Source organism: Coregonus lavaretus (genome assembly GCF_964263955.1).
Source record: "Coregonus lavaretus genome assembly, chromosome: 3".
NCBI classification, from domain to species: Eukaryota; Metazoa; Chordata; class Actinopteri; order Salmoniformes; family Salmonidae; genus Coregonus; species Coregonus lavaretus.
The window spans coordinates 5380812-5501403 of NC_139990.1; the positions used below are offsets into that span (position 1 = coordinate 5380812).

At 43.6% G+C, this 120592-nt stretch overlaps 2 protein-coding genes across 2 annotated transcripts; both read right to left on the reverse strand.

Annotated features, from left to right (window-relative positions):
- Window positions 1–9393: 9393 nt before the first annotated feature.
- Window positions 9394–65350, reverse strand: LOC311117392 (calcitonin gene-related peptide type 1 receptor-like; the record flags this gene model as incomplete). The annotated part of the gene is made up of 15 exons (XM_084157516.1): window positions 9394–9621; window positions 15814–15855; window positions 16435–16653; window positions 17254–17320; window positions 17467–17527; window positions 20416–20569; window positions 24665–24791; window positions 47103–47194; window positions 47820–47932; window positions 48223–48333; window positions 50477–50711; window positions 51452–51555; window positions 54885–54992; window positions 55448–55607; window positions 65306–65350. The coding sequence occupies 15 exons, from the start codon at window positions 65348–65350 to the stop codon at window positions 9394–9396; spliced, it is 1866 nt and encodes a 621-aa protein (XP_084013642.1).
- Window positions 65351–108787: 43437 nt separating this feature from the next.
- On the reverse strand, window positions 108788–112714 carry LOC311117403 (carboxypeptidase inhibitor SmCI-like). The gene is made up of 5 exons (XM_084157517.1): window positions 112562–112714; window positions 112135–112305; window positions 111635–111814; window positions 110147–110320; window positions 108788–109431 (listed from the first exon to the last, which is right to left on the reverse strand). Exons 1-5 carry the CDS (start codon window positions 112635–112637, stop codon window positions 109307–109309), a joined length of 726 nt encoding a protein of 241 aa, XP_084013643.1. The 5' UTR covers window positions 112638–112714; the 3' UTR covers window positions 108788–109306.
- Between the last annotated feature and the right edge of the window lie 7878 nt (window positions 112715–120592).

The window sequence follows — 120592 nt, forward strand, 5'->3', positions numbered from 1 at the left end:
CGATCGTGACAATCAGTCAAGGGATGACGGAGTCAATTCGACTAACCCGTCCACTATGAAAGATTTTCTCCTCCAAGAATGGAACCAAGAGAAAGTGGAGGGGGTCCCTGATGAGAATCTGGTTAAAGTGGATGAAGTACACCGCTAGGGCCTTGGGAGAGACCAATTGTTATGCATGCTCCATTGGGCGACCGACAATGTTGACCGCCCCAATGCCAAAGGCAATGTTTCCCTGTGTATTAGACCTGGGGTCCAATCAAAAAGAGCCAAATTGCACAGGGATTGGGCTGGCAAAATTGACATAATCGGCCAGCCCACCTAGATTCACTTTAACTCCTGGCGAATACCAGTGTTACAGACATAGAAATGGCACCCGTAACTTGGGTGATTTTGATGGCTGTAAGGAGATAATTAATGTGACTGATTTAGATAAGGAAGGGAGGGAAAAAATTAGGAGCCTAACCATCCCTCTGACTGATGTGTGGTGGGCATGCACTAACAAAGGGAGCATTCGGCAGACATTACCAGAGGGATGGGTGGGTACTTGTGCACCAGTATTGTTGGTCCAACCTGTAATAATTGGTCATCAAAGACCAGTGACAGGAAGAATAATTAGGAGAAAAATAAATATAAGTCAGAAAGGAAATAGCCCAATTTGGATAGATGGTATAGGCATCCCCAGGGGTGTTCCAGACGAATACAAAGCTATGAATCAAATATGGGAGAGTTTTACTACAACATTTTTCTGGTGGGTGACAATAAACAAAAATATGGATTGGATAAATTATATCTATTACAACCAACAACGATTTATTGACCAGACTAGAGATGCAGTAAAGGGGATCTCTGAGCGATTATCCGCCATCCCGCTCATAACTTAGTAGAGGTTGGTTCTAGATCAGGCAGAAAGGGCCGGTGTCTATAGAAAGATAAGCCATTGTTGCACATTTATCCCTAACAACACCACACTGGATGGGACAGTCACCAGAGCTCTTACAGAATTAACTGCACTAAGTGAAGGATGAACTGAACTCAGAAGTTAGTACATTGTGGATAGGGTGGTTTGATGAAATATTTGGTAAATGGAAAACCCTAGCAGCCACCATCTTAGGAGCGGTCAGTGTTTGTATGGGTATTCTTGTATTATGTGGTTGTTGTCTTGTTCCCTGTGTCCGAGGATTGGTGAGTCAGGCGTTGGTGAAATGCAGTATCTAAACAATGATGAGAGATGGCCTGACTCCGGACTCTGACCAGGGGAATGTGAAAAACTATCCTCCAGGCTTGGTGGATGACGAGGATTTGGACCCTGAAAGATCGCAATTGGATGAAATGTTTATTAGTTCTGATGTGATCTCTGAGATTGATAATTGTAAAATACATTTATCCTGAATGTGGGAATATTTAGTCAAAGGGGTGGATTGTTAGATTAATTTGTATTTTAAGAATAATGACTAAAGGATTTCACCCCAAATACAGTATAAATGTTAGAATTATCATGTAGTGTCAACCCACTAACAGAGGGGGCGGTACTAAACATTCAAGGGTGAAGGGGAAGGCGGAAACTGTTTAGAAAAGCCACCTAAAGGTGGGTGGAGTCAAGTTCAGGAGGTATAAAACGGAGTGTATGTGTTTTTGGCATCAGAGCTCTCCATGAATAAATATACAGATAATACTTGTGGGTTGTGGACCTTGAATCATTGATGATTAAAACCAGAGCCTTACAACCTCTGGTAATGATTCAAGCTTAGGTTGAATTAGAGATAGAAATTCACATGACACCTGTATAAAAGACACCTGGGAGCCAGAAATCTTTCTGATTGAGAAGGGGTCAAATACTTATTTCCCTCATTAAAATGCAAATCAATTTACAACATTTTTGACATGCGTTCTTCTGGATTTTTTTGTTGTTATTCTGTCTCTCACTGTTCAAATAAACCTACCATTAATATTATAGACTGATCATTTCTTTGTCAGTGGGAAAACGTACAAAATCAGCAGGGGATCAAATACTTTTTTTCCCCCTCACTGTAGTGCACTACTTTTTACACATAGTACACTACTTTTGAGCAAAGCCCTATGGGCCCTAGTCAAAAGAAATGCACTATATAGGAAATAGGGTGCCATCTGGGACACAGACTGTCTTCAAGGGTGAAGGTCAGGATTTGTGATTTCAGGTTTGAAAAACAATAATTTCTAGCATCACCAGATGGTGATGACCAGATTGACCACATCTTTCTGACGTTGGTGTTTCTCCTCAGAAGGTGTTCCCTCGCACACAGCAGGTGTCCCCTCGCACTAAACACACAAACACATGTGCGTGCACACACACACACACACAATCACAAACACAGTACTGCACCCTCCTGATGGAATGGACCTGAACATGAAAGATCTGTGTGTGTGATGGTGTCTTTGGCAGGATATCCGCTATCTCAGCAGGGGGCTAACAACGCCAGCATATGGAGGAATACCAAAATAAAACTGCTCCATAAACAAATCTGGAAGAAAATAAATAGTTTCACTCTCACACAAACAGATTGTCGGCTGATACATAAACACTTGTGAAGGACTTCCATTATTAGACCCATGATTGAAATTAATGATCTTCTCCAATAAAAAATAAAATGTCAAAGGGAATCTGGACTCATTCACAGCAGATGAAGCATGTACAGCTTTAACCATTGAGGGGAGAAGGTCTGTAATCCATGGAATGAGCCCTAGGAAAGAAGGAAGGAACGAGAGGGGTATAGACTGTAGTTCACTAGCCCGTGTCAGAGGGAACGAGAGGCGACATGGCTTGGTCTGGCGTCTCGGCGTGGAAGGGGAACGAGAGGCGACGTGGCTTGGTCTGGCATCTCGCCGTGGGAGGGAACAAGAGGAGACGTGGCGGGGTCTGGCGTCACGGCGTGGGAGGGAACGAGAGGAGACGTGGAGGGGTCTGGCGTTTCTGTGTGGGAGGGAACAAGAGGAGAAGTGGCTGGGTCTGGCGTCTCGACGTGGGAGGGAACGAGAGGAGACGTGGCTGGGTCTGGAGTCTCGTTGTGGGAGACTAGAGGAGACGTGGCAGGGTCTGATGTCTCGGCGTGGGAGACTAGAAGAGACGTGGCGGGGTCTGGCGTCTCGGCGTAGGAGGGAACAAGAGGAGACGTGGCTGGGTCTGGTGTCTCGTTGTGGGAGACTAGAGGAGACGTGGCAGGGTCTGATGTCTCGGCGTGGGAGACTAGAAGAGACATGGCGGGGTCTGGCGTCTCTACGGGGGAGACTAGAGGAGATGTGGCGGGGTCTGGTGTCTCGGCGTGGGAGACTAGAGGAGACGTGGCAGGGTTTGGGGTCTCGGCGTGGGAGGGAACGAGAGGAGACGTGGCAGGGTCTGGCGTCTCGGCATGGGAAGGAACGAGAGGAGACGTGGTGGGGTCTGGCGTCTCGGCGTGGGAGGGAACGAGAGGAGACGTGGTGGGGTCTGGCGTCTCGGCGTGGGAGGGAACGAGAGGAGACGTGGTGGGGTCTGGCGTCTCAGCGTGGGAGACTAGAGGAGACGTGGCGGGGTCTGGCGTCTCGGCGTGGGAGGGAACGAGAGGAGATGTGGTGGGGTCTGGCGTCTCGGCGTGGGAGGGAACGAGAGGAGATGTGGTGGGGTCTGGCGTCTCGGCGTGGGAGACTAGAGGAGACGTGGTGGGGACTGGCGTCTCGGCGTGGGAGGGAACGAGAGGAGACGTGGCTGGATCTGGCATCTCGGCGTGGGAGGCTCGACTAGAGGAGACGTGGCGGAGTCTGGCGTTTCTGTGTGGGAGGGAACAAGAGGAGAAGTGGCAGGGTCTGGCGTCTCGGCGTAGGAGGGAACAAGAGGAGACGTGGCTGGGTCTGGAGTCTCGTTGTGGGAGACTAGAGGAGACGTGGCAGGGTCTGATGTCTCGGCGTGGGAGACTAGAAGAGACGTGGCGGGGTCTGGCGTCTCGGCGTGGGAGACTAGAAGAGACGTGGCGGGGTCTGGCGTCTCTATGGGGGAGACTAGAGGAGATGTGGCGGGGTCTGGTGTCTCGGCGTGGGAGACTAGAGGAGACGTGGCAGGGTTTGGGGTCTCGGCGTGGGAGGGAACGAGAGGAGACGTGGCAGGGTCTGGCGTCTCGGCATGGGAAGGAACGAGAGGAGACGTGGTGGGGTCTGGCGTCTCGGCGTGGGAGGGAACGAGAGGAGACGTGGTGGGGTCTGGCGTCTCGGCGTGGGAGGGAACGAGAGGAGACGTGGTGGGGTCTGGCGTCTCAGCGTGGGAGACTAGAGGAGACGTGGCGGGGTCTGGCGTCTCGGCGTGGGAGGGAACGAGAGGAGATGTGGTGGGGTCTGGCGTCTCGGCGTGGGAGGGAACGAGAGGAGACGTGGTGGGGTCTGGCGTCTCGGCGTGGGAGACTAGAGGAGACGTGGTGGGGACTGGCGTCTCGGCGTGGGAGGGAACGAGAGGAGACGTGGCTGGATCTGGCATCTCGGCGTGGGAGGCTCGACTAGAGGAGACGTGGCGGGGTCTGGCGTTTCTGTGTGGGAGGGAACAAGAGGAGAAGTGGCAGGGTCTGGCGTCTCGGCGTAGGAGGGAACAAGAGGAGACGTGGCTGGGTCTGGAGTCTCGTTGTGGGAGACTAGAGGAGACGTGGCAGGGTCTGATGTGTCGGCGTGGGAGACTAGAGGAGATGTGGCGGGGTCTGGCGTCTCTACGGGGGAGACTAGAGGAGATGTGGCGGGGTCTGGTGTCTCGGCGTGGGAGACTAGAGGAGACGTGGCGGGGTTTGGGGTCTCGGCGTGGGAGGGAACGAGAGGAGACGTGGCGTGGTCTGGCGTCTCGGCGTGGGAGGGAACGAGAGGAGACGTGGCTGGGTCTGGCGTCTCGGCGTGGGAGGGAACGAGAGGAGACGTGGTGGGGTCTGGCGTCTTGGCGTGGGAGGGAACTGAATTCCAACATGGAAATAGGGTGCACCCCAAATGGCACCCTTTTCTCTATTTCGTGCACTACTTTGACCAGGTCCCATAGGACTCTGGTCAAAAGTAGTGCACTATTTAGGGAATAAGATTTTATTTTATATTTTTATCCTGCCTTGGGATAATCAGGTGGGGAATTCACCATGGCTGTAAAGTTTTATCAGTTATAAGTCTACAATCCCACAATAAGACATGTGGTGTGAGGTGTGCATCAAGCCAATCCTTATGACTGATTAAATGGGTTTCAATAAACAGGTTCAACGGTACGTTACTGCAACAGTAAAGTTAGATGATTTCCCCCCATTGTGTATGAATAATAAAGACAGAGCAAAATGAAGATGAACCTCCTCCATCTTGAACAGGAGCCTCTCTGCGTACTGCTTCATCGTCCTCTCCACTTTCAAGTTGAATGCTATCATTTAATGATTCCCTTTCATGGGTTGGGGTTTGCCTGTCTATGATATTGTAAAACAGCTATCTGAATTGCTTTACAAATCCAACATCATTGTTACTGACTTACTATGATATAGCTGTGCTATAAAGAACCAACGGACCTTGAAATTGTGCTTAGTGTTATAGAGGCCGCATAGTTGCGGAAGCTCTTAGAAAAGCAAAAGCTTGCCCTATTAGGATGATAACAGCCCTTACCAGAATCTACTGATGGGAAGAACTCTCCTTTTCAGAGGTCAAATGGGATCTGATGTGCCCACACTTCTGCGTCTCAAATGGCACCCTATTCCCTACATAGTGCACTACTTTTGACCAGAGCCCTATTGGTCCTGGTCAAAAGTAGTGCACTATATATGGAATAGGGTGCCATTGGAGATACAGCCTTTGTGTTGTATAATGGGAGTCAGAAGCATTACTGTATGACGGTTGATGAATGAGAGAGCAGGAATATAATTGAAGTCAATCTCACTATACATCGTTTCCATCACATACTCACAATGCCAGTCTTCTGAACCTTGAAATGTGTATTTTTTTCCATACAGACGACTAGATTTGAAAGTATGCCTAAAACCATTTAGGGGGGGATTGTCTGTTGTCTGCTGAGTGGTACACCTGTGATGTTGAGGTATTTTAAAACTTTTAAATCTTCTTCTGCTCCATTTAAAAGACATACACACACACACACACACACACACACACACACACACACACACACACACACTCTAAAGTTGTTCCTAAGTCCTACAGGTTGCATAGTATTGTAGGAAGGAAAGAAAGAAAGAAAGAAAGAAAGAAGAGAAACAGAGAATATTTTATGAATATATTTCTGATTGAAATAGCTTTCAAACAAACAGCTGGTCACGTTGTGCATTTTACTAAACACTGTTTTTGTCTTCTTTGAAATAACGTTACACAAAGCGCTTAGAGGTCGAGAGCCAAACACAAGCAAAACAAAATAACCAAAAACAGCGGTTGAAACATTTCACAGTGTGAACACCTATTACACGCACAAACTCTGTTGTCATGTTGACATGGGCACAGGACAACATCGCCATGAACATACTAAATATACAGAAATATTCATCTTCCTCCAAATAAAAATACAAAACCTTAACATGGTGTTCATATCCAGAACAAATAAACCTCAAAAGATGGATGGATCAAAACCTTTTTTTAAATCATTTATAAGACTTCACAGTGGTTAAAGCCTTCTCTGGTATCAGACAGAATGAGCTCTTAGGGACCTCATCAAATGGCCTTCTTATAACATTTCAAACTGATTGTCACTGTGTCAAATCTTCCATGCTTGCCCGACGACAGCAAAGACATTGGATGCAGTATTAACGTTGGCGTAAGTGTAAAGATTGACTTTATCTTGGCCTAATAGAATTTGAAGATGTAAAATAAATTAGATTAGCACAATTGTGTGGGAGGGTCTAAGATAAGATGAACTTCATTGTCCCCAAAATAAAATGTGAGGCCTCGTTAATAAATGGCATTGTATGCACAATTTAGGATTAAATCTGTGCGTACAAAACTTTTTATAAATGAGGCCCCTGGCTGTCATCGGTACTGAAGTACCTGTATCTATCTACAGTAACATACTGCTACACTATATCCAGATCAGGGCTGCTCCAGAGCTGTTCTTAGTTTCTGAGAGCCACTGGAGTTAAATCCTAGCAGATGTCTATCTTTAAACACCATTAAATGTGAAGATGGGATTCATCTGGACATCAGAAGGCCCCAAGGCTCATTGATCACTATCTGCATTTTACACACTGATAAACACACACGCACGCACGCACACACACACACACACATTGCCCCTTAACTCAATACAAAGCAGTGTGCTGAGCAATTTCGTTCAATTTCAATGGTTTTCAGTGTCCATTCTAGAAATCCATTTTGGTTGTGCAACTTACAAAGGAACACATTTTAAGGTTAAAATTAAAATGTCTAAGAAACAGAAGGTGCTTGTTGAGGAGACCACATGCATGCAGTGACGGTAAATATGAGATTGTGTTTCTATTCCTGACTCCTTAGGACAGCCTTTGACACAAAACCAAAATCACACTCCTAGAAATTAGCCTGCGTTACCAGATTAGCTAAGAGCAAAGGATTCCTCATTACACCTTCTGAAATGCCTCAAAGACTTTCATTCAGGATCCAAGAGCATGATACTCTAAGGGCATGATATATTACAGATGTAGGATCTTAGTTTGATCACCCTGTTACAGGATAACTTTCCTGGGGTTTAAAATCAAATCAAATTGTATTTGTCACAGGGCTTCTGAAGTTTGTAATTTCCACTATGACATTTCAGATTTGATTTATCCTTACGAAAAAAGGATCAACCCTTACAAAAAATGTCTATTCATTATAATCCACGTAATAATTCACATTTCTTGTTGCTGTAGCAAACTGGATCAAATTAAGATCCTACATCTGTAGGTGAATGAAAATACATATTCTGTAGTATTCACCGCAAGAGAGCTGTCAACAGAACGTTTGAAATAGCCCTCAATTAGAACGATTTAACAGATTCTGTAAAAATGGAAGGAAAATACTACTTCGAGTTAATCATGTTTTCAATGTAGATAATTGTCTTGGAGAATTATAATTGTTGATATAGGCCTCCTGTAGCTCAGTTGGTAGAGCATGGCACTTGCAACATCAGGGTTGTGGGTTCGATTCCCACGGGGGGGCAGTATAAAAAATGTATGCACTCACTAACTGTAAGTCGCTCTGGATAAGAGCGTCTGCTAAATGACTAAAATGTAAAATGATATAGCAACACTGTGCAGGTAGCCTTAATGTATTTTATCCTCTTCTCTTTTATCCTCTTAGTGCCATTCCCTGTTATTTCTATTCATAAACGATTTCATAAATAATTTGAACATATTGGAATGGCACTAAACATAACATAATGATTCTTCTGGAATCATACAAGCTTCACATTAGACCTTTTGGCAAATGGACACGGCAAACAATAGACAGACTATTTCACTGAAATAGTCTCCCCTCAAGAGCCAGGTGGTACTCAAAATACCTTCTAAATACGTCATTCTGTGTCTTTCTTTTCATGTCTTTTCATGTCTTTTTATTTGAAGTTTATCAATCCTTTTTACTCTCTCTCTTTTGAGCCCATATCAAGGCGTTCTGTATCTTCTGCACTCTTTAAATCCAGTCCTCGTGACAGAAACACCACAAGAACAATCAGCAGCTGTACTAACAGCAAAGCAGGCTGGAGGAGCTCGCTAGCTTCACGGGACAGATAGCAGGTATTTAAAGAACAAGTCGTTGGCAAGAACAAAAACATTTAGTCCAAAAAATAGAATCTTCTAAAACACCCTTTGACACTTTTAAAGTGAAACTGGTGAAACAAATATGTACAGGATTCCAGAGTTTAGTCACAGGGAGCCTTTTTCAACCTTTGATCTCACGTGTCATGGACCCTGTCCATCAGTATGTGCTGTCTGTCGGTCGCTTCAGTGTTGGATTCAGTTCACACAGAGCATGCCTATGGCAGCCAAACCCACACACCCTTTGGTATAGACGAAGCAACAATTCATCATCATCATCATCATCATCACCATCATCATCCTCAACATCCCCATGATGTGTAGGAAGAGCACCACAAATAGCAGCTTTAGGACGCGCCACATTTCAAACTCAGCTCCCGTTTCATGTATATCTTATAGTGTTTTTAAAAATCAGCCACAGCAGCAGCAATGTCATGTAAAGAAGCATCAGCCATCATTGGCCAAGTCATGGGAGAGATACTGTATCACTGTCCAGACACACACTGTCTTCTCCTTCACAGTCTGGGGCTTACCCACTCGTTCTGTCTCTGAGATGTGGAACAGAGGCGGGGACCGTTGGGAGACTTTGTTTCATGCTAGATAGTAGAGAAACGTCTCCATCTTGATTCCACTACCAACTCTTCTCTCCTCCCACACTCAGACTGCCTCCCGCTTGTCAGGCGTACATCTCCCCTGTCTTAAGAGCCACCAGCTCACCAGAGTCTTCAGAGGTGTGTCTGCCGTTTAAGTGTTCGCTGTTACAGTCGTGGTGGTACATGAAGGCGGGCACCTCGGTGATGGAGGTGGCAGTGTAGGAGGTAGAGCGCATGGAGCAGTGGTCCCTCCGTCTCTGACCCCACTGGGCCTTGTACTGAATCCACTGTCTCTTCAGAGCCGCCTGCACCTGAGAAAAAGGGACATTCAGATTATAAACTGTATTCTCTAATGGGTGAGTACACATGCAAAACGCATAAACACACACACACACACACACACACACACACACACACAGAGAGCGAGAGAGAGGGTACAACCATAGTAAGCCGCTCTTGGAGGACAATGGAAGTCCATAATAGCTTCTTTATTATTAAAATCAATGCATTTCAGCTGTTGCCTTCATCAGAGTTTTACAGACACACAGAGAGACTCAGTAGGCACAAACAGGTGAATAGCAAAAAGACAGATGGTCTGTTTGTACCTCACTGTCACCTCACAGTATTTTAGTACCTCACTGTCACCTCACAGTATTTTAGTACCTCACTGTCACCTCACAGTATTTTAGTACCTCACTGTCACCTCACAGTATTTTAGTACCTCACTGTCACCTCACAGCATTTTAGTGCCTCGCTGTCACCTCACAGCATTTTAGTACCTCACTGTCACCTCACAGCATTTTAGTACCTTACTGTCACCTCACAGCATTTTAGTACCTCACTATCACCTCACAGTATTTTAGTACCTCACTGTCACCTCACAGCATTTTAGTACCTCACTGTCACCTCACAGCATTTTAGTACCTCGCTGTCACCTCACAGCATTTTAGTGCCTCGCTGTCACCTCACAGCATTTTAGAACCTCACTGTCATCTCACAGCATTTTAGTACCTCACTGTCACCTCACAGCATTTTAGTACCTCACTGTCACCTCACAGCATTTTAGTACCTCACTGTCACCTCACAGCATTTTAGTACCTTACTGTCACCTCACAGCATTTTAGTACCTCACTATCACCTCACAGTATTTTAGTACCTCACTGTCACCTCACAGCATTTTAGTACCTCACTGTCACCTCACAGCATTTTAGTACCTCGCTGTCACCTCACAGCATTTTAGTGCCTCGCTGTCACCTCACAGCATTTTAGAACCTCACTGTCACCTCACAGCATTTTAGTACCTCACTGTCACCTCACAGCATTTTAGTACCTCACTGTCACCTCACAGCATTTTAGTGCCTCATTGTCACCTCACAGCATTTTAGTACCTCACTATCACATAACAGCATTTTAGTACCTCACTGTCACCTCACAGCATTTTAGTACCTCGCTGTCACCTCACAGCATTTTAGTGCCTCGCTGTCACCTCACAGTATTTTAGTACCTCGCTGTCACCTCACAGCATTATAGTGCCTCACTGTCACCTAACAGCATTGTAGTACCTCACTGTCACCTCACAGCATTTTAGTACCTCACTGTCACCTCACAGCATTTTAGTGCCTCGCTGTCACCTCACAGTATTTTGGTACCTCACTGTCACCTCACAGCATTTTAGTGCCTCATTGTCACCTCACAGCATTTTAGTACCTCACTATCACATAACAGCATTTTAGTACCTCACTGTCACCTCACAGCATTTTAGTACCTCGCTGTCACCTCACAGCATTTTAGTGCCTCGCTGTCACCTCACAGTATTTTAGTACCTCACTGTCACCTCACAGCATTTTAGTGCCTCGCTGTCACCTAACAGCATTTTAGTACCTCACTGTCACCTCACAGCATTTTAGTACCTCGCTGTCACCTCACAGCATTTTAGTGCCTCGCTGTCACCTCACAGTATTTTGGTACCTCGCTGTCACCTCACAGCATTTTAGTGCCTCGCTGTCACCTCACAGTATTTTAGTGCCTCACTGTCACCTCACAGCATTTTAGTGCCTCACTGTCACCTCACAGCATTTTAGTGCCTCACTGTCACCTCACAGCATTTTAGTGCCTCACTGTCACCTCACAGCATTTTAGTGCCTCACTGTCACCTCACAGCATTTTAGTACCTCACTGTCACCTCACAGCATTTTAGTACCTCACCGTAACCTCATAGCATTTTAGTGCCTCACTGTCATCTCACAGCATTTTAGTGCCTCACTGTCACCTCACAGCATTTTAGTACCTCACAGTCACCTCACAGCATTTTAGTGCCCAACCACACATTTTCATCAATATGCATGATCATTAAATCACTTTAATGTGACTGAGCTCAGGAAATGTGGATTCATATGATAAATGTTAATGGTCATTTTTAGACATGAATTTGGCAAGAAACTGAATTGAATCACAATCTAGGCTCCCATTTCCTGTGATTAATTCAAGGGTAATACCTTCTTCCTTACTGAGTTTAGTGCAGGTAGAGTAGCTTGATGCATTTACGCAACACTTAGGCACTTTTGAAAAGAGACACGTGAACATAAGTGCCCGTTTACGCTCGCTTATCTGCTGTTACTCTTTTGAAAATCACCAAGTTAATAAATTATATATTATGAGTGTATCAAATTATTCAGCACATCACCAATCTTAATAAGAAAAAAAAAAATGAAAAAAACCGGAGAGTTATCTTGTGTGATAACTTTATACTGCATGAATGAGTGTGCAGTCTAAAAACGGAAGGCAAAGCAGTGTTTGACATAGTTCTCTCAGAAGAACGGCCTAAGCCAGAACAGGGAACATCTAATTCCTGAACAATGCCACACTAATTACCGATGGAAAATGAGGACAGGACACACTGCACTCACATGATCTAATGATGCAGAGCATATAAACAACCAGTATTAAAAAACGAGTGAAAACGACGTTCGCCTGTCTTTTTTTCAGTGTGCCGTTTTTACTCATGCTTTTGAATACTAGTTGTTCCTGCCAAAACCAGCACCTGGACCTAGATGAACTGCTGTGCACAGGATTTATCTTTCCTTTTTATAAACTATGTGTACTCTGGTCCAAAGTAGTGCACTATTTAGGGAATAGGGTGCAATTTCAGACATAAAAATAAGTACTACTTTTTTCCCATTGGCGTAACTTGACAAAAACGTATTCAGCAGACTGTGTAGCTAGGTCTGAGTCCCAAATGACGTACTATTCCCTTTATATTGCACTACTTTTGACCAGGGCCCTTAGGGAAAAGGGTGCCCATAGAGAATGTATGGAATAGTGTGTCATTTGGGACGCAACCTAGGTCTAGGCAGTTTGGCCCCAGAATCAAATTGTGCAATGAACTCATCCCCAAAAACGAATGTCCCAAATTAGGAGACAGTAAAAGCCATTATGCTGCAAAGCAAACAAACATTCCCTTACTGTGTCAAAGTGTCTTTTATCCCCCTGACACTGAATCTGTTCTTCGGACACGTCAAACTTGGTTTACGGGGGCCGATGGAGATGCCGATGGGGCCTGGTTGCTCATGCATGAGCTAATAATTGACCTGTTTTCCCGGCCCAGAAATAATTTCCTATGTATAAAATATTACTAAACACTGCGCCTGATGATGAACGAATGCTGTGTTCATTCGCTTTGTATTTGTCAGTGCCAGATACCACCTCATGCTGTGTATTCAAATAAGGTCTCTCTGTTCTTCTGGGTGTGTGCATTGTTTTTGTTTTCTACTTTCTCAAGCGAAGAAAATGCTCAGTGCCTCTTTCTTCTGGTCTGGTCTCTGACTGGCCAAGCAGTATCTGATGCAACTCCTGACCTATCAAATGCATTTTCTCAACGTATGTTATTAACTGACTGGGTGGGTGGGCCTAGGTTCAAACCCCTGGTCGTTCTGGATGACAGCATCTACTATATGACCTAAAAACAAGTCTGAATGGTCTCTTCCAAAAAAAAAAACCCAGCAATGTCCTTTAATAATGCAAAGGTTTGAGTTTGTGCCGGTGACTCTAGATTATGGACATCCACTGTCAGACAGCAAACAACTGCAGGTTGAGGTGAGTGAGCGACAGACAGACAGGGTGGATGATTCGCCCGAGAGGTTCAAGTGTCTGAGGCATTTCTAAGGCTTGTCTTCCTTCCTCTTCATCTGAGATGGTCCTAGTGCTGTTGTCTCTGCTACTGTACAGGAGTCAGCTGAGTCCATAGATCCAGCGCTAAACAGTAATGCTCCCTCCCTCCCACCCATTGGTGACAACTCTATCACCATGGGCCACTCATCAATGTGTTATCAGGTGCAGAAGATGGCTGCCTGTTGACCTGGAAACGCTCGGTGAAATGGTGTGCGTGACGGGACAGACGAGTCCTGTCAGGTGAAACGCCACCAGGCAGCGATGAGCTGTTTCATTGGGGTCTGACTTGTCATCCCCTCAACATGGCCAATTAAAACTGTACTTTACCAAAGTGTAAGGGTTCTTCAGAGGTTCAATTAAAACTGTACTTTACCAAAGGGTAAGGGTTCTTCAGAGGTTCAATTAAAACTGTACTTTACCAAAGGGTAAGGGTTCTTCAGAGGTTCAATTAAAACTGTACTATACCAAAGGGTAAGGGTTCTTCAGAGGTTCAATTAAACTGTACCATACCAAAGGGTAAGGGTTCTTCAGAGGTTCAATTCAAACTGTACTATACCAAAGGGTAAGGGTTCTTCAGAGGTTCAATTAAAACTGTACTTTACCAAAGTGTAAGGGTTCTTCAGAGGTTCAATTAAAACTGTACTTTACCAAATGGTAAGGGTTCTTCAGAGGTTCAATTAAAACTGTACTTTACCAAAGGGTAAGGGTTCTTCAGAGGTTCAATTAAAACTGTACTATACCAAAGGGTAAGGGTTCTTCAGAGGTTCAATTAAACCTGTACTTTACCAAAGGGTAAGGGTTCTTCAGAGGTTCAATTAAAATTGTACTTTACCAAAGGGTAAGAGTTCTTCAGAGGTTCAATTAAAACTCTACTATACCAAAGGGTAAGGGTTCTTCAGAGGTTCAATTAAAACTGTACTTTACCAAAGGGTAAGGGTTCTTCAGAGGTTCAATTAAAACTGTACTATACGAAAGGGTAAGGGTTCTTCAGAGGTTCAATTAAAACTGTACTTTACCAAAGGGTAAGGGTTCTTCAGAGGTTCAATTAAAACTGTACTTTACCAAAGGGTAAGGGTTCTTCAGAGGTTCAATTAAAATTGTACTTTACCAAAGGGTAAGAGTTCTTCAGAGGTTCAATTAAAACTGTACTATACCAAAGGGTAAGGGTTCTTCAGAGGTTCAATTAAAACTGTACTTTACCAAAGGGTAAGGGTTCTTCAGAGGTTCAATTAAAACTGTACTATACCAAAGGGTAAGGGTTCTTCAGAGGTTCAATTAAAACTGTACTTTACCAAAGGGTAAGGGTTCTTCAGAGGTTCAATTAAAACTGTACTTTACCAAAGGGTAAGGGTTCTTCAGAGGTTCAATTAAAACTGTACTTTACCAAAGGGTAAGGGTTCTTCAGAGGTTCAATTAAAACTGTACTTTACCAAAGGGTAAGGGTTCTTCAGAGGTTCAATTAAAACTGTACTATACCAAAGGGTAAGGGTTCTTCAGAGGTTCAATTCAAACTGTACTATACCAAAGGGTAAAGGTTCTTCAGAGGTTCAATTAAACTGTACTATACCAAAGGGTAAGGGTTCTTCAGAGGTTCAATTAAAACTGTACTATACCAAAGGGTAAGGGTTCTTCAGAGGTTCAATTAAAACTGTACTATACCAAAGGGTAAGGGTTCTTCAGAGGTTCAATTAAAACTGTACTTTACCAAAGGGTAAGGGTTCTTCAGAGGTTCAATTAAAACTGTACTATACCAAAGGGTAAAGGTTCTTCAGAGGTTCAATTAAACTGTACTATACCAAAGGGTAAGGGTTCTTCAGAGGTTCAATTAAAACTGTACTATACCAAAGGGTAAGGGTTCTTCAGAGGTTCAATTAAAACTGTACTATACCAAAGGGTAAGGGTTCTTCAGAGGTTCAATTTAAACTGTACTATACCAAAGGGTAAGGGTTCTTCAGAGGTTCAATTAAAACTGTACTTTGCCAAAGGGTAAGGGTTCTTCAGAGGTTCAATTAAAACTGTACTTTACCAAATGGTAAGGGTTCTTCAGAGGTTCAATTAAAACTGTACTTTACCAAAGGGTAAGGGTTCTTCAGAGGTTCAATTAAAACTGTACTATACGAAAGGGTAAGGGTTCTTCAGAGGTTCAATTAAAACTGTACTTTACCAAGGGTAAGGGTTCTTCAGACGTTCAAGCTTAAACTGTTACTGTATACTGTCTACTGTACCTCAACAAATGTTTTATCTAAGAATAAAACTGAATGGGAAGTTGCTGATTTCCACAGAGTGAAGAAAAAAATCCTTTGTGTTGTGCGTTGTGCTAGTACAGTATTGCTTACCTCGCCATTGAAAAAGCAGAATATCGTTGCCACTAGTAATCCCTGTAGGAAAACAAAACAAACATCAGACACTCTCACTAATCCTACACTCTTAGAAAAAAAGGTGCCATCTAGAGCCTAAAAGGGTTCTCCGGCTGTCCCCATAGGAGAACCCTTTGAAGAACTATTTTTGGTTGCAGGTAGAACCATTTTGTTTCCAGGTAGAACCCTCTTGAGTTCCATGTAGAACCCTTTACACAGAGGGTTCTACATGGAACCCAAAATAGTTCTACCTGGAACCAAAAATGGTTCTACCTGGAACCAAAAAGGGTTATTTTATGGGAACAGTTGAAGAACCCTTTTGGAACCCTTTTTTCTAAGAGTATACCTTATGTCAGATCAGAGCTTTGGCAAGGACTGTGCTGCTGGCATACGATCAATTGCATTACATACCTGGTAATGCATTAATATATGCATGATGTAGTCATTACCTGGTAATGCATTAATATAGTCATTATCTGGTAATACATTAATATAGATATGACCTGGTAATGCATTAATATATGCATGATGTAGTCATAGAGATCAGTGTCATTACCTGGTAATGCATTAATATAAGCATGATGTAGTCATAGAGATTACCTGGTAATGCATTAATATATGCATGATGTAGTCGTAAACCTCCCCCGCCAGACGGTTCTCTGGCCTCCAGGGGAAGATGACAAACTGGATGCCCAGGAGAGGGACCAGGATCAGGGTAGCTCTCACTGCCTTCATGTACATGTTAGACTCTGCCCGGTGGGTGTCCCTCAGCTTGGTAACCAGCACCCTCACGATGTTCAGCAAGAAGAACAGATTCACCTGGGAAAAAGGAGAAAGAAGTGATTTTATAAATGGCTGAAAATGGTTGCGGTGTCTGAAAGGGCTACAATCTAATCTGATTAAAATGATATTGTCTGAACAATGGAAGTCTAAACACCAGCATAAGTGTTTCACATTCAACAGTATAACAATACATGATTATAGGTCCAATAATGGCTACCTACGTATTAAGTTTTGATCTAGAAGAAAATCCATGTATCATTATGTATCCATGTTGCCAGTTAGGCACCTTCAATCTATAGTACATGATGTACAGTACAATGAAGTTGCCCAACTCACTGAGTGTCCACTTTAGGCATTGTAGTTGAGTACACTCTTAGAAAAAACGGTTCCAAAAGGGTTCTTCTGTCCCATAGGAGAACCCTTTTTTGTTCCAGGTAGAAACCTTTTGGGTTCCAGGTAGAACCCTTTTGGGTTCCATGTAGAACCCTCTGTAGAAAGGGTTCTACCTGGAACCAAAATGGTTCTACCTGCAACCAATAATAGTTATTCAAAGGATTCTGCTATGGGGACAGCCGAAGAACCCTTTAAGGTTCTAGACAGCACCTTTTTTTTCTAAGAGTGTAGGGTGTGGCTTACGAGCAGTGCTGCCATGATGGGACCGTGGACCACGTAGAGCAGATGGGTCTCCACACTCATCCAGCAGCTACAGGAAGGAGAAACATCCTCCGTCACACAAGTCTACAAACGGACAATAAAGTATTCTTCTTCTCCTTCTAGAACTGTCTCCTGCAGCCGACCACACAGCTGCTCTACTTATTTACAATACTACTGCAGAGGACCATTACTCACTTGTCATCAAAATACTTCTTCCTCGCCACGGCGTGGATGGATGCAGGCACTAAGGGAAACCCTGGAAACGAAAAGACAGACACTGTAAAGAGATCCCTTTAAGGCTGTTAAGCATTTAAAAATCCTTTAAGGTGAAGATACATGGCAGAACAGACAGCCAATGGAAGCCCTTCCTAAATTCAAAACAAGCTTATAGCATCCTACAGGTGTAGGATCTTAATTTGACCTATATAGTCACAGAAAAATAATCGATCGGTGGTTAGGCTATTAGCTGGCCAACAGTAGGCTACATGAAAAGTACAATACTGTTACAGTAATATAACCGTGTGTTAGTGTGGGTTTTCAGTGGATTTATGTAAATCACGAAGCTCATCTGCATTTCCTGTGGTGCAGGAAAATACTCAGCAACAAAAGTGATCAAATTAAGATCATACATCCTCATCATGTTGTCCGCTACAAGCTGAACAAGAACAAACCCACACTGAGCAATTTCCTCTAATAATCCAGTCTCGTTAAATCATTCTCCATTAACAACACAACCATACCAGTGTTTATTGGGGTTTTCATCTTAGCTGGGCCATAAACAGATGAAACAAATGAATCCGAGCAGCGGGTCCGTTTAGAAGTCATGTATCAAGGTCCTACGGCCATATTGGCTACATATGGACTAGCTGGATATCCTCCATCCATCCCTCCATCTCTCGGGCAGCTGTGTGAAAGACACTGTAGCTTCTGCCCCAAGGTTATATCACGGCATCTTTAATAATGGCCGACCATTCACAGTTATCGTACCACTTATCGGACGGCCAGGGCTGATAATATAACACATCACTCCTCCTTTAAACAGAACAGACAGCACGTTAACAGCAGCTATCCAATAGGAAGAGCTAATAAAGCTGTCAATCTGATGCAGGGTTTGGCGGGGTTGACACACAGGGAGTGTCGCAGTTAACAGTGACCTCAGGGTTGTCTCTGATCCTGTGTCCCGACACAGATTGTGTCCCGTCCTGTTGTGTGACACACAAGCGGATCTATGTGTGGTTCAGCGATGGTGGGAGCTGTTTACGATGTTATTTTATGTCTACAGTGAGTACAGGGTGATGAAATACGAAGATAGGCTATGAATCATGATGTAAGAGCACAGAGGTCTCCAAGGCTGAGAGGAGATGAGTCTATGGTTTTGAACACACTATAACATGCAACAAGCTGCTATACAGACTTGTTGCTGTATCATGTTACCTCAGATGTCATTATTTTGGTATCTAAATATGACAATAAAACAGAATAGAGTACAGAGGTAATAAAATGCATGACCCAAAAACAGATGGGCAAGTTGACTGGGGAAAGTTGACTGGGGCAAGTTGACTGGAGCAAGTTGACTGGGGAAAGTTGACTGGGGAAAGTTGACTGGGGCAAGTTGACTGGGGCAAGTTGACTGGGGCAAGTTGACTGGGGCAAGTTGACTGGTGAAAAGTTGACTGGGGAAAGTTGACTGGGGAAAGTTGACTGGGGAAAGTTGACTGGGGAAAGTTGACTGGGGAAAGTTGACTGGGGCAAGTTGACTGGGGCATGTTGACTGGGGAAAGTTGACTGGGGCAAGTTGACTGGGGCAAGTTGACTGGGGAAAGTTAACTGGGGCAAGTTGTGCTGTCAAAGTTATGGGTTCAATTCCAGCGAGGACAACATCTGGTTTGTACGTTAAATAAAACAATTTTAGCTAAACAACTGCATAATAAATATAATGTAACGTGTTCACATGTAAAATAAAGCTTTACCAAAGGGAATAATTATCACTGGCTATCATGACTGACCATCAAGTGAATAATTTCATTATTGTGTGAGAATGCTGTTTTGGTGGCTTGTTTTCATGAAAGCAGATAGGGTCACTGATACAGGGTCAGATATTTTCTCATGCCTATTGTTAGTTTAGGCTTGGTTAGGCTGATCCTAGATCTGTGGTTGAAATGTTAAATGAAATGAAACTGAATGAAAGGTTATACATTAATTCCTAGGTAAAACAGAATACATGGAATGTGTACATGTATAGATCCATGCCAAGATTTGTATGCGACCGGGTAGAATTTCTGTTGATTGGTAAAAATGATACCTGTCACTTTAAATATGGGGTCATCAGGTCATGTGAGTAGAAAAGGGATAGAGTAATGGTTTTGGTGTGAGAAACGAGGAAATAGTTGAGTAATTGTGCTGTAGAAACCTGTTCCTTTGGATTATATGCTTGGAGAAAGGGAATTACTTCCTATCATCACCAAGGACTGGTGAGTTTATCAGATAGTTTTTTCCTATGTTGATTGACTCTTATTGGACTATCATTTATCTTTTTGTGGAAAGAACTGAATTGAACTATGTTTGGGATCTGTGTACTTGTTGGACTAACTCACATTTGGGTTTTGTGACCTTTGAACTCTGGACTATTGAATTGACTATTAACAGAGATACTGTATATAATGATGAGATGGTCTTATCTCTGTGCTAACAATGGGAGTCGTTGTTCCCAAAGCGGGAAGGCAGAAGGTCTGCTAATCGCTTTGCTTATCGCTGTATTCCCGCATGGACAGATTTTGACGGGAATGGACCCTCTCGCTTTGCCTATTCCTCTCTGCTATTAACTATTAACCTTTTACATTGCTTTTATTGCTGGCTATAACTAATACAGAAATACAATTTAGAGTTTGGTTTTTGGTTTAAAGGGATAGTGAGAGATGTTTCTACTTACCCAGAGTCAGATGAACTTGTGGATACCATTTGTATGTCTCTGCGTCCAGTATGAAGGAAGTTAGAGGTAGTTTCGTGACCCAACGCTAACTAGCGTTAGCACAATGACTGGAAGTCTACCGGAACAGCTAGCATAAGTAGATAAATGCCTTAATTGCCCAAATCTCACACTATCCCTTTAAGGTAATCTGACCCCTGATCTGTAGTGAGACTCACCCCAGCCGAGGAGGTAGTACCAGTGGAGGTGCTGTTCCTCGGCGAACACAGCCACCACAATGAGCGTGTGCAGGTAGATCCCCTCACACAGCATCCAGAAGTAGTTACAGCCCAGCATGTACATGTGGAAGAAGTGCAACACCTTACAGCCAACCTGCAGGGGATTAGGATCACAGGGAGTCACACAGAGACAATAACAACAACAACAACAACAACAACAACAACAACACTAAATGCTCAACCAGCCCTGACACAAAATCGTTAGCGGGTATTATGATTTTCCGAAAGGAGGTTGTTTATCCTGTTACCCCCTACTGCTGAAGCGCATCCCTTGCTCCACATTTCTCTATGTTAATGACTGCAGCTCGTTGTATTTACTTTGCAAGAAAAATTGACTGTTAAGTAGCCTAAATTCTGTTCAATAATATCCACACATTCTTGTCAGTCAACACGCTATCATATGTCTCTTACTCCCTTCATATTTATATATCCCAAATGGCACCCTATTGCCTACATATGGGCCTTGGTCAAAAGGAGTGCACTATATAGATGGGTTAGCTGACAACATCACGAAAACGATGCGCACGCTTCAATGCAGCAGAAGTCTGTGAGTTGTTGTTAAATGGCTAAATGGCATATTTTTTTATTTATTTTTTGTGATTCTAGATGGCCAGATAGCTACCAACAATGACAAGAAACTGCCATATGGGGAATCGTAAGTGACTCGTTTCATCTTGTTCTTGATAACGTCTTGTTTTGACTGATCAATGCTAATATGGCTCAAATTTGCTAGCTAGCTAACCCAACAACTGTAACGATGTATTTGAGACAACAAGTGCTCATTGTGCAAATGTATTTATGTTTTCAATAAACATTGGAAACAAAATATAGTTTACATGTTGTCAGCAATCTAAGCCAACCCGTCTGTTTTGCCCCATAGTTGCACACGCATCGGTTGTGTTGCTAAACAACCAACCTGTCTCTAGGGAATAGGGTTCCATTTGGGACTGGCCCATGCAGATTCATTGAGGCTCGTTCTCTAGTTTTCCATGTTGAGATTCCTTGTTCTCAGCTCTCTGTCTCAGAGCATGTGTGCTGATCTAATTAGAAGATACTGGCATTGGTAGTAGCTAAATGTACATCTCTTCTAGACTCTATATGCAGCATTCACAGCCTTCAGAACCTGTCAGTCACTCACAAACTCTTAACCACACAGTGGCCACTGTGTTCTTGGGGACCTTCAATGCTGCAGAAATTCTTTGCTCCAGAGCGCTCAGGACCTCAGACTGGGGTGAAGGTTCACCTTCCAACAGGACAACAATCCTAAGCACATCCAAGACAACGCAGGAGTGGCTTCAGGACAAGTCTCTGAATGTCCTTGAGTGGCCCAGCTAGAGCCCGGACTTGAACCCAATCGAATATCTCTGGAGAGACCTGAAAATAGCTGTGCAGCGACGCTCTCCATCCAACCTGACAGAGCTTGAGAGGATCTACACAGAAGAATGGGAGAACCTCCCCAAATACAGGTGTGCCAAGCTTGTAGCATCATACCCAAGAAGACTCAAGTCTGTAATCGCTGCCAAAGGTGCTTCAACAAAGTACTGAGTAAAGGGTCTGAATACTTAAGTAAATAAGTTTCTACAAACCTGTTTCTACAAACCTACTTTCACTTTGTCATTATGGGGTATTGTGTGTAGATTGATGAGGAAACATTTGTATTTAATCCATTTTAGAACAAGGCTGTAACGTAACAAAATGTGGAAAAAGTGAAGGGGTCTGAATACTTTCCGAATGCACTGTATGTCTCCTCCTCCTCTCTCTCTCTTTCCCTCCTCCTCCTCTACCCTCCTCCTCCTCTACCCTCCTCCTCCTCTACCCCCCTCCTCCCTCCTCCCCTCTCCTCCTCTACCCTCCTCCTCCTCTACCCTCCCCCTTCTCTTTCCTACCTTCTTCCACCTCCTGCTATTCCTCTCCTTCTCCTTCCTCTTCCCTCCGCCCTCCTTCCTCTTCCCTCCTCCCACCCTGCCCTTCATGACTCCTGGCCCAGATGTGCCATTTACATGTATGCTGAAATACAGTTTACTCATCACTAAGGTCTGTTGGTGTGATCAAAACACTTCATTTTTCTCACCACTTCATAACCACATTCAACTTCAACTTGAATGCCCAACTGAGGCATCCAGCCTAATGTAACGGGACAGTCTGGATGGTTCTGAATGTTTTCTGGAACAAAGTTTAAGGTACTAATGTCTGACAAAGTGTGTGTCTCATGTCTTTGGCCTAGTCCTTCGTTTGACCAGAGCACTAGGGACCCACTTCTCTCTCACTACTGGCAGACTAGGAGTCTCTACTGTGATCCGCCAGAGAGAAAGAACGCTTGTTCCTTTTTGTTCAGAGAGCGCAGAGTCCATTCTCCCAACAGAGTACCACATCCCTGAATCACACATGCAGTCAGAACACAGACTGATCCACTCTAAATTTGGCGCTCCAGAATGTCAACATGTTCCACTAAAGACATGCAGTATGTGCAACCAACAGTGATGGGATTTTAACCCCTTGAAATCAAGACCATGTTGTCTGAGGTGTGAAAGACAAACTGCAATTTGGTTCTCCCGCTTCTCAAAACAATTAGATTATAATATATTTAGGACAGATTGGGAAAGATGGTTCTGAGCCAATGCTGCTAGAACATAGCTATTCATATTGTAAGGTTGGGTTAAAGAATGATAATCCATGGACACTACGACTTCAGATATAACTCAAGGTTTAATCAGAGCAACCAAACATCTTCAGTGGACAAATATATATATATATATAATGAAAAATCATATGAGCAGAGAGCTGGCACCTGCTATTGCACCAGACTCTAAACTGAGGAGATATTCCAGCAACCCCTGCGCTTTATATACCAGAGCCACAGCATTTGTTATCAAATTAAACGTTTTCCAATTACGTTCCCACAATATTTATTGTGAAAGCTGTCATTCCTTCCTCCCTGTCGGTTGGATCACCAGGGTCAGCTGGTATATCTGAGGAAACAAAAACCCTTCCACTGTGAATATGGCAGATGGATTAGGCTTGAAGTCTGTTTTTTCCAGTGAGAACATGATTGTACGGGGAGAAGAGTAGAAGAGAGGCTAGAAATCAAACCCAGACGGTAGTTATTTTCTTTGACTGGATAAACTGAAGGACATCCTGAGATCCTGGGGATCCTGAGTGAGATCCTGGGGATCCTGAGTGAGATCCTGGGGATCCTGAGTGAGATCCTGGGGATCCTGAGTGGCACAGCAGTCTAAGGCACTGCATCGCAGTGCTAGAGGTGTCACTACAGACCCGGGTTCGATCCCGGGCTGTATCACAACCGGCCGTGATTGGGAGTCCCATAGGCCGGCGCACAATTGGCCAAGCGTTGTCTGGGTTAGGGGAGGATTTGGCCGCGGTAGGCCGTCATTGTAAATAAGAATTTGTTCTTAACTGACTTGCCTAGTTAAATAAAAAAATTAAGTGATGATCCAATCGAGAGAATGATAACATGACCTTACTGTATACATTGAGCCAGGAGTTTTTACTAACCATGTGACCTAACCAGGAAAAACTCATGTCTCTACTCAAAGGTCACCCAAGTGTGGCCATTTCTCTGGATCAAGAAGATCTTTTTATTTTGTATTTTTTTGGGAACAGAAGCCGGCGACTCAGTAACGCTGTCTTCCTGAGTCACAATACCGTAATCAAATAATTTCCTCAAAAAGGTGGACAATAAAAAGTATCTTAAAATACAATACTTAAAGCACCAGAAAAGGGGTAATCCTAGATACAGCAACGCTACGTTCCATAGAGGCAGATGGACCCTTTTCACCTTAACAGGCCTCAGGTTTCAAAGAATTCAAGTCTGACTCAAACTCAACGAGTGGCAACTGTTCAAAAGTCTGACAGAGGACAGAAATCTGAGTGCTAAGAGAAGGTTAACCGTGGGCTGTCTGTTAATGGCACAACCCATTAAAGATATGCAAAAAAATACTAATATCCTAACGAACCCTCTTAGAAAAAACATCTGCAATCCAGTTGAATGAAACTAAGAGTAAACTCATTTGAATTAAGTAAAAAGGTGCTCGAGGGCTGTGTTACGTTTTTAAGAATTAAAAAAATATATATTTATTTTGAAATTATCATGCAGTGAAACCCTGAGACTTTTCTTTCCTCTTCCCCTTAAAATTGTTTTCATTTTATAGATGAAATGTGTGAGACTTACTGGATTTCTCTCCACTACATCTGTGTTGTTGACCACTGCTATGAGGTAGATGAGGGTAAGGGCGGAGTTGAGGACATACGAAACGAAGAGGTTCTTATGAAGCGTGATCCTTTGGCAACTCAGGTTCCTGAGTGAAGACAAACAAACAGCATAAATAATCACATTAACATATGATCTGGGTCTGAATGCGGTTACCCAAGCAGACATTCATAGAGAGAACTACAATAAACGTTTACACAATGATTGTTATTTATTTTATTAGGATCCCTATTAGCTTTTGCAAAAGCAGCAGCTACTCTTCCTGGGGTCCACACAGAACATAAAACATGACATAATACAGAACAATAATAGACCAGAACAGCTCAAGGACAGAACTACATACATTTTCAAATAAGAGTATAGAAATACAAAAGGCTCTGTAGTGAAACAATACTGAGAAAACAGACAGCATTGAAGCCAAAAGATGAAGCTGGTTATAGTATTTTCCAGTGTGAAAATATTAATGGAGACTGTGGAGTACATACAGTGCCTTGCAAAAGTATTCATCCCCCTTGGCGTTTTTCCTATTTTGTTGCATTACAACCTGTAATTTAAATGGATTTTTATTTGGATTTCATGTAATGGACATACACAAAATAGTCCAAAATGGTGAAGTGAAAAAATTACTTGTTTCAAAAGATTCTAAAAAATAAATAACGGAAAAGGGGTGCGTGCATATGTATTCACCCCCTTTGCTATGAAGCCCCTAAATAAGATCTGGTGCAACCAATTACCTTCAGAAGTCACATAATTAGTTAGATTGCACACAGGTGGACTTTAAGTGTCACATGATCTCAGTGTATATATACAGTGAGGGGGAAAAAGTATTTGATCCCCTGCAGATTTTGTACGTTTGCCCACTGACAAAGACATGAGCAGTCTATAATTTCAATGGTAGGTTTATTTGAACAGTGAGAGACAGAATAACAAACAAAAAAATCCAGAAAAACGCATGTCAAAAATGTTATAAATTGATTTTCATTTTAATGAGGGAAATAAGTATTTGACCCCTCTGCAAAACATGACTTAGTACTTGGTGGCAAAACCCTTGTTGGCAATCACAGAGGTCAGACGTTTCTTGTAGTTGGCCACCAGGTTTGCACACTTCTCAGGAGGGATTTTTGTCCCACTCCTCTTTGCAGATCTTCTTCAAGTCATTAAGGTTTCGAGGCTGACGTTTGGCAACTCGAACCTTCAGCTCCGTCCACAGATTTACTATGGGATTAAGGTCTGGAGACTGGCTAGGCCACTCCAGGACCTTAATGTGCTTCTTCTTGAGCCACTCCTTTGTTGCCTTGGCCGTGTGTTTTGGGTCATTGGCATGCTGGAATACCCATTTTCAATGCCCTGGCTGAGGGAAGGAGGTTCTCACCCAAGATTTGACGATACATGGCCCCGTCCATCATCCCTTTGATGCGGTGAAGTTGTCCTGTCTCCTTAGCAGAAAAACACCCCCAAAGCATAATGTTTCCACCTCCATGTTTGACGGTGGGGATGGTGTTCTTGGGGTCATAGCCAGCATTCCTCCTCCTCCAAACACGGCGAGTTGTGTTGATGCCAAAGAGCTCGATTTTGGTCTCATCTGACCACAACACTTTCACCCAGTTCTCCGCTGAATCATTCAGATGTTCATTGGCAAACTTCAGACGGGCCTGTATATGTGCTTTCTTGAGCAGGGGGACCTTGTGGGCGCTGCAGGATTTCAGTCCTTCACGGCGTAGTGTGTTACCAATTGTTTTCTTGGTGACTATGGTCCCAGCTGCCTTGAGATCATTGACAAGATCCTCCCGTGTAGTTCTGGGCTGATTCCTCACCGTTCTCAGGATCATTGCAACTCCACGAGGTGAGGACTTGCATGGAGCCCCAGGCAGAGGGAGACTGACAGTTATTTTGTTTCTTCCATTTGCGAATAATCGCACCAACTGTTGTCACCTTCTCACCAAGCTGCTTGGCGATGGTCTTGTAGCCCATTCCAGCCTTGTGTAGGTCTACAATCTTGTCCCTGACATCCTTGGAGAGCTCTTTGGTCTTGGCCATGGTGGAGAGTTTGGAATCTGATTGATTGATTGCTTCTGTGGACAGGTGTCTTTTTATACAGGTAACAAGCTGAGATTAAGAGCACTCCCTTTAAGAGTGTGCTCCTAATCTCAGCTCGTTACCTGTATAAAAGAATCTGGGAGCCAGAAATCTTTCTGATTGAGAGGGGGTCAAATACTTATTTCCCTCATTAAAATGGACTTTTTTGTTGTTATTCTGTCTCTCACTGTTCAAATAAACCTACCATTAAAATTATAGACTGATCATGTCTTTTTCAGTGGGCAAACGTACAAAATCAGCAGGGGATCAAATACTTTTTTCCCTCACTGTACACCTGTTCTGAAAGGCCCCAGAGTCTGCAACACCACTAAGCAAGGGGCACCACCAAGCAAGCGGCACCATGAAGACCAAGGAGCTCTCCAAACAGGTCATGGACAAAGTTGTGGAGAAGTACAGATAAAAAAATATCAGAAACTTTGAACATCCCACGGAGCACCATTAAATCCAATATTTATAATGTTTAAGAATATGGCACCACAACAAACCTGCCAAGAGAGGGCAGCCCACCAAAACTCACGGACCAGGCAAGGAGGGCATTAATCAGAGAGGCAACAAAGAGACCAAAGATAACACTGAAGGAGTTGCAAAGCTCCACAGCGGCGATTGGAGTATCTGTCCATAGGACCACTTTAAGCCATACACTCCACAGAGTTGGGCTTTACGGAAGAGTGGCCAGAAAAAAGCCATTGCTTAAAGAAAAAAATAAGCAAATCAAATCAAATGTTATTGGCCACATGTCCCGAATACAACAGGTGCAGACATTACAGTGAAATGCTTATTTACAGCCCTTAACCAACAGTGCATTTATTTTTTATAAAAAAGTCTAATAAAACAACAACAAAAAAAGTGTTGAGAAAAAAAGAACAGAAGTAAAATAAAATAACAGTAGGGAGGCTATATATACAGGGGGGTACCGGTGCAGGGGCACCGGCTAGTTGAGGTAGTTGAAGTAATATGTACATGTGGGCAGAGTTAAAGTGACTATGCATAAATAATTAACAGAGTAGCAGCAGCGTAAAAAGATGGGGTGGGGGTGGGGGGGAAGTGCAAATAGTCCTGGTAGCCATGATTAGTTGTTCAGGAGTCTTATGGCTTGGGGGTAGAAGCTGTTGAGAAGTCTTTTGGACCTAGACTTGGCACTCCGGTACTGCTTGCCATGCGGTAGCAGAGAGAACAGTCTATGATTAGGGTGGCTAGAGTCTTTGACAATTTTTAGGTCCTTCCTCTGACACCGCCTGGTATAGAGGTACTGGATGGCAGGAAGCTTGGCCCCAGTGATGTACTGGGCCGTACGCACTATCCTCTGTAATGCCTTGCGGTCGGAGGCCAAGCAGTTGCCATACCAGGTGGTGATGCAACCAGTCAGGATGCTCTCGATGGTGCAGCTGTATAATTTTTTGAGGATCTGGGGACCCGTGCCAAATCTTTTCAGTCTCCTGAGGGGGAATAGGCTTTGTCGTGCCCTCTTCACGACTGTCTTGGTGTGTTTGGACCATGATAGTTCGTTGGTGATGTGGACACCAAGGAACTTGAAGCTCTCAACCTGTTCCACTACAGCCCCGTCGATGAGAATGGGGGCGTGCTCAGTCCTCTTTTTTTTTTTCCTGTAGTCCACAATCATCTCCTTTGTCTTGGTCACATTGAGGGAGAGGTTGTTATCCTGGCACCACACGTTTTATGTTCGCCAAAAGGCTTGTGGGAGACTCCCCAAACATATGGATGAAGGTTTTTTGAGCTTTTTGGCCATCAAGGAAAACGCTATGTCTGGCGCAAACACAACACCTCTCATCACCCCGAGAACACCATCCCCAAAGTGAAGCATGGTGGTGGCAGCATCATGCTGTGGGAATGTTTTTCATCGGCAGGGACTGGGAAACTGGTCAGAATTGAAGGAATGATGGATGGCGCGAAATACAGGGAATTTCTTGAGGGAAACCTGTTTCAGTCTTCCAGAGAATTGAGACTGGGACGGAGGTTCACCTTCCAGCAGGACAATGACCCTAAGCATACTGCTAAAGCAACACTCGAGTGGTTTAAGGGGAAACATTTAAGTGTATTGGAATGGCCTAGTCAAAGCCCAGACCTCAATCCAATTGAGAATCTGTGGTATGACTTAAAGATTGCTGTACACCAGCGGAACCTATCCAACTTGAAGGAGCTGGAGCAGTTTTGCCTTGAAGAATGGGCAAATATCCCAGTGGCTAGATGTGCCAAGCTTATAGAGACATACCCCAAGAGACTTGCAGCTGTAATTGCTGCTAAAGGTGGCTCTACAAAATATTGACTTTGGGGGGGTGAATAGTTATGCACGCTCAAGTTCTGTTTTTTTTGTCTTATTCCTTGTTTGTCTCACAATAAAAAATTATTTTGCATCTTCAAAGTGGTAGGCATGTTGTGTAAATCAAATAATACAAACCCCCCAAAAGTCCATTTTTAATTCCAGGTTGTAAGGCAACAAAATAGGAAAAATGCCAAGTGGGGTGAATACTTTCGCAAGCCACTGTAGGCTACATAATTTTGATAGAGTATAAAACATTAGGAACACCTTACTAATATTGAGTTGCATCCCCTTTTGCCCTCAGAACAGCCTCAATTCGTTGGGGCATGTACTCTACAATGTGTCGAAAGCATTCGACAGGGATGCTGGCCCATGTTGACTCCAATCCTTCCCACAGTTGTCAAGTTGGCTGGATGTCCTTTGGGTGGTGGACCATTGTTGATACACACAGGAAACTGTTGAGCATGGAAAAAATCCAGCAGCAGTTCTTGACACAAACCGGTGCGCCTGGCACCTACTACCATACCCTGTTCAAAGGCACTTAAATCTTTTGTCTTGCCCATTTACCCCATGTCTCAATTGTCCCAAGGCTTACAAATCTGTCTTTTAACCAGTCTCCTCCCCTTCATCTACACTGATTTTGAAATTTATTTAACAAGTGACATCAATAAGGGGGTATAGCTTTCACCTGGTCAGCCTATGTCATGGAAACAGCATGTGTTCCTAATGTTTTATACACTCAGTGTAAATCGTTAGTATGTGAAACATAAAAAATGACTTCACAGTTTATAATTACAGATGACAGTGTCATATACAACGCTGGACGCTAATTATTCTTGTCAGTAGCCATAATAAAACTTGTTTAATCCTTTCTGCATGTTGCAATAAAAACTCATCTGTAACATTAACATATTTCATCCTACCAAAAATGTTCTGACCTTTGATGTAGTAAACAGGACAATAAATAACATATAAACCATTGGAACCACTAACTCTGGCCCATAATGACTTAGTCAGATGTTGCTGTCGTCTGTGAAATGGGTTAAAATGGAGAGTCATTAGAATGAAACGTCTGAACCAAGGGTACTCATTGTAAAATATAAATCAAGATTGTCATTGTATTCAGAGCGTGCGTTAAACTGGTTGGACAATGGATAACGATTCATAATTTTCTATCAAGCAACACAAAAGGGGCTGAAATAATTTGCTTCGGTTCACCCATGTTAAATACTAGCACGCATGACTTCCAACAACAAGTGGAATCACACTCTATTGAGAAAACAAACAGATTATTAACGACTGTATTTGAGGATGCTGGTACAGAAGCATATCGATAGCATAATAAATCATTTGATGAATCAGGAAAAATAAATCAGCAGTCATGAAATTATTATATTTTCTATCAAAGGTCAGTAAAGTAATGTTTCCAATTTTTCACCAACCATGCTTCCTAAAACAAGCAATTAATACAATTTTACTGAAGTAGGCTAAATCAGGGTCACACAGTCTTTCTTGGTAGTGTTAAACAAATCTACTTTGAAACAAAAGTATACACCTCACACACATGGTTATGGGCTTAAAAAAAAGACACCTGTACCATGTCAGATATAGAGTTGAAATGTCTTCCATTTTGAGTTTGCATCCCAAAATTACACTTTATATACATCACAGAAGACTGAAATATAACAAAACCGTTTGACATAGAAACACTGGATTTTTGGCGGGTTTTTAGAAATTGTTTTAATTATGAAAAATATTAACATTCCACCCATGAGGCCACTAGAGGGCGCTTTGGACATTTGACTGCAGGAAAGGGCTACAGATAGGCTGAAAAGTGTTTTATTGGAGTGAAATCGAGTGAAAACACTGTGCCTAATGTATGTACACTCCAGCAACAATGTCCTGTTATCTGTCTCCAGTCATTAGCTAATGTTGTAGTCTTACTATAAATGTGTTGTTTATAGAAGGAGATCTCAGCATGGCAGCATTAGTAAGGGTTCTGGTCAGTGGTGTTAGAGAACAAGGTTACCATTAAATGGCCCAACACAAGTAAAAAGACAAAGGAAGTGTCTTAACAGAATATCTTCTAATTAGGATGAGTAGAAAATAGAACAGACAATCACTTTCTTTATCCCGAGGTGCTATATTGATGTATGGATGTTTTCAGGCAACACCTAAACAAGCAACAACATTTAACTTCCTGGCATTTCACTTCCTGGCAGAGGCAACCAGATTTTTTTTGCTAAAATGTCCTGGTACTTGGTAAAGTTTGATGGTCAGATGACATGAAAATAGAGGTCTTTGACCACGCATACCAATGGCGGTGTCACAGCCTGTCGTGGATGCGGTGGAGGAGTCAAGCGCAGGAAGCAGAGGTAGTCCAACAAGACTTTTAATAATGTCCCAAACAAGTGTACAAACCCCGACCTCGAAAACACAAGAGGTGAGGAACATTACGCACACGCGTAAAACACTTCAAAAGGGAAAAATGACACGGAAAGAAAAACACGTATCAAAACCACGTAACAACAAATAACCACACACAACTACCCTAGAAACAACATGGAACTTATAAGACACGTAATCAACTCTAAAACAACCACAGGTGTGACAGACAGACAAAAGCAATAGAACACAGAAACATAGAGCGGTGGCAGCTAGTACTCCGGGGACGGCGAACGCCGAAGCCTGCCCGAACCAGGAGGAGGAGCAGCCTCGGCCGAAACCGTGACAGTACCCCCCCCTTGACGCGCGGCTCCAGCCGCGCGCCGACCCCGGCCTCGGGGACGGCCAGGAGGACGCGGACCCGGGCGCGTGGGATGCCCATGGTGAAACTCAGTCAGGAGGGATAGATCAAGTATGTCCCTCCTGGGCACCCAGCACCGTTCCTCCGGACCGTACCCCTCCCACTCCACGAGATACTGGAGACCACTCCTCCGGCGTCTCGAGTCCAAGATGGTCCGGACTCTGTACGCCGGGACCCCCTCGATGTCCAAAGGGGGCGGAGGGGTCTCTCCTATCTCCTCCTCTTGGAGTGGGCCAGCTACCACCGGCCTGAGAAGAGACACATGGAACGAGGGGTTAATATTTTTATACTCTATAGGCAGTTGTAATCTGTAACACACCTCGTTCAATCTTCTCAGGACTTTGAAGGGCCCCACAAACCGCCGACCCAGCTTCCGGCAGGGCAGGCGGAGGGGCAGGTTTCGAGTCGAGAGCCAGACTCGATCTCCCGGTGCGTACACCGGTGCCTCACTGCGGTGACGGTCGGCGCTCGCCTTTTGGTGACGGATGGCACGCTGCAGATGGACATGGGCAGCGTCCCACGTCTCTTCCGAGCGCCGAATCCACTCGTCCACCGCAGGGGCCTCGATCTGGCTCTCGTGCCACGGAGCCAGGACCGGCTGATAACCTAAAACACACTGGAAAGGTGTTAAGTTGGTGGAGGAGTGGCGGAGAGAGTTCTGGGCCATCTCGGCCCAGGGGATGAACCTCGACCACTCCTCCGGCCGGTCCCGGCAATAGGACCTCAAAAACCTACCCACATCCTGGTTAACTCGTTCCACCTGCCCATTACTCTCTGGGTGATACCCCGAGGTAAGGCTTACCGAGACCCCCAACCGTTCCATGAACGCTCCCCAAACTCTGGAAGTGAACTGGGGACCTCGGTCAGACACAATATCCTCGGGGACCCCATAGTGCCGGAACACATGGGTAAAGAGAGCCTCAGCGGTTTGTAGGGCAGTAGGGAGACCCGGCATGGGAAGGAGACGACAGGCTTTAGAAAACCGATCCACAACGACCAATATGGTGGTATTCCCCTGGGAGGGAGGTAGGTCAGTTACGAAATCTACCGAGAGGTGGGACCATGGTCGTTGTGGAACGGGCAGGGGATGTAGCTTACCCCTGGGCAAATGTCTAGGCGCCTTATACTGGGCACACACAGAGCAGGAGGAGACATAAACCCTCACATCCCTAGCTAACGTTGGCCACCAGTATTTCATGCTAAGACAGTGCACGGTCCGGCCAATACCTGGATGTCCAGAGGAGGGTGATGTATGAGCCCAATAGATAAGACGATCGCGGACCTCGAGCGGAACGTACGTCCGCCCCACAGGACACTCGGGGGGAGTAGGGTCGGTACGCAGTGCCCGCTCGATTTCCGTATCGACCTCCCATACTACCGGAGCCACCAAACAAGATTCCGGCAATATGGAAGTAGGCTCGTTGGACCTCTCCTCCGTGTCATACCGCCGGGACAGTGCGTCTGCCTTAACATTCTGGGACCCTGGGATGTATGTGATTTTAAAGACGAACCGGGTTAGGAACATATTCCACCTAGCCTGACGAGGGTTCAATCTCCTAGCTGCCCGGATGTACTCCAGGTTACGGTGATCAGTCAGAATGAGAAAAGGGTGTTGAGCCCCCTCAAGCCAATGCCTCCACACCTTTAGGGCTTGGACTACGGCTAACAACTCCCTGTCCCCGACATCATAGTTACACTCCGCCGAGCTGAGCTTCTTCGAGTAGAAAGCACAGGGGCGGAGTTTAGGTGGCGCGCCGGACCGCTGTGAGAGGACTGCCCCAATACCGGTCTCGGACGCGTCTACCTCAACCTGGAATGGTAAAGAGGGATCCGGATGCGCCAGCACCGGAGCCGAGGTGAACAGGTTCTTAAGCTTGATAAATGCCCTATCCGCCTCAGCCGACCAACGCAAGCGAACCGGACCCCCCTTTAGCAAGGACGTAATGGGAGCTGCAACCTGTCCAAAACCCCGAATAAACCTCCGGTAGTAATTAGCAAAACCCAAGAACTGCTGCACCTCTTTTACAGTGGTTGGAGTTTGCCAATTACGCACGGCCGATACCCGGTCTACCTCTATCTCCACACCAGCTGAAGACAACCGATAACCCAAAAAGGAGACGGACTCCTGGAAGAACAGGCATTTCTCTGCCTTGACATACAAGTCATGCTCCAACAGTCGTCTCAATACTCGGCGCACCTGGGCTACATGCTCGGCTCGGGTAGAAGAGTACACCAGGATGTCGTCGATGTAAACTACTACACCCTGCCCATGCATGTCCCGGAAAATCTCGTCAACAAAGGATTGGAAGACTGACGGAGCATTCATTAACCCGTATGGCATGACGAGATACTCGTAATGACCCGAGGTTGTGCTAAATGCTGTCTTCCATTCATCCCCCCCCCTAATGCGCACCAGATTGTACGCGCTCCTGAGATCCAACTTTGTGAAGAATCGCGCTCCGCGTAATGATTCCGTCATCGTCGCAATCAGTGGCAGTGGGTAGCTGTATTTAACTGTAATCTGATTGAGACTACGATAATCAATACACGGGCGCAATCCCCCGTCCTTCTTCTTCACAAAGAAGAAACTCGAGGAGACTGGGGAAGTAGAGGGCCGTATGTATCCCTGTGCCAAGGACTCGGCTATGTATGTCTCCATAGCCGCTGTCTCCTCTTGAGACAGGGGATACACATGACTCCGAGGAAGAGCCGCTCCTGTTTGGAGATTTATCGCACAGTCCCCCTGTCTATGAGGAGGTAGCCGTGCTGCCCTCGATTTACTAAACACGAGTGCTAAATCCTCATACTCAGGGGGAATGCGCAGTGCGGGCACTTGGTTCGGACTCTCTACCGAGGTCGCCCCTACGGAAACACCTAGACATCTCCCTACACACTGAGCAGACCACTCCATAAGAGCCCTCTGTTGCCACGCTATAGTAGGATCATGGGTGCTTAACCAGGGAAGTCCCAACACCACGGGATACGCAGGAGAGTCAATCAGATAAAACTGAATACTCTCCTCATGACCCCCCTGCGTCGTCATAGTCAGTGGTGCTGTGACCTCCCTGATCAGACCCGACCCCAACGGCCGGCTGTCTAGTGCGTGGACAGGAAATGGATTGTCTACCGGCCGAAGGGGAATCCTTAACCTATTACAAAATGCCCGATCAATAAAGTTCCCGGCTGCGCCTGAATCTACTAGCGCCTTATGCTGGGAATGAGGTGCCACCTGTGGAAACCTCACAGGAATACTCATGTGACCAACAGAGAGCTCTGGGTGAGTGGGGCGTCTACTCACCTGAAATGACTCCCCAGTGCGTTGCCTGTTGTCACCTCCCCTAGGAGACCCTCCCCAGCACCTGGCCGCAGTGTGTCCTCCACGACCGCAGGTGGTGCAGTGGATGGCCCCCCTCGGGTTCCCCCTCCTCCTCTCTCTAGCGCCAGCACCCCCTAGCTCCATGGGAATCGGCTCGGGGGTGCTGGAGGGTGGACTGGACGACCCCCACTCGGGACGTCCGCGGGTAGCCAGCAGGGTATCCAGACGGATGGAAACGTCCACCAACTGGTCAAACGTTAGGTTGGTGTCCCTGCAGGCCAGCTCCCTACGAACGTCCTCGTGTAGACTACACCGGTACTGGTCGATGAGGGCCCTCTCATTCCACCCCGCATCCGCTGCTAGTGTCCGGAACTCCAGTGAGAACTCCTGTGCGCTCCTCTTCCCCTGTCGGAGGTGGAATAGACGCTCTCCCGCCGCTCTCCCCTCAGGAGGATGATCGAAAACAGTCCGGAAGCGGCGAGAGAACTCCGCGTAGGTGATGGTAGCGGCGTCTATTCCCCTCCATTCAGCGTTGGCCCATTCCAACGCTTTGCCGGAGAGACAGGAGATGAGGGCGGAGACGCTCTAATATCCCGAGGGCGCCGGGTGTATAGTGGCAAGGTACAGTTCTACCTGCAGGAGAAATCCCTGACACCCGGCTGCAGAACCGTCATATGCCCTCGGGAGTGAGAGCCGAATGCCACTGGGTTCCGGTACTGAGAGAGGAGGACTGGCCGTTGGTGATGTGATGTTGTAAAAGTCCTCAGTGTTCACCAAACGGCGCAGGGTGTTGGACACCTTGTCCATAGTGGTCCCGATTTGCTGGATCATGGCGTCCTGGAAGTTGAGCCGTTCCAGCAGTGATTCGGGAGACGCCGCTGATCCTGCTGACTCCATGATGGTGTGTGGTTCTGTCACAGCCTGTCGTGGATGCGGTGGAGGAGTCAAGCGCAGGAAGCAGAGGTAGTCCAACAAGACTTTTAATAATGTCCCAAACAAGTGTACAAACCCCGACCTCGAAAACACAAGAGGTGAGGAACATTACGCACACGCGTAAAACACTTCAAAAGGGAAAAATGACACGGAAAGAAAAACACGTATCAAAACCACGTAACAACAAATAACCACACACAACTACCCTAGAAACAACATGGAACTTATAAGACACGTAATCAACTCTAAAACAACCACAGGTGTGACAGACAGACAAAAGCAATAGAACACAGAAACATAGAGCGGTGGCAGCTAGTACTCCGGGGACGGCGAACGCCGAAGCCTGCCCGAACCAGGAGGAGGAGCAGCCTCGGCCGAAACCGTGACAGGCGGGTTTGGCCTTCAAAAGAACAATGCATATGCAGAAAATACCTCATCTCTACTGTACAATATAGTGCTGCATCTTTTATGTTATGGGCTATTTTTCTTTCACTGGGCCTGGGGCCCTTGATATGGTCAACGCGACGACATCATGAACTCTATCAAGTACCAGATCATTTTTGCCAAAAACCTGGTTGCCTCTGCCAGGAGACTGAAACGTGTCTGCAAGTGAATCTTTCAGAAAGACAATAACCCCAAGCACATATCAAATTCCACAAAGAAATGGTTAATTGACCACAAAATCAACATTTTGCAATGGCCATCTCAGTCTCCGGACTTGAACCCCATTTGAAAACCTGTGGTTTGAATTGAAGAGGGCAGTCCATAAGCACAGACTAAGGATATCAAGGATCTGGAAAGATTCTGTATGGAGGAATGGTCTAAGATCCCTCCCGATGTGTTCTCCAATCTCATAAAACATTTTAGAAAAAGGCTCAGTGTCGTTACCCTCTCAAGGGAAGGGTGCTGGAGTATTGAAAACAGGAGGGTGCTGGAGTATTGAAAACATGGGATCCAATCATTTTGACCCCTATCTTTTTTTAGAGTTTTTTTATTTGTATTATTTGTTAAACAAAATAATCTTTCTCTGAGCAAAAAAAATATTAGTATAAAATATATATATATATATTTGTATTTATTGAAATTAGCATACAATATAGCTCACTATTATTTATTTTTATACAGTCTTTTTTACTCATCTTTATCAAGGGATCCAATTAATTCGGACACCACTTTGACACTTTTTCAGATAGGCCCAGTCAAAACACACAACCATTTTATGACAACTGCATCATGTAGGACAAGCTCAGACTCAGATAACAAAGTGATGCAGTATTTTTTAAGCTAACCCAACTGTATTTTTCCACAGCTAGCCAGAGTATTTTTATTGGCGAGTCCTGGCAGTGCTGATGTGGAGGCCATAAATAAGAAGACAGTGCAGCTGTACCGCATCAAATACCACTGTAAACTGCACATCTGGAAAGTCTAATACAACATTAAGACTTTGACGTTTAAAGAGATCAGCCTATAAATACAGTGCCATGCTTGTAAAAATTATGCTCCCCTTAAAATCAATGCTTTGCTTGCTATCTTTAACTTCATGGAGATAATAATTAGCTGATCGCGTTGGTCTTCCATTAAAGCTTTACAATGCCAAGAAAGGATGTATTCTATTCTCTACTTGTCAAGACACAGATACAGAGTAGTTTGAGCGTTTTAACTTTTTGCTACTAAGATGCACCTGCACTCTGTTTTACAGGGTTGGTGTCATTTCAGAATTTAGCCTAATTCAATTCAATCCATGAATTGAAATTTGAATTGGCCACCCCCCACAGGAAGCATAATTTATATTTAATTAAAGGAAGTAGAATCTAATTTAAACCAATTCAAAGAAATTTAACTGAGACATGAAACATCTTTTGTCTCCTTCCTTTGACAAATATTTTGCTAAAAGCATCTGCCACCTCTTACTAAAGAATACAGATACCATTTCAATTATTATTTTAATTATAACAAAAAAATGTCAAACAGTATTTTTTTTGTAATTTTGTAATGAGATGTTATGTTGATACTTTGCATTATGGAGTGAAAGTGGATTATGAATTGTTAACCTACAAAATGATCTTAGAATATTTCCAGACCACTGTAATTATTTAACTATTTTTGAGTTTTAGAAATGAAATGTGTCCAGAACATGTTAAACATAGAGTTGGTAACCATACATGATGTCAAAATAAACATGTGCATTTGAATTTCAATGAATTTTAATTCAAATTCAATTCAAATTCTGCTTTCTCTGAGGGGTGGCCAATTCAATTCATTTGGGCCATTTAATACCATTAAATGGCCCAACACAAGTAAAAAGACAAAGGAAGTGTCTTAACAGAATATCTTCTAACTAGGATGAGTAGAAAATAGAACAGACAATCACTTTCTTTATCCCGAGGTGCTATATTGGTGTATGGATGTTTTCAGGCAACACCTAAACAAGCAACAACATTTAACTTCCTGGCATTTAACTTCCTGGCAGAGGCAACCAGATTTTTTGGCTAAAATGTCCTGGTACTTGGTCAAGTTTGATGGTCAGATGACATGCACACCAATGGCAGGTTTGGTCTTCAAAAGAACAATGTATATGCAGAAAATACCTCATCCCTACTGTACAATATGGTGGTGCATCTTTGATGTTATGGGCTATTAAGACCTCTATCATCACGGAATTAAAGACCAATTCGCAAAAGTACTTGTTACATTTCGAATGCTCAGGCAGGACAGCAATATGGTCCAATTCACACACCTATCAATATAACGTGTTGTCATCACTACTGCCTCTGATCTGATGGACTCACTAAACACATACTGTGTTTGTAAATGATATGAGTGTTGGAGTGTGCCCCTAGCTGTCGTATGTATGTATATATGCGTTTTAGAACATTGTGCCATCTGGTTTGCTTAATATAAGGAATTTGATGTATAACTTTTACTGAAATATGACAATTGAGTCCTTTTCCACCACTGGACTTAAAACCAGACACTTTTACTCGAGTAGTATTTTACTGTGTGACTTTTACTTAAATCATTTTCTATTGAGGTATCTTTACTTTTACTCAAGTATGACAATTTTAAGTACTTTCCACGACTGACTGAGCCAAATAGCAACTTTTCCAAGTCAGTAGTAGCCAATGTAATGCAGAAATGTTGTTTTGGTTCCTGCAGTTATATCCCCCATAAGGTTTGTTCAAGGATAATGGCCTGAATTTTTTTAAAGCATGTCAAATAAATGTGACAGTCATACTGTAGGATCATTGGCGACTGAGAAAGATGGGGTTATAGGGACATATTCATACTTATCAAACTTTCCTTCACAATCTGCTTTGACTAATTTGATGGTCATAGAGCATTTGTTATTTTTTTGGAGATAGAGAATATAAAGTTTTTGACATACTCTTAACTTCTCAAACTTTTCTTTGCAATCTGTTTTTGAATAACTCATTTTTTTAATGACTATCAGCATTTTACATTTGGTCCTCTGTAGCTCAGCTGGTAGAGCACGGCGCTTGTAACGCCAAGGTAGTGGGTTCGATCCCCGGGACCACCCATACACAAAAATGTATGCACGCATGACTGTAAGTCGCTTTGGATAAAAGCGTCTGCTAAGTGGCATATTATATCTTGGTAGAGTCAATTGCTTGCACATACGTATTGCTCTGAGTGTCATGAACCCTGCGTCCTGAGTCTGTTCCTGCCTGTGTTGCCGTTTTTCTGCTCTGAATCTCCTGTTTCCCGAAGGTGCCTGAACGTACCCTGTCCGGTTGCCGGGCGACGTTGCTAGGCGGGTGATCTCTCGATTACCCGCACCTGCTTCTCATCAGCTTCGGCACACCTGGTCCTGATCATCACCCCTTCATAAGCTCTGACCTGACATCCATTCCCTGCCGGATCGTTAGCCATAAACAGTATGTTCTGCCAGCGTATCAGCCTCTGAGTACTAGCGTTAGTTTTGTTGTTTTTTGCACCTTGTTGACCTGCCTTGTACTTACCTCCGTTTTTTCTGTCTACAGTCATTCTCCCGGAACCTTCACCCAACCCCTGCCGTGCCATCAGTTCATCTGCCACTTCACCACCACCTACTCATCTCCGCCACCCGCTCCGTCTCCTGGACTATTCTGCATCTTTTTATCTGTAAATAAACACTCACATTCGTTCAACTCACCTTGTCCTGGTCTGCTTCTGGGTTCGGTCTTAGAGAACCGTGACAGAACGATCCGGCCATAAATGAACCCAGTGGACCTGGACTCTGTTCGCCATGCCATTACCCATCAGGAAAGGATGTTGGGACAACACAGCACGGCGCTACAGGAGATAGCGTTATCGGTTCGGAACTTTTCTACCAGTCTGACGAAGATCCAGGCTCAGCTCAGTTTGCCGGTGGAGAATCCACCACCGGTTTCACCTCTCTCGCCTGCCGCTTCTGGAGCTGTGCCCTTCCGTGAGCCCAAGGTTCCGACGCCTGAGAAGTATGAAGGGGATTTGGGAAGATGCCGTTCCTTTCTTATGCAGTGTGGATTAGTGTTCGATCTACAGCCCCACTCTTACGCCACAGACAAGGCTAGGATAGCCTTTGTTATTGAATTGCTGCGTGGTAGAGCCCTGGAGTGGGCTTCAGCCGTATGGGAACGACAGGACACCTGCATGGCGTCATACCAGCAGTTCACGGCAGAGATGAGGAAGCTGTTTGACCATCCAGTCCGAGGTAAGGACGCAGCTAAGCGCCTGTTTTCTCTTCGCCAAGGCACTCGCAGCGTTGCCAACTTCGTAATCGAATTCAGGACATTGGCTGTGGAGAGTGGGTGGAATGAGGAGTCACTGCAAGCGGCCTTTTACCAGGGGCTGTCGGAGCAACTCAAGGATGAGTTGATCTCCTATCCGGAGCCTAGTGACCTGGACAGTTTGGTAGCTTTGTCTATTCGGGTGGATAACAGAGTTCGAGAGAGAAGGAGGGAGAAGCAATGAGGCCCGTCCAATCAATCAGCTTCTCAGTTTCCAGTCGGGTCAGGAGGTGGACCAGAATGCGTCGATCATTGTCCACCACACGGGGTTAGTGGAGAGGTCCTGCCTCCAGATTCTGAACCCATGCAAGTGGGGCGGCACGGGTTAAACAAGGAGGAGCGCCAACATAGACGTAAGACCAACCGCTGCCTCTACTGTGGTAGTTCGGGACATTACATCTCCACTTGTTCCCAGCGGCCGTCAAACTGCTCGGCTCGCTAAAGTTGGGAGGACATTTAGCGAGCCAGTTTCAACCTCTCAATACCCCTGTCAGACCCCGTTTCCTGGCTACCCTCATGAACAGGAATCAGAGTTTAGCGATTAACGCTTTCGTCGATTCAGGTGCCGATGGAAGCTTTATTGATGCCGACGTGGTGGAACAGCTGGGGCTTTCCAAGGAGCGATTACCGGAAGCCATTGAAGCTACCACTCTGAACGGCAGTAGTCTGGCACGTATCACGATGAGGACTGAACCGGTTAAGATGCTGTTGTCAGGGAATCATTCTGAGGTTCTCATTCTTCATTCTGCCTTCTTCCATGTTCCTCTGGTCCTTGGATACCCCTGGCTGAAAGAACACAATCCCACGTTCAATTGGGTGACTGGCAAGGTAACTAGTTGGAGCATTGATTGTCATGCTAACTGCCTCAAGACTGCCTGTTCCCATTCTGTTCCCAGTCAGGTTATTGAGGCTAACCCCAAAGATTTGTCCCTGGTTCCCGAGACATATCATGATTTGGGGGAAGTGTTCAGTAAGCAGAGGGCTCTGTCACTCCCTCCCCACCGACCATATGATTATGCCATAAACCTGTTCCCTGGAGCTGCCTATCCCAAGGGACGGTTATACAGCATCCTCGACCTGAACGTGAGGCTTTGGAGACCTACATAAAGGAGTCCCTAGCTGCTGGTTTCATTCGTCCCTCGTCATCACCCCTGGGGGCAGGATTCTTCTTTGTGAGTAAAAAGGATGGCTCTCTTCGACCTTGTATTGATTATCGGGGGTTGAATGATATCACGGTCAAGAACAAGTATCCCCTGCCCTTGATGAGCTCTGCTTTCGACTCCTTACAGGGTGCTACTGTGTTCACTAAGCTGGACCTACGCAATGCGTATCATCTGGTCCGGATCAGAGAGGGGGACGAGTGGTTGACTGGTTTCAATACACCAATGGGTCATTTCGAGTATCAGGTGATGCCGTTTGGACTGACCAATGCCCCAGCAGTGTTCCAGAGTATGGTGAATGACGTCCTGAGAGATATGATCGGTCTTTTTGTGTTCGTTTACCTGGATGACATTCTAATCTTCTCTAAGGAGCTTTCCAGCCACGTCCAGCATGTCAAGCAGGTTCTGCAGCGATTGTTGGAGAATTGCCTGTTTGTGAAGGCCGAGAAGTGTGAATTTCACGCCCACACTACATCCTTCCTCGGGTACATCATCTCCAGGGGAGAGATTAGAATGGACCAAGAGAAGGTTAGGGTAGTTCTGGATTGGGCCCAGCCCGGTACGAGATTGCAGCTCCAGAGGTTTCTGGGGTTTGCGAACTTCTATCGTAGATTTATCCGTGATTACAGCCGTGTGGCCGCTCCTTTAACTGCCCTGACTTCTAGTACCAGAACCTTCAGTTGGAATCCTGAGGCGGACCGAGCATTTCTGGATTTGAAGAGGCGATTCACCAACGCTCCGATTCTCTCTTAACCTGACACTGCTCGTCAGTTTGTCGTTGAAGTGGATGCGTCTGATGTGGGGGTTGGCGCCATCCTGTCCCAGCGATGCTCCACTGACGGTAAACTCCATCCCTGCGCCTACTACTCTCGTCGTCTTTCGTCTACGGAGAGGAACTACGATGTGGGTAACCGGGAGCTCCTTGCGGTGAAACTTGCCTTGGAGGAGTGGCGCCACTGGTTGGAGGGGGCGGAGCAACCGTTTGTTGTCTGGACTGACCACAATAATCTTGCTTACGTGCAATCGGCTAAACGTCTCAACTCCCGTCAGGCCAGGTGGTCGTTGTTTTTTGGACGCTTTAATTTTTCCTTGACGTTCCGACCGGGGTCTAAGAACGGCAAGGCGGACGCCTTGTCCCGGATGTTCTCCAAGACGGAGGAGAGTGGGGCCAAGACTGAGACGATTCTTCCCCGGAACTTTGTCGTGGGAGCCGTTATGTGGAGGATTGAGGAGGAGGTTATGGCAGCCCTTCGGACGCAGCCCGGCACCGGTAACGGTCCACCCGGTCAGTTGTTTGTGCCTGAGTCGGTTCGTTCGGCTGTCCTCCAATGGTCCCACGCCAGCAAGATGGCTTGTCACCCTGGCGTGGCTCGGACGATGGCGCTTCTACGCAGACGATTTTGGTGGCCTGCCATGGGAGAAGATACTCGGAGGTTTGTTGCTGCCTGTCCAGTTTGTGCGCAGAACAAGAGTGCCAATCGGCCCAGCTCTGGACTTCTTCACCCCCTACCGATCCCCCGGCGACCATGGTTGCATCTGGCCCTGGACTTTGTCACTGGGTTGCCCTCTTCTGAGGGGAACATGGTCATTCTGACTATTGTGGACCGATTCAACAAGTTCGCCCACTTTGTGCCCATCTCCAAGCTTCCCTCTGCCTCTGAGACGTCCAAGATCCTGGTTAGGGAGGTTTTCAGGGTCCACGGATTGCCCAGTGACATAGTTTCCGACCGTGGCCCTCAGTTCACCTCTGCTGTCTGGAAATCCTTCTGTTTGGCCATTGGAGCTACAGTCAGTCTCACATCTGGATTTCACCCCCAATCTAATGGACAGGCGGAGAGAGCCAACCAGAAGATGGAATCCACGCTGCGCTGCCTTGTTTCCTCCAACCCCACCTCTTGGGCCTCTCAGTTGCCTTGGGTTGAGTATGCTCACAATACTCTCCCTACTTCTGCCACTGGGATGTCTCCCTTCCAGTGCCTATACGGCTACCAACCCCCCTTGTTTCCTTCTCAGGAGAAAGATCTCTCGGTTCCCTCTGTCCAGGCCCACATTCGTCGTTGCCACCGGACCTGGCATCGGGCCAGAAAGGCCCTCCTTAGAGTTTCTGACCGGTATCAGCTCCAGGCGAATCGTCGCCGTATTCCAGCCCCCGCTTATGCAGTCGGAGATAGGGTCTGGTTGGCTACACGGGACCTTCCTCTGCGGACTGAGTCAAGGAAACTGTCGCCGAGGTTCATTGGTCCGTTTGTGGTGGAGAGAGTGATTAATCTGAGGGGAACATGGTCATTCTGACTATTGTGGACCGATTCAACAAGTTCGCCCACTTTGTGCCCATCTCCAAGCTTCCCTCTGCCTCTGAGACGTCCAAGATCCTGGTTAGGGAGGTTTTCAGGGTCCACGGATTGCCCAGTGACATAGTTTCCGACCGTGGCCCTCAGTTCACCTCTGCTGTCTGGAAATCCTTCTGTTTGGCCATTGGAGCTACAGTCAGTCTCACATCTGGATTTCACCCCCAATCTAATGGACAGGCGGAGAGAGCCAACCAGAAGATGGAATCCACGCTGCGCTGCCTTGTTTCCTCCAACCCCACCTCTTGGGCCTCTCAGTTGCCTTGGGTTGAGTATGCTCACAATACTCTCCCTACTTCTGCCACTGGGATGTCTCCCTTCCAGTGCCTATACGGCTACCAACCCCCCTTGTTTCCTTCTCAGGAGAAAGATCTCTCGGTTCCCTCTGTCCAGGCCCACATTCGTCGTTGCCACCGGACCTGGCATCGGGCCAGAAAGGCCCTCCTTAGAGTTTCTGACCGGTATCAGCTCCAGGCGAATCGTCGCCGTATTCCAGCCCCCGCTTATGCAGTCGGAGATAGGGTCTGGTTGGCTACACGGGACCTTCCTCTGCGGACTGAGTCAAGGAAACTGTCGCCGAGGTTCATTGGTCCGTTTGTGGTGGAGAGAGTGATTAATCCTGTTGTGGTTCGACTCAAGTTGCCTAGTACGCTCAGAGTCAATCCCACCTTCCATGTCTCCTGCCTCAAGCCTGTTCTCCTCAGCCCTCTGTTGCCCCCTCCACCTCCTCCTCCTCCTCCTCGGATGATCGGAGGAGGCCCTGTCTACACGGTGCGCTGCATCATGGATTCCAGACGGCGGAGCCGGGGTTTCCAGTATCTCGTGGACTGGGAGGGGTATGGTCCTGAGGAGAGGAGTTGGATTCCTCGGCGTCAGATCCTTGATGCTGACCTCCTTCGTGACTTCTACCGCCTCCATCCTGGTGCTCCGGGTAGTCCGCCCGGTGGCGTTCGTCGGAGGGGGGGTACTGTCATGAACCCTGCGTCCTGAGTCTGTTCCTGCCTGTGTTGCCGTTTTTCTGCTCTGAATCTCCTGTTTCCCGAAGGTGCCTGAACGCACCCTGTCCGGTTGCCGGGCGACGTTGCTAGGCGGGTGATCTCTCGATTACCCGCACCTGCTTCTCATCAGCTTCGGCACACCTGGTCCTGATCATCACCCCTTCATAAGCTCTGACCTGACATCCATTCCCTGCCAGATCGTTAGCCATAAACAGTATGTTCTGCCAGCGTATCAACCTCTGAGTACTAGCGTTAGTTTTGTTGTTTTTTGCACCTTGTTGACCTGCCTTGTACTTACCTCCGTTTTTTCTGTCTACAGTCATTCTCCCGGAACCTTCACCCAACCCCTGCCGTGCCATCAGTTCATCTGCCACTTCACCACCACCTACTCATCTCCGCCACCCGCTCTGTCTCCTGGACTATTCTGCATCTTTTTATCTGTAAATAAACACTCACATTCGTTCAACTCACCTTGTCCTGGTCTGCTTCTGGGTTCGGTCTTAGAGAACCGTGACACTGAGGTGATTTCTGAACTTTTCAGTCATCATAACTCTCTCATTAGCTTTGATTTAACCACATTTACTGACCCCTACTCCATTGAAATTCACCTGCAGTTTTCCTTAATATGCAGTTCCTCCTTAAGTGCATACTTTCAACCTATATTTAGTAAGAGAAATCAGTTGGGATTACCATTAAGCTTGCCCTGCACTTAAATAAACACACAACCAACTCATCCTTTAAACTGTCCTGAATTCATGGTTCTTTGGTCATGAACTCTTAAATGTACAGGAAATGAATCTGCTTTTAAAGTAGTTACACAGAAATAAGACAGCATGAAAAGAAAAGGACATGAGTATTGGAATGAGTAAAACATTCAGTAACACTTCCTGCTTCTCCTAAATGTGAGTTTCACTAGGGTAGTGTGGAGGTCAAGGTCCATAATCCAATGCAGCTAACAAACCAAGCTTTTTTTGCTGACGTTCAGCTTCTAAAAATGTTAAAACTTGAAATATTGTATGATAATCATAATATCAAATATTCTAAGGCAGAACACTCATAATAAATGACAATAATTGAATTGTTATAAAAGAGTCACTCTGAAATGTTAGTTATTTTTACATTTTCCATCACTACTGAAAAAATATTTGATCTATCCATTTACAATATATTAGGAAATCCCGACAAGGGGAAAAAAAACGATATTATCCAATCAAAATGTATTCCCTTCAAATGCTACCCAACACAAATCACAGACAATGACAAATTGGAAACCAGAGTGTTGTGTGGAAATGACAAACACAATCTGTTAAAGTTTTCCATAAATGTGTGGAAAATGCATTTAGGCTTAATGTGAAGATTACATTTTCACAGGTCTGCACTGCCAATGTTATCTCAGAGGAAACACACAGACAAGGATAAATATATTATGCCATCTGAACTGTATCAACCACAGTCATCACCGCCATTGTTATTATCATGGTTTTCATCATATTTATCACCACTATCATCATCCTAATTCTCCTCAGGATTAGGTGCGTCATCATCATCATCATCATCACCATCACGTCATCTTCATCACGTTTTCAAGTGGGGGGGAAAAAAGTGTTAAGAGTCCCAAGACAGACTACTCTCTCGAATCAAACCAGTAGTTTGCTTCTGTTGCTTGCTTTCTTTATGAAACAGTCTATATTTACCTGAAGTAGAAGAATATAGCCAGAGAGATCAGGAGGGAGGCTATGGATAAGGCATGACCCACAATCGCCATGTAGTACAGGATATAGGCCATCTGGGAAATACAGATACACCTTTTAGATGAAAACAAATATGACCATACTGCATCAAGAACATTCATGAACCGTTAACTTCCATTCTCTACCTTGATGTAAACAAAATATGAAAGAGGTGAGACTAGGACATGGCCTTAATGTCTGCAGCACAGATGGTTTTAATCCGTCCTCTAATCAAGGTGTGACTGAGCCACGCTTGAATAATGGATAGTCATAGCATTCTTTGTGTCCTCACAAAGCAATTTTTTAAGAAACCGGCGTTTGGCAAAGATCACTTTTCTTTTCTTTCCATCGCGTTACTATTGCTTTTACAGTACAGAGGAACACATGTATCTGTCTGTGTCCAATGGCTAGGGTCAGAAACCTGTTCCCTCTATGACCTCCTCCATAAATCATGATTGTGAAATGTAATCGAGTGTAAGCTTAGGTACATCTTACTGTACCATATTTACCATATCTAGCTCAATTTGACCAATTGTTCCCCCCTTGGTCTCCTCTGTATTGAAAATAACTGTATTATCCCCTTGAGAAAATGTCCCTTATTGTGATTGTAAAATGGGATCAAGTGTATGCTATAAGTAGCACATGTATGGGATTGATGGATCACTCGGTGACAACCCTTACCTTCAGCTTGCCTGTAGTGTGGAAGTTACATAGCGTGTAGTTGGACCACGTCCTATTGGAATCTGGGTGGCGGAACCACTGTCCTGATTCGCCACAGGTCTTTGTAGCTTTTTCTGATGAAACAATCAAGTAGGATTAATTATAAACACTTTGAATTGTTTTAACACTTAGCCACTTAAACAGAAACACTTAAACTGTACATGTCCATAAGCTTTGCAACCATTTGACACCATGAATAATGAATTAAATGCTATGAATATTTCAAATTCAAGCCATGTTCCACAGCGACGCATTTATCACGAGCAGTTAACAAGTCAGCATTGGAGAATCAGACCGACCAGGACATTGACTTTATTCATTCTTGCTTGCAGTTTAACAAACACCTCCTATAGCCAGACCTTACCTGTGGAGTCGAAGTCACGGAAATAGTTTGGGCAGTTCTGCCAGGTGACTGTCCCAGCAGGTGTATCATCCCAGCACAGCCAGCCATCCCAGGTCCGGTTACAGTACAGCCCTGTGCCGCCAACAACACACAACCAGACACAACACACTAATGAAGACTCACTGTAAATACACTACGTCGCTGGGTGAAAACAACTGTACATTAACCATTTGGCCACACGCCTGTCGTCGTCTGTCTACTAGCATAGTATGTTTATCAGAATTCTGTAATTGTTTGTCTCTGTGACTTGTGATCGTACCTGTCTTATGGGTTCTTGTGATCGTGTGCTGTAACCTTGAAGTGACTGTGGAAGTATTCTATTATATTCCATTTCTATTTAAGCAATAAGGCCCGAGGAGGTGTTGTATATGGCCAATATACCATGGCTTAGGGCTGTTCTTATGCACGACGCAACACAGAGTGCCTGGACACAGCCCTTAGCCATGGTATATTGGCCATATACAGTGGATTCGGAAAGTATTCAGACCCCTCAACTTTTTCCACATTTTGTTACGTTACAGCCTTATTCTAAAATTGATTAAATCGTTTTTTTCCTTCATCAATCTACACACAATACCCCATAATGTCAAAGCAAAAACAGGTTTATAGACATTTTTGCAAATGTATTACAAATAAAACTATCACATTTACATAAGTATTCAGACTCTTTACTCAGTATTTTGTTGAAGCACCTTTGGCAGCGATTACAGCCTTGAGTCTTCTTGGGTATGACGCTACAAGCTTGGCACACCTGTATTTGGGGAGTTTCTCCCATTCTTCTGTGTAGATCCTCTCAAGCTCTGTCAGGTTGGATGGGGAGCGTCGCTGCACAGCTATTTTCAGGTCTCTCCAGAGATGTTCGATCGGGTTCAAGTACGGGCTCTGGCCACTCAAGGACATTCAGAGACTTGTCCCGAAGCCACTCCTGCGTTCTCTTGGCTGTGTGCTTAGGATCGTTGTCCTGTTGGAAGGTGAACCTTCATCCCAGAGGTCCTGAGTGCTCTGGAGCAGGTTTTCATCAAGGATCTCTTTGTACTTTGCTCCGTTCATCTTTCCCTCGATCCTGACTAGTCTCCCAGTCCATGCTGCTGAAAAACATCCACATAGCATGATGCTGCCACCACCATGCTTCACCATAGGGATAGTGCCTGGTTTCCTGCAGACGTGACGCTTGGCATTCAGGCCAAAGAGTTCAATCTTGGTTTCATCAGACCAGAGAATCTTGTTTTTCATGGTCTGAGAGTCCTTTAGGTGCCTTTTGCCAAACTCCAATTGGGTTCCGTCTGGCCACTCTACCATAAAGGCCTGATTGGTGGAGTGCTGCAGAGATGGTTGTCCTTCTGGAAGGTTCTCCCATCTCCACAGAGGAACTCTGGAGCTCTGTCAGAGTGACCATCGGGTTCTTGGTCACCTCCCTGACCAAGGCCCTTCTCCCCTGATTGCTCAGTTTGGCTGGGCGGCCAGCTCTAGAAGAGTCTTGATGGAGGCCACTGTGTTCTTGGGGACCTTCAATGCTGCAGAAATGTTTTAGTACCCTTCCCGACACAATCCTGTCTCGGAGCGCTACGGACAATTCCTTCGACCTCATGGCTTTTGCTCTGACATGCACTGTCAACTGTGGGACCTTATATAGACAGGTGTTTGCCTTTCCAAATCGTGTCCAATCAATTTAATTTACCACAGGTGGACTCCAATCAAGTTGTAGAAACATCTCAAGGATGATTTTTTAAAGTCATTTTAGCCATGATCAATGGAAGCAGGATGCACCTGAGCTCAATTTCGAGTCTCATAGAAAAGGGTCTGAATACTTACATAAATAAGATATTTCTGTTTTTCATTTTTAATACATTTACAATAAATTCTTAACCTGTTTTTCGCTTTGTCATTATGGGCTATTGTGTGTAGATTGATGAGAATGTTTATTTATTTAATCCATTTTAGAATAAGGCTGTAACGTAACAATGTGGAAAGAGTCAAGGGATATTAATACTTTCCGAATGCACTGTGTCACAAACCCCAGAGGAGCCTTATTGCTATTATAAACTGGTTACCAACGTAATTAGAGCAGTAAAACTAAATGTTTTGTCATACCCGTGGTATACGGTCTGATATACCATGGCTTTCAGCCAATCAGCATTCAGGGCTCAAACCACCAAATGTATAATCTGAAATAATCCCACACACTGAGTATTAAAGTAGTGCACATCATCACTACCTGATTTGTTATAAGGCTGGTCTCTGTTCATCTTCTCAAAGCATTTGTATTGACCGTCGATGATCTTCTTCCTCTCCTCCTCCTCCTGACTGACCCTGGGGCTGACTGGAGTCTCCACAGTGGGCTCCACATACCTAGGCTCTAGCAGACCATGGGGAGTCATCTTCAGGCTGACTGGAGTCTCCACAGTGGGCTCCACAGACCCTGGCTCTAGCAGACCATGGGGAGTCACCTTCAGGCTGACTGGAGTCTCCACAGTGGGCTCCACAGACCCTGGCTCTAGCAGACCATGGGGAGTCACCTTCAGGCTGACTGGAGTCTCCACAGTGGGCTCCACAGACCCTGGCTCTAGCAGACCATGGGGAGTCACCTTCAGGCTGACTGGGGTCTCCACAGTGGGCTCCACAGACCCTGGCTCTAACAGACCATGGAGAGTCACCTTCTGGGGAAGAACAACATGTTACTGGACAGACCCCATAAAGAAACACACACAGATAGAAATCCTCATGCTCTATTTGTCAACAGGGAACAGTATCAGTGACTATATAAACACAGATAGATAAATAATAGAAGAAAAGTAAAGTTAAAAGCAATCAGAAAACACTACAGACAGACAACATACAGAATAGGTAGGCAGGCCCAGAGTTATTCCTGATCCATAGACTAGACAAGGAAAAACTCCTGGCTCTAATTATGGCGTTAAACTATCAAATGAATAATAACCAGGAAACACAACAGACAACACAAACAGAATAAGGACTAAGAACAGTCCTGCCTGCACACCCAGGTTATGTTCCAAATGGCAACCTATTCACTAAATAGTGCTCTACTTTGGACCAGGTTCCATAGGGCTCTGGTCCAAAATAGTGCACTTTATAGGGAATAGGGTGCCATTTGGAACGCATTCCCAGTTCCAGACAGACCCGTACTATTTTGTCCATTTAATCAACTGAGAACGAATCAATCTCCAATTACCTTTAATTTGTCCTTGGAGAATGTCAGACATTTGGACCAGGTCCTATTAATGGAGGGACTTTGGACCCAATTACCAGATTCATCACAATATTTTGACACTTTTCCTGCAAAAACAAATGTAATGGTAATTGTTAGCGACGTAATTTAAGCTATGAGTAATGGCGACTTGGCAGCTGCTGAATCAATCAGTGTGATAGGGGCTAGACATGAAGCTGCTGCTATAGCTACGCTGACTGGACTGTGATCTCAACTGCCGAGTCAATAGTTAGGCTTATACTGTTATCTAATTTTGCTGTCAGATACCATTGTTTATTTTTTTATATATATTTTTTATTCACCAAAGGAGTTTTCAAAATGGGAAGCATATTATAGTTTTTGGTCATATTTAGTTGACATATCATTATTTAAACTAATACAGTACCAAGTTTTATATGTTGTCATTTCAATAACATATATGCTATCATATTGTAGTATCCTATCAAATGTATGGTTTACCAAAACAGTGGCGGGGTGAAGGCTTTGCTGTTGTTTACACTGCAGATTGCCCCTTTTAAGTGTTACTCTGTTTGCCCTCATTACTCAATTGAGCATCACTGCATTCCTTAACAATGAGAGCCAGCTCCTTGTCATTCCATAACACCAAGAGCCAGCTCCTTGTCATTCCGTAACACTGAGAGCCAGCTCCTTGCCATTCAATAAATTCACCACCAAAGCTAGAAACACTTCAGATGTAAGTTATGGGCATCACGTCTTTGTTATATCAGACTTGGAGAAACTCTTCCCTGCTGTAATCCCTAAAGCGTGAGTTGAATCTCCTGTTGGATAATGTCTGAGATCACCATGTTCCCTCTCTGGGAGTACGCTAACCCAACAAACTGTCCTCCCCCAGCAGCTAGTCAACAGTTACATAAAACCCAGCCAAGCTTTCACAGACAACTGGCTTCAACCGAACTGAAGAAGGATGACCTCATTAGGAAGCTTGCTGCATCACCAGTTGTAATAATCTAATTGCAGTTGTAAAGTGTCACTGGTCAGATCAGGGCCCATTTGCAAAAAGCATCTCAGAGTAGGAGTACTGACCTAGGATCAGTTTTGCCTTTTCGATCACATTGATTAAAATTACATGCACAGGGAGGTCCTGATCCTAAATTGATATGTTTGATACATATGGCCCCTGGGCTGCAGATATATGACCAGGTCTGATCCAATATCAAAACTCAGGTGAACCCAGGTGCAGAAATCAAGTCTCTAGTCACCCCTATCGTCTCTATAATCTAGTCTCTAGTCACCCCTATCGTCTCTATAATCTAGTCTCTAGTCACCCCTATCGTCTCTATAATCTAGCCTCTAGTCACCCCTATCGTCTCTATAATCTAGTCTCTAGTCACCCCTATCATCTCTATAATCTCTAGTCACCCCTATCATCTCTATAATCTCTAGTCACCCCTATCATCTCTATAATCTATAGTTACCCCTATCATCTCTAGTCTCTAGTCACCCCTATCATCTCTAGCCTCTAGTCACCCCTATCATCTCTAGTCTCTAGTCACCCCTATCATCTCTAGCCTCTAGTCACCCCTATCATCTCTATAATCTAGTTTCTAGTCACCCCTATCATCTCTAAAATCTCTAGTCACCCCTATCTTCTCTATAATCTAGTCTCTAGTCACCCCTATCATCTCTATAATCTAGTCTCTAGTCACCCCTATCGTCTCTATAATCTAGCCTCTAGTCACCCCTATCGTCTCTATAATCTAGTCTCTAGTCACCCCTATCGTCTCTATAATCTAGTCTCTAGTCACCCCTATCATCTCTATAATCTAGCCTCTAGTCACCCCTATCATCTCTATAATCTAGTCTCTAGTCACCCCTATCATCTCTATAATCTAGTCTCTAGTCACCCCTATCATCTCTATAATCTAGCCTCTAGTCACCCCTATCATCTCTATAATCTAGTCTCTAGTCACCCCTATCATCTCTATAATCTAGTCTCTAGTCACCCCTATCATCTCTATAATCTAGTCTCTAGTCACCCCTATCATCTCTATAATCTAGTCTCTAGTCACCCCTATTATCTCTATCATCTCTAGTCACTCCTATCATCTCTATAGTCAAGCCTCTAGTCACCCCTATCATCTCTATAATCTCTATTCACCCCTATCATCTCTATAATCTCTAGTCACTCCTATCATCTCTATAGTCAAGCCTCTAGTCACCCCTATCATCTCTATAATCTCTAGTCACCCCTATCATCTCTATAATCTAGCCTCTAGTCAACCTATCATCTCTATAATCCAGTCACCCTTTGAAGCAGAAACCGAGGCGGCGGATCGGACAGTCAGGAGACAGACAGGATGTTCTGGTGCACACCTCTCTTAGAGGCTTTTATTAACAGGTGCAGGATGAATCGGCCAATAAACTTTGTACAGAAGATAACAAACAGGACGTTGATAAAGACTTGAATAAATCAAAAATGTTCTTTAGTATAAACTATTCCGGCAACAGCTCTTTGCCTATAACCAAACACAGGTATAACTCTACTCTAGCCAACCTGTTACCTGCCCAGCCTTCTTTCCCCCAGGCAAAGACCAACTGAGCACCTAAGAACTCTTTCCAGGAACTCCCTTCCGCTAGAAATGTTCCATCATGATAACCCCAAAACACATTTCTACCATAAATGCGTAATTTCCCATGGACATATATCATAAACAACAGTTTTACATAAACACACACTTCAATACCTTTTGCCATAACAACTACTTTAAGTCACACAATACACATTCATGAAGTAATTCACCCCCTGGAAAATTAATCACTTTGGTTATTCCCGTCAACCAATAAATGTTCCTCGATGACTCGTAGACTAATTTGCACTAAGTGTAATGCAGACCAGCACTTCAACAAGGAAACAAACACATCAGGTAGGTTAAATGATATGATTATTCTCTACAAACACTTCCATCGTTATTCTAATAATATATTTCACATTGCTAGAGCATGTATGTTTAAATGGGAAGCATTATACACTGTAGAAACATGGTTAGCAAGTTACATTGTTTTAGTAACTGGCATGCATAACAAACACTCGACTTTGGCGCCTTACGTCAAGGTATTGTTGGCAAACGGAATGCGCAACTCTATCAAACATTTTCTCTTTGTTTCAGGATTCTTGGCTATACCTTGAAGAGATACAATACAGAGTCTTTCTCCAACCAATCAGTTGGTCTGGGTAGCCATTTGATTAGATGTTCAAGAGTCTTACGGCTTGGGGGTAGAAGCTGTTTAGAAGCCTCTTGGACCTAGACTTGGCACTCCGGTACCGAGACCATCACTGAGACCATCACCGCTATCATCTCTATAATCTACCCTATCACCTGTGGCCTGGCCAATTCCCTCTGCAGAGATTGGATAATTTATCAGTATTTGGTCTTACCAGAGGTGTCCAGTCCGGGGTAGTCTGGGCAGTTCTGTGTGGCGTAGGTCCCCACCGGAGTCTCATCCCAACATAGCAAGCCATCCCACATATGGCTACAGAACACACCTGCATCAGGGAGAATGACTTTAATATCTATGCCTGTATATTTATAACACGTTAGGCTGCCTTCCTATTGCTAAACCATGCGTTAACGATTCATGTCGAACCCTTTTATTTACATTTTGAGTCATTTAGTAGATGTTCAGTGCCTCTAGCACTTTCCATTGGTCTAATAGCTGAGATGCTCCTTCAATTTAACATATGCTATGGTACTTTTACAGTCCTATATCACTGCACTTGGGTCCTGGTAACAACATTTCTATTACCTATAGCATCAAGGGAGCACTTATTAAACATCCATCCACTAAGCATTATGCAACCAAGGTCATAGCATCAACACTAGTGCTTTCTCAAGGAGCCCCAGTAATCCGTTCCCAGTAAGTAGTGTGATTAGATTAAAGGGGTGATCTGGGATTGGTACATCCATTTTTGGACTTTGAAATTATTGATTTGTGCTTCACCTGTTCTATTGTGCTGCTGGTCTCGGCTGAACAGTTCAAGACATTTGTATTGACCCTCGGTCATGGTCAGCCTCTCGTCATCCATTATGGTAAGGACAGGCCTGAGAGATGTGTCTGGGCTAGCAGGCTCAGAGCTGGTCTCCCCGGCAACAGTTCCGCTCTGTAAAGACACAACAACCACTTCATCTTACCAAAATAGAGCTATCGAACTCTTAAGTGACTGGGTAGTGATGTACTGTATGTGTAGGTTGCACTAGGCTCTGCTGCCCTCAAACTAATTGCCCTGAGCTGAATCAAGTTGTATTGTGTTGTGACAATATTGGCATACTTGTCTTTCAACAGGCAATGTGTAAGGGTCTGGTACACAGAACTAGAATGTGTAATTCTATTGCTATGGTTTAGTATTGGTATTGTGAGTGATTTATTGACAGTATACTCCCACATGCGCTGCTGATTCATACTAAAAGCAATAGACAAATAGTCTCATCTTGTGCTTTAAAATAACTCATAAAAAGGGGTTGATTTGTTTTATATGAATAGAATGAGAGCGTCTCTCTGATCCTGTCTGTTCTCCTATTGAGTGGTTTGGAAAAGAAGCTTGAAAACCATGGGAGCTCGTCTCGTCTCCTAAGATGATATACTGTAGATCAGGACTGCCCAACCCTGTTCCTGGAGAGCTACCGTCCTGTAGGTTTTTGCTCCAACCATAATTAGCAGGTTGATAAGATGAATCTGTCATGAGCCTCTCACTCCACCGGGTTACCACCTTAATTTTCTTCCACTCTGCTCACCACTCTCTCTACTCAGCCTAACTAGCTCCACCTGTCCCTGCTCTGCTCTGCTCTAATTACTCTGCCAGCTGCGCTGCATTACCCACTACCTCTCCCAGTATTTAAAGCCCTGTCTTTCAGCTCTCCTTTGTCAGATCGTCTGCAAAGCTCACACCCGGAACCTGTTTGCTCGCGCTTCTGGCTCACCCTGGTTTTGTGTTCCCGGACCTGCCTGATGTTTGGATACTCTTCTGCCCCAGGAGATCCAGACCTGCTTTTTGCCATAACGACTCCTGACTACTCTTCGATCCCGGTAACTCTGACCAGCCTTCTGCCTTGCTACTACGTTTTTGGATTTCCCTTGAACTGTACTGCTGCCTTGTTTCATCCGCCCTGTTGTGTCTGTGTCTCCCCCCCCCCAGGACTTCTGGACCACCCACCACCGGCTTCATAGGACGCATCGCTGCCACTGGGGGGGGGCACAGACCCAGCACATTGGACGGGATCCCTGTTACCCCTGGAGCCTTCACTCACTCCCTACTTCCCTTTTCCCTTAAGTTTTAATAAACTTTCTGGTGTGACGCAATTGTGGTCCTCTGGTCGTCTGTCTGAACCGTGACAGTACGATCTGACCATTATGGACTCAGCGCACACTTCCCCCGACATGGAAACCGACGAGCATGAGCAGCAGTTCCAGCAGCAGCAACAACAACTCGCCATGATCATTCAACTCCTCACCAACCTTACCCCAGCCAGTCTGCCCACCAGCCCTGCCCCCGAGTTACCTGCCCCGGTCATTGCAGCCGCTGCTCCGGAACCCAAGATTGGAAACCCCGAGCGGTTCAACGGCGATTCAACCCAGGTCCGGCCATTCCTGACTAGCTGCCGACTTCAGTTCTCCTTGCAGCCAAGGACCTTCGCCACGGAGGGGGCTAAAGTTGGGTATGCCATCACTCACCTGACGGGCCGAGCTCGACTCTGGGGAACAGCAGAGTTCGAACGTCAAACCCCCGCATGTGCAACCTTCGACCTGTTTGCTGAGGAGATGCTGAAGGTGTTTGACCTGGATTCACCAACCGCAGAGGCGTCTCGTGAACTGTTCAGTATTCGACAAGGCAGACGTACAGTCGCAGACCATTCCATCGACTTCCGAACCCTGGCTAGACGAAGTTCTTGGAACACACCATCGTTGGTGGACGCGTTCTTCCATAGTTTGGCTGACTATATCAAGGACGAGTTGGTCTCCCATGAACTGCCTTCCACTCTTGATGAAGCCATCGCACTGACTGTCAGGATCGACAGAAGGATACAGACCCGTCGTCGTGAGAGGGGGCGCCAAGGTCCACCTACTACCGGCATTCGGAGAGATCCGACTGGGCTCCTGTCATCTACTGCCACTCACCCAGGTCAGCTTGATCAGTCTGAGCCTATGGAGATTGGGCGAGCCTCTCTCACTCCTGCAGAGCGCCAGCGCCGCTTCACCTCAAACCTCTGCCTCTATTGTGGAGGTGATGGACATCGTGTGGTAACCTGCCCTTTAAAGGGCCGAAGCTCACCGGGCATAGGGGGAGTCCGGTTGAGTTCAATGACCATCCAGTCCTCCGACCGCAAACCCCTGCTGCAAGTTCACCTCCGCCTCTCTGACTCAACTCACACCCTGGCTGCTCTGGTGGATTCTGGCGCCGAAGCCAACATAATGGACATCAAGCTGGCACGCTAACTGGGACTGGAGAACCTCCGTTTGACACCTCCTATTCCTGCCCGGGCACTGGACGGACACTTACTCGGATCGGTCACTCATGTCACGGCCCCGGTCTCGATGGGTCTGTCCGGAAACCATCAAGAAACTATCCAGTTTCACCTGCTCCCCTCTCCAGGCCAACCCCTCATCCTGGGTTACCCATGGCTCCGCCGGCACAACCCTCAGCTCGACTGGGTGACCGGGGTGATCAGGGAGTGGGGAGAGGACTGCCACCGAACCTGCCTGCTTGCTGCCGCACTACCCCCTCGGCCAGTACCTACTAACTCCGCTCCTGACCTCTCCAATGTCCCAGAATGCTACCATGGTCTCAGAGAAGTGTTTAACAAAGCAAGAGCCACATCTCTGCCCCCTCACCGACCGTACGACTGTGCCATCGACCTCCTTCCTGGAACAGCCCCTCCAAAGGGTCGTCTTTATTCGTTGTCTGCTCCTGAAAGAAAGTCCATGGAGGACTACATCAATGGCTCTCTGTCCGCAGGATTAATCCGTTCATCTTCATCTCCTGCTGGTGCTGGCTTCTTCTTTGTGGGGAAGAAGGACGGATCTCTTCGCCCCTGCATCGACTACAGGGGACTCAACGACATCACAGTGAAAAACCGTTACCCTCTGCCTCTGCTCACCTCTGCTTTTGAGTTGCTCCAGGGAGCCACTGTTTTTACCAAGTTGGATCTCAGAAACGCTTACCACCTAGTGCGGATCCGGGAGGGAGATGAATGGAAAACCGCATTCAATACACCAACAGGCCACTACGAGTATCTGGTTATGCCTTTTGGCCTCACCAATGCTCCTGCTGTGTTCCAGGCTCTAGTGAATGATGTACTGCGGGACATGTTAAACAAGTTTGTCTTCGTTTACCTGGATGACATCTTAATCTACTCCAGAAACCTGTCTGAACACACCCGCCATGTCCAGCAAGTCCTTCACCGTCTTCTGGAGAATTCCCTCTACGCCAAGGCAGAGAAATGTGAGTTTCACGTCAAGACAGTGGCCTTCCTGGGGTACATAGTGGCAGAGGGAAGTATCCAAATGGATCCTGCCAAAGTATCAGCAGTCACTTCATGGCCAGTTCCGGAGAACAGAAAGAAGCTGCAACAGTTTCTGGGGTTTGCTAACTTCTATAGAAAGTTTATCCGGAACTACAGTACCGTTGCTGCCCCTCTCACTGCTCTAACCAGCACCAAGCAACCCTTCACCTGGACCCCAGCAGCCGACAAAGCCTTCAGTACCCTCAAGGTGAGGTTCACCTCCGCTCCCATCCTCCAGATGCCTGATGTGGACCGGCAATTCATTGTGGAGGTGGACGCCTCGGATGTGGGAGTTGGTGCTGTGATTTCTCAGTGGGCTGCGGAGGATAGGAAGCTCCATCCCTGTGCCTTTTTCTCACGTCGGTTGTCCCCCTCTGAGTGCAATTACGACATAGGGAACCGTGAGCTGCTGGCTGTGAAGCTTGCCTTGGAGGAGTGGCGTCACTGGCTGGAGGGGTCCACCATTCCATTTCTCGTTTGGACCGATCATAAGAACTTGGAGTACATCCGCACGGCCAAACGGTTGAACTCCAGGCAGTCCCGCTGGGCCCTGTTCTTCACCAGGTTTAATTTCACTCTGTCATACCGGCCTGGATCACGCAACACCAAGCCAGACGCCCTCTCCCGTCAATTCCAGAAGGATGACACCCCCTCCAAGGACCCTGTGTCGATTCTGCCAAGTCCCTGCATCGTTGCAGCTCTGACCTGGGCTGTTGAGGAACAGGTGCTGGAAGCTCTCCGTAACCAGCCAGGTCCCAGCACTTGCCCAGCTGACCGCCTTTTTGTCCCCGAAAACCTGAGGTCCCAGGTCGTTCAGTGGGGACATGACTCCCGCCTAGCTTGTCACCCTGGCTCCACCCGCACTTACAACCTGCTCGCCCAGAGGTTCTGGTGGCCCTCTCTGAGAAAGGATGTACGGGAATTCGTCCAAGCCTGCCCCATCTGCAACCAACACAAGTCGTCCTGCCAGCCCCCAGCCGGATTGCTGCAGCCCCTGCCTGTGCCCAGACGTCCCTGGTCTCACATCGCCCTTGACTTTGTCACGGGGCTGCCCCCTTCAAGTGGCATGACCGTCATTCTCACCATAGTTGACCGATTCAGCAAGATGGCACACTTCATTCCCCTCCCCAAGCTCCCAACCGCCAAGGAGACCGCCCAGGTGGTCCTGGAACACGTCTTCCGGATCCACGGACTGCCAAAGGATGTAGTTTCTGACCGTGGTCCACAATTCTCCTCCGCTTTTTGGAAGGAGTTCTGTCACCTGCTGGGAGCCACAGTCAGTCTGACTTCCGGATTCCATCCCCAATCCAATGGGCAGTCAGAGCGGGCAAATCAGGAGCTCGAGAAGGCACTGCGATGCATGACTTCACGCAACCCCCACTCCTGGTCGCAGCAATTGACATGGGTGGAGTACGCACACAATTCTCTGACCTGCTCTGCCATCGGTATGTCTCCTTTCCAATGTGTTTATGGATACCAGCCTCCTCTATTTGCCAGCCAGGAAGAGGAGGTTACTTGCCCATCTGCACTTGCTTTTGCCCGTCGATGTCGCCGCACCTGGTCACAAGCCCGAGCCACACTCCTCAGATCCGTTGCCAGCTACACTACCGGGGCCAACCGTCAGAGAATTCCTGCTCCCACCTACCATGTTGGTCAAAGGGTGTGGTTGTCATCGAAGAACCTGCCACTCAGGGTGGAGTCGCAGAAGCTGGCACCTCGGTTCATTGGCCCATTCCCTATCATAAGAGTGATTAGCCCAACTGCTGTCCGGCTCCAACTGCCTAATTCCCTGAGGGTGCACCCCACTTTCCATGTGTCTAAGATTAAGCCCATTCATGAGAGTCCGCTGGTCCCTGCTGCGCCTTGTCCTCCTCCTCCACGGCTCGTCGATGGTGGTCTGGTTTACACCGTCCGCCGCCTGCTTCGGTCCAGACGGAGGGGTAGGGGTCTCCAGTACCTCATTGACTGGGAGGGCTATGGACCTGAGGAAAGGACCTGGGTGCCAGCTAGTCGGATTGTGGATAGGACTCTCATCACCGCCTTCCACCAACGGCATCCTGATCAACCTGCAATCCGTAGGGGCCGCCCCAGAGGGGTCCCTAACCGTCCTGCCCGCTCGGCTTCCTGTCCTGTGCCTGATCCTGTCTCGGGACCTGTCCCATCTCCCGACCACGGCCCTCCGGCTTCCTCCGAGGATGAGGACGTTCACTCGGACCGTTCGGAGGAGTTCTAGCCCTCCTCCGGCTCCCCTCCTCCCGCCCGGCGTGGTGTTGCTCTTGGGACTTCTGGGGCCGTCCCTTGGGGGGGGGGGTTCTGTCATGAGCCTCTCACTCCACCGGGTTACCACCTTAATTTTCTTCCACTCTGCTCACCACTCTCTCTACTCAGCCTAACTAGCTCCACCTGTCCCTGCTCTGCTCTGCTCTAATTACTCTGCCAGCTGCGCTGCATTACCCACTACCTCTCCCAGTATTTAAAGCCCTGTCTTTCAGCTCTCCTTTGTCAGATCGTCTGCAAAGCTCACACCCGGAACCTGTTTGCTCGCGCTTCTGGCTCACCCTGGTTTTGTGTTCCCGGACCTGCCTGATGTTTGGATACTCTTCTGCCCCAGGAGATCCAGACCTGCTTTTTGCCATAACGACTCCTGACTACTCTTCGATCCCGGTAACTCTGACCAGCCTTCTGCCTTGCTACTACGTTTTTGGATTTCCCTTGAACTGTACTGCTGCCTTGTTTCATCCGCCCTGTTGTGTCTGTGTCTCCCCCCCCCCAGGACTTCTGGACCACCCACCACCGGCTTCATAGGACGCATCGCTGCCACTGGGGGGGGGCACAGACCCAGCACATTGGACGGGATCCCTGTTACCCCTGGAGCCTTCACTCACTCCCTACTTCCCTTTTCCCTTAAGTTTTAATAAACTTTCTGGTGTGACGCAATTGTGGTCCTCTGGTCGTCTGTCTGAACCGTGACAGAATCAGGTTAGTAACACCTGGGGTTGGAGCGAAAACCTACAGGAGGGTAGCTCTCCAGGAACAGGGTTGGGCAACACCTGCTGTAGATAATGCTTCTCTGCACAAAGACGAGAAGGAAACCAAAATTCAAATAGCAGCTGTGTCCAACAATGTGTCGTCGTGATTGTGACTCATCTCTCCTAATATTTTGACAAAGAATGAATCCACAGGGCTTGTCCTCTCTCCGTCTCTCTATGAACAGTGAGCAGAAGACGTGTAGCCGAACTGAGATTACTCCTTCGTATAAAGTAACTAAGCCATCATGAAATCCAGCCATATGCTTGTGGTTAAAGGGATTCTTTTTTGTGTATGCTGTATGTTCATTTGGGCCTTTTGGAAAAAACGATTATCTCTCTCGCTTTCTCTCTCTCGCTTTCTCTCTGTGGCTCTCTAGCTTTCTCTCTCTCTCGCTCTCGCTCTCTCTCTCCCACACTTTAATTAATTCACATGAATATTAACACAATATCTTTGAAAGATTTTCTTGCAAACAGCTCCCACCCGCCCTACCCTCCTCCCTCCTTTCTCTCTTTTTTATTACTTTCATCTCTTCTCATTGAACTTTTGGAGCGTTCTTTTCCTTTTCCAGGAAACAGTACATCAGTCTTACCTGACAATTCAAAGCATACTGAGCTACAGACACAAAAATAAAAGGAAGGAGGGGGGAAACTTTTATTTTCGTCTGAGAGAGTTTTCGGAATATTGATGATGTCCCATGTAGCAGTTTAGCAGCCGTACATATGATGTCACTCCAAACATTGAAGTAAATGACGTCATACATACGACCACCAGGCCACCACCAACGTCAGCTTTTAAAGCAAAAAAAATAAAAAAATACATCTCTCTTTCAGACAGTGAGTAAACCTCACATGTATGTAAAGGTCATTCCTCTTTCATTTCCTCCACGTATCCTGCTGAAATAAGAGTGTTACTGAAATAGAGCGTTACTGGAAACAAAGAAAACACAAGCATGAACATCATAGAGATTAAAGAGATCAGTATGAATTTGATTGACCTTTTTACAGTCAGCCAGGCAGGCAAATTTTAATTTAATATAATTACATGGTATAAAAACTTATCGACAGCCAATTTATCATCAGGTGACCATTTAATTTCACATCGACACTGATGAATAGAAGACCAAACGTACAAAGGTATTATTATCAGTACAAAGGTCCTAGTTGAGCCAAAAACCTGTTGATGTACAGATAAAGAAGTTTACCAATACAAGTAAAGGCGAACATATGAAACAAAACAACAAAGAAAACTCATTTCTACATTACCTGGGCATGTTCTATAACAAACTGTAATTACATGAACGTTCTAATAAATTACCATCACCATCATATCGCTTTGCATCTCATGAATATTTAATTCGGCTGATATCTTCTGACTTGATAACAGTGAGTTTCAATGTCATTGAATTTGAACTTTTGAAACAATGTCAGATCTTCAACGTTATATCTACTACCAGAAAAACAATAGGCTGGGCAGCGCCTCCTACTGGAGAGTTGATATGTCTACAGCTACCCTTTGGTCTCCCATCCAGGGATTTAAAGGTGCTACATGGGATTTTTTTGTTGTTGAATTTTTGCATTGTAATTTCAGAAAATGTCCATAATATATCTGCAGTAATAGTGGAATGATCATGTTTCACAGTATTACTTACCCGCCAGTGTTGTGATTGGCTGTTATATTTGCCTATTGATTTCTCCCGCCAGAGCGGAATCTGTTGTCAAAATGGGAATGCTGTTTTGACTTTGTGGCTGTGTTACATTATCTAGTGGAAATCGGGCCAAGCGGCCAATGTAGAAATCGCTCTGTCATTTCCTGGTTCATAAAATTCAATACACTTCGCTCAATTTCAGTTTCTGAGAAAACAAGCACTGAACAGTGTAGGGAATCATTGTACTATTATCTAAATCGGTGTGAAATGTCTTTTCAATAACAACAAATATAATTTTTACAGCTGTTTGAAGCTGGTGGACCAAAACCGAAAGTAAAATCGCGAGAATGATTATTGAGAGATCTACACTTAACTAAAAATATTCACTATTGCAATCAAAGTCATTCCAAAGGGTAGGTTTAACAGAGCAAATTGAATGTAACCATACTTTCTAAGTCACATCATCAATGATACATTTAGGCCTATATACTGCAGCATTTGAGAAGTCATCAACAGCTATTGCTTCAATTCAACCCAGAGTTCAACTAAAAATAGACAATACATATAGGCCTAGGGTTTCAAGCTTTGGTTGATTTTCAAAATGAATCTACAAATGAATAATGAATATGCTGGATTCATGTCTCCATCTCAACCAAATATCGAAGTTAAATAATAGGACTAAATCAAACTTTACTTAAAGAGCATTTAAAGTTTGATTTGATTTAGTCCTATTCTTTAACTTTAACTTTGAATCCAACAGATTATTAATTTGTAAACAAGCTGGATATTTACTTGTATTTGGTTGTCAATGCAACCAAATATCAACATTTTGAAGGAGATGTACAGTATCTTCTATTTAGAATAGTTCCACTGCCTTAGTCTGGCTTTAATTCCAATTTGCGTTCAAGAAGCATGCAAAGGTCACAGGTCTGTGGAGATCTTCACAATTGCTTTAATAATCTGCGCAGAATCTCGAACAGCATTGATCACTTGCACCATGTACTTTAATCTCAACTGCACACCAGTTGATTTGGCTGTGCTATTAGATAAAGCACAGTGATAACACATTAAGTTGTTGTATAAATACAAAATATCTGACATTGTTATGCTTTTAAATGGTTGAAAGCACAGTGATAACACATTTAGATGACAACTAAACCAACAATCAGACATTGTTTTTTTCATTGGAATTTGGTTGTGCTTTTTAGATGGTTGAAAGACAAGACACATTGAGAATTCAACAAACTTCTAGCTGTTTTTTTGAGTGGGTGAATAAAGGTTGAAATCTCAATGATCAACGTCTCAACCAAATATTACCCACATTTCCACGTTGAAATTATGTGATGTGCCCAGTGGGATGCTCCTAGTTGCCAAACTGAACCCATTAGTGATTAACGGATTAGTGAACTACATCAAAATAATCTCTCCGATTTTCTCTATTCGTTAAAAACCAGCCGAGTAAAACGTATTGCAGTTTATCTTGGACCTTTACAGCACGAATCCTGTACAATTTGGTAAAAACATTTAGTTATTTTTATATATATACTGCTTTACAGTAATGAACACAGCACAAAAGTAATCTACCAACAATGATTTGTGTTAATGAGAAGCAGAAGATGGACTCACCACCATGAAAGATATCAGAAGCCAGTAGGAGCTTCTTAACCCCATACTGTCTGGTCCCAGTCAAGTCTGTGGAGACAGAGAAGAGAACATAGCTTAAAATTATGTCAACTCAAAATTAGTTTTTCTAACGGAAAACTGGTTAAACATACGAACAGAACCGGATTGTTGTTTTGGAATACGATGAGGAGGCCTCGAGGGTGGACTGCAGCACAACATTCATTACGCCTTAATGCAAATATACTGCAACAGTGGTTCCCATACGTTTTCCTGTGCCGGGTTGTGGTGTGCATTCATGGGGAGGGAGGGAGGGAATCATTATACTGTCAACAGCATACTGAAGAGGTGCTTCTTTCTCAGGTTGAGTGGCTGGACTGCCATGCCTGGGAGTTAGATTAGAATTTCCCTCAGGTCTCCACTTTGGCCCTGCAGATCCCCACTGTAAGCCAGTTATCTGCTGTGTTACGCCAATCAGTGTGCAGCTGTTAGCTTTCCACACCTCACTGGGGCTCCACAGCAAGTTCCACACTCAGCAGACAGACATGCATCAGTGAGCATGTCATTGTGATTGGCTTTGGAGGTTGGACTGGGGCTGGGGGAGTTCAGTCTAGGAGAAAGGACTGGAGAGGTATAATGTTTCTTTGATTAAGCACTTAATTATTTTAATGTGTTACTTGAAAAACTATAAACCCTTTATGAACCTTATTGATGTGCCATCATAAGCAGTGGCTTGCTCTGGTGCCTAAGAAGCAGTGTAGGAAAGGGAAGTATATCCATGCAAGCACATTTTGTACCGTACAGTCTGAAAACATCCTCAGAACAGGATTATAGTAAAACTCAAAGACAAGGGAGACGACCGTCATGGTCATATGAACAGCTTCGAGTAGAAGTTACCTGTAGGCACAGATCTAGGATCAGCATAACCTCCCCGAATCCTAACCTTAACCAGTAAGATGGGAAACAGTAACACTGACCACAGATCCGTGCGTAGGTGGAACTTCATTGAACTCCAGCCGAGCACAGCCAGTAAAACCCCCTGTTCATTTGTGCATGCCAGCTCCAGCTCCTAACCCTTCCAGATGGCTGAGGGCTGTGCTACACAGAGAACAAGGCTCTTACCCACTGCTGTCATGGCTTACCCACCCGCCTGTGAAATGGTGCTCAGAGAGAAATGCGGTATGGGGGATGTTGCAGAAAAATACCAATGTGCATTTGTGTGGTACCCAGCCATGGGAAGGACCGAAGGAGAGAAGACTGGGGATTGTAATGTAAGTGCCAGTTTTACCTTTTTACCTTGATCCTGTCTTACTACTGTGAGGCAGTTTCCCTCAGGCCAGCATGTGTCGAGTTTTTGTTCCAGAAGCACAGTGTTAATGACCTACTGTTATCGGTTATAAATACTATACAAGAACACCTCTGATGCTGTTTTATAAGCCTTACAGTTATAATCAAAGTCAAAACAAAGATGGTGGGAACAGAGTCAGACCCATGAGGTACACTACATGACCAGAAGTATGTGGACACCTGCTCGTTGAACATCTCATTCCAAAATCATGGAACGATATGGAGTTGGTCCCCCCTTTGCTGCTATAACAGACGCCACTCTTCTGGGAAGGCTTTCCACTAGATGTTGGAACATTGTTGCAGGGACTTGCTTCCATTCAGCCACAATAGTTTTTGTTTCTTATAATTGAGGTCAGGCACTGATGTTGGGAGATTAGGCCTGGCTCGCAGTCTGTGTTCCAATTCATCCCAAACGTGTTCGATGGGGTTAAGGTCAGGGTTCTGTGCAGGCCAGTCAAGTTCTTCCACACTGATCTCGACAAACAATTTCTGTATGGACTTCGCTTCGTGCTGAAACAGGAAAGGGCCTTCCCCAAACTATTGCCACAAAGTTGGAAGCACAGAATCGTCTAGAATGTCATTGTATGAAGTAGCGTTAAGATTTCCCTTCACTGGAACTAAGGGGCCTAGTCCGAACCATGAATAACAGTCCCAGACCATTATTCCTCGTCCACCAAACTTTAATAGTTGGCACTATGCATACGGGCAATCTTGGTTTGGCACCTGCCAAACCAATATTAGTCCGTAGGACTGTCAGATGGTGAAGCGTGATTCATCACTCTAGAGAACGCGTTTCCACTGCTCCAGAGCCCAATGGCGGCGAGCTTTCCACCACTCCAGCCGACGCTTGGCATTGTGCATGGTGATCTTAGGCTTATGTGCGGCTGCTCGGCCATGGAAACCCATTTCAATAAGCTACTGACGAACAGTTCTTGTGCTGACGTTGCTTCCAGAGGCAGTTTGGAATTCAGTAGTGAGTGTTGCAACCGAGGACAGACGGTTTTTACGGGCTGTGAGCTTGTGTGGCCTACCACTTTGCGGCTGAGCTGTTGTTGCTCCTAGACGTTTCCACTTCACAATAACAGCACTTACAGTTCACCAGGGCAGCTCTAGCTGTTCTACATTTCACAAACTGACTTGTTGGAAAGGTGTTGTCCTGTAAAGTTGCCACGTTGAAAGTCAGTGAGCTCTTCAGTAAGGCCATTCTACTTCCAATGTTTCTCTATGGAGATTGCATGGCTGTGTGCTCAATATTTTTTTTTACACCTGTCAGCAATGGGTGTGGCTGAAATAGCCGAATCCACTAATTTGAAGGGGTGTCCACATACTTTTGTATATATAGTGTCCATATTGCTCATGAGGCATTTATAAGTTATATTCTTCAAGAATCAATGGCTATTCATTACAAAGTCCATAAATTGATGTACCAATACCAGATTGCCCCTTTTTTAAAGAGCATGACATTACAAGAATATGTGAGCATGACATTACAAGAATATGTGAGCATGACATTACAAGAATTTAAAACTTTGGGGGACACATTGACACAGAGGTGCATCTTTCACTGGGGACGGGAGGGACATGTAACCCCCCCCATTCTGAAATTGAATTTTTGGCCCCCCCATTTTTATCATTGGAATGTGATACAAAACGAGTCAACGGTGTGCTTTAAGACCAGGCGGATGCCTCCGAGCGGTCTGGTAGGCTGTTTGGAGTGTTTATCTGACTGGAGAAAAAAATTAATTAAAAATGATGTCCCCCCACTTCTAAAACCAAAGTTGCACCCCCTTGCATTGACCTGTGTGGAGAGAAACTGACCTTCATTCAAGGTACACAAGAATACAGGGACCATCAGGGGGACTAGCATTTAAATGGATGAAACTCAAACCAACAACTACATAAATCAAATGACAGCAAGGGAGAAAGATGGAGTGTAATGGGTCCGGGCCAGAGAAACTATGAAGAAACCAGCCATCTGGCTACAAATTGTTTGAATTCACACTCAAGCGAGAGCCGTCCGTCTTCTTGGTTCTCTGGTTGCATTCCAAATGGCACCCTATTTCCTACTTAGTGCACTACTTCTGTAGTGCACTATACTATATAGGGAATAGGGTGCCATTTGGGACGCATCATCTGTCCCTCCCTGCCTCAGACATCCCTCTAAGACAGAGCTGGGCAACTGGCAGCCCCCCTTTTGAAGGCCCTTGGATAAATTCCCCCCCACCCCAAATTCTTCCTGTTTCCGAGGAAGAATAGTAGAATACACAAGGTGCAATTTTCTAAATTTGGTTGTGCATCAACAGTTTCTCTTGTTATGTCAGTCACTGATAGTCACTCAATTTGCCCATGTCAGCTAAAAATTTTTTTTATTAGTAAGTTAACTGGCCGCTAGACTATCTAAACTTGTAGTAATCATGGTCAAATTACTGACTGGTAGGCTCTATTGATTTTGTTAGTCAGTCTCACTCAGATATCATATTAAAATATTACCAATTGGTCCTCTGTAGCTCAATTGGTAGAGCATGGCGCTTGTAACGCCAGGGTAGTGGGTTCGATCCCCGGGACCACCCATATGTAAAAATGTATGCGCACATGACTGTAAGTCGCTTTGGATAAAAGCGTCTGCTAAATGGCATATTATTATTATATTAAAAACGGCAAACATTTCTCTACACTCTATGGCAAAACATTTGGAATTGCAGGAAATTAGCTGTAAAACGGATCATTTTTCTCTCCGCCCCATGGCAAAATGAGTAGAATTACACAAAAGTAACACAAAAACTTACAAATGTGTGTGAAATAATTTATAAAATTACCAAATATTTTCTCTGCCCCATGGCAAAATGTGTAGAATTGCAGCAGCAGCAAATTAGCTTTAAAACAGCAACATTTTCTCTACATCCCATGTCAACATGTGTAGAATTGCACAAAATGAACTCGTAAAATGTACAAATGCCCATTCCTGCTCTAAGATGTGCGACACAATAGGGAGAGAGTGCCTCAAATACAGAAGGTGCGTTTCAACAAGAAGAATGACAGCCCAGTCAACATCAATACTGATGGCTGTTTTACTAAAACGTGACATAAGTGAATTGCGAGCCATTTTAGTCAACAGTGAGGGAGTGTTTGAGCTTTGTCTAAGGACAAAAGGAGAAACTATACAGGCTTTATGGATATCTGTGTTTGACTTGATACATTTCCGAGGGACTTCAGCTACAGTGGGCAAAAAAAGTATTTAGTCAGCCACCAATTGTGCAAGTTCTCCCACTTAAAAAGATGAGAGAGGCCTGTAATTTTCATCATAGGTACACGTCAACTATGACAGACAAAATGAGAAAAGAAAATCCAGAAAATCACATTGTAGGATTTTTAATGAATTTATTTGCAAATTATGGTGGAAAATAAGTATTTGGTCAATAACAAAAGTTTCTCAATACTTTCTTATATACCCTTTGTTGGCAATGACACAGGTCAAACGTTTTCTGTAAGTCTTCACAAGGTTTTCACACACTGTTGCTGGTATTTTGGCCCATTCCTCCATGCAGATCTCCTCTAGAGCAGTGATGTTTTGGGGCTGTCGCTGGGCAACACAGACTTTCAACTCCCTCCAAAGATTTTCTATGGGGTTGAGATCTGGAGACTGGCTAGGCCACTCCAGGACCTTGAAATGCTTCTTACGAAGCCACTCCTTCGTTGCCCGGGCGGTGTGTTTGGGATCATTGTCATGCTAAAAGACCCAGCCACGTTTCATCTTTAATGCCCTTGCTGATGGAAGGAGGTTTTCACTCAAAATCTCACGATACATGGCCCCATTCATTCTTTCCTTTACACGGATCAGTCGTCCTGGTCCCTTTGCAGAAAAACAGCCCCAAAGCATGATGTTTCCACCCCCATGCTTCACAGTAGGTATGGTGTTCTTTGGATGCAACTCAGCATTCTTTGTCCTCCAAACACGACGAGTTGAGTTTTTACCAAAAAGTTCTATTTTGGTTTCATCTGACCATATGACATTCTCCCAATCCTCTTCTGGATCATCCAAATGCACTCTAGCAAACTTCAGACGGGCCTGGACATGTACTGGCTTAAGCAGGGGGACACGTCTCGCACTGCAGGATTTGAGTCCCTGGCGGCGTAGTGTGTTACTGATGGTAGGCTTTGTTACTTTGGTCCCAGGATTTTTGCTCACCGTTCTTGTGATCATTTTGACCCCACGGGGTGAGATCTTGCGTGGAGCCCCAGATCGAGGGAGATTATCAGTGGTCTTGTATGTCTTCCATTTCCTAATAATTGCTCCCACAGTTGATTTCTTCAAACCAAGCGGCTTACCTATTGCAGATTCAGTCTTCCCAGCCTGGTGCAGGTCTACAATTTTGTTTCTGGTGTCCTTTGACAGCTCTTTGGTCTTGGCCATAGTGGAGTTTGGCGTGTGACTGTTTGAGGTTGTGGACAGGTGTCTTTTATACTGATAACAAGTTCAAACAGGTGCCATTAATACAGGTAACGAGTGGAGGACAGAGGAGCCTCTTAAAGAAGAAGTTACAGGTCTGTGAGAGCCAGAAATCTTGCTTGTTTGTAGGTGACCAAATACTTATTTTCCACCATAATTTGCAAATAAATTCATAAAAAATCCTACAATGTGATTTTCTGGATTTTTTTTCTCATTTTGTCTGTCATCGTTGACGTGTACCTATGATGAAAATGACAGGCCTCTCTCATCTTTTTAAGTGGGAGAACTTGCACAATTGGTGGCTGACTAAATACTTTTTTTCCCCACTGTATGTGTGTGTGTCGTGCTCTCTCTCTCTCTTGCTCTATCTTGCTCTCTCTCTCTCATCAGAATAGTTTTTCCCAAGCCGAGTTTATACAGTACTATCCACTCTGTCTTAATAAGAAAAATTTGTTTTCCGTTCCTCATGAGCCTTAACATCTTAGCCACACATTAGCTAGTTAACCCCAGCCTCGTAGGCTAAACCCCAAACTATAGTTTATTTTCCAGCTGGGGGATTCGCAGCGCTACGGTATCTCTGCTTAACCCATTAGCTCAGTAGCTCAACAACTTCTACACTGAGACGTATGGAGACCTTAACATCAATGGGCCATTATCTGAGCCTATGACGTGTGGTATGTAGAGTTACTGTACTCTATATGGACCCACTTTGGAGATGGGGCTCTGTATGTGTAATTCCCATGCAGCGGACAGAGAAAGGCACTCACTAGCTGGAGAGTGCATCTATAATGAGGTGCCACTTTAGAGCAGCAGTAGCAGTGCTTTCCATCACTTGGGATGGTGATGTGGGGCTACAAGGATTATGCGTAGAGGGGTAGGGACCTCTCCAATATATCACTTTACAGAGATTAGCAGAGCCACTTAGGCTAGTGGTCTGGTTGCAGAAATGTGAGGACTAGATGAGGAGAGAAGAACATGGCAGTAAAGAGAATAAGTTTGATACATCAGAAAAGTCTGACCGGCGATCTCCCAGGAAGACAATGTCAATATTTATTTGGATTGAGAAAAATGAGCCCATGTGTAGTAAATTCTTTTTGGGGGACTTACAGTGGCTTGCGAAAGTATTCACCCCCCTTGGTATTTTTCCTATTTTGTTGCCTTACAACCTGGAATTAAAATGGATTTTTGGGGGGTTTGTATCATTTGATTTACACAACATGCCTACCACTTTGAAGATGCAAAATATATATTTTTGTGAAACAAACAAGAAATAAGACAAAAAAACAGAACTTGAGCGTGCATAACTATTCACCCACCCAAAGTCAATACTTTGTAGAGCCACCTTTTGCAGCAATTACAGCTGCAAGTCTCTTGGGGTATGTTTGTATAAGCTTGGCACATCTAGCCACTGGGATTTTTGCCCATTCTTCAAAGCAAAACTGCTCCAGCTCCTTCAAGTTGGATGGGTTCCACTGGTGTACAGCAATCTTGAAGTCATACCACAGATTTTCAATTGGCTTTGACTAGGCCATTCCAATACATTTAAATGTTTCCCCTTAAACCACTCGAGTGTTGCTTCAGCAGTATGCTTAGGGTCATTGTCCTGCTGGAAGGTGAACCTCCGTCCCAGTCTCAATTCTCTGGAAGACTGAAACAGGTTTCCCTCAAGAATTTCCCTGTATTTAGCGCCATCCATCATTCTTTCAATTCTGACCAGTTTCCCAGTCCCTGCCGATGGAAAAACATCCCCACAGCATGATGCTGCCACCACCATGCTTCACTGTGGGGATGGTGTTCTTGTGGTGATGAGAGGTGTTGGGTTTGCACCAGACATAGCGTTTTCCTTGATGGCCAAAAAGCTCAATTTTAGTCTCATCTGACCAGAGTATCTTCTTCCATATGTTTGGGGAGTCTCCCACATGCCTTTTGGTGAACACCAAACGTGTTTGCTTATTTTTTTCTTTAAGCAATGGCTTTTTTCTGGCCACTCTTCCGTAAAGCCCAGCTCTGTGGAGTGTACGGCTTAAAGTGGTCCTATGGACAGATACTCCAATCTCCGCTGTGGAGCTTTGCAGCTCCTTCAGGGTTATCTTTGGTCTCTTTGTTGCCTCTCTGATTAATGCCCTCCTTGCCTGGTCCGTTTTGGTGGGCGGCCCTCTCTTGGCAGGTTTGTTTATGGTGCCATATTCTTTCAATTTTTTTAATAATGGATTTAATGGTGCTCCGTGATATGTTCAAAGTTTCTTTTTTTTTTACTGTACTTCTCCACAACTTTGTCCCTGACCTGTTTGGTGAGCTCCTTGGTCTTCATGGTGCCGCTTGCTTGGTGGTGCCCCTTGCTTTGTGGTGCCCCTTGCTTTATGGTGTTGCAGACTCTGATATCATGTGACACTTAGATTGCACACAGATGGACTTTATTTAACTAATTATGTGACTTCTGAAGGCAACTGGTTGCACCAGATATTATTTAGGGGCTTCATAGCAAAGGGGGTGAATACATATGCACGCACCACTTTTCCGTTATTTATTTTTTTGAAACAATTTTTAATTTTTTCTATTTTTTATTTCACTTCACCAATTTGGACTATTTTGTGTATGTCCATTACATGAAATCCAAATAAAAATCAATTTAAATTACAGGTTGTAATGCAACAAAATTGGAAAAACGACAAGGGGGATGAATACTTTTGCAAGGCACTCTATATTGTGAATCAATTTATTATATTTTAAGTGGTTCATCATTTTATGCTGAAGCTCTTTTGTCCTACCTAGAAAAATCATTTTAGAATTGAAGCAGACCCAACATTAATTCATACCAAAGTTCAAACCGCGAACTCAATGAAATAATTACTTCAGCCCTAAAAGGGCTTTCATTATGGAAGTGAAAAGAGATATCTCAGAGTGATAAAATGCATGGCCTTTCCATGCTGGGTCTCTCTCTCTCTCTCTCTCTCTCTCTCTCTCTCTCTCTCTCTCTCTCTCTCTCTCTCTCTCTCTCTCTCTCTCTCTCTCTCTCTCTCTCTCTCTCTCTCTCTCTCTCTCTCTCTCTCTCTCTCTCTCTCTCTCTCTCTCTCTCTCTTTTTTTTTCTTTATTTCTTTCTCTGTTCCGTTATCAGTCTGTCACCTCTCCATCTGGGCCTGGATGGGTTCCAGTGTGGTTATTCCCAGCCAGTAGGATCTAGTGACAGATCCATGGTAACACATGTGTGGCCTTGAAGCCTGGGTGATGTCATTGTATCAGACATAATTATTCAGTCTGGTTTGGCCACACGACCTACCGCAATGTGGTGGAGTTCAATCTCGAGCCAGACCTGACTGTATGGAAGTATGCAGAGACATATATTTAAAATATTATTCAAATGCTATTATAGTTATTTATTATATTGATCTTAAATATATGGCTCTGGAAGTGTGTACGCAGCAGTACTCGTAGGGAGGTTTGTATGGGGGAGATAATAACATATGTTCTGCGTGAGTAATGTGTATGTTTACATAGAACGTGGTTGACCTTGGAGTGTATAAATTATGTTTGGTGACAGCGATGCTATGTTCATTCATGGGAGACATTTGTATAGGAGTGTTGCATATGTATTGCGGGTTACATGTTTATTGTGTGTAAATAAGACGTCTTGAATGGCAGAGGTAACACATTCTCTATAATCCACACAATACCTGAGAGTCCCGTTCATTCCCCACTAAGGTCAGCTCACATGTGTTAGTTGTTCAGGTCAGGTCGGCCTTAGCGGAGTTGCCAACAACCGGATGTATCCAGTTTTCAGGGATACAGCTAATTCAACGTAGCTTTCTTTTCCGCTGAAAACCGGACGTGGGAACTCCACTCAGGCGTTTTATTTCACGCCTGCTACGTTAGGTTGGGTGTAATCTGGCACAGGAGGAGGGTTAGAGGTTAATTACCTCAGTGAAACCTTTAGTACTGTCTGGATGACAGTCACTCACTGCTCCGATCGACCTTCGGCCTTATTATTCCCAGGTGTGGGATCCCACTGAAGGTAACGGAATCTTCATGTGCTTAGTGTCACCCTCGACCCTCTTGTCCCCTCCCCTCCACTCCCATCCTGTCCCCAATCACTGAGGTGACTCCTCCTCCGATCCCCTGATTCATGAACCTTTACATCCTCTATTCTCCTCCTATCCTCCTGATTTCCTGATTTATGAATTATCATCTCCTCCTCACTTCTCCCCCTATCCTCTCCTCCTCCTCACTTCTCCCCCTATCATCTCCTCCTCCTCACTTCTCACCCTCTCCTCTCTTTCTCTCCTCCTGATCCCCTGATTAATGGACCTCTACAGTATATCCTCTCCTCTCCTTCGCACACCCTCTCCTCCTCCTCATCCTCCTCTCCTTCTCTCCTCTTTTCTCCTGTCCTCTTCTCTTTCCTCTTCTCTCCTCCTCTTCTCTCTCCTCTCCTTCTCTCCACCTGATCTCCTGATTCATGAACCTCTATATCCTCTCCTCCTTGTGACACATCCCATTTCAAGTTTATCCGTCTCCACCTCTCCGCCTCATTTCCGCATGTGATCCAGCTGCTGCTATTCCCCCAGAATCTGACAAGATATATATTTAACGACGCAGCCCCAGGAGACTGGCCTGACAGTATACAAAAATATGGAATAATAGCAAAATGTCAGCAATTTAACCACAGAATGGCTTATTTTTTTATAGATGTGGCTTTATGGGCCCGAAACCTGTTGGATGTGATTAACATGGAGGCCTATCAAACGGTGGCGGTGTACCGTGTTCTGCCGTTCTCCCCGGAAGAGAGATCTTTAATCTAAGTCTCCGTCTGGGAGTCCGAGAGGTTTTTTACTGTGGTTGTAAATTGAAACTCATCCTACCTATGCTGTTTCTCTTGCCCATTAACTGGTGTATCATTCAGAATGGTAAATTGGATTTGTAAATGTTGTCCCTTATGCAGATATTAAAGCTAGTATCCTTAGTTGCTACGTCAATTTTTGGATTGATAAATTAATGATATAACAATTGATTCTTGAATAATATACCTTATAAATGCCTCATGAGCTTAGTTCAACTGTCGTAGCCCATCAGAACCCAAAATATACTTGTTTGTAAACGTCGTAAATGTAAACAAACACTGTATAGCCTCAAAACGTGGTTAAAACTATAAATGTTGTATCAGGGATGCTCAGTACTCGCAGCCATAGCTCTGTATATGAATTTGAGAGTGGATATATTTCTCCAGCCCTAAACAGGGGCGGGGAATCGTTTTTTTTTTATTGTTTCAGTTAAAGATTCAGGGATGTAGCTCAGTTGGTAGAGCATGGCATTTGCAACACCAGGGTTGTGCGTTCGATTCCCACGGGGGGCCAGTATGAAAAAAAAAAAAAGAATGTATGCACTCACTAACTGTAAGTCGCTCTGGATAAGAGCGTCTGCTAAATGACTAAAATGTAAATGTAAATGTAAAGATTCTAGCTAATACACAGTCATCATCTCCTGCCTGTGTTGGATGTAAACATGTTATTGTTTAACTGTTTAGCGTTTGAGCTGTGGGCTAACACCTGACTAGATCAATAAACGAGTTATTACACTAATGTTGTTATTGTGAAGACCATATTGGATAAAAGAGCCCAGTAACCCCCTTAACCTATCAGTAATGGATACATACATGTATCCAGTCATCCAAAGAGGCAGACAGCATTTCATCCTAATGGTTAAACCTTGACATAATACTTATCTTGTCCAACAACATATATTTAAGCCCATTTTCTTCAATGAAAAATACAAATTCCATGTATAATTCAATATTAGATCGGTCATAAGAGCAAAAGCTATTGAGCTGTAACCCAATGTATTTACCTGTCCCTTCTCCTGTAGTTATTCCAACAGAACACAGGAGGTTAATCCCTGCATGGGCAGGCCAGGCCTGCGTCCCAAATGGCACCCTATGCCCTTTATAGTGCACTACTTTTTACTCTATTCAAAACTTGTGCACTATATAGGGCAGGGTTCCTCAACTGGTGGCCCACCTGTAAGACTGTCAAAACACCTGGAAATCAGCTCCAAGTGATTTTAATGGAAGAAATCTGTTCCCAAGTATTCCCATGCATAATAGAGAGACACGTGATCGTATAGAAACGTAAGCAAGGTTTGAAATTATTGTTTTAGTCAAATATCACATATGTTTGAGCTTCTTGTGGTCAATTTGCTCAGTAGCTCAACAACTTCTACAAAGAGACGTATCGGAGACCTTAACATCAATGGGCCATTATCTGAGCCTATGACGTGTGGTATGTACACTACCGGTCAAAAGTTTTAGAACACCTACTCATTCAAGGGTTTTGCTTTATAAAAAATAAAAAAATTCTACATTGTAGAATAATATTGAAGACATCAAAATTATGAAATAACACATATGGAACCAAAAAGGTGTTAAACAAATCAAAGTATATTTTATATTTGAGATTCTACCAATAGCCACCCTTTGCCTTGATGACAGCTTTGTACACTCTTGGCATTCTCTCAACCAGCTTCATGAGGTAGTCACCTGGAATGCATTTCAACTAACAGGTGTGCCTTCTTAAAAGTTAATTTATGGATTTTTTTCCCCTTCTTAATGCATTTGAGCCAATAAGTTGTGTTGTGACAAGGAAGGGGGGTATACAGAAGATAGCCCTATTTGGTAAAAGACCAAGTCTATATTATGGCAAGAACAGCTCAAATAAGCAAAGAGAAATGACAGTCCATCATTACTTTAAGACATGAAGGTCGATCAATACGGATGAACTTTGAACGTTTCTTCAAGTGCAGTCGCAAAAACCATCAAGCGCTATGATGAAACTGGCTCTCATGAGGACCACCATAGGAATGGAACACCCAGAGTTACCTCTGCTGCAGAGGATAGGTTCATTAGAGTTACCAGCCTCAGAAATTACAGCCCAAATAAATGCTTCACAGAGTTCAAGTAACAGACACATCTCAACATCAACTGTTCAGAGGGGACTGTGAGAATCAGGCCTTCATGGTCGAATTTCTGCAAAGAAACCACTACTAAAGAACACCAATAAGAAGAAGAGACTTGCTTGGGCCAAGAAACACGAGCAATGGACATTAGACCGGTGGAAATATGTCCTTTGGTCTGGAGTCCAAATGGGAGATTTTTGGTTCCAACCGCCGTGTCTTTGTGAGACGCAGTGTGGATGAACGAATGATCTCCGCATGTGTATTTCCCACTGTAAAGCATGGAGGAGGGACCTCAACCAAACTGAGATGGTTTGGGATGAGTCGGACCGCAGAGTGAAGGAAAAGCAGCCAACAAGTGCTCAGCATATGTGGGAACTCCTTCAAGAATGTTGGAAAAGCATTCCAGGTAAAGATGGTTGAGAGAATGCCAAGAGTGCAAAACTGTCATCCAGGCAAAGGGTAGCTATTTGAAGAATCTCAAATCTCAAATATATTTTGATTTGTTTAACCCTTTTTTGGTTACTAAATGATTCCATATGTGTTATTTCATAGTTTTGATGTCTTCACTATTTTTCTACAATGTAATTTTTTTTTTTTTTATAAAGCAAAACCCTTGAATGAGTAGGTGTTCTAAAACTTTTGACCAGTAGTGTAGAGTTACTGTACTCTATATGGACCCACTTTGGAGATGGGGCTCTGTATGTGTAATTCCCATGCAGCGGACAGAGAAAGGCACTCACTAGCTGGAGAGTGCATCTATAATGAGGTGGCACTTTAGAGCAGCAGTAGCAGTGCTTTCCATCACTTGGGATGGTGATGTGGGGCTACAAGGATTATGTGTAGAGGGGTAGGGACCTCTCCAATATATCACTTTACAGAGATTAGCAGAGCCACTTAGGCTAGTGGTCTGGTTGCAGAAATGTGAGGACTAGATGAGGAGAGAAGAACATGGCAGTAAAAAGAATAAGTTGCCGAAGTCAGAAAAGTCTGACCGGCGATCTCCTAGGAAGACAATGTCAATATTTAATTGGTTTGAGAAAAATGAGGCCATGCTCCACAGCAAAGTTGTCCAATAAATGTGTAATAAATTATGCAATTTTTTGGGGGGGACTTATATTGTGAATCAATTTATTCTATTTTAAGTGGTTCATCATTTTATCACGTAGCTCTTTTGTCCTACCTAGAAAAATCATTTTAGAATTGAAGCAGACCCAACATGAATTCATATCAAAGTTTACAAATTATTTGTAATTATATTCTGGCCCACCGACCAGACTGAATCTAGTTGATCATTTACATTTTTATATGGGAAATCATTTAGCAGATGCTATTATCCAGAGCGACTTACAGGAGCGATTAGGGTTTAGTGCTTTGCTCAAGGGCACATTGACAGATTTTTCACCTGGTCAGTTCGGGGATTCAAACCCGTGACCTTTCGGTTATTGGCCCAACGCTCTTAACCACTAGGCTGCCTGCCACCTAGTGAACCCTAAAATAGGGAATTGGGTGCCATTTGAGATGCACGCCAGCTCTATCCTCTCCTCTCCTGCCCTTGAGAGGAGCACCCTTCACTGTGAAAGCAGCTTCTATTCTCTACACAATGGAATGGAATACAGGGAGGAAGAGGCAGGCAGCGTCAAGTGCTCTGGTGGTGAGCCTCTTCAATACAGGACATCAGGCCTTTACTATCTGGTGAGCCTCTTCAATACAGGACATCAGGCCTTTACTATCTGGTGAGCCTCTTCAATACAGGACATCAGATCTTTACTATCTGGTGAGCCTCTTCCATACAGGACATCAGGCCTTTACTATCTGGTGAGCCTCTTCCATACAGGACATCAGGCCTTTACTATCTGGTGAGCCTCTTCCATACAGGACATCAGGCCTTTACTATCTGGTGAGCCTCTTCAATACAGGACATCAGGCCTTTACTATCTGGTGAGCCTCTTCAATACAGGACATCAGGCCTTTACTATCTGGTGAGCCTCTTCCATACAGGACATCAGGCCTTTACTATCTGGTGAGCCTCTTCCATACAGGACATCAGGCCTTTACTATCTGGTGAGCCTCTTCAATACAGGACATCAGGCCTTTACTATCTGGTGAGCCTCTTCCATTCAGGACATCAGGCCTTTACTATCTGGTGAGTCTCTTCAATACAGGACATCAGGTCTTTACTATCTGGTGAGCCTCTTCAATACAGGACTTCAGGCCTTTACTATCTGGCGAGCCTCTTCCATACAGGACATCAGGCCTTTACTAACTGGTGAGCCTCTTCCATACAGGACATCAGGCCTTTACTATCTGGTGAGCCTCTTCCATACAGGACATCAGGCCTTTACTAACTGGTGAGCCTCTTCCATACAGGACATCAGGCCTTTACTATCTGGTGAGCCTCTTCAATACAGGACATCAGGCCTTTACTATCTGGTGAGCCTCTTCCATACAGGACATCAGGCCTTTACTATCTGGTGAGCCTCTTCCATACAGGACATCATGCCTTTACTATCTGGTGAGCCTCTTCCATACAGGACATCAGGCCTTTACTATCTGGTGAGCCTCTTCAATACAGGACATCAGGCCTTTACTTCTCCATGTACACTTGATTCATATCACATTGACATGATATACAGCAACCCAGGCATTTCCTTTATAAGGCAGCAGCAGAATAGAGGAGGGTGGAGATGTAGGGAGGAGGGATACAGGGCTAGGGAAGGGGAGTGAACAAGTGAATATGGATACAATTCGAAAAAGGATAGTTTTGTCTAAACATGAAAAGGCCATGTTGGACCGTGTTTTGGAGACTGAGGCCCTTCTTAGGCAGCATTGGGTGGCACTATTTACAACAGAGGTTTTATGTTTGTGAGGGCGCCTGCTGAGAATCAAACAGCATTTCCTCCCTCAACCCTTTGAATATGACAACTTTGAATTCTGTCGGGTCTCGCAAGGCTGACTCCCAGTCCACCCTGTCATAACTCACACATAAGCTTCCTTATGCCCCTGTGTGCTCTGAGGATAGAACCTTTAAGCACTCCGTTTTAGAGTGAGGCAATATCTTAAAATGAGCCAGCTTTTTCCATCTCCTCTCAAAAAATATTTGGCCATTAACAGCTGTCCCGAAATACACTCAGGTTTGTTATTTATGTCAGGCAGTGAACAAAGTCCTATTGTTAGTAACAGTATGCATATTTAGGGTATTATTCATTCCTATTAACAGTGTGCTGAATATTTAAAGCATGATTCATTAACACACTCACTAACAGGGAAGGATGAAGTAGCAGTATCCCCAGGTTAATGATACGTCTGGGATGTGTCCCAAATGGCACCCTATTCCCTTTTATAGTGCACTACTTTTGAACAGAGCTGGGAATAGGGTGCCATTTGGGATACAGCCCCAGTTGATTGCTGCTCTAATGTCTCTGTAGACTGATTTACATGCGTGTCATTGTATCCTATGCTAATGTCATTGGGACCCCTGGGACACAGTGGAGATGTTGGAATAAAGAGAAAGATTGACAGTTATTTGGGGATGTTTTCCTCACTATCTTTGTACTGGAACTAGGTAATGTGACATACTGGGAAATCATTATCTAGACAGTGGTGTTGCTACACAGAGATACAAACAATCCTATTGTTTTACTGTATATGGAATATCATGCCAACATTATAGAGAAGAATAGCATTATAACTAATGATTGGAACCAACATGTTAGTTCATTCACAGGTCAGACAGAACTACAGTGATATGTTTCTGTGATGTTGAAAACATCGGAAGCACATGGAGAGATACAATATGGATGAAAACACCATGTGTATCGCAGACCTGGGTTTCAAAAGAATGTATTCAAATACTTTGAGCATATGCTTGAGTCTGCCTGATGTGTCAGATGGGAAGGGTTTGCAGTTTCGGGATTTAGCTGTTTGTTTATTAAGACAGGCTAGCTCAAACAGACACAGATAAAGTGTTTGAAAGTCAGTTCTGGTGTATGGTATCTCACCCGAATAACAGTCCTCACTCATGAACTCCAACTACCTGCAAGACCGGACTGTTAAACTGTGGTCTTGGACCAACACAACTTTGTTTTTCTATCAGGATTCAATCCAAGAGCTGTTGCAGACAGTCAGTCATCTCTAAATCCTCTCTGCTTCCAGCCCTGTGGGTGGTAATGCTAGCATGATCTGGACATCCTCTGTTTGTTTGCTCTACTGCAAGGCAATGAAGGCATGCAGCTATGCTGGGGTGGCGATAGCTGTCAAATATCCCATCATTTCCCTTTATTTTCACAGTTGTCTGCTCTTTGAAACGAATGAAAAAATGTAATTCAATTAAAGGAACAACAGTGCTCTTTTCTTTTCTGACGAGCAGATTCTGTTCTGACATTTTGTTTATCCCTGGACTGATTTTTTAGTTTTGACCCCTTGATTTCAGGCCCTTCTCTACCATTGCATAATAGGTATTTTGGAGGCAATAAAAAGTCCTTGATTTTAGGTCTATTATGCAGATATCTATGTTTGAATGGGCTATTTTTGGTCGTCTGTAGCTCAATTGGTAGAGCACGGCGCTTGTAACGCCAGGGTAGTGGGTTCGATCCCCGGGACCACCCATACGTAAAAATGTATGCGCACATGACTGTAAGTCGCTTTGGATAAAAGCGTCTGCTAAATGCCATATTATTATATTAAGGGGGGAATACAAGTCCTTTCATCTAGCCAACCTTCCCTCTCTGTTTATACTGAGTCTGTTGATTTCCTTTGACTTTTTCACCAACGTACATCTCATCTGTCAGCAAGTGACATTTGTTCCTCTATTTTCCAAAAGCAGACAGTGGAGGACAGATCCAAAGTGACATATTGAATGTTGCTACCAGAGCTTTGGGCTCTCTAGGTAGTCAAGGGGAAAACACAGACAATAATTAAATCCTGATTATTGTGCAGCTCAAAAAAATGTATCCAAGTGTACCAATTTTCATGCCTATATATCACATAATAAGTACACAATATTGTCATATTTTTTTACTTACAACTGGATTATAAGGTAAATCAAGATAAACCCTCAGGGTTAAAAGCTGATGATCTAGGAGAGATAATAGATCTGTTGACTAGATGGAAGGGCAAAGAGGTCAAATGTCCAACTTGATCCTAAGGGACGGAGAGGTTCAGAGCATCAAAGAGAAAGAGCACAGATATACTCTAGGAGAATTATAGGTGCACAAAGGGAGAATCTAAGAGCTTTGGGAAGAATCTAAGAGCTTTGGGAAGTGCAGCGCTCGGTGAATGGAAGCAACATTAGTCCGATAAATCAGAGCGGGTAGGAGGCGATAAACTGCCAGAAATAGCTCTGTCTACATCCCAAATGGCACCCTATTCCCTTGATAGTGCACTCCTTTTGACCAAGTAATGCACTATATAGGGAATAGGGTGCCATTTAGGACACGAGAGCAGAGAAGCAGACACAGGAAAAGCACATCACAGACACAGAGCCCAGTAAAGTCGATGGAGACTCCAGGGCGATATCAGTCTTCCATGATGCAATGCAGCCAAGGGGTAGGCTACACACCGACTAACCTTAATGGGAAGAGGAATGCTGTTATGGCCTTCTTTCCCCCCTTGCTAACTTACCTTCTATCTGAGAAAAACGTTTATTTAAGGATGCATTTCCAGTAACGAAGAACAATTTGTTTTTCTCTCTGAAAACAAGATTAACCCCACATAATATTGCTTGTGTACCATAAAAAAAACTAAATACCATGCAAATATATTTAATACATACAGTATTCTTAAATATCACAAAGAAAAAACAGAAGACCTGCAAAAAATGATTTCTTATGCAAATGAGTGAGCGTGTATGTGTGAGCGTGCCTCTCAAACCCGACAGCCACAGCCATGAGAACATTATGACAGTTAGAAATTAGGTATGGGAGAAGAAGAGAAAGGCAGTGGTTGGGTTGCAGGGAATCCAGACGAATGGCGTGTGATCATCTCATTGTTCTGTTGGTTCCCTGAGCGTCAGCCAATCAGCACGCCAGCTACCGCCAAACCACATAATTTATTGCCTGCATAGTTGGAGGTTTCTCCGCTCCATGCTCTCTTTTTTTTCTTTCTGTCTCGGTCTTTCTTTTGATCACTCTTCCTATAGATTTCTCTCTTTCCATTTATTTTTTCTTTCTCTCTCTCTCTCTCTCTCTCTCTCTCTCTCTCTCTCTCTCTCTCTCTCTCTCTCTGCGTGTGCGAGCAAACGTCTACTCCCCACTCTCATAAACACATTACTGGTGGCTAAACCCTCCATTGTGTATGTTAGTGTATTCAGTATTTTTGTATGGTTGTTCCAGCTTTGATGTATTTTCAGGGACAGCCAACGAAGGAATCCTTAACTCGGCGTGATAAACCTATTCCTAACACCCAGTTTCCTTCAGAAATGACAGAGACTTGAAAGGTGTATAGGATGCTACTATTGAATGTAGCTACAGTTCAGCTGTGATTCTCCTTTTCGTTTTACTACCAGTTTTTGATTTAGCAAAATAATTTTAAGATTAAAGCTAAAATAAACAATTTAGGTTAACCATGATTTTCACTTCATTTTTATGTCATAGCTTTGTTAGCAGATTTAAAAGTATTACAGTAAATCTCACTCGAAATGAGAATAGCACTGAACATTTATTAAAATACTCTTCTAAAGTTGACTGTGTTGTTATTACTCAGAGAACAATGGTTCCAAACTGTTAATGTAGCCTGACACTAGGGGGTTATGGTTATGTAGCTCTGCTTATTGTCAGGCAACACAGACAGTTCAGCTGAATTGGCACCCGTTGGGACAGAGTCACTCTCCCTGGCCAACTAATCCTCATCATTAATTACACCCACAAAAGAAAACATTTAACCTAACTGCCACATGTTCAATCACATGTTGTGTCAACAGTCAACACCACATTATTTAAAGAAATCCCCAGTCATCTGATCTGCATGCCGTATTAGGATTCTTGGAAAGGTTTTGTTAGCTGGGAATACAAAGGATCCGGTTTCTATAGCAGATTCGTCGGTCACACGGCATGCCCAGTCCTGGAACGTGGCCTCGTTTGAAAGATTTCCCAAATCATGAATGAACAGAGCCAGCAGGACATTCTTCCTGGTTTTATTGTGCCTTAATGGATCTAATCCCATCATTAAGAAAAAAAGATGGTGCCAGCCATAGATATATAATGACTAGAACGGAAAAACTTCCCTCAGACCATGGCAATTTCACTGCATCCACATTGACTTGAATGTGAAACCTCCACTCTAGTGCCTATTATATTTCTATGGTGCTAGCGGCTCTATTCCCTGCAGTGCAGCCTGTCATATCGACCCCTACTGATGATGTAAGAGGAACTACATGGAGGGAAACATCTTCTGGCACATCCCCAAGGGTTATTGACCTGAAATCCCATTAATCCTGTCATCTGAGCCATGTTCTCATTCACAGTAAAGCATCGTGGGAGAGCGTTGTTTGATCACCATGCTATGCCCCGCGGCCTCTCATGTCTAAGTGGGGACGTTGTGTCTCAGCAGAGAGCAACATCAGAAAGAAAGGGTAAAGAGGATAACATTTACCTCTAGTGTTAGCCAGACCACTTATGAGGTAATAGAATGTTGGTACGCTTGTGTTTGTACTCACATGCAAACCGTTAATCCCGGTCCCTCAAATGTCACAATGAGAAAGGTTGTTGTTGCCGTGGAATGTTCAATCAACAGAATTGCGTTTCGTTTAAAAAAATGCCTTGCACATGTGTTGGTGTGATACAGAGAAGAGAGAGGGCACTCGTGTTGGTTTGAAAGTTAGAAAACCTTTAATTGAGGGCTCCCGAGTGGCGCAGCGGTCTAAGGCACTGCATCTCAGTGCTTGAGGCGTCACTACAGACCCCCTGGTTCGATTCCAGGCTGTATCACAACCGGCCGTGATTGGGAGTCCCATAGGGCGGTGCACAATTTGCCCAGCGTCGTCTGGGTTTGGCCGGTGAAGGTCGTCATTGTAAATAAGAATTTGTTCTTAACTGACTTGCCTTGTTAAATAAAGGTAAAAAAAATTAAATAATGTATGGGCTAATTCAAGACATTGTTAAATACTGGTGTATTTTAATAATTAAATGCAATTGTCATTAAGCCATGAGCACTGGGACTTTACATGAAAGGTAATTAACATCACTTTGGTCATTTAAAATTCTCTTTCTAGAAATACTGCATGCCTAGCCCTAATTAAGAAAAAGAACCACCCTAACTTCTGGAAGCACCCTAACTTCTGTCTACTCTCACTATTCAGTCTTAAACTATTTCATTATCAAACTAGTGTTAAAAAGGAAACGCTAATGGTCTTTAAAGGGATGTATTTTTATGATTTTCTCTGTTCTGGTTAATCTATGTGAATAGTCAGTGGGCTCAAAGGTTTATCTCACCAGAAGCACTTATCCTATCAGTGCCTGGCTTAGGTATTTTCTTTAAATGTGCAGTGAGCCATTCAGTCCAGTACACTCACTCTCTCTCTCTCTCTCTCTCTCTCTCTCTCTCTCTCTCTCTCTCTCTCTCTCTCTCTCTCTCTTTCTCTATCTCTCTCTCTCTCTCTCTCTCTCTCTCTCTCTCTCTCTCTCTCTCTCTCTCTCTCTCTCTCTCTCTCTCTCTCTCTCTCTCTCTCTCTCTCTCTCTCTCTCTCTCTCTCTCAATTCAAGGGGCTTTATTGGCATGGGAAACATATGTTTACATTGCCAAAGCAAGTGAAATAGATAAAAATGAACAGTAAACATTACACTCACAAAAGAATAAAGACACTTCAAATGTCATATCATGTATCTTACTGTCTCTGTTTCTCTCTGTCTCTGCCCCCACTCTCTCTCCCTCTGCCCCCCTTCTCTCTCTCCCTCTGCCCCCCTCCTCTCTCTCTCCCTCCGCCCCCTTCTCTCTCTCTCTCTCTCCCTCCGCCCCCTTCTCTCTCTCTCTCTCTCCCTCCGCCCCCCTTCTCTCTCTCTCTCTCTCCCCCTCTGCCCCCCTTCTCTCTCTCTCTCTCTCTCTCTCTCTCTCTCTCTCTCTCTCTCTCTCCCCACCTGATAGCATTACCACAACTGGCCTCATAGCAACCATTTAGAGAGCAGTAAGAGTATAGTCTGTACAGCTAAGTAAAGTCTAAATTACCTCACTATTAACTAATCACTGGATGGGGTATGGCCTAATGGTTTTTATGGGTAGCAAAGCAATCTGCAGTGGATATTTTTGGCTAATTTCCCAGGTCTGTCTAATGTGAGATACTCTGCACAGATTTAACTACGTTTGTGAAATCATTACGTTTAGGCATTAGCCTTTGTGATGATATTTAATTTTATTCAGTCTTAAAGCATTTTTGTTTCTGATGATCCTGTATATGAGAACAAATCGGTACTATTTGGCTTGTTGGGAAGTCTCAGTGGACAAACTAATGACGAAGAATGGCCATCCGTTGTGCTGTATTGATTCGAAGAGAAGGCAATAAGTCCTTTTCAGCCAGAAGCTCTTTGGTATTCAAAATCAGGCCAGTGCATTTTTCCTTATCTCTCACATTTTTTATTTATTTTTCAGATCATAATAAAACAACTCTGCAACTGTCTTGGCAAAAGTAGCGCTTATCCTTTTAAGACATCATAAATAAACGTTCTCCTTAAATTCTTCCATTTACTAAAATATACTGTAAGTCGGATGGTCCAGGAAAATGTTGATAACCACATGAAAACACTACCCTGTTCCTGAGTCTGTGACTTGGCATCTGGGGTGAGCATGCCACAAGGGAAAAATATTCATCTAGACTTGACCCGAGTTTTATACGTCTTTATAGATCACAGACACGTTGAGGCCTGTCCACACATTTAAAAAAAAAATGTTTGCTAAGTTTTATATCCTGACAATAATATTTCTTAAACTGCTCTAGAGTTTCTGCCTAGAGTTCTGAGGGAATGTGCAATGTATTACTTTAGAATGAGCTTTTGTGTTTTTGAAAAACAATTTATTTAAAAAAAACATGAAAGCAATAACATAGTCATTCTACTATTGCAAATCAAAAACAGCGTGTTCCCAATGATTTCTAATTATTTTACTGACTTTGATATAAAGTACAACATATTACAACAGATTAATGAAAAAAGTGGGACTATGGCCATTCCATGTATTATGGCAAACAGCGTATTCCTAATTATTTTAAGTTCTTTCACAGCCTTTGATAAAGTTCTGTGTAGTACAACAGATCCAAGTAAAGGAAAACATGTCAAGAGCTTTAGAATAACTGATAGGAGTATGAAGAAAAGAAGCCAGTAGATTGAACCCAGAACCCTGTCTGTTGACATGTAGGTGGCTCAGAAGAAGCCTTTCTATATATGATAATCCATCTGTGGATCATAACTCATGAGCCTTGATAAAATCCTTTTTCAAGTCCAGAAAAACTTGCTCACATTCTTTTTTTAGTGTGTTATCACCAGAAGAAAATACCTTTCCCAAGAATCCCTTCTTTCCCTTCCTCCCTTTCCGTCTCGAAGACGGAGTGATGTGCTTTTCTAAAATGTTCTCCTCTCACTCATCATCTCAGCCTGGCAGTGAAAGGTAAAGGCAGGCAGAAGCAGCCGATGTATCATTATCTATCAACATAATGAGTAAACTTGTTCATTTTAATCAAAGGTTCTATCTCTGTGACATGCCAGACATTTTGAAAGAGTTTTCAGAGTTTCTGCAGAACTTTAAATTATACAGTTTTGGTAGCTAATGAGATAGCATTAGTAGTTTTAAATATAAAAATGTGTGACGTGAATCAAACACACCAACATTTTGTCAAACGCTGAATGAAAAAATTTAATAATATATTCATCAAAAGAACAAAACTACTTGCTGAGATGCAGTGTAGCTGAGATAGAAAGAAAGCGATGTTACAGGGGCAGGTTCAGAAAGGACAATGGCCGTGTCCAAATACCCTTACTTGCGTTCTAAAGAGTAGGCATTTTGGGTATTCGAAAATATAACTTTTCATAGTATGTGAAATTTTGAAAACTGAGTATGCTTTAAATGCCTGTATGTCACGCTAATTTGCCTTTTCATCTAGTAGAATTCGCTGCACACTATTGAAGAAGAGAATCGTCTTTCGAGACCCACTTGTGTTTGACAACAGCTGATAATCACGAGGTGACACGCTGTACTAAAATTAACGAATGGCGGAAATAAACGCAATTGTGCATCAGATGACACATCCTCAGTATGGATGAGTAGTATGTTGATATTTGTTGCTTACTGCATACAATTGTACTAAACAGTACGTTCGAAATAGTATGTAGTACGATTAGTACACAGTATGTAGTATTAGTAAGTAGTAGGCAAGACAGTTTTTGGACACGGCCAGCGTGCTGCAGGACACTAGTTATTTCACCATGAGCCCTCGGTCTCTAGTTAAATAGTTAACTGAGAAGCATGCTCTGGTTCAGGGACGGAGAACTCAAGCCAAGCCGTTATATTGCTCTGACAAGCTTGTTTAACGGTAGCCGTGGGCCTGTTCGCCACTGACTGTGGTTAGTAACTCTCAACAGATTGTTATCTAAGGCTGAGTTGATGCATGTTAGAGCAGCAATGTAGAAATCAATAGCATTATGTGATCAATTGTTTTAAACCAATTTTTTAAACCAAATCAAGTATAAAGAGTATAACCCCAAGCCCCCTCCCTCAGAAGGGGAAATTGGTATTATAAAAAAAAATTATGTAGACAATTAAGGTGTTCACATAACAGTAGCCTAATTTAGTATACGTTCACAATTGTATTCTTAACATTTTAATTATATTTTTGTAAATTTTACAATTTCTCTAAAAACCTGATCTCGTCTCCAGTATCCACTTTTGTTTTGTAACCTTCTCAGGAAATTGAGAAGGTTAAACAGAGGAACATTGATCCTTTACGTCTGCGTCCCAAATGGCAGCCAATTCCCTACATTGTGCACTACTTTTGACCAGAGCCCAATCGGTCCTTGTCAAAATTAGTACACAATATAGGGAATAGGTTGCCATTTGGGATGCATTCTTCCTTTTGAAGTCACCAAGACAGGCCCCAGGGTTCATAATCAATAGAAGAAAAACAAACCAATCTGGGGTTGATTGTTCATGGTGTTCCTGGCGTACCTTATCACAAAGAAGAATTAGAGACTGCTGTACCAAAATGACTGTTATATATAGGAGGCCAGGTAAAGCACAATCAATCAGGAGGAAAATGAATTCCCATTGAGAGATTCTCTTGACTGAGAGACATGGGAAGGGGAAGCATAATCAGTCTGAATTATAAATGTCTCACAATGGTTAAGGAATCTGTGAGAAAATGACAGCTGTATGAATAATAATTTTCAACCAGACAGTTATTCCAGTCTCTCTGATTGAGGCTTGTGTAAGATTTTGATAGTAAAACAGTGGTTAAGCCTTTTAGTTAGATAGGCAAAGCCTGTGGTTCTTTTCGGGCTGGAATGAGAACTAAGCTTTCAATGCTGACTGGGCCATTGTTTTCCTAAGTTTTTAGCAGAGGCTGATCCTTTTCATCCCATCCTTATGATATACGTAGAGGTATGACGCATAGATCATCGCCTCATTAATCAAGATTGTATCTACGGTCGAGATCCCCATGACAGCGATCTCAAACAATCTGCAGACAGACTTCAACCCTGTGTGAAACATGTGCACCAGTCACGCCTCACGGCTCTTCATTGTAATCAGAGGGCTGATATAAATACTATGCATGCCAGTCTCTCTTGGCTAAGAGTTGAGGAGAGACTGACTGCATCACTTTTTTTCATAAGAAACATTAAAGAGTTAAATCCCAAATTATTTGCATAGTCAACTTACACACAGCTCTGACACACACACACTTACCCCACCAGACATGCCACCAGGGGTCTTTTCACAGTCCCCAAATCCAGAACAAATTCAAGAAAGCATACAGTATTATATAGAGTAGCTGCTGCTTTTGCAACAGCTAATGGGGATCCTGATAAAAAACCAAAAGCTACTGAACTGAATGTCAGTGATCAACAAAGAGTGACTGTATCTGAAGCTCTAATTTGGCTCAGATGTAAGAGCCATAGGAGTAACAACGTGGCTGGCTGAGAAACATTGCATGGTTCAACATTATTCCACCTGTCTCCTCAAACCATTGAACGATGTTGGTTTGCTGAATTGAGTCCTTACTTTTCACATTTAAGTGAAATCTACATGCCAATAGTATGGCGCATTGACTGACTCAAAACCAAAAGTAAAACCAACGTTGTTGGGAGAAAAACCACTTCTATTAAATATCCCCTCTGCTCTCTCCAGATGAACAGTTCCATCAACAGAAACCCTCTCCTCTTCCTTCTCTCTATCCACAGTCCATGTCAATTAAATGTGGTCAGAGTTAGACCCCTTCACTCAGACTCAGCCAAGGAGAGAAGGAGAAAGCCATCAGGGAGACGTTACATTGACACAGAGAGGAAGTGACAGTCTGGAAAGGGCAGGGGAGGTGATCCCTAATAAACGAGAGAGAGAGATTTCCACAAAGGCCCAAATGAACATATACTCAAAAAAAGAATCCCTTTAACCACAAGCATATGGCTTAGTTAATTTATATGAAGGAGTAATCTCAATTCATCTACCCGTCTTCTGCTTACTGATCATAACCAATTTAGATTGGATACTGTAACAATGATGCTGAGAGTCAGGAAGCTGGTGCAGGTGGTGAGTTTAATGATAATAACGAACAGGGCGATACAAAACAAGAGAGCGTCTGGACATGAACACAGAAACAATACTGCCTGAAGAGTGACGCTAGGGAGTGCTAAATTAAGGGGGAGTAATCAGGGTAGTGATGACGTCCAGGTTTGCCTCATGATGGGGCGCAGGTGTGCGTAATGAGGGTTGCCAGGTGTGCGTAATGAGGGTTGCCAGGTGTGCGTAGTGATGGGTTGCCAGGACCGGTGGTTAGTAAGCCCGGTGACGTCGAGCGCCGGAGTGGGGGAGCGGGAGTAGACGTGACCGATACATTAGGGTGCATTGTATCAATCATGAAACAACAGTACGAAAATAGCTGTAATAGCAAATTGCCTCCATGTCGGAATGTTGGGAGAAATGGCATTTTGAGAAAAATGCCTAGGCTGGGTTCTGAGTTTGTCCATTTTGTTTTTCATGATGAAAACAAACTCATTTCTGACATTTTACATTTTAATTAATTGTACAACTTTCACAAATAGCAAATGCCACGAAGTAAAATCACAATAATGCATAAAAATCTATCCAAAAACAGATGCCACTCCCTCATTGGACTACATTACACCTGAATCAGAGCCAATATCTCTACACTCATAATATAATCAGCCAATATTTCTACACTCATAATAGAATCAGTCTATGTCTCTACTCTCATAAAATAATCAGAGCCTATATATCTACACTCATAATAGAATCAACCTATATCTCTACTCTCCTATATCTATACTCTCCTATATCTCTACTCTTCTATATCTCTACTCTGCTATATTTCCTACGGGGGGCCAGTATGAAAAATGTATGCACTCATCAACTGTAAGTCGCTCTGGATAAGAGCGTCTGCTAAATGACTACAATGTAATCTCTACTCTCCTATATCTCTACTCTCCTATATCTCTACTCTGCTATATCTCTACTCTCATACGCTCTGCATAGGATCAAGCGTGATCGAAGCACAACTATACTGTACATCATCTCCACCTACTGATGCAGACGGGTGTTCCGTATAGGTAGACAGTGTAGTATAGCAGAGTAGGGGGATACTGATCTTGGGTCAGTTTTGCATTTTCCCCACTAATCGTTAAGGTTAGGAATGAGGGAGGGGAAGCTGATCCTAGATCTGTACCTAAGGGAAACTTCACCCTGGAGTGTAGTATATAGGACTGAACGTTAGGTAGACACAGCAGAGGTCACAGCAGGGGTTAATCACTGGAAATGGTTAACAGCTTAGAGTGGGGAGAACTGGCACACCAACCAACACTATTCAAAATAGATTCAGAGAGAACAGCTCCTCTTTGTGTTCCAGCAGCTTAATGAATAAGGAAATGTCTTGGGTAGTACGAAGACAGCCGATCATGTTGCTTCAAGAACATGAGTGATATGCACTAATTTGAAACTGACAGCACACATTTTGCAACACTTCTACTTGTAATGTAATATTCACATCCTGCCATCGCTAGCTCTGTGTGTTCTGCTCCAAGGGTGCTTCAGGGTCCCCCGCTGTCTATAAATGTCATTACTATGTTATGGGGACTTAATTGTTTGTGGGAGCAGCTGCATCCACACATCAGTGCGAACAGGGAGCTGTATTATCTCACACTAGCTTCATGCACTACTGTGTATTTTATAATGGGGGGGGGGGGGAAACTCTACACGTCATTCTGCCTGGACAATGTCTTGACTTAGACCGCAGTACAATTTTCTACTGTCGATTTAAAAGAGAAAGATACATTTTAGAAAACCACTTCAAGATGAAGTTGCACAAAAGCACGTCTTACACAAAATCTACGGTACACAAAAAGCCCAAGGACAAAACGTCACAACAACTAACACATTTCAATCACATTTCCTTTAAAGCTACAGTTTATGATTCAAAAAACAACATGGAAGAATGGAAATGACTATTGAACCTATTCCCGGATCCCAGACAGTACCTTTAAATGGACACAGTGTGTGTGGGGGGGGGGTGGGATAGTGTGTGTGTGTGTGTGTGTGGCATTTTACCAGGGCACATCCCAGGGACACGACAGCACCAAGGTTTAATTTCCATTTGAATTGTATCTCCCTCCAGGCTCTCCAGACTCTCTTCTCTCTGCTGTCCCGTCAGTCGTCCATATCTGCCGCTCCACTCATCACTGATCACACAGCTGATGTATTACTCCCCAATCTCAAAGATAGAAAGAGCAACCAGACATATGCAACTGAGCTCCAATTGGCCTGTGTGTGTGTGTGTGTGTGTGTTTGTGTGTGTATCTGCGTGCGTGCATGTGTTTCTGTCTGTCCTAGAGTGTCCCATCATATCTGTGCACGTTGCTTCTACAGCCCCTCAGCCCATCTCAAATCAATGCCGGTTCGGACGGACGGACCGTAGGTAGGTACAGTGGGGAGAACAAGTATTTGATACACTGCCGATTTTGCAGGTTTTCCTACTTACAAAGCATGCAGAGGTCTGTAATTTTTATCATAGGTACACTTCAACTGTGAGAGACGGAATCTAAAACAAAAATCCAGAAAATCACATTGTATGATTTTTAAGTAATTAATTTGCATTTTATTGCATGACATAAGTATTTGATCACCTACCAACCAGTAAGAATTCCAGCTCTCACAGACCTTTTAGTTTTTCTTTAAGAAGCCCTCCTGTTCTCCACTCATTACCTGTATTAACTGCACCTGTTTGAACTTGTTACCTGTATAAAAGACACCTGTCCACACACTCAATCAAACAGACTCCAACCTCTCCACAATAGCCAAGACCAGAGAGCTGTGTAAGGACATCAGGGATAAAATTGTAGACCTGCACAAGGCTGGGATGGGCTACAGGACAATAGGCAAGCAGCTTGGTGAGAAGGCAACAACTGTTGGCGCAATTATTAGAAAATGGAACAAGTTCAAGATGACGGTCAATCACCCTCGGTCTGGGGCTCCATGCAAGATCTCACCTCGTGGGGCATCAATGATCATGAGGAAGGTGAGGGATCAGCCCAGAACTACACAGCAGGACCTGGTCAATGACCTGAAGAGAGCTGGGACCACAGTCTCAAAGAAAGCCATTAGTAACACACTACGCCGTCATGGATTAAAATCCTGCAGCGCACGCAAGGTCCCCCTACTCAAGCAAGCGCATGTCCAGGCCCGTCTGAAGTTTGCCAATGAACATCTGGATGATCCAGAGGAGGAATGGGAGATGGTCATGTGGTCTGATGAAACAAAAATAGAGCTTTTTGGTCTAAACTCCACTCGCCGTGTTTGGAGGAAGAAGAAGGATGAGTACAACCCCAAGAACACCATCCCAACCGTGAAGAATGGAGGTGGAAACATCATTCTTTGGGGATGCTTTTCTGCAAAGGGGACAGGACGACTGCACCGTATTGAGGGGAGGATGGATGGGGCCATGTATCGCGAGATCTTGGCCAACAACCTCCTTCCCTCAGTAAGAGCATTGAAGATGGGTCGTGGCTGGGTCTTCCAGAATGACAACGACACAGCCAGGGCAACTAAGGAGTGGCTCCGTAAGAAGCATCTCAAGGTCCTGGAGTGGCCTAGCCAGTCTCCAGACCTGAACCCAACAGAAAATCTTTGGAGGGAGCTGAAAGTCCGTATTGCCCAGCAACAGCCCCAAAACCTGAAGGATCTGGAGAAGGTCTGTATGGAGGAGTGGGCCAAAATCCCTGCTGCAGTGTGTGCAAACCTGGTCAAGACCTACAGGAAACGTATGATCTCTGTAATTGCAAACAAAGGTTTCTGTACCAAATATTAAGTTCTGCTTTTCTGATGTATCAAATATTTATGTCATGCAATAAAATGCAAATGAATTACTTAAAAATCATACAATGTGATTTTCTGGATTTTTGTTTTAGATTCCGTCTCTCACAGTTGAAGTGTACCTATGATAAAAATGACAGACCTCTACATGCTTTGGCAGTGTATCAAATACTTGTTCTCCCCACTGTAGGTAGGTAGGTAGGTAAGTAGGTAAGTAAGTAAGTAAGTAATACATTTCCTTAAACATGATTACATTAACAGAACTCATCTATTCAATGAGGCATAATAATAATAATAATAATAATAATAATAATAATAATAATAATAATAATAATAATAATAATAATAATATGCCATTTAGCAGACGCTTTTATCCAAAGCGACTTACAGTCATGCGTGCATACATTTTTGTGTATGGGTGGTCCCGGGGATTGAACCCACTAGCATCCCATCCGGATATAGCCACCTGGGTACTTTCTGTCCCTGGCCTGTTCAAAAGTAGTGCACTATGTAGGGAATAGGGTGCCATTTGGGATGTAGCCTTACTGATTTTCTATAAGTATAGATTTGATATAATATCCTATGGAATGACATCATTGATTGCTAATGATCTTCATAAATATGCGAAAACAATGTATAAGAGGAATGGTTTAAGGCTGTGTCATGGCAGTTATCATTAGATTTAGTCTCTTCATGAGAAGTCCATATCAAGTCACCTATCAGATCATCTGAGCGGACACATTGTGGTACTACCGGAGCTATCCCACACTCTGATTATACAAGAGCTTGATAGCTGTCTGTGAGACGTTGATAACAGCCACAGTCTCACCAGCCACAATCACAATGACATCTCCTTCACACACTCCTCATGAGGGAAAAGTGCTGCTGCTTTGGGTACAATAATAATATTAACGTTCAATTGCTACTTTGGAATTCACATGTAAAATCACATGCCCCTCTAAATGGCACTGCGAGGACACGGAACTGATTATACGTTAAATCTTCCCAAATCACTGAGAGGGAAAGTGAAAATACAGTATGGTATGGGAAGGGGAAATTGTAGGCGAAGCAATGTTTTGTACATACGCTTTGAGAAAATGTCTTTACATCAGCATGTCATGCTCAAAGAAAAATCCAGAATGTGTGTCAACAGCATTAGTCTATTTGGGAGGGATTGGTTTTTAAGGTATGACACATTTTAAAAACTAGATACATTTTACATTACACAGCATTTAATTTGTTTTGTTTTATTTTGATATTAAATAGATAATGTCACAGCCCTATAAACCATGTTAAATTGTGTGAGACAGATTCCTTCATATGGTCAAGCAAATATGCCATCCATTGACTAAATAATTCAGAAATACACGTACAGTATGCCCTTTTATAGTCACGGCTAAATCATCAAATATTTCCCATTGTGTTTCTTTGGTGTTTATAACATCTTGTATTCCCATCGTCTCATTCTTGCCAAATATCACCCAGCATTATAAACAGAGTTAATGATCGAACGCAAAGGTCACTGCCGTCAGCTCATCACAAGCTGCGCAACGGAAAAGGAGGGCGCAATTTATTGATGTAAAATTGCAAAATTGAACTATCATCAATGACTCTTGATTAGCAGGCTATATTATTGTATTACTGAAGTGAGAGATAGTGACAGACAAATAATAAAATGAATCCAAATGTGATTAAATAAATGCAATAAGATAATTGAAAGCTCTTACCTTGGTAAAGTTGGGTTGAAAGATTGAAATTCCGTAATCGGGGTCCAATAGTGATGTATTTCAGAAGAGCTCGATGTTGCAGCCTATGTAGACGAAAAGCTTGTTCTGAAACTGTCTTCCATCGTCCGTGATCCTATTTAACTCAACGAAATGTAAATTTACAAAAAAAAAATCAAACGGAGAAGAATTGTCCACTCGATATAATAATAATAATAATAATAAAATCAATCAAGTGCGACAATTGCCATTGTTTAATGGATTGCAGCTATGAAGGCTACTTTTTATGACTGGCGCGTGGTTAACGCTTTCACGGTGATAATGCCCCGTCTGTAGCCGTTAACTCTGTGACAGTTCACTAACCGGTAATCCAAGTGCATCTAACTGCCGCTTCCCGTTTCGCAGACAGTGCATGTGGCAGAGCTCCTCCTCGGATTGTCACTGCCCGGTAGGTTTCAGCACTCTGTTAAACACACTGCATGGCGAGGTGCGAGCATCTCAGTGCGCTCTATCTTCTGACTGGCGCTCTGATCTGGGCACAAGTGATGGAGTCTTGAAAAGGACAATCCAGGTAATAAATGTGTAACCCAATGGAAATTAAGATTCCCACCGGCTGATTATTGCTGTTGTTATCATCTTCCTCCTCAATGGATCTGGTAGGCTATCCTATAAAAACATGTGATTGGCTATTGATTCCTTGAGAAAATGTTGAACATGAACTAATTGTTGTTTGATTCTATACTGAACAAAAATATAAACGCAACATGCAACAATTTCAACAATTTTATTTAGTTACAGTTCATATAAGGAAATCAGTCAATTTAAATAAATTCTTAAGGCCCTAATCTATGTATTTCACATGACTGGGCAGGGGCGCAGCCACTTGGGAGCCAAGCCCACCCACTGGGGAGCCAGGCCCAGCCAAAAGTGCTTCATTATAGACATAAATACTCAGTTTCATCAGCTGTCCAGGTGGTTTGTCTCAGACGATCCCACAGGCGAAGAAGCCGGATGTGGAGGTTCTGGGCTGGTGTGGTTACAAGTGCTCTGTGGTTGTGAGGCCGGTTGGACGTACTGCCAAATTTCCTAAAACGACGTTGGAGGTGGTTTATGGTAGAGAAATGAACATTCAATTATCTGGCAACCACTCTGGTGGACATTCCTGCAGTCAGCATAACAATTGCACGCTCCCTCAAAACTTCAGACATCTGTGGCATTGTGTTGTGTGACAAAACTGCACATTTTAATGTGGCCTTTTATTGTCCCCAGCACAAGGTGCACCTGTGTAATGATCATGCTGTTTAATCATCTTCTTGATATGCCACACCTGTCAGGTGGATGGATTATCTTGGCAAAGGAGAAATGCTCACTAACAGGGATGAAAACAAATTTGTGCACAACATATGAGATAAATAAGCTTTTTGTGCGTATGGAACATTTCTGGGATCTTTAATTTCATGAAACATGGGACCAACACTTTACATGTTGCATTTATATTTTTGTTCAGTATATGATTCTATATTTTTTACAGTGAGGTGAAGCATTTGTGATTGTCAAGGCACAAGGCACAAGGCACAAGCAGCATTCTTAATTAATGGTCCTCCTACCTATGGCAAAAGGCAAAAAGGAGGCTGCAGAAACAAACATCTTCATAGTCATCTTCAGAATTGTATTTTTCCTGGGAATCATCATCATCATCACCACTTCTTCCTTCTACACACACACACACACACACACACACACACACACACACACACACACACATAGACAGAGTGGGTTATGTGGGTGTGAAGCTGCATATTTATGACTTATTATTACACTGAAATGCATGATGGTCTTGTCATCTCTAAGATTCATCTCTAAATCTCAAACAGCAGTGATACTTTAAATGCTCAGACAGTTAATCCACTGGGGAGAACGGGGTGGGCAAACAATCTTTTCATGGATGTTTTTTCTTCCAACTTTTAAAATAACTTTTCCCTTTCTGCTGCCTGTGAGGAGTGTTGGTTCACGTCTCGGAGAGATCATTAGATTAACCTTAACTAGCACACATAATCTCCCAGTGATTATTTTAATACACACTGCTCATTAGTGAAGCCACAATGTTAATTTAACAAGGTAGAGAAAATAATCTTCTGGGATGCGTTCGAAATGGCAATCTGTTCCCTATACCGTGCCTTTCATTTGACCAGAGCCATGGAGGTATGTAGTGCACTGTGTGTGCCAGTTTCTTGAAATATTTTGCATATGCAACTTATTTCTATGTTAACTGAAATGGTCGGGCCTCCCGAGTGCCGCAGCGGTCTAAGGCACTGCATCCCAGCGGTCTAAGACACTACATCGCAGTGCTTGAGGCATCACTACAGACCCGGGTTCGATCCCAGGCTGTGTCACCGGGAGTCACATTTGGCCCAGCGTCGTCCGGGTTAGGGGAGGGTGTGGCCGGGGGAGCTTTACGTGGCTCATCGCGTTCTTGTGGCGGGTCAGTTGAACTGTATTTCCTCCAACACATTGGTGCTTCTGGGTTAAGTGGGCGGGTTTTAGCAGGCGTGGATTGGCAGGTTATGTTTTGGAGGATACACGACTCGACCTTCGCCTCTCCGGAGCCCGTTGGAGTTGCAGCGATGAGACAAGATCGTAATTGGATATCACAGAATTGGGGAGAAAAAGGCCTTTAAAAAAACCCCTGAAATGATCTATTAATTCCTTTTACATTTTAGTAGATGCTCTTATACAGAGCAACTTACAGTAGTGAGTGCATACATTTTCATACTGGTCCCCCATGGGAATGTAACCGACAACCCTAGCATTGCAAGCGCCATGCTCTACCAACTGAGCCACATCATCACAAACCACTTAATGTCTCAATGTACTCAATTACTGTATTGTGCATTGTTTTTCTTCATGGTGATGGAAAGTCTACAGGTACAAACCTAGATGACCAGCCTATGTACAATACAGTAATTTACATTTAGTGGTTTGTAAGGATGGTAAATGAATACTGCACAAATAGTGGTTGTTTTCCATGTTATTTTGTGTCTTTGCCCATAACTTTGCACTTTTTGATGTAATGTTTGAGGCCAGGGTTTTGTTCTTTCTGGATTCCTTTAGAATGACAATCACATACAAAGGGACAGGGCAACAACTCTTACAATTCCAGCTATTTAATCCTGCAACATACTCTTTCTTAACTACCTTTCATGCCAAAGCAGAAATGCTGAAAAATCTCTACATATCAGTCCGCTAATACTAGTAAAGGCCCATTGCACTACTTTTGTCAAATTTAAAATGAAGATCCCAAAATAATATATATTGTAATTGTGATTTGTCAGGGGGTGCTGCAGAACCCTCAGCACCACTACTTCCTGTGACTGTGCCCTACTACTCAGGGCTTTCTCAGCAGCTTCTCAGCTTCTCCCCCGAGTGCACCTGTCCATTAGAGACCAGGGAGATATAGTTCATCTGGCCATTAGAGACCAGGGAGACCAGGGAGATATAGTTCATCTGGCCATTAGAGACCAGGGAGATATAGTGCACCTGGCCATTAGAGACCAGGGAGATATAGTTCATCTGGCCATTAGAGACCAGGGAGATATAGTTCATCTGGCCATTAGAGACCAGGGAGATATAGTGCACCTGGCCATTAGAGACCAGGGAGATATAGTGCACCTGTCCATTAGAGACCAGGGAGATATAGTTCATCTGGCCATTAGAGACCAGGGAGATATAGTTCATCTGGCCATTAGAGACCAGGGAGATATAGTGCACCTGGCCATTAGAGACCAGGGAGATATAGTTCATCTGGCCATTAGAGACCAGGGAGATATAGTTCATCTGGCCATTAGAGACCAGGGAGATATAGTTCATCTGGCCATTAGAGACCAGGGAGATATAGTTCATCTGGCCATTAGAGACCAGGGAGATATAGTTCATATGGCCATTAGAGACCAGGGAGATATAGTTCATCTGGCCATTAGAGACCAGGGAGATATAGTTCATCTGGCCATTAGAGACCAGGGAGAGGTCTGGATAAAGGTTAGACAAAGCATGAAACACCAAGCCAAGCTGTCCTCACTGGACCCCTCATCAGACACCATCCTCTTAGAAAGCCAAAGCCACCCACTAGTTTCCATGTTCTAATAGAGATGAGGGTGCCACTGAGAGGCCAGTGCCCTTCACAAGCAGGGAAGAGCTTTTCAGACATCTTAAGCCCATCGTAGCCATTGTTTGAGCGAGGTACAGAGGAAAGAGATCCAGTCAGACACCTGTTTTCATGAGGCGATGCTACATTTCAGGCTCTAGAGGTACGTAATGGCGGCAGGCGGCAGATAATGTCATTGGTATCAAATCTCCACAGAGAGGATCCTTCTGGCAAAATCTGGAGAGTTCCTCCAACTCAACCAAGTTTTGTTGTGGTGGATGTGGATAGTTAAATTGGTGCAATTTTGCATTTGTGGTGACAAATAACTCTGTAGATTGTGACTTATTGTGTGTACACATTGAAACTCACGTTTTGGAGAGGCAGTACTGTGGGCTGCCTTCTATTTGCTGTAGACCCACTACAACTCAACTCCAGAAATTGCTAGAAGCATGCATGTGTAGGATCTTAATTTGAGCCAGTTTGCTACAGCAGGAAAGTAATCCTGCAGCAACAGGAAATGTGAATTATTAGGTGGATCATAATTAATGGACATTTTTGTAGGGGTTGATATATTTTTTTATAAGGGAAAATCAAGTCTGAAATTTCAAAGTGGAAATTACTAACTTCAGAAGCCTTTTAAAACATCAAACACACTTTAAGTTTAAAATGTCCTGCATTGCAGGAATGTTCTCTTGCAGCAGGGTAATCAAACTAAGATATGCCCATAGGCTGGAGGCACTCACCCTTGATGTCAGACCAGCATTTCATGACCATTCCTCTGAGCTTGGCTCCAGCGGCAGAATAACGTTGTGTTTGATTGACAGAGGTAATCACAGAAGGATGGTTCCACGCCTCTCACCTGCATACACCTTGCTTATTCAGGGGGTTCTAAGTTCAGCTCTCAGGAGGTGGAGCGTTCTACAGTGGCCTCCTTCAACAAAGCTAATATGGAATATCACTTTCATTACGACGCTCTAATCCAATAGTGCCAATGTGTTTACCTGCCAAGTCTGTCTGCTGAGAATGGCTGAAATTCCTTTTTGATTTAAAGTCATTAACCTTTTGGAGCCTGCAATGTGGAGTGCACAGAAGATGGTGCGAGCTGAGATTGAAATATTTTTTCACTTTACTTTGTGAACGTGTCGGAAAATGCATTAGGTTAAAGAAATGTGTTGGTGTTCAGGGGATTTGTTGTGGAGGCGTTTTTTATTTATTTTTAACTTTGATTGAAAACGACTCTGGCACGTGTGCAGCTTGACTGTATCTACAGAGGGAGAAGGAAGATTCTACCTACAGACTAAAGGTATATGCTTCTGCCCATCATAATACAAAAGTCTGTGAATAAGCACATATATTGTTTGAAATAAAAGATTCATCATCAAACTCAGTGTTCAGTGAATGCAGACCATGTAATTTAGGGGAGATAAACTTTTTTCATAGGCATTCAGATGAAATGATAAAAACCTTTTTGATTACATCCTTTGAACATTCAAATCACATTAATTATTTTGCGCATGTAGATCTTAAGACACCAAGCTCTTTGGATTTGAAAGCTAAACCCTCAGTTATATAGTGGTGGTCTAGTTTCCAGACCAATTCCTGAACTGTCACTCCAGTAAAGACTATGTGGAGGGCAGGGTATGCCATGCTTTAGAGTCAGACAGGCTTAGACCAGTAGGCCTTCACAAAGCCTACAACAGAGTTATACAGTACAGTGGATCAAGTGACAGAGGACGGAGGCGGCGAGAGGGAGTGTCAGCCAGGCCAGCCATGGACCAGAACAGAGAGTTCAACTCAGGGGTGAGAGAGAGACTCCACTCCTTTTAATCCAACACTGGATGATGGACTCTGGGGAAAGTGTGATGCCATGTGTTGGTATGGAAACAGCCAGAGCACTCAGTCACAAGATGAAGGTTTATGCTGCATCTCAAATGGAACACCAATCCCCTTTGTAGTGCACTACTTTGACCAGGACCCAAAGGGCTCTGGTCAAAAGTAGTGCACCATATACAGTAGGAAATAGGGTGCCATTTGGGACACATTTTTGTACTGACACCAGACAGCCACAGCTTGTGGGCAATGGTCAGAAAATGTACTTCTCTTATAGGCTTGAGTTTGGTCACCTCAACATGACCAAACTTCTTGATTCCCTTTTGGGGGAAATTCAGAGGGATGTATGGGGGATGAAAGAAAGCAGAGCCCACTGGGTAAAAACTGGTCGAATCAACGTTGTTTCCACGTAACTTCAACCCCCCAAAAATGTGATAACGTTGAATCAACATGAGAAAATTATTTAGATTTTTCAAAAAGTCATCAACGTAAGAGCATTTCGTATTTTTTTCACCCAACTTTTAACCTAAATCCAATGACATGGTGATTTTTTGTTGTTGTTGATTTCACGTTGAATTCACATTAGTTAAAAACTCAACCAAATGTAAATCAAAACTAGACGTTGAACTGACGTCTGTGCCCAGTGGGTGGGGTGCTGCTGCTTACTCAATCCGGAAGTAAATATGGGTGGAAGGTGAAAGTCTGTAAAATGTTGCCTTGGATCCCCACCCAGTGGCTGTTTATGCTCCAGGACCTGCTGCCAAGCTGTGAGGTCATGCTGAAGGAAGGTCCTTACAGATGGAGGACCGGATCCACCCACAGATAGAGGGGTTAGAATGAATAGACTCTGGTAAATCCCACACGCCCACTCTGTTTATTATGGATACGAGGAACACAGTCTACATGGAGCCTGGCTGGTCATTCTGTGTTGCAGCTTTCCACTTTCTATTTACATTTAAGTCATTTAGCAGACACTCTTATCCAGAGCTACTTAAAAACTATTGTTTTTAGTTTTTATAAACAAACAAGATACATACATACATACATACATACATACATACATACAGTTGAAGTCGGAGGTTTACATACACTTAGGTTGGAGTCATTAAAACTAGTTTTTCAACCACTCCACAAATGTATTGTTAACAAACTATAGTTTTGGCAAGTCGGTTAGGACATCTACTTTGTGCATGACACAAGTCATTTTTCCAACAATTGTTTACAGACCGATTATTTCACTTATAATTCACTGTATCACAATTCCAGTGGGTCAGAAGTTGACATACACTAAGTTGACTGTGCCTTTAAACAGCTTGGAAAATTCCATAAAATGATGTCATGGCTACCACGTTCATCTGTACAAACAATAGTACGCAAGTATAAACACCATGGGACCATGCAGCCGTCATACCGCTCAGGAAGGAGATGCGTTCTGTCTCCTAGAGATGAACGTACTTTGGTGCGAAAAGTGCAAATCAATCCCAGAACAACAGCAAAGGACCTTGTGAAGATGCTGGAGGAAACAGGTACAAAAGTCGACATAACCTGAAAGGCTGCTCAGCAAGGAAGAAGCCACTGCTCCAAAACAGCCATAAAAAAGCTAGACTACGGTTTGCAACTGCACATGGGGACAAAGATCATACTTTTTGGAGAAATGTCCTCTGGTCTGATGAAACAAAAATATAACTGTTTTGCCATAATGACCATCGTTATGTTTGGGGGAAAAAGGGGGTTGCTTGCAAGCCGAAGAACACCATCACAACCGTGAAGCACGGGGGTGGCAGCATCATGCTGTGGAGGTGCTTTGCTGCAGGTGGGACTGGTGCACTTCACAAAATAGATGGCATCACGAGGAAGGAAAATTATGTGGATACATTGAAGCAACATCTCAAGACATCAGTCAGGAAGTTAAAGCTTGGTCGCAAATGGGTCTCTCAAATGGACAATGACCCCAAGTATACTTCCAAAGTTGTGGCAAAATGGCTTAAGGACAACAAAGTCAAGGTATTGGAGTGGCCATCAGAAAGCCCTGACCTCAATCCTCTAGAAAATGTGTGGGCAGAACTGAAAAAGCGTGTGCGAGCAAGGAGGCCTACAAACCTGACTCAGTTACACCAGCTCTGTCAGGAAGAATGTGCCAAAATTCACCCAACTTATTGTGGGAAGCATGTGGAAGGCTACCCAAAATGTTTGACCCAAGTTAAACAGTTTAAAGGCAATGCTACCAAATAGTAATTGAGTGTATGTAAATTTCTGACCCACTTGGAATGTGATGAAAGAAATAAAAGCTGAAATAAATCATTCTCTCTACTATTATTCTGACATTTCACATTCTAAAAATAAAGTGGTGATCCTAACTGACCTAAGACAGGGGAATTTTGACTAGGATTAAATGTCAGGAATTGTGAAAAACAGAGTTTAAATGTATTTGGCTAAGATGTATGTAAACTTCCGACTTCAACTGCACAGACACAGACAGACAGACACGTACAGACGTACATACATACATAAACAACCAAACATCAACAGCCAAACATCAACAGCCAAACATCAACAAGCCTTTCCTGTCTTTATCCCCACCCACCCCATCCCCTCCAGAAGTAGGCAGGTCTATAGCCTAAAGCCCTCAAACTCAACTCTGGACCTCAAAGCCAGTTCCACTGCATTTTCTTCATTGTTCCCCTCTAATCAGGGACTGATTTAGACCTGGGACACCAGGTGGGTGCAATTAATTATCAGGTAGAACAGAAAACCAGCAGGCTCCGGACCTCATAGTTTAAGAGTTGAATACCTCTGGCCTAAAGTCTATGAAATGGCCAATAGACCTACTGAATTATGTAATTCAAGGGTAGGCAACCCTGTTCCTGGAGTGCCGCAGGTATTGCAAGATTTTGTTCCATCTAAGCACCATATCTGACCAACTGAGCTAATTGATCAGTTCAGTGATTGCCTAAATTCAACACACCCGGTCTTCCAGGTCAGTTAAATCAAAATGTATGAAGTACCTGTGACAGTCCAGGACCAGGGTTGCCTACCCCTGATGTAGGTGCCTACATAGCAACTCAAAGAATAAGAAAAGAAAACAATGGAATGGAGATGCGTCGAAGTATTACAGGTCATTCTTATTGTTCATAAGATTCATATGGAGCATAATCCTTTCTGCCCAAAATACAGTTTTTGTATCCCAAATGGCACCCCAGTCCCGATTTAGTGCACTGCTTTTTACCAGTGTCCTATGCACCCTGGTCAAAAGTTGTGCACTATACAGGGAATAGGATGCCATTTGGGATGCATCCCTTATTCCCAAGGGTAGCTGTAAGGGGTGTAATGCTGCCACCAGGAGGCGCCTGAAGTTCTTCAACTTCAAGTCCCCAAGTCATCCTCAAGCTTTGGTTACTGCCTTGTGTCATCTTTGAGCTTCCAGCACTTTCAATTGTATTATTTATAGAATACATGATTGTTGGTATACATGCGATCACTTTTATGAAAAAGTACTGTTTTGTTATTGTCTTTTCATACTAGCACTGACTGCTGATAAATACTTTTGAGGGAAAATGTACTTGGTACGATTGTAAAATGTTGTTGCCCCACCTATCTATCTTAAGATGAATAAGACAAAAAAATGTAAAAGTTTGATTTCTATAGAACGCCAACCAATATTATGGTGACTGAATATTGCCTTAGAATAACAGGCTTATGCAGCACATAAGGTAAAGGGTCTGATAGCTCATGAAATGGCCTGATTAGCACATGGCATCCATGGTTCTCTATATAAAAGTCATTGAAATAAAACAGTGAATTAACAGTAAATTGCCTAACCCAATGTTCTGTCACTAATACAGTGGCCTGACTAGAAACTGATCGCACAGCTCAAGTACTCTTATGTGAGCCAAGTCTCTCATAATCAGCACCATTCTGAACCCATAAAGACCAATAGGTTCGAACTCAGAGGGTTTTTCTGTAATAGAAAATAAATCACCAAGTCTATTACAAAGATGGAACATCTTTCACGGCTTTTGCTGGAGGTTTTATCTCATAACAAAGCGACAAAAAACAGGGATCGATTTTTTTTTAATGTGATTAAACTTAAGAACAATCTTGTCTGAAATGCGTATTTTTGTTGTTGACAAAAGCGAGGAGTGGAAACTTCAAAGTAGCAATTTGCATACAACTATTGGAACATTTTCATTCCTTCTAAATCCTTCTTAATGCTTCCTCCATTTCTGGTCCATGGGTGTTCAATTGGATTTGAAGAATTGTGTCACTGTCTGCCTCCTTCCCAACACTAGCATCCTGTGACCCCCAACTAAGGACAGGGAGATAGCCACGACCAGATATATAGTGTATTTATGACATCATCTCTGATACCACATCCTCAGTAATGGATGATTTACCCTAGACTCCTAATAGAGAACCTGCCAGACATATTACATGAATACTATTTATATCTAGCAGTTACCTTTGACTTCCATAAATATTTATTTCAGCCAAATCACAGAGCTACACATTTTCTTTAATAGGATGATTGAATAATTTGAAAAAGCACAGGATGGGTACAACGGAGTGGATGACAAAAAAAGGCTACTAGGTTGTTTTATGAAACTCCACATGAGAAGATTTATTAAACTTTTGTAATATCTTAGATGGTACGGAACAACACTGAAAACAAGAAAAATATGCCTGTGTACTGATTCTGCAGCCCAAACTAATATTTACACATCAAATCAAAATGCATGAGCGTGAACAGAACACGTTATTACTTTTCTATTGAGTTTGTTTCTCAACGGAAATTTGCAAGTTAGGGTTCATGTCAAAACAACAAAATAGATTGGAAATGTCATGTTATTGTATAATGGGTGGGAATGTACCTGCAGTTGTGTCAGTGTTATGTATCACAGATTACATTGTTGTGTTGACTTATTCCGATACTGTATATACAGACTCTGGTGAAGAGGTTAATGTTAATATAGTTTGTTGACTTCCTTCTAAGCCCAGCAAAGTAATGAATGTGCTGCCATAACGCTCTCCATCTATTTAGTGGGGCAGCAGGTACACTAGTGGTTAAGAGCATTGGGCCCGTAACCGAAAGGTCGCTGGTTTGAATCCCTGAGCCGACCTAGTGAAAAATCTGTTGATGTGCCCTTGAGCACGGCACTTAACCTTAATTGCTCCAGTAAATTGCTTTGGATAAGAGCATATGTAAAATGTAGTGGTTACTACCTTCCTTTAGACCGGCTGTTCTGAAGGGGCTGAAAATGACCAAACTACCCAGTCAAAGCAAGATAAGAGGAGAAAGTGAAAGTTTTAGGGGAGAAAGGAAGCGGGATAGGTAAAGAAACAGGAGAAAGTGTTCTGCTGAAGTATCAAGCCTTTGGATGAGAAGGGGCAAGGTGACGAATGCAAGCATACATGGGGGGGGAAAAAGAGGACCCAGAGGAAAATGCAGAAGTGTTGACACACATTCAGTTCTTTTTCCTACTTAGTAACAGGATTATAGTTAGAGGCTAAGTGGAATTTCAGGACAAATGGGAGAAAAACGACTGAGTCCTGTACAGACTCATTTCTGAGTTATTTATTATATCCATTATGTCATGCTGCAAAAACTTCATATAAAGCTAACCAAAGGTTTTTGTTCAAATGTACTATGTTGAAAACACAAAAAAATACATTCATTATTTTGCTAATATTGCTTAACAATCTAAACAGTGCCTCAGTAATACTTCATCATAAATGGTAGAAAACAGTAAACAGTTAAAGTATAAACAGTATTTAAAAAAATCTAAAATAACAATATATTTTTTATATTGTATGATAGTTGCCATGATAAATGTATACTACAATACAAACTGTCTTGAGAAACCTACTCAGCAAAAATATTGCTGGTGTAGGTTGATTCACATTTGATTGATTGGTTCGCTATTTTCAACTGTGCATCACAGTTAATCATTACAGAAAAATGCAGTGCAAGTAGCAAGCCAATTCTGGTGCAGTAAAAAAAACATACAATTCAACATTTCAATGTCTGTTCATTTACGGTCAATTCATGTGACCCTTTGAATAAAAATCACTGAATCAAATTGTTGACCATTTTAATACCTCTATTAGACTTTATTCTAATACGTTTTCTGGTGGTTGTTCTCATCATGCCTGCTCTTCTGCCTTTGTTTTTGGTTATCCATGGTTTCCCATCTGAAACAAAGAAAATTACATATCATCATATAGGTTATTATTACATCACAGTAAGGTCCAGAACGTTCGGTTTGCCTGCTGGGGGGCAGGGAAACACTCAGCTCTGCTAAAACCATCTAAAACTATTGAAAACTATGTGCAGATTAACCTAAACCACACATACTGCTCAGTTATAGCACACTTTTATTTTGTATTACTCAGATATACAATTAATGTGGCCAATATTGAGAGATTGAGATGTAAAGCAGCTGTTTTTGGACGCTGTACTTCATTGAAAGCTGGCCGCGCTTGATCCCCAGTTAGAAATTGACAAAGACATAAAGCATGTTTCTTATAATCTGATCCATAGTTAGCCAGCATTCCAGTCACACAATGACCTTAAACACAACCTGTCTATAATCTGCCACATTTAAATTATTACTGGGATACTAAAAATATATACAGTGAGTTAGCTTGCGTTAACGAAAAGCCCTGTAGCCATTACTGCAATTATGGGGAACATGCAAATGGTTGTTCGGCTGACAGATGTAATAAGTCTTATTCATTATATTCAACAACACCCCCTCCCTTCCCCCCCAGTTTTATCTTCAGATAAACAAAGAATAGAGGATACTATGTGTGTGTGTGTGTGTTGGGAGGTTCACATGCATACTTACGTGTGTGCCCGTGTGTGTGTGTGTGTGTGTGTGTGTGCGCATCATGACCATTATCATACCTTTAGCACAGACGTCCATGCAGCTTTGTCTGGATATAAAGTTGTTGCTGCTTCCTCCACAGCCTGAATAGATGAACTGCTCACACATCCTGGAGGCTGAGTTGTAGTAGTAACGCGGTACAGATGCAGCACAGCCTCCTTTATCCAGGGGATCCAGGCAGAGCACAGGAGTAGCTGGCAATCACACAAAACAACTATAAGAACTCTGGGAGAGAGTAGGTTACTCTTCAGCCAACATTAACCAAGACGCTCATCTTTGGTAGCCTGGGTGCCAGCCTGTTTCTGATCTCTCGCCAACTCCTTATGGAATTGTAAATAATAATAATTAATAGGTCATTTAGCAGACGCTCTTATCCAGAGCGACTTACAGGAGCAAATAGGGTTAAGTGCCTTGCTCAAGGGCACATCGACAGATTTTTCACCTAGTCGGCTCGGGGATTAGAACCAGCGACCTTTCGGTTACTGGCACAATGCTCTTAACCACTAAGCTACCTGCCGCTCCTTGTCATTCCAAACATGACAAGGAGTGTCCAGGAGTGGAACAGCTAAACAGACGGGTACCCAGGCTACATCTCTGGTTTCTTAATAATGTAAGTAGATATAAAATTGAGAGAGGGTACCGGATGGAATCATTTCAGAATAATATTGTCTAAGAAAAACAGGACAATAAGAAGAGAGTAGGCTACTCTTCAGCTGAGAGGCTCATCTCCGGCTTCTGAACATAAACAGACGTACAACTGAGAGAAGTCTGTATAGAGGGCTGTATGCAATAATGTCAAGAAAATGTAGGAGAAAATTAAGGCACTCGCATACTGTGAGACCCTTGAGTATAGTATTGATAGAGGAGACTGTTACGAGCGTCAGGGTTGGTCCTTTTGTACTGGTCTTTCTATCTAGTTTGAGTATAGTAGTGATCAGTGGAGGCTGCTGAGGGGAGTATGGCTCATAATAATGGCTGGAATGGAGCAAATGGAATGGCATCAAACACATGGAAACCATGTTCAATGTATTTGGTACCATTCCACCTATTCCGCTCCAATTAGGGTGCCACCAACCTCCTGTGGTATTGATAGAGGAGACTGTTAGAGCATCAGGGTTGGTCCTTTAGTACTGGTCCTTCTATCTAGTTTCATTTCCTGATTACTCATCAACTATTGCAAGTCCTCATGGCTAGGATGTGATGAGGATGTAGGTGTTTGCAATTAAATTGCCAAATTTCATGAAAAAGCTTCCTCTAATCTTGTTTCTACATCATTCCTCATGTAATTATTGTGAGCTAAGTTAAAGATGTTTCCTCAAAAGTAATACAAAGTTAATAACACAACAGAGTGAACACAGTAGAGTCCGAAACGTAGAATATGGTTTAACTAGCATTGTTTATGGAATAAGCCTATGTGCTCAACACTGGATGTGGAAATGTTTTATCTGTTGTGCTTCACGGCTAATCGAAAACAGCCAGACTGTTGACCTTGACTATTGTCCACATACTTTTGTGTGGTCTGCAGTACTCCATGCAAGACATCTGGTCCTGGAAGCGGTTCTCGTTGCCCTGGCAGCCTCCGTAGAAGAACTGCTCACACTGCATGGTGGTCATGTTGAAAAAGTAGCTCAAGAACATGGCCCGGCAGGGACCCACCTTTTTCTGGAACCTGCAGATCTGAGGGATCTCTGGTGGGGTGGAGAAGTTGAGAAGAAACACGTTTGAATAGGAACTATTGAAAAATGAAACCGGTCACATTGTATGGCCTTTTATCCTGAATTGGTTTGGATGAATTGACAGTCCATTTCAAAACTTCACAACCACAAAACTTTTCAAAAGTGCTGTAGGCCAAATGTTTCATAAAATTCATGATTTTATAATTGTTTTGATGACATAAGATAAATGGCATATAGTCTAAATAAATAAATAAATAAAAACAACAACCAAAAACTGAGCGTGACTGAGCGTGACAAAAACAGACCTATATAAAATGTAAATAAAAACTTACTTGGTATTCTAAAACATGCTTTCTGACACTCCTGAAAACTCATGAAGTTGTTTGCATTCCCTTGGCAGCCTCCATAGAGAAACTCCTCGCATTGTTGAGTGATAGTATTGTAGTAGTAACGCTGGATATCTTCTCCGCAAGGTCCCTCATCTACTTGAAGTAGACACACCTCTGGAACGAGCAGAAACACACAACATCAACACTACTGCTGGCTACAGAACGAGGTCAAGGAATGTCTGCTGAAGTACAGATTCATGTCAACAACAACTTTATCACTACTGAAAAGTCATGAGCCAACGCCCATCGATTGATTATGATTGCAAAGTATTTTGGTGCGTCGAGAAAATCGAATAAAATATTAATGTGGCTATAACCAGTTACGGTATTAAGAATACAGTTAATACATGATAACCGAATTTTTCTTTACCTTGTTTCGGTGACAATGCAAAAACGTAACAAAGCGAGCATGAAAGTATCAGAAAAATCAATGAACTGAGGTCCATTGTTGTAGATCTTCCCCAAGTTCAATTCTTCTAACTTTACGCACAATCAGTACAGCCATTTATACTCTTGTACACGCGTTCACAAGGGGCTCGAGGGGCGGGCTATAATGCCTCATTTCCACGTAGTAGGAACGATCTGATTAATGTTATGATTTGCATCATAGGCAACGTCACGTTTATACACTGTTAAACTAATTATGCAATATGTCAAACGTCCTTCATCGTGCGCAATGGATACGGTCCAATCATTGACGTGGAAATAGACAATAAGAAATGTAGGCTAGTCTGGGAACGAAACTACTATGGGAGTATCATGAGAATAATGATTTGTTAACAGATGTATGACCATATATGTAATGTTGTCAACTGCTGTCGTTGGAGTAGATACACAACATATGACAATGTTTATTTTTGTTTTTCCTTTTCTTTGCAGTGTGGTTTCTAGTAATTAATTATTACAAATTATTAGATCTAGAACTCGACAATGTATTTATTAATGTGGGCCATAGGCTTCTAATGTTCTATTCAGAGTTCATGTATTAGGCCTACATCTAATTCAGATGAATGAAATTGATTTACAGTATGTGTGTGAATAGTCCACATACTCACTACAAAATATTGCCTTGTATCTAAGGAAGTGATACAGTATAAAACATTAACACATTGAGCTTCTGTCATTCTTTCTTATGTCATAGTCCCCATCACATCTGGCTGTTTCCCATTAAGCAACAATAACTGTCACAACTTTGGGCATCCATGCAGGATCAGCTTAATATTGCAGATAGATTGTAACTTCCATCAATGTAATTGTCTGCATCACTTCCAATCCCCCATGTTATATATATATATATATATATATATACACACACATACATATATACACACATACATATATACACACATACATATATACACACATACATATATACACACACATACATATCCTTAAAAATATATATATTCCCCTTTATTACTTTCCAACCCCGCCACCCTTTCCCTACTTGGAGTAAACTAGTGAACAACAATGCTTAGGCCTCTACTTCCAGCTTATACTTACTATCTACATTTTATGGACACCGTCAATTTTACAAGAATTATATTTTGTTTGCCTTGGTGAACTCTATAAGCTAGTCTCTTTACATCAGTAGAAATGTCAACCGGTGGGAGCTCTAAAAGAAGGTATAAAGATACATGTTTCAACAAGGACCAACTCAGTGGCCTTGTGGTTAGTGTCCACCCTGAGATCGGAAGACTGTAAACATGGGACCCAATGCCTCTCTGCTTGGCACTCAGCATTAAGGAGATAGATTGGGGGTAACACCTCGATCACACCGGCAGCGTCATTGCATTTTGGTACGCCAGAAGCACAGTACATTCATTTCCAATGGAACGCTGTGTTTGTCTTGCAGCATTGCATTGCAGAGGCAGTTGCAATGAGTCCTGTGTTGGATTTATCGAACGTATGCATCAAACTGTATGCGTAGACGGCTTGACAGGAATGGTAGCAGAAGGTGAATGTTGAACTTTTGTTGCACACATATCCAGATGATGCTGCGTACCATTTCGCGCAATGACGCTGTCGGTGTGATCAAGGCGTAAGGCCCTGCGATAGACTAGCGTTCTGTCCAGGGGGTGTACATGTACATCAAACTGCCTCACTCTATGAGTCGTTCCGGCTTGCACATGCCAAGGCTCGTGCAAGGCTACTTACTTTTCAACAAGGAGAGTAGAGTGAGGAAAGATAATATGAGCTGCAGAGCACGAAACATGTTTGAATTCATTGTCAGTATTGTTTTGTTAACAGCATGAATGAATGGAAACATACATTTAGGCAGCGCAAAAAGAATATGGGCTAGACTGTGAATTATCCCCAGTTCAGGTGTAGGATCTTAATTTGACCACCCTGTTGCAGGATAGATACAGTGGGGGAAAAAAGTATTTAGTCAGCCACCAATTGTGCAAGTTCTCCCACTTAAAAAGATGAGAGAGGCCTGTAATTTTCATCATAGGTACACGTCAACTATGACAGACAAATTGAGAATTTTTTTCCAGAAAATCACATTGTAGGATTTTTAATGAATTTATTTGCAAATTATGGTGGAAAATAAGTATTTGGTCACCTACAAACAAGCAAGATTTCTGGCTCTCACAGACCTGTAACTTCTTCTTTAAGAGGCTCCTCTGTCCTCCACTCGTTACCTGTATTAATGGCACCTGTTTGAACTTGTTATCAGTATAAAAGACACCTGTCCACAACCTCAAACAGTCACACTCCAAACTCCACTATGGCCAAGACCAAAGAGCTGTCAAAGGACACCAGAAACAAAATTGTAGACCTGCACCAGGCTGGGAAGACTGAATCTGCAATAGGTAAGCAGCTTGGTTTGAAGAAATCAACTGTGGGAGCAATTATTAGGAAATGGAAGACATACAAGACCACTGATAATCTCCCTTGATCTGGGGCTCCACGCAAGATCTCACCCCGTGGGGTCAAAATGATCACAAGAACGGTGAGCAAAAATCCCAGAACCACACGGGGGGACCTAGTGAATGACCTGCAGAGAGCTGGGACCAAAGTAACAAAGCCTACCATCAGTAACACACTACGCCACCAGGGACTCAAATCCTGCAGTGCCAGACGTGTCCCCCTGCTTAAGCCAGTACATGTCCAGGCCCGTCTGAAGTTTGCTAGAGTGCATTTGGATGATCCAGAAGAGGATTGGGAGAATGTCATATGGTCAGATGAAACCAAAATAGAACTTTTTGGTAAAAACTCAACTCGTCATGTTTGGAGGACAAAGAATGCTGAGTTGCATCCAAAGAACACCATACCTACTGTGAAGCATGGGGGCGGAAACATCATGCTTTGGGGCTGTTTTTCTGCAAAGGGACCAGGACGACTGATCCGTGTAAAGGAAAAAATGAATGGGGCCATGTATCGTGAGATTTTGAGTGAAAACCTCCTTCCATCAGCAAGGGCTTTGAAGATGAAACGTGGCTGGGTCTTTCAGCATGACAATGATCCCAAACACACCGCCCGGGCAACGAAGGAGTGGCTTCGTAAGAAGCATTTCAAGGTCCTGGAGTGGCCTAGCCAGTCTCCAGATCTCAACCCCATAGAAAATCTTTGGAGGGAGTTGAAAGTCTGTGTTGCCCAGCGACAGCCCCAAAACATCACTGCTCTAGAGGAGATCTGCATGGAGGAATGGGCCAAAATACCAGCAACAGTGTGTGAAAACCTTGTGAAGACTTACAGAAAACGTTTGATCTGTGTCATTGCCAACAAAGGGTATATAACAAAGTATTGAGAAACTTTTGTTATTGACCAAATACTTATTTTCCACCATAATTTGCAAATAAATTCATTAAAAATCCTACAATGTGATTTTCTGGAATCTTTTTTCTCATTTTGTCTGTCATAGTTGACGTGTACCTATGATGAAAATTACAGGCCTCTCTCATCTTTTTGAGTGGGAGAACTTGCACAATTGGTGGCTGACTAAATACTTTTTTTCCCCACTGTATATATATTATTATTTGTTGACTCGATTTTCCCTTACGAAAAATGTATCAACCCCTACAAAAATGTCCATTAATTATAATCCACCAGTGGAGGCTGTTGAGGGGAGGACGGTTCATAATAATGGCTGGAATGGAGTAACTGGAATGGTACCAAACACATCAAAGTTGTGGTTTCCATGTGGTTGACACCACTCCATTTACTCCATTCCAGCCATTATTATTAGCCGTCCTCCCCTCAGCAGCCTCCACTGTAATCCACATAATAATTCACATTTCCTGTTGCTGCAGTTTTCGTTTCCTGCTGTAGCAAACTGTCTTAAATTAAGATCCTACATCTGTACCTGACCTGTATTTGATAGAATATTGAATAGGAGCCTTTGTCAAAGAAGAGAGGCCTATTTCCTAATACATTTCAATTACATAAGTAGAGAACTAGTAGTAGAGAACAGCGAAAGGAGAAGGAAATGATTTCATAACATGAACTCATTCATTAATCATTTCAAGCCAAGGCCCTTTTCTCTCTGTGACTGACCTCTTGGCTAAACCTTGATCCCATCTATCTCAGTATATTGTAGAGAAGGCTATCATCCTTCAATAAAAATGAACTTCTCCACCCCATTCTCCCCATGGCACAATACTCTCCTTGTTTTCCCTCAACAGAATAATGTCTGACCGCCATAGAGAGCAATAATGGCGTCTTTGGGTTTTAAGGTTTGTGGTAAACACAGGCTTAGGAGATCTTATACATTTTGTTCAATTAATTAATTATGTAATTTATTTCACCTTTATTTAACCAGGTAAGCCAGTTGAGAACAAGTTCTCATTTGTGACCTGGCCAAGATAAAGCAAAACAGTGCGATAAAAACAACAACACAGAGTTACATATGGGGTAAACAAAACATAAAGTCAAAAATACAACAGAAAATATAGATACAGTGTGTGCAAATGTAGTAAATTATGGAGGTAAGGCAATAAATAGGCCATAGTGCAAAATAGTTACAATTTCGTATTAACACTGGAATGATAGATGTGCAAAAGATGATATGCAAATAGAGATACTGGGGGTGCAAATTAGCAAAATAAATAACAATATGGGGATGAAGTAGTTGGATGGGCTAATTTCAGAATGGCTGTGTGTAGGTGCAGTGATCGGTAAGCTGCTCTGACAACTGACGCTTAAAGTTAGTGAGGGAGATAAGAGTCTCCAGCTTCAGAGATTTTTGAGTTCAATGAGATAATCTTCATCAGCTAACCTCCGGAGGCTGAAGAAATTCGGCTTGGCCCCTAAGACTCTCACAAACTTTTACAGGTGCACCATTGAGAGCATCCTGTTGGGTGGTATCACCGCCTGGTACAGCAACTGCACCGCCTGCAACCGCAGGGCTCTCCAGAGGGTGGTGTGGTCTGCCCAACACATCTGGGGGCACACTGCCTGCCCTCCACGACACCTACAGCACCAAAAAGATCATCAAGGACATCAACCACCCGAGCCACGGCCTGTTCACTTCGCTATCATCCGGAAGGCGAGGTCAGTACAGGTGCATCAAATCTGGGACCGAGAGACTGAAAAACAGTTTCTACAGCATCTCAAGGCCATCAGACTGTTAAATAACCATCACTAGCCAGCTACCACCCGGTTACTCAACCCTGCACCTTAGAGGCTGCTGCTCTATGTACATAGACATGGAATCACTGGTCACTTTAATAATGTTTACATACTATTTTACTCATTTCATATGTATACACTGTAGTCTAGTCAATAACATCCTATTCAACTATTACTGTATATATACTATTCTATCCTACGTATTCTACAGATATACTAAATATTCTATCCACATACTATCCATAATGTCTATACATCCCATCACACACACACACACACACACACACATATATATATGAATAGTGTTCAGACCCTTTGACTTTTTCCACATTTTGTTACGTTACAGCCTTATTCTAAAATTGATTAAATTGTTTTTTCCTCCCTCATCAATCTACATACTATACCCCATAATTACGAAGCAAAAACAGGTTCAAAAAAATGTTTGCACATGTATTAAAAATAAAAACGGAAATACCACATTTACATTATTCAGACCCTTTACTCAGTACTTTGTTGAAGCAGCTTTGGCAGCGATTACAGCCTTGAGTCTTCTTGGGTGTGACACTACAAGCTTGGCACACCTATATTTGGGGAGTTTCTCCCATTCTTCTCTGCAGATCCTCTCAATCTCTGTCAGGTTGAATGGGGAGCGTCGCTGCACAGCTATTTTCAGGTCTCTCCAGAGATGTTCGATAAGGTTTAGGTCCAGGCTCTGGCTCTGGCTGGGCCACTCAAGGACATTCAGAGACTTGTCCAGAAGCCACCCCTGCATTGTCTTGGCTGTGTGCTTAGGGTCGTTGTCCTGTTGGAAGGTGAACCTTCGCCCCAGTCTGAGGTCCTGAGTGCTCTGGAGCAGGTTTTCATCAAGGATCTCTCTGTACTTTGCTCTGTCTGGCCACTCTACTATAAAGACCTGATTGGTGGAGTGCTGCAGAGATGGTTGTCCTTCTGGAAGTTTCTCCCATCTCCACAGAGGAACTCTATAGCTCTGTCAGAGTGACCATCCGGTTCTTGGTCACCTACCTGACCAAGGCCCTTCTCCCCCGATTGCTCAGTTTGGCCGGGCGGCCAGCTCTAGGAAGAGTCTAGGTGGTTCCAAACTTGTTCTTGGGGACCTTCAATGCTGCAGAATTGTTTTGGTACCCTTCCCCAGATCTGTGCCTTGACACAATCCTGTCTCGGAGCTCTACGGACAATTCCATGGTTTTTGCTCTGACATGCACTGTCAACTGTGGGACCTTATATAGACAGGTGTGTGCCTTTCCAAATCATGTCCAATCAATTGAATTTACCACAGGTGGACTCCAATCAAGTTGTAGAAACATCTCAAGGATGATAAATGTAAACAGGATGCACCTGAGCTCAATTTCGAGTCTCATAGCAAAGGGACTGAATACTTGTGTAAATAAGGTATTTTTATTTTTATTTTTTTTGCAAACATTTCTAAAAACATTTCTGGTTTTGCTTTGTCATTATGGGGTATTGTGTGTAGACTGATGAGAAAAAAGTTATAATTTAATCAATTTTAGAATAGTCCAAAATGTGGACAAAGGCAAGGGGTCTGAATCCTTTCTGAATGTCTGTTTGTCTGTGTGTGTGTATGTATGTGTGTGCTCCTCCTAATATTTATATATTTATTAATTCCATTCTTTTACTTTTAGATTTGTGTGTATTGTTGTGAATTGTTAGATATTACTGCACTGTTGGAGCTAGGAACACAAGCATTTTGCTACACCCGCAATACCATCTGCTAAATATGTGTATGCGACCAATACAATTTTATGCACATAAACGCTTCATAATTTGTAAAGGTCATGTTAACTGACTGATATTATCGCATAGAATAAAACATATGCGATCTCATAAGCCTCTGTTAACCTCCAAGACTCTATTCCTTCTCCATTCATTTTGCCCATAGGAATGGCTGAACAAGAAGCAGTAAATTGTTTCTGGTTTTGGCTCTATACTCCCACACATTTTTTCTGTCCTCACTTTTTCTCTGCACTGACATGTAACTTTGCTACATCTTAAAGCCATAGGAACTGTAGGCTAATAGATCCATAGGCTTCACATCTCTACACATCTGATGGTCCCATGTGGCTCAGTTGGTAGCACTTACAACACCAGGGTTGTTGGTTTGATTCCCACGGGGGATGAGTATCAAAATGTATGAACTCACTACTGTAAATTGCTCTGGATAATAGTGATCTGATAAAATGTCTAAAATGGATCCGTCTGTTGCAGTATCTTTCCTTCATCTACACACTTTCTATGCACTGAAAACTCAAGTAACCTTGCTTCATCCCAAAGGAATAGAAAATGTAGACTAATAGTTACTTAGACTACTAGCCTACACATCCCATGGAGGCAGCTGTTGCTATATTGCTCTATGATTTCAGCTCAAACTCATCCATCCTATCTACTGTATCTCCTGGAGAACTGCTGTCATTGTCATATTCATAATGATTAGGTATCCTTCAACATGACAGGTTGAGGGTAAATACAGATTAGCCTTCTTATCATGCTAACCTGAACTGTCGTGCCATTCCCCTTGACCCATAACTGCACTGGAACAGTGAAGAGAATCACAGGCAAAATATTGTAGGTATCCACATATTATTAATATTATTCCACTCTCACTGCAATTCTTAGACATCATAACAACACAATGGCCATGTGGTTTAAAAAAGAGACTCATAACAGACACCAGAATGGTTCACTTTTCCTTTGGAGAGTGGCCCTATGGCCTCTGCTATGATGCTGCAGTGTTGGAATAAAGGGCATCGTTTTAATCAGATTAAGAGATTAGGATGTTTATGCAGATTAC

Excerpts from the sequence above, each read along its gene's own strand:
- LOC311117403 (XM_084157517.1), bottom strand. The coding sequence starts at position 112,637 with ATGGACCTCAGTTCATTGATTTTTCTGATACTTTCATGCTCGCTTTGT. Across the intron at positions 111,815-112,134 it reads AGCATGTTTTAGAATACCAA|AGATCCCTCAGATCTGCAGG; the intron begins GTAAGTTTTTAT and ends CCACCCCACCAG. Across the intron at positions 109,432-110,146 it reads CATGGACGTCTGTGCTAAAG|ATGGGAAACCATGGATAACC; the intron begins GTATGATAATGG and ends TCTTTGTTTCAG.